This window comes from Daktulosphaira vitifoliae, unplaced genomic scaffold (genome assembly GCF_025091365.1).
Source record: "Daktulosphaira vitifoliae isolate Bord-2020 unplaced genomic scaffold, ASM2509136v1 Scaffold_3, whole genome shotgun sequence".
Lineage (NCBI taxonomy): Eukaryota > Metazoa > Arthropoda > Insecta > Hemiptera > Phylloxeridae > Daktulosphaira > Daktulosphaira vitifoliae.
Window position 1 is genome coordinate 34,331,585 of NW_026099574.1, and position 113,276 is coordinate 34,444,860.

General features: G+C 26.6%; 7 protein-coding genes across 12 annotated transcripts in view; all 7 read left to right on the top strand.

The window, feature by feature from the left end:
* The window catches only part of LOC126901990 (uncharacterized), a 137,373-nt gene extending 135,871 nt beyond the window's left edge, over window positions 1–1,502 (top strand). For 2 of the 3 annotated variants that reach the window (XM_050678999.1, XM_050679000.1), the window contains one exon: window positions 707–1,502. In XM_050678999.1, coding sequence (XP_050534956.1) covers window positions 707–1,437 — 731 coding nt within the window. In that variant the 3' untranslated portion in view covers window positions 1,438–1,502. The remainder of the gene's footprint in view (window positions 1–706) is intronic. The other variant, XM_050679001.1, reaches the window with a different exon arrangement.
* A 15,877-nt stretch (window positions 1,503–17,379) lies between these two features.
* Window positions 17,380–35,413, top strand: LOC126901991 (uncharacterized). 3 transcript variants are annotated; one of them, XM_050679006.1, is made up of 5 exons: window positions 17,380–17,715; window positions 20,852–21,107; window positions 34,091–34,411; window positions 34,483–34,573; window positions 34,923–35,413. In XM_050679006.1, exons 3-5 carry the CDS (start codon window positions 34,139–34,141, stop codon window positions 35,147–35,149), a joined length of 591 nt encoding a protein of 196 aa, XP_050534963.1. In that variant the 5' UTR covers window positions 17,380–17,715; window positions 20,852–21,107; window positions 34,091–34,138; the 3' UTR covers window positions 35,150–35,413. The 3 variants fall into 3 exon arrangements, with proteins under 3 accessions (XP_050534963.1, XP_050534962.1, XP_050534961.1); XM_050679005.1 differs by lacking the exon at window positions 20,852–21,107 and having other exon boundaries at window positions 34,923–35,412; XM_050679004.1 differs by lacking the exons at window positions 17,380–17,715; window positions 20,852–21,107 and adding an exon at window positions 33,819–33,953 and having other exon boundaries at window positions 34,923–35,412.
* A 1,360-nt stretch (window positions 35,414–36,773) lies between these two features.
* LOC126901994 (uncharacterized) lies at window positions 36,774–88,565 on the top strand. Of its 2 annotated transcripts, none has more exons than XM_050679014.1 (3): window positions 36,774–36,795; window positions 37,327–37,618; window positions 79,835–80,855. In XM_050679014.1, the coding sequence occupies exons 2-3, from the start codon at window positions 37,396–37,398 to the stop codon at window positions 80,566–80,568; spliced, it is 957 nt and encodes a 318-aa protein (XP_050534971.1). In that variant the 5' UTR covers window positions 36,774–36,795; window positions 37,327–37,395; the 3' UTR covers window positions 80,569–80,855. The 2 variants fall into 2 exon arrangements, with proteins under 2 accessions (XP_050534971.1, XP_050534972.1); XM_050679015.1 differs by lacking the exon at window positions 79,835–80,855 and adding an exon at window positions 87,645–88,565 and having other exon boundaries at window positions 36,775–36,795.
* LOC126901997 (uncharacterized) lies at window positions 40,284–48,094 on the top strand. The gene is made up of 5 exons (XM_050679022.1): window positions 40,284–40,400; window positions 40,594–40,839; window positions 44,863–44,937; window positions 45,001–45,091; window positions 47,263–48,094. Exons 1-5 carry the CDS (start codon window positions 40,332–40,334, stop codon window positions 47,535–47,537), a joined length of 756 nt encoding a protein of 251 aa, XP_050534979.1. The 5' UTR covers window positions 40,284–40,331; the 3' UTR covers window positions 47,538–48,094.
* LOC126901987 (uncharacterized) lies at window positions 41,513–44,317 on the top strand. The gene is made up of 2 exons (XM_050678990.1): window positions 41,513–42,386; window positions 42,451–44,317. Exons 1-2 carry the CDS (start codon window positions 41,840–41,842, stop codon window positions 44,163–44,165), a joined length of 2,262 nt encoding a protein of 753 aa, XP_050534947.1. The 5' UTR covers window positions 41,513–41,839; the 3' UTR covers window positions 44,166–44,317.
* On the top strand, window positions 52,152–56,044 carry LOC126901998 (uncharacterized). The gene is made up of 4 exons (XM_050679023.1): window positions 52,152–52,335; window positions 54,714–55,034; window positions 55,092–55,182; window positions 55,609–56,044. Exons 1-4 carry the CDS (start codon window positions 52,267–52,269, stop codon window positions 55,845–55,847), a joined length of 720 nt encoding a protein of 239 aa, XP_050534980.1. The 5' UTR covers window positions 52,152–52,266; the 3' UTR covers window positions 55,848–56,044.
* Window positions 88,566–108,246: 19,681 nt separating the features above from the next.
* Window positions 108,247–110,301, top strand: LOC126901989 (glutamic acid-rich protein-like). Its single transcript, XM_050678993.1, has one exon. It carries the CDS (start codon window positions 108,393–108,395, stop codon window positions 109,704–109,706), a length of 1,314 nt encoding a protein of 437 aa, XP_050534950.1. The 5' UTR covers window positions 108,247–108,392; the 3' UTR covers window positions 109,707–110,301.
* Window positions 110,302–113,276: the final 2,975 nt, after the last annotated feature.

Below are 113,276 nucleotides of genomic sequence, written 5' to 3' on the forward strand. Positions count from 1 at the left end.
GAAAAAAAAAAAAAAAAAAAAAAATTAATAAACACATCATGGTAAAATTAATATCTTCTCAACTTCGCATTGAAATTAATATTGATGAGTTCATAATACATGTCTGATAAATAGTCGAACACTTATTTAGAATAAAAATAATTTAGCCTTAAAAAAATATCTATTTTTAATACACACACACACACACACACACACACACATATATATATATATATTTATTAAACTCATAATACACTCGTAAATTTAAATTACCATAATTATATTATATTGTATATTGTAGTTATTTTCAATGACGAAAAAGTAATTATTTTTATGATATATACTATGTTAACTACAATTATTTAAAACCCATTTTTACTTTATTTATTTTATATCAATAATAAATTCCTTGTAATTTACGAAATTTTTGTTCCAGGAGTTATAACGAGTGAAAGAAATTATAACAAGTGAATAAGTATTTTAATTACTATTTATACAAGTAAGATGAATTATTATAGAAATATACACATTATTTTTTTGAATATAATAATTTCAAATGCACTTATTGTTCATGAGAAAAATGAACTGTTTACGAGTATTGAAAATCAAACTTTAGTAACCAATGACGATTTAAATAATCTCATAAGAGAAAATCTACCATTTCTTAAGCTAAAATTACGAGAAAATAAATACTACACTGGTAGTGATGCATCTCTTTGTCCTCTACCTTATGATAAAAATACACTGTTGGATGATCCTGATGTTAAGAAATTAAAATATTTCGACCCGAGAGAATGTGAAAAGCCGTGGTCTTGGACGCAACAAAATCAAATTATTGTTCCTGTCCCAAAAGAATTTACCATTGACAAAAAGTTAGGAGATCTAGTTCGTCAAGATAGCAATTTAGAAATTATTCAGAAGTATACTTATTACCTGAATACTATCGAAAGTGTTGGAATAACTTTAGTCGATAGATTTTGTTTGTTTTTAGTTGAAGCCATTGATAGAATCGATAGTTACTCTAGAGCTATGGTGCTTTATCCATTTCCGAATATAACTGTAGAATATCTAGTAGTAAATGTAAGTATATATAACTTCAAAAAGCTATTTAAACATATGTATAAGACATTTAAGCAGTACTTCATTTCTACATTACCCTTTGACTGTATGTTGAATATTCTGAACAATATTTATCCAAATGATCATTTAAATAATTTCGATGGGCTATCAATTTTAAAAACGAATATTGAAAAATACAAAGACCAATTATTAGAATGCAGGCAACTATCAAACTTAAAAAAAAACTATGCTATACTTGAAAATGATGACTTGTGGAAGTGGGATATCACTTCAAAGGATGAACCTAATGACCGTGAATTAATAAAATTACATCAAGACAGTGTTCGATTGGGAGCTGTACTTTTTAATGTAACAGAAGTTTTTTCATTCATGCAGTAATACTTATAATTTTACAATTATAATTATAATTTTTTTTTTTTTAATTATATTAAGTAATACATTAAACTCATATATTATTATTATTATTAACTATTATATTATGTTGTAATCATATAAATTAAACATATTTTGTTGATTCATATTTTAATATTTATTATAATAAAATGATATATCATAATTTAAATACATTTTTACTATTAAAACGAAACATAAAAATTTTCAATGTCTAAAACATATGATTAATTTAAAACAATAAGTATTTATATAATTGATTTCATGAAAATAGTTAATGAGATAAGAATTAATTGAAGATAATTATCAAATAATTTTATTTTTAAATGTTTTTTATTAATTTTAATTATATAAAATCAAAAATTATGATTTAAGTTTGTATACTACATTATTTTAGGTTCAAATTCTGAATAGCATCGATAATTTTTATCTTCGATGCGAAACTGAGAACGTGATATTTACTATACAACAAATAGTTTATTTCGAGTTAGTTAAATATTTTGAATTTACCGGTTGTTAAATGATTGAATGTTTCTAGGGTTTCTTTATATGCAAAAGAGATTGCTTATAAAGATACTAATTTAATTTTAGATAAGCTTAGAATAATTTTAGTTGATACATTTTGTTTGTTTTCAGTCGAAGCCATTGATATAATCGATAGTTTCTCTAATGATACAAATGTTTTTTTTTTAATCTATCGTAATAAAAGTTGATAATCTAAAAATGAATTTGGGCATAAATAACTTTAAAAGGCTATTTGAACTTTTTACGAATATTGAAAATAAAACTTTAGTAACCAATGACGATTTAAATAATGTCATAAGAGAAAATCCAAAATTCCTTCAGCTAACTCTACAAGAAAATAAATACTAAGAAATTAGAATTTTTGACCCGAGAGAATGTGAAAAATTGCGGTAGTTTTTGATTATTTGGAAATAAATTTAGAGTATCTAAAAATGAATTTCAGCATATATAACTTTAAAAAGCTTTTTAAACATATGTATGATACATTTAACCATTACTTCATTTCTACATTACTCCATGACAGTATTTCAAATATTTTGCAGAAGACTACTTTAAATGATGATTATAAAAAATGGTTTGGTTTACTAATTACAGAGGAAAATAAAGACCAACACAGAGCACAATTATTAGAATGCAGGAAACTCGCAAATTTAAAAAGAAACTATGCTATTCTTGTAAATGATAACTTGTGGTATGATCTCACTCTATGGGCAACACTTAACATTGGCGAATTAATAAATTTACAACATGTCAATATTAAAAAGGGAGCTGAACTTTTTAATGTGACCATTTATTTTGCAAGAACGTATAAAGATGTTATGATTAAATAATTATAATTTTCCATATATTTTTTTGAAAAGTTGCAAGTGGGCTTTTATATTAGTTCGGCCTGTAACAACAACGTGGTTTGCCACTTGCATAACGACTAGCTATAATAGCAAGGTTCGCCACCACCTAGGCGAGGTGTCACACCTATCAGATATGATTACCGGACCATAGGTAGAATTTAATTTTAAGTTAATTAAAAGTATAATCTTAGTTAGTATGTCGTTATATGTATACATTACTATAATACCTCATGGTTTATTAAACACAATTATGACAATCAAAGTTGATATATAAAACATACCGTAGCCCGTGTCTAGATTAAGGAATAGGGATAAAATACACGCGAGTAATTAAGTTACTCGTGCAATAAAATAAATATTACAGTTGAAGTTTATAAGGAAATTTAATTGAATTGTTTAACAAAAAAAAGAAAATTAAGTTAAACATGGACAAAAATGCGAATGCATCAAACACCATGTCTACAAATAAAGGCAATACAAATAAAATAAAATATTTAAACAAAACAAACAAATAATATTACAAACATCACGAACGGTATTGGAACACATCCGTTTATGTTAATCGGAAATTAATGAAGAACACCAGGAGCGGTCTGGACACTCGCTCCTTAGCGTTGGCTAGAAGAAAAGGGAAATACGTGCTCTCCACACATAAACAAAATTAAGTTAATTTACGATAAAATAAAATGAAACAAAATAATTAATAAAATATAGCTCATTACATAAATATAATATATAAAAGAAAACGATACCCAGTCTCCGAAGAGACCCATCCGATGGTCTGGATGCTTCGCCGAAAAGACCTGGCCGTTCGCCGTTGGCGGCTCTACTTCATCATTGAAAAATATGTCAATAAAACAATCAATGTGTGCACTAGGGTGGTCCTTAAAATACAAATTTTCAAAATTCGATTTACGCGCACCAAAAAATTATTCTAATACATGTAAAAATAAACTGTGCAAAATTTGGTCCCGATAGGTTGACGTTAACACGTGCCGCAAGAGGGTTGAAAATTCGATCAAAAGGGTAGTTTTTCAGTTATTGTGCTTTATCTCAAAATATATGATTTTTACGTAAAAGTTTATAAGAAAGAAATTATACATATAATTATTTTACATAAAAAAGGTTATTAGCAAAAAACTCATAAGTCAAATATTTACCTCCTAAAAGTCAAAAGTTCCATAAATATTATGTTTACCAGTAAAATTCATATATTTCGGCAATTTAAGTATATACGATGAACCGTTCAAGTTATAAAAAAAATTTTCATGTAAAAGTTATTTGAAATTTAATTTTCTATTAGTTTTGTAGAAAAATAAAATTGTTTTACGTGTTTTCTGGCGAGGTAATAAAGAAAACTTATAAATAACAATCATTTTTCTATGATGATTTAAAAAATAACGATTTTTTTTTTACTTTTTCAAACTCAAATAAAATAAGTAAACCAATAATGAAATGCTAAAAAAAATATGAAAAATGATCTTAATGCTCATAAAATATTATAAAATTAAATAATATTAAAAATCATTTTAAGGACCAACCTAGTGTGCAACCTAGCACGGCCAATGATAGAAGAAAGAATAGAGAAGAGTCAACACCGATCTAACGGCAATTTCAAATCGATAACGGCCAGTCTTTTTGGAAGGGATCAATACTGATAAACAATTCGATTTTAATTATATTTCTCTTTTATCGCCTTATCTAGCGGTCAGCGGCAAAATAATGAGTGGTTGACACCGCTGTGTCAGAAAAAGGTTCTTTCACGCGACAAAATAAATAAGTAGACATAATAAAAAATCATAAACGGTCTATCTTCGAATTTGTGACGTTACAATGTATTAAATATTATGATACAAGATGGTTCATAAGGAAAAAATGTATTAATGGTAATTATCAAATAAATTTATTGTAAAGTATTTTTTATAATTTTAAAATACAGGGTGATTTTTTTATCATAACCCACTCAATTACTTGTAGAATAATAATAATTAAAAAATTTTTTTTTTTTATTATCTTTAGTTACACATTATTCTTGAATTTTTAACTATGTAATACTTTTTAAGTTCATCCTTTATGCCTTGGAGGGGGGTCAACTTTGTTTTTTTAAATTGTAACACATATTTTTAATTTAATAAAATGTTTGAGTTTTTAATTTAATAGTAAATGGCATTTGAATTTTTAATATAACTTTATTAGCTTATTAGATATAAACATTTAAAGTTTCAAAATTTTGAGTTAATATACATGTATAATACACATGGGATTGTAAATACAGGTAGCTAATTGGATTTTTATGACATTGCTGTCTCAGTCACGGATTGTTTATTATCAATTATGATTATCAATAGATATACTTTCTGTATTGTCAGTTAGTGTATTTATAAACTCATAACAATGTGCCTTACTACAATTGATAATAACAATGCTGTGTACCTGCTAATATCGATGTTATAAAAAACCAATTAGCTACCTATATTTGTAATCCCTTGTGTATTATACCTGTATATTAATTCAAAAATTTGAAACTTTAAATGATTATATCTAATAAACGAATTAAGTTATATTAAAAATTCAAATGCCATTTACTATTAAATTAAAAACTCAAACATTTTATTAAATTAAAAATATGTGTTACCATTTAAAAAAACAAAGTTGACCCCCTTCCAAGGCATAAGGGATGAACTTAAAAAGTATTACATAGTTAAAAATTCAAGAATAATGTGTAACTAAAGATAATGAAAAAAAAATGTTTAAATTATTATTATTCTGCAAGTAATTGAGTGGGTTATGATAAAAAAATCACCCTGTATATGAACTCAAAAATTAAGATTTAAGTCGACAGTGTTTGTACTGCATCAACATTTTTTAAGCTATTATCATAAATGTTTATTAAATACAAAAATATTTGTTCTGATATAGTTATAAAATAATCATATCTTGATAAAAAAAATAGTACTAATAAGATTTACCTAAAATTTTTTTAAAATACAGTATTAAGTCTTTTGTAAAAATATTTACTACACAATAAATAATTTATTTCGATTATATTTAATATTATTTATTTCTCGATTTTTAAGTGATAAAATATTTCTTGGTCCATCCCTTTTCCTCATAATGTTACTAATTTAATTTTTTTAAATGATTACATAGTTATTTACCTAGCTTATATTCTATAAATTTAATAATTTTAATAAAGTGACAGGTCAATAATAATTTTTTATACCAGTATTCAGAAGTTATTTACACATTAAAATGCAATTAATAGTTGATATGATTGTTATAATATTTATATCATTACCAATTTCTCCGCTACACTTAGGGATGATAACAAATAGCAATAGCAGCTATTTTACAATTGCAGTAGCCTACTATTATTCAAAGAATAATAACAACTACTACTAAAAGTTATATTATGGTTTGTTCTTTTTTATTTTCTCACATTGTATTAATTAGCTGTTCAAAATAGCAGCTATTTGGTTTCCAACTTCTTGTTTATTATACAGCATGTTCAGTAAGTACGGAAACACATTAATTGTTATAAATAATTTATAATTCTACAATAGATAATAGCACTGTTATTATTTATTAATTTGCTATTAGAAAACAGTTAAAAATTTGAAAGAACGAAAATTTATCAGTATAAATAATGATTTATCAATAGCTGTTACATTTTAATTACAGTTGCTAATTTATTTGAAAAAAGTACTAAATTATAATCATTAGCCACACTACTCTTACACCCCATACATAAAAATATTATTATATAACTACTGAATATTTGATATATATGTTATTGCCGATCAGTTATTTTCTAAATTACAACATTTTCTGATGTTTAAGATAGTTAAATACATAATTGTATGATGCATGCTATAAAACTTTGTACATGGCATACATTGTGTGAGTAATAATTAAGTTTTTTATCTTTATTATGCATCTTTAATTAATATATGTTAAGGATTAAAGCAGTTTAAATGTCATATAAAAATCACAAATTAAAATGAATTTTAATTATTTATAAAAAAATAAAATAAAAATTCCTCAAGTTTTTGGGAGAAATATCTATATCATGTTCATAAGTAAGTCAGCATTTTAAATTTGGTTAGTTTTCATCATTTTTTCAGAAACTATTGTTATTTTCAGTATTGAAAATTATTTTATTATGTATCATTTTACTAGAAATTTATTACATATTAAAATCATAAAACGTATGACTACATGATAAAAATGTAATATCAAATAATAATTATCATTTTATGATTTTTTTATAAAATAGGTAATATACATTTTATATCATGATTAAATGCTCTAAAAGTTATTAAATCTTCAGAAAAATAAAATATAAAATATTATTTCAAATCATTTATTATAAATAGTATCTTAATATTAATAAAATAAAACATTAATTTTTGAAAATTTGAGATCATCATTTTTTAAGCAATTGCAAATTAAAAAAAGAAAATATTTTCCTGAACTAACAAATTTAAACAGAAACTATTTTATAATAAGTGTGTTCCAATAACTTATATTTCTTGTATTACTGTTTTTACCGAACTATAAAAATACAATTTATAATTTGTTCAAAGAAAAATTATATAAAAAAACCCAGCACAGTGGGGTCGCGGCATAGTGGGGATGTTGCATAGTTGGGTCCAGTATAGATTTAATCTGACAGTGATTAAAATCACTATCATAAGAAACGCTTCGATGCAAATCAGTAGATAGTGTTTAATTCTAAGAAATTGGTGGATAATTACAAAAGCTACATTATCTGCTAGTTTCTTATTAATACCCTGATTAAGATAAAGTATGTCGAATGAAAAAGGGATTATTAAAAAATATTATTTCTCATAAAAAAATTGTGTTGATTCGTACACTTTTCAATGAGTTATAGCATTATAAAGTTAAAAATGTAACCAACCCAACCCAACATCAACTCCTATTTCCTTAATTATATCCAGATTAGTAATTATTTTAATTATATATTATATAATTTTTATAATTAATTATTTTCAAATTATTATTGATTTTTAATATGTTAAAAGTAATCATTTTGAACCTACTTCTTTTTGTTCTTTAAAGTGAAAGTTTTAATAAAAAAAAAATGAATTTATTACCATAACTTTTAACTCAACTTGCAAGTTTGAAATAAATATTATTAAATAGAAAAAAATGAAATTGGTAGATTATTTCAAAAACAACAATAACACTTATTCCCTTAATTTTACCCCGATTTATAACTATAATATATGAATACATAATAATTACAGTAATTAAATTGAGTATGAAAGTGGTATTCAATAATATAATATTGTAATTTTTACGGAGATATTATAAAAATAAAAAGGAGTTGTATATTCATATACTTTTAATGCGTATACAAATTTAAAGGAATTTATGCAATACTTTTTAATAAAAAAATTTTGTTACTTATGAATAAATACACTAAACAAAAGGAACTTTCATCAGAAAAAAAATATAGTTTTCTAAATAAACTTTTCGTGATGTTTTCAAATGTGCAANAAAAAGTGGCAAAAAAAAAAAAAAAAAAAAAAAAAAAATAAACACATCATGGTAAAATTAATACCTTCTCAGCTTCGCATCGAAGCTAAAATTTTTTTGAGTGTGAAAAATACGAATAAAATGTATATTGTATTATTGCATATGTCAGTTGTAAAATTTTAATAATTAATAATTATCATAATTAATATATTTTATGTTTGTTTAATTGATCTCTGGTATGATTTATTTATGATCTAACAAATAAACTATGTAAAATAAATCCATGTTTAATGATTGTAATATTTAAAATAAAGTAATATTTTATGTTATAACAATGTATTTTAGGCTTCCAAAAATTTTCAGTGTATTATATTTCAGAAAATTCTTTTTGTTATTTTTCCTATTTTATAATTTTCATATTTATTTGTAAAATGATATAATATTTTGGGTTATTTTTAACTCCAATATAATGTAATAGAATTTTTATAACTCAAAACAACATTTTATTTGAAAAAAATAGTAAATTTACGTACCGTTTTAGTATAATTATAATACATAAAACTAATATCAGTTAAAAAAAAAGTCTCTATAGATCCTCTTTAACTAAGTTTTATTATGTCAAAGGAAAATAATCGTTATTCATTGTACATTAATAGTACTTTTTTAAATGAATTTAAAAATATCATCAATATGTTTACCGGTAATCTATTTAAATTACATTTTTTAAATTAACTTGTTGACAAATTCTGTTTCAATAGAAATACTAATTTTGTATTAAAAAATTTTAAATGTTAATAAATTTGATTTTTTTTTAACTGATGATTTATCCTTTTGCTGTAAAATATTAACTTGTGTACACCTAATGTAAAGATGCTAGACGCAACAAAAAAATGCATGCAATATATAAGAACACGTGCTATAGTTAAAATTATTATAGTGAATAATTAGAAATATTGAAAAAATTAAATACGAATAGAAGTAGGTTTTAATCCAGTAACATATCTCCGGTAGAACCCCACATAGCAATGAAATATTTCTAGAATATTTAATTTTGGTATTAAAATATTTCTAAAATATATCCAGAATATTTTGAAATATTCTCACAATGTTCTCAGAATGTACTTTGGCAGCGTATATTACATTTTCACAATATTTTAAAAGTATATTTCTAAAATATAATAAAAAAATATTGTGACAATATTTTTAAAATGTTTTATGAATGTATTAAAAAAATGCAAAAAGTAAGCCCGCTTCACGTGATTTGAATCCTGTACTTTAAATGTTTCAGACTCGTGCGTTACCAATTGATCTACAGGCTGCTACGACTGAGAGAGGATAAAAAAAGACTATTTAAGGTAGTTCAAATGGTTATTTGTCTGTTAAGTCATTTTTCCCGTTTAAAAAATTGATAGTAAATACAACTTTATATTCAATTTAGATTAGATTCATATAATTTTTTTGAAAATCGGCAATCCCATCACCATGATATCCCTTGTAAATTAGAAATTGACCTATATTGTTGGTAATTTAAAAATATATTTTAACTATAATAAAAAAACTTTTTAGGATATTAAGTTTCACAGGACAATAATAAGATATAATTGCGCTGATAAAACTAAAACAATTTTAACTCGATAGGTCTGTAAATAATAGCAACAAGGGTTTTTTTACTGTTCCTGACTTACTTAGCTTATTTGAATTAGGATAATTAAAATTGATACTAATTAGAGAAAATGGCTGTTTACTTATTAAGGATTTAGGTATATGTATATATAATACATAAGTATTATATAATTAGATACCAATAATATCCAAGGATGTAACTAAAGGGAGGAAAGAGGATGGCTTGTCTCTCTTAAGTTACCTCAGTTGGCCAACAAGATATATATTTATAAAATTTAAAAAATTATATTGATAATATATTCAACAAATATTTCGAGTTAAATATCCTATATTTATTCTTATTAATATATTTTCATAATATTTATAAGCAAATATTTAAAAAATTATTTTGTGAGCATATTATAAAAATATTTCAATGAAATATATTTTTTATTATATTTATGAGATATTGTCACAATGTTTGCTTCAAAATATTTTAAAAAGTATTTTGTAAGAATATTTTGACAATATTAATATATTGAAATTGCTATGTGGGAGGTAGAGTATGTGGTATTTTTCCAAACCATAGGAACTAAAATAACTTCCTTAAAAATTTAAGACAACTAGACAATAGTAAAATAAATACTATAAATAATAGTTTCTCAAATCGATAAATTTTTATTGAAAATTATAAATAGTTATATAAATCAAAATTAAAAAGTAAATTTGAATATATCTGGCATAGAACCTTATAATATTCATGCCGCAATATGATAAATAAGTGTTAAAATCTTCATGAATAAAAATTCATCAAATTGATTACAATTGTCTGAAATTTTTAATTTGATAACACATATGCTTTTCAACAACATTGCACTTTCTCTTGTAAACGTGCAATCGTAAATCATATTTTTATTGTTATTTAATAATTTTATTGATATGGTACACTATCGATTTAATAATATTTATTGATCGTTTTATAGTCAAATATGATCATTAATAATAAACGAAGAAACAGTAAACAGACATTTTACGATTATTGTGTCTACGGGTCACAAATTGATTAGTTTTTACTGTGGCAAAAAGTGTTCCCAAGCTTAAAATTGATGCTTTAAAACAGCAACATTTCAAGAATGTCATGTCCAATTTTAAAATTTCAAAAGTATTTTTGTTTTAAATAAAGTTACTTAACCGAAAATTTAAAAAAAGTAATAGTTGTCATTTATATTTCTTAAATCATGGTAGATTTTTTTTCTTTTACATTAGGGTTAAACTTTAATTTGAATAGTAAAAGATACATTTAATTATTCAATTAGCTCTAATTTAACTATTTTTAACCAGTGGTATATAAGAGTAATTGGGTAGATAAATTATTCATAATTTTTTGTTTACAATATATGAATTAAACATTTTCTCCAGTATAATTTTCTATTGAAAGTTGACTATTTTTTGTTAACTATACAGCAGAATAATTCATTTATCTTACTAACTCGTCACTCAAAAATACTATATTTAAGGAGACTACTAGCTAATAAAAATTCTTTTTATCTTATTGTTAAATCAGCCAATAAACTTAAAACTAAACGTTGCACAAAACTTGCATCAAGTATAATTTTACAATTTGTTGTATTCAAGGATTTTGATAAAACACAGTATTGATTATATGTTCAGACATCATAGATAACAATGCTTGAAAATTCCCATCATTCTAAGAATAATTTAAAATTTATCTTACAATATTTAATAAATGTGATATATTTGAATCTATTTTGCTGATTTAATTAAAGTTGATTTAGCTAAAACTTCATAATAACACTAAGCTAAAATACTTAAGCTATTTTTTAGTAACTTGAAATGCTAAATACCATTGATGATAATTTGCAGAAACTATTGCCAATTTTAAAGCAAACCAAGACTTCCTCAAACAGCTCATATGAACCATTATTCCTCGTCGACCATGAAAATGTTTTCAAAGAGGTTATCAGATTGTCATTTCGATTAGTTTTAAAATTTTGTTTTGAAAATAAAAAAATATGGTATAATTTTATACGAAAATGCAACAAATAACCTAAGTACAATATGGGTTTGAAAGTAACCATCAATAATCGTAAAAAAAACGTTTGAATTAAAATATTTTAAAATGTGTCCTAAAACATATTATATAATTATGAGGTATTTGATTTAAAGCCAAAATTTGCACAATTTTTGTGTAATAAATTGAAGTATATGCTAAATTAGTGTTCGTTTAAACATTATTGAAAAAAGTTAATAAGGGTTATTTAATTTACGATATATAAATATTCCATATATATTATATATGGAATCATATATAACTAGAGACTACATATGATTTGTGATTCTTTTACCACTATGAGTGATATAAATTTACTTTTAATCCTGTTGATTATAAAGATAACTTAATTTAGTTTTAAAGCAGATAATTTTAAAGATGACTTAAAAAAATTGTCAGAAAATTCTGATGACATGACAAATATATGTTTAATTTTAATAGTAAAAGATACATTTAATTATTCAATTAACTCTAAAAAAAACAATAGCGACTCTAAAAATTCGGTGTTTCCAAATTTATTGAATATTCAATAAATAGAATGATTTATAACTAAGGATTATATACGATTTGTGATAAGTCACTATTAGAAGTGATATAAATTTAGTTTTAAACCAGATAATTTTAAAGATGACTTAAAAAAATTGTTAGAAAGTTGACATGACATGATAAATATATGCTTATATTGTCGATTGAATTTAAATAAAACACAGTAGTAAGAATATTAAATGAATTTCTTGTACATCATGTTACCAGAAGATAGTAATTATTATTTTGTGAAAAATCATAGGCTTTATAATTACAGAAATTTCCAATGTTTATATTGTAATATAACATATTTAAAAAAAAATTTAATATTTGAGTGAAATTTTAAGACATAACGATTGTAAATTACAATTTACAAATTCATTGAAGCTTTTTTTACGATATGATTATTAACCACTGTTAAATATCATCTATACGAAATAGAGTAAAATAAAAATGGAATAAATATTAAATTTTTAAACAAATTGATCTCATTTCATGATTTACAGTTTACCTATATGAATAACTAGTACCCGATTTTAAATTATTTATTTCTTTTAACTGAGAACTATTTAAAATTTTTATTGAAGTTCAATTTTTAAAAAAATTAAAATTCAAAAAAATTTAAGCTCAATTATTGGTTTTTATCTTAAAGCTTAGTATGATAAAAATTTCTAAATAGTTCTCAAAATAGATTTTTTTGAAATTATATGAAAATATGATAATAAAAATCGTGATTTAATGATACACATGATATGCTCACAAATATATCAGTAACTTCTAAAGTTTAAGAAAAATTGCTATTATCAAAAATACATATTATATATTATTTGTACATTAAACACATATTAAATATATAGTTTTACACTATAACAAATTCATATATTTTATGCAAAAAATTAAGAAAATTAAAACAAGAAAAACTAATATTGATTCCAATAAGTTGATAATTAATGTTTAACAAATAGTCGAACACTTGTAAAGATTAAAATTATTAGATTTTTTATTTAGAATAAAAATAATCTAGACCTTTAAAGCCTAAAAAAATACCTATTTTTAATACATATACACATAAAACATAATACACTCCTAAATTTAAATTACCATAATTCAATTATATATTGTATTTATTTAATGACGAAAAAGTAATTATTTTTATGATATATAATATTTTAACTACAATAATTTAAGAATTTTTTTTACGTCATTTTTTATATAAACAGCGTTGCAGTTTCATATTTATATGAAAAAAAAACTTTGAAGTTTAAAAAGACAAAATTTTCACATAATTATATAAATATTTTAAACAAATTTACAGAATTTCTGTGCCAGAATTCAGAACAATTAAATAATTATTTTAATTACTACTAATTCAGGTAAGATGATTGATCATAGAAATATACACATTATTTTGTTGAATATAATAATTTCAAATGCAATTATTGTTCAAGAGACTAATGAACTATTTACGAGTATTGAACAACAAACTTTTGTTACCAAAGATGATTTATATGAACTCATAAGATCATATCCAGCATTCCTTCATCTAACATTACGAGAAAATAAATACTACACTGGTAGTGATGCATCTCTTTGTCCTTTACCTTATGGTGAAAATACACTGTTAGATGATCCTGATGTTAAGAAATTAGAAATTTTTGATCCGAGAGAATGTGAAAAGCCGTGGTCTTGGACGCAACAAAATCAAATTATTGTTCCTGTCCCAAAAGAATTTACCATTGACAAAAAGTTAGGAGATCTAGTTCGTCAAGATAGCGATTTAGAAATTATTCAGAAGTATACTTATTACCTGAATACTATCGAAAGTGTTGGAATAACTTTAGTCGATAGATTTTGTTTATTTTTAGTTGAAGCCATTGATAGAATCAATAGTTTCTCTAATGTTACAATAGTTTTTAATTCTTTCAAAATAAAAATAATTCATTTAAAAATGAATTACAGCATATATAACTTTAAAAAGATATTTAAACATATGTATGATACATTTAAGCAATACTTTATATCTACATTACCCCTTGACTGTATTTCGAATATTTTGCAGAAGATTACTTCAAATGATGATTATAAAAAATGGTTTCATTTACTAATTAAAGAGGAAAATAAAGACCAACACAGAGCACAATTATTAGAATGCAGGAAACTCGCAAATTTAAAAAGAAACTATGCTATTCTTGTAAATGATAACTTATGGAATGATTTCTTTCTATGGGCAAAACTTAACATTGATGAATTAATAAATTTACAACATGTCGATATTAAAAAGGGAGCTGAACTTTTTAATGTGGCCATTTATTTTGCAACAACGCATAAAGATGTTATGATTAAATAATTATAATTTTCTATATATTTTTTTGAAAATGTATTAAATATTTTGATGATGAGATGGTTCATAAGGAAACAATTTATTAATGGTAATTATCAAATAAATTTATTGTAAAGTATTTTTTATAATTTTAAAATATATGAACTCAAAAATTAATATTTAAGTTGACAGTATTTGTACTACACATCAGATGTTTTTCAGACGTAAGGTGCAAGGCTCGTACCCCACGCGTCCAGTTGACTATTTTTGCATTTTTTATAATTCTTATTGAGGTGAAAAAAAATTTAAAGTCAATTTCATTTTTATACCATTTAGATTGAATATCTTGTTTTCTTATTAATTTCTGTACTACCGATCTATAATATTCAAAATTATTTGTTATCATGTTACTGTTTAAATGATTCTTGGTTACGTTATTTTATAAAGGATTTTTAGAATCATAATCAACTAATATGCTCAACTGTTTAGACTTTTTAACAATTTTTGATTGTTTTTTTTAGTTAAAACAAATCATTAAAATTAATGAAGATCTGAATATTTCAATTATAGATTAACCAAGAGATATATAGAAATGATTACTATGATTCCTATCAAAATTATTTTTAATGATAAAAATATAAAAAAAATAGTGATTTTAACAAATTATTGAGCTTTTTTCGTAAATTTATAGTAATTATAAAGTCTCCGGAAGACTTACATACTAAAAATATACTTTGCTTAAACATGTTTTTACGTTAATTTCAAATCTACAATTACATTTTAGATTATAAAAACAAGTATTTACATTTAAAAATTTATTTTGATTTTTAATATGTTAAAAATAATTTGTGCAAAATTTCAATTCAAATTGTCATGTTTAACCTATTTTTTCGGTCCTTTAAAGTTGATTTTTATGAAAGATTATAATTTAAAAAGTAGAATTTTTAATCTTTTTTTTAGTTCAACTTACAGTTTTGAATTTGAAATCATTAAATAGAAATTTTTATGAAGATTTAAAAAATGGTTTTGTTTAGATTGATACATGGACAGAAACTTATACTTATAATAATTATTAGTAATTATTAACAGTAAATTTATAAAAAGAAGCCCAATATTTTGTTAAAATCCCTTATATATTTTTGTATTTATATTGTAATAGATCATTTCTATAGATATATTAAGAACTATATTCTTTATAGTTATATCCTAAAGTTTTTAAGTAATTAGTAATAATATCAAAAATTAGTGTTAATAGAAATAACCTAAGTGCATATTTGAAATCAGCGTAAAAAAATTATCATGAAATGTATATTTTTTACTCTGATGAAAATTCCTTGTAGACCATTTATTCAAAATTAACAACAAATTCTCTTTTAAAAAGTTTTGTATTAAACCTTTCAATTTTTATAAACGTTTGCCATTAAAGTAATGACTACTTTATAATTTTTTATAACTTCTCTGTAAAAATTTCAATACTAAATTATTAAATATCAATTTCATAATATATTTAATTTCTATAATAAATATTTAATTTTTATATTATACTTATAAATCAAAGAACTACTAATGAGAAATAATGAAGGAAATAAGAATTCTTTTTACTTTGGTATAATCCACCAATTCCTTAAAATTAATCACTATCTACAGATTTGCATCGAAGCGAATACTATTTTGAAACCATTTTTGGTAACCACTATCATATTGAAAAAGGCTGTCCAATATATTTTAAAGTATATATATAATTTTGCAAAAAAACGTATAATCTGACCGGCTGTTTGAAATAACACACTGAATAATTTGTTTATATGCTTCATATTGGATTATTAAGTGGTTAAATATAAAAGATTATTATTTATTGAAAATTTTGAAGTTTTTAATTTTGGTTTCCAATAATTTCCAATTTATAAAAAAAATCATTATTCATCAAATTTCTTTATTTATTTTTGTTTTTAAGATTTTTGATAGTTTTGATTTATATACTAAACAGTCATTATGAAATAAATTACATATTGTTGTTATACTATATTATTGAGTTCATAAATTTAATTTAATTGGACATCTGAAAAAAATCATAGCTAATAAAATCAAATAATTTGATTTGTTTTTCTAAGATTTAATAAATTTACGTTTTAAATATTTTCAAAAAATAAAAACTCTTACAAAAATATTATCCACACTGACCTTTATTAAGAGATAATTATAAGAAACAATTATTGTTAATGTTAGAGGATTTCCCTTTATTACTACGACTAAAAAATTTTTGTATATATTTCATGAATGTGTTACCAAGAAAAAATAAATTTGTAAATTCATTTAACTGATAATCATAGTTTAGTCAGCCGATGCAAAAAGATTGATAAGTATAGTGTGTATAATATAAGTAAACAAAAAAATATTTTCTCACGATTTGACATTGAAGAGATTTTTTACGTGTCATATCAACGGAAAACTAAAACTTATGTGTAAACACGTCTACAGTAATTTTTATATACACTTTTTCGGAAACGTCATTGTATTATGTGGTCTTTTAGGGCGATCATTGGTGTCAATCATCGTCGTTGATGTTTATCGATCGATTGTTACCCTCTAAAATAACCCCAGCGTGTTTTGTCTGGTTATGAAATACGCACACATATTGTTTTTTCTATCTTTTTTTTAAGTGAACATTTTTTTAACGAGTAAATTTATGGTGGGACCGAACACACCTGATTGACTGGTGCTAATAAAAGGACAAGGGAAATATCGGTAACTTTACCCCTTTTCGGCTAACATCAGTGTCACGTTGGTTTTTTGTTGTCTGTAATTTATCGTTGGAAAGTCATTACACCACCAATAATAATCGGTTTCATCCCTCTCGATGAGGCGGCAAAAAGGTAAACACAATTTTTTTATTTCCTACACATTTATATAAAATGTACAAATGAGAATTACGATTTGTAGCTCTCAAAAAAGAAACATATTTGTTCGTACTTATTTATGGTTATAGTTTTTACTTTAGTACAGCTGATTTTTTTGCGTTTTGTAGAACTAGTACAAATATATATTTTTGTATTTTTGGTTATTGTTATAAACTATAGTACTGTACAAAAATTTCAAACGGATTTCCAAACTTAAAGAAATAAATTACACACCAAAAAAAGAAAAATTGACCGAAAAAAACAAGTTTCTTAAAAAAAAAAATTCAATGTATTAACGTTTTAAGTTATTGCTAAATTGATATTAATGACTTCATAAACGTATACTGTCTAGTAACATATAGAAATAGTGGTAATGTATTTGAGTATAATTCAAAATATACATAATAAAAAGTATTAAAACAGTAATTTATTATAAATGTTTTTCGGAAAGTGATAACGAATTAATATTTAGTTAATTATTTTATTTCACAGCAATATATTATTGTGAATAAATTATAATTCATATTCAGATTTAATTGAGTTTAAAATAAATTAATTGAAGTCTCACAATGTTAATTCATTCATTTAAATTAGCTACTGTACTTCGTTAAAATTATTTCATTAGTAAAATTTGGTTCGTAAAACCAAATGAAAAAATGATGGAAAAATGTACCATTTTGTGAATAGCTAATTCTTTACAAAAATATCACTTTAAACATGATATTATACTTAAAAGGGCACAAGTTTTCTGATCACCCAAAAATATCAAATATATTCAAGTTGTATAAAAAAATGAAACAGGAAATTATTAATTAATTTAATATTTAATCTTTGCCGAAATAATTGCACCAAGTATTTATAATTTATATCACATCAAGCAAAATAAATTAAAGGCATTGCACTAATTTTTGTTCTTTCGGAATTTCTTTTTTTTCCTTAACAGAAAGGTATTTATTTATGTTTGTTTGGTGTATTTCCGGAAGCTTACAATAACAATCCACAATAAGACTGACGTAACAGATGTTCGGATATACGAGTCAATTTGGGGCCAAAGGTGTAAAACCAGTTCGAGCAACAATGGGAGCATTTAGAATAGGGTGATAATATTCGAAATATATGCCAGTAAAGAGTGCCGTCGTATTGTTTTGATTCAAATGTTCTTTTTTTTCTTCACTGGCGGCCAATGAATTTATTCCATTTGTCCGAATCGAAACGATCTCGTAAATAAAATTATTTGCACCGCGTCCACCTAAAAAGCATTTCACGGTTATAGTAATTGAAAAAATTCATAACCAGTTGACAGAAATCATATAAATGGTCTTCATGTGTTTTTCCGCACGCGTACACACATTATCAAACGTATTGGCAGTGCGTGTGATTTAAACGACATGTAAAATTTGAGTGTTCGTGGCTGATCGACTATACCGCGATAGCTTTATGAATATGCTAAATATTACAAAAACCCAAACAAATCGGCAAATTACCAGCGTTATATTTTTGACTCATCCGGCGAACACCCTCAGCAAAATAAAAACATCCTGCACCGATATGACAACAATACCCTCTTGATTTGCATTTTTTTTCGTCGCTTCGCAAAATCATAAATTAATCCCTGTCTCAATATATCGATATACCAATAACATGTTTATTGCTGCTAAGCTGTTTTTTTACCTATAATTCTATATAAAATAACACTTTTTTGTTAGCTATCTATTAGGCATCATTACATTTTTTGAATTGGAAAGTAATTTTTTTATCAAATAATAAATTACAAGTTTATAATTTATTAGCTTTAGTAAAAAAAAATGACGAATAAATGAATTGCCATTTCATTATCCTTAATATTGAAAATTTCTATGTTTTGTTGTGTTAAAAATACACAAAATACAGAAAAACGGTTGCATTACAGGAAGGTTACAAAAATTACTTAAATTAAAGGGGATTTACTATACATATAATATGATCGTATAATATCACAGTAACGTCCTATTAATTTGATTGTATATATATTCTAAATTTATTTTTTTTATTTTATTATATTCAAATTATTTTTCTAATATTTGTCATAAATAAACTTTAATACAACAATTCTTGACTGGAGTGTTCAACGAAATTTACTTAGAACAGATTGTTAAATTTATGTATTGTTTCAAACTATCACAAAGTATAAAGTCTCCTTCTATATAATTATTTTTTCTCATTCAAAAATTAATATATAATTTTATTATCGTTAATACGCGAAATGTGTCTAATGAGTGGAGAGTATAAGGTCGTTTAACTTTATCACGATACCCCTAATATCAATTTATCGTAGGCAAATAACGATAGTCAAAATGCCGAGTTGGTCTGCAAGGGTTGGGTGTGTGGTACTATACCGGGGAGGTACGTGATAAATTCGAGTTTCTGCAAAAACTATAGCCTAGAGTTGTGTATAATATTATTTATAATAATGCGATTGCAAGAGTGGTCAAGCGGATTGTTGTCCGATTTTGTGGGAGCCCTCGGGGGTAGGTTTGGCCCTCGAACGTGACCGTCACCACACATCGTAAAAACCAGCAATAATTATTATATGGAAAATGACGGTAGAAAACGTGACCGGTTCATAATCAAACAATTTTTCCGAAGGGCATTTTACCCGAACCGTACGAAAGTTTGTCATTATGAATATAATGAAAATGTATTTGTAAATAACTAAAAAATACCCGAAGAACTATATTGAATACAAAAAGGGTTGTGCGCATTATTTGTACACGCAGTTTAATTTATTAAACAAATTAATTAGTTAATAGTAATTAAAAAACATATTATAAATAAGTATAGACCGTAATTGTGTCTTTTACTTGGGAAATATTTTAGTGAAATCTATAGTAATGAAACAGTGACAATCATTTGAAAATCAATTATTTACATAATATAAAATAATTTTCAAAACTTAAAAACTAGATAAACATGAAAATATATTTTCATTTCCTTATAATTAATATTAAATGAAAAATTAATTTTCAAAATCATTGTTATATTTGTAAAACAAAATAATATTCATAAAATTTGTTGTAAAGCTTATAGTATACACAATTTAGCACTTAATGTTTGTTTTTGTTTACCTTACTAGATAAAAAGAGAACCATATTTTCAACAAATAAACTCAATTTACGCTACACTCCACCAAGCGCCTTCTGTCGTCTAGATCAAACACCGATTTAACCCTCAAAAAATAATGCCCTCAAATCACTTATCCAGTCGACTATCAGCTAAAATCGTGTTCGAACGTAATAAATCGGATTTCGGTGGCCAATTAACCCCGGAAATGCGTCTGTTGAACCATTAATTTAAGGACACTTAACCTACACCTCACCTGTGACGACCAGGTGAACGATAATAATTCACTAATTTTTTTGTAGCTCTATGATAATACAATGATAACAATAATGAAATTGTAATTATTATTCATGCGGCACTTATGGTTTTTAATGTTTTTAGCCATATGGCGTGCATTGTTGCATTCACCCTTCAGGTGAGTCACGAAACACCTATTAGCATAAAAACAAAAACGGGTGCACGTGTTCATTCAAGAAACGACAAATTGTTTCTGTCCGAATACAGTAAAGTAAACAGGTCAATGATGACCAATCCGTTTAGCATCCTCGGGGACTATCTTGAAGACTCTCAATTTAGTGTAGATATACGTAGCGTTGTCAAAGCAACTATCGGTATCCGAAGGGTTTCTTTGTTTGTTTTATTGATGGAAAGGGACGCAAATAGCGATCGGTACAAATGGAAGTCGTACTTGAAATATATTCTGTTCATGGTTAATTTTTTAGCACTTGGCCCGGTGCTGTCGGATCCACTAAACGTATCTATACTCCCCGGGAGCACACGATTGCTACCTGAAAAATATTCGCCCTGTTTTTAGGCCAAGTGTTTCCACTTTAACCCCCTCGTAAACATCCGGAACGTTTTAGATAAATTATTGGCCGTGTAGTTTTAACAGTCAATAGTTTACAAACTGTAATATGAGAAGCACGAAAAGAAACTATGATAACTCACTGTGATACATAGATTTTTTTATTTTTTTTGATCGAACAGTTTTAAAAGGTTTCCATTTTAATTACTTTTAAGCAATGTTAAAACATTGTTTTATATTACAATTCGCTTATCAATTGTAGTCGATTTAATTTACATTCTAGTCGTGATCGTGTTTACTCGATAAATACTGACAAAGGGTTGAAATGTGCGCAATGTTCGTGTATACGTCGGGGAATACAACAACTTTCATTAACAAATAGAACATATAATAACACTTGGTGTATTAAGGTAGAAAATTTACTCTTAAAGTAGCACCAAAGAACAAATATTTGTGTCAGCTTTGTTAATGACACAACAAAATAAGTACTCTTCTCGAAGTATAGTACCTTTGTAAATAAGTGATAACCCCCTAGATACCCATGTGTCTTAAAGATTTTTTTGAAAAATGATTAACAATAGCTATTATTATGTATTGTTTACAATTCACAAATACAATTATTATTCATGTAATGAGTACTCGAGAATAGAGAAATTGGTTATTCAAATTACTTTTAATAATCACTGTGTTAATTACTTATTTACTATTATATCGCTCCCACATCATTATTATTTCAGTCGACAACGACCAAATATTTACATTGCTGGGGTTTTATGTTCTTAATGTACAAATAACTCACTTGTTTCTTAAGTGTACGCTAAATTGATTTTGCGATATGAATTAATCTGTAGAATGTAAAATGACGTGTTTAATAACTTCAAGTCGAGTAACTGTATAAGAAATGGTGTTCTGAAGTCGAATAATAATTTAAAAATGATGATTATTCTATAATCTTACCGTAAAAACTTTCCGATTCAATTTCATGATAAATTACTTTATAATAATACTTTTAACACGATCTGATTGTATTCTTTGAATACCTCAATCAGCTGCGACGTAACCACTTAGGGTACCCCTTGTGAGATTATTGTAATTTCTTAATCGCGCACGGACCCGAGTGAATTTGATACCTGGCTACTGGAACTTGTTTCATTTTATAGTGTCACCACATGTTCCACGGTGTTTGACTCTGTACCGTGATAAATGTTTTCAATAGTCCACACGCGCTTTGCTGGGCAAAAAAAAAACGGGTTTCTTGTAAATTGCGGTCAAGAGATGTCGTGAACCGAAAACGTAAAGGGTCAGTTTGGCAGTAAATTACGATTTACATAAATTTTCTACTACCGGGCGGCCTAAGGGTGGGAAAATCGAAAACCCGTCCGACCGTTAACCAATAAGTTATTTTTTTTATATTAATGAAGATGAAAATGGACAATGCCGTACATGTTCGAATGAAAACTCTAGAACATCGGCTCTATGTGTTACATTGCCAAACAACAAAATCATAAACGCTTCTCATTCAACGAAATCACCGTCATGGAAAAACGTACTGAGTGTGTTTATATTGTCTATTTGTGGTAGTTGACCAATGTCGCATAATTCATACTTTGTTATTTTTACAACTTTAATCTGCAACGGTCCTGGTGACAGCGGTGTGTGCTGAGGAATATTATTTTTAAGTGCCTCTTGATTCTTAACCACTACTGAACGGGTTATAATCAAGCGAGTCACAAAAAAGGTTCACATCAAAAGGATTAAATTACGCGTTCTCGATTTTACGGGCGGCAAATATATAGTTTTACTATTTCGCAATTAAAGCTAAAGAAATGGAAACGGGTTCTTAAATTATTACACTGATTACACCTATTGAGAGTGTGAAATCTTCACATTAGTGGAAGTCGTAAAATCTCTGTGTACATGCGCTTTCACACAACACTCATATGCAACAAGTCTTTATTTTTTTTAGTCGTTACATTTCCTTCAAATTGCATACATTGTTTTATTCAAAGTTCTATTGAACGTCAAAAAACAGGCTCAGCTAAATAAAAATTATGAACGCCCGAATAGAAAAATTTATATGTAAATAAATTTACAAAAACTTAATGTCAATATATTGTGATGTTTTTTTTTTTACGCAAAAAGAAGTTACTAGAGTCCAATCTTGATGGGAAATTATTTTATTATGTAGACTTATTGAGAATAGTATTTGTCGGTCACACGATTAAGTTTGTGCAATCCATAAAATGTTCAAGTTGATTCCCAGAGATTTTTTTAGCAGAGAAAAAAAAAATTGTATTTTGAAATATTCCGATTTGCCCCTCTGACCGACAAAGTCAAAAATAATTTTTAAACGAACCGCGAGTAACGAATGATCTCATATTGTTTGTTTAATAACAGTTCTACCTCCACCGTCAATGTGCATATTTTGTATTCTCCGTATAGGCCGTAAATACTAATAACGTCTTATGGCTGTTTGTTCAGCAGTACCTACTCTAGCATAAGTTACAGAACGGGTGGGAATCCATTATCGGGCGCTGTTATCATATAGATAGCTCATTATCGTATATCCTCATTCTTTTCATACCATTATAGGGGCTCAGGTTTTTTCTTTTTGCACAACGCTTATTGGGGTGTCTAGGGGTGCACCTCCATCGTGTATTGTCCGTCAAACCATGCACAAGTTCTGACATAATTTGTGACGCATCGTCAAAAGTCACCGGGCGGGGTGGTACAAATTTTCACACCCAACCACCACCACTGCGGACAGCTATTTGGCTATTACTGTCTTTTTTTTTTGTCCGCAAATATTTCGTGTCGTTCTATGTTTCAGACCCCTCAGAAGATTGCCATATTATTCTCACACAGGAAAGTGATTCAACAAAATCATATCGGCACGTTGATTCTCCGGTTCTTTTATTATAACATACTCCTGTGTACCATTCATTCGGCCAATGTCGATACTCTGTATTATATGTTTCCCCTACAACGAAAATGAACAGAATAACAAAAAATAACATATGCGCATATGATAAAATGTGATCATTATTGAATGAGCAATAAAAATCGAGTAAATTAAAATCTTTGACAAGGACTAAAGCATATCAATAATATTAATTCAAGTATTTTAATTATTTTTAATAAATCTGTATAAGCACCTAGAGCTGTTCCTAAAATAAATATTTAGAGGGTTATGAATTTTGCCGACTTAAGTACCTTGATGAATAAAAAAAGTCCATGACATACTAAAATTTTAAGGATGTGTAACACACCTCACATCATATATGAAATTGCCTTGGACCAACACACACATGCCAATGATAGGTTTTTAATACTGAAAGTACATTGTATTGAAAAAAGAAAAAAAATTTGTAATTTAAAAAAAAAATATATTATTACATTCATAACAGTTTTTATTAGTAAGATTAATTTTTAATAACTAACCAACATTTATAAATCATGTTTTTTCTTCTCTAAAATTCTTATAACTAATTTATGATAACGGTCTTAATGGAGATTAACGAAATCATGAACGTAATTGTAACACCAAAATCCATGAATTTTGTTGTTATATTAATTTATATTTTACACTATAAAAAATCCATTAATGTATTTTGGAGCACTTGAATATTATTTAATATTGTGATACATTAGTTAAATCTTGAATGAATAAATTCGTAGTTTGTTATAATATATTTTTTTTATTAAAAAGACAAAACATAAGTTCACCTACATTCAAGATTATATATTTTGAAATAAAATAACTGTTTATATGGCTTAATAAAATTAAGTATTCCCTCGCTATTCAACGAGGAATTTAAAAACGAAGAAAACGCCTATTCAAATACTGTCTTGCAATATATTTTTTTTGAAAATAAAATAATAATGGCTGGTATTTAATTATATGTAAAAATAATTTTTAATTACTTTTTCAACGCTAAGTACTGTGCTTTAAAATATTTTATTTTTAATCAATATGTAATATAATTGTAGGATTAAAAATTTAAATTAAACTTTTATTTAACAACAGAAATTATAATGTATTCATATTATATTCATAAAATTGAATTTAAACGTAGAGGGGAGAAATACATGTACAACTTATCACTCCTCCGCGTAAAGATGTGAAATAAGATGCAATTTATATTAATACTTAATCAAATTATATTGAATTGCAATTTGGTAGTAATTATTTGCTTAAATTAACAAAATACAGAGTGTTCCACCAGGTTTTGTAATATTTAATAACTTTAAATCCAGTGAATATTTTACGTTACTTTTTTTTTTAATTATTAAAGTTTTGGACAACGTCTTTGTAAAAAGGTTTTTTTTTCTAATTTGAGACAAATATTAATAATATTGTTTTTAACGTTATCTGCAACTAAATATATATATACAATTATAAAAATTTAAACATCTTTAATTGAACTCAAAGAACAAAATTAAAAAGATATTTACGTATATAATATAAAAAACTAAATATTATTTTACATGATCATTATTTATATAAATTAATACGATTATTTTCATGCATATTTCGCTGTTAAATGAATTAAAGCAAAACATATATAACTTTGAAAATTTCTTTTAACCAAAAATATTCATCTATATATTTAGAATGCTAATTGAAAAAAGTAGAGCATCCACAAATCAGATGGTATATTTTTTTATAAATGCAGTATTTCCGATTATAAATTGCAGTAATTTATTAGGTTATACTTGTTTTTTATCCTATTAAAAAGGTACGCATATGCATAGTGTAACAAATGTCATTTCTGACCGTCGTACCGAACGTAACACGTGGAATAGCTCAAAAATTCATTAAGCCCAACGCCGAGGATGTCCACCACAACAACACTGATCACCACCGACTGTGATGCGCTTTCGTTTGCATGCATCGAGCCCTTTGACAAATCGATCGTCATTTAGAAACATACAGCGCCTCCCCCGCACAAACATTGTCGTCATGCAAATGAATTTCACCATATATTACAAGAGTATACCCAATATTACGGACAAAATAATATGAACGCGTGTGTTGCAATTTCGCTAATGGCACTCACCCCCCGCCGTCACAAGTTCGGTCCCCGCGGTCTAATGACATTTCATAACTGTCAATGCATAATTTCCGTCGATGTATCTTGTCTCCGTTAGGAATATGTTAACTGAAAATAAATAAACGAAAAATACGCCCATCAAGAGTGATAAGCTTACGCTCAGCATGATAATAAAGGAAATTCTACCCCTTACTATTAACTAGTTCGATGGTGTTATGTTTATGTACACAAGAAATATCATTTTGTACAATCCTACTATATAGTGCTAGGTAATGTATTTTTTTTTATCATTACAAATTTATTATTCAAAAGACCGATTTCTATAAATGATTCACTTTATTTTTTGTTCAATTTATTCATAAAACTTGAGAACTATATAGTTCTCGAATTTAGTACGTGCTCTATTATTATTTTTTATTGCCAGAAAATTAAAAATACACGATTCATTGTAGATTTAATGGGTTTACAGGTAGACTTAATAACAATTTAGTAAGTAATATAACAAATCGTGTTGCATATAATTCCAATAGTAATTATTAATGTAAACATTGTAATTGCATCATTATAAAACGAAACAACGTACTGAAATAATTAGTAACGATTTTTTAGTAGAATTATTTATTACTCCGATAGCGATTTATTTTTGCAGTAGTGCCGTGTGCTTGAATAGTAATTTATTGGGGATCATGAACGGGCACCACTTTATAACCCACAAATTTAAGTTATTATTTTGTCACTTAGTTTTTAATATCGAAATGGACAACGATTTGTGTTATAGCAGTGGCATAATCATAATTGATCCCTTTGAATATAAATCAGTTGAGTTTAATAATTCAAATGGAAAAATAACAACAATGTATTGTGTCCATGCGTGATAATATGTTAGAGTTGTGTAATGACTTTTTTATAGCGTTTACATGCTTTACAAGTGTGTTTAAATTTGTGACGGACAAAAAAAATCGTAAATATCCATGTAATGGTCACGTTCATAACTCGTTCTACAATCATCACTTAGATCAAATTTCTCATACCGGATTTTTCTAGCCACCGTTTGATTTCAAAGGGTTGTTTGTCTATCTTTAAAAATATACCAACCAGTTTTTTTTGATGTCCTAAAATATATTCAGTGTCCTTTACTGTACTTTACCTTTTGTAAGTGTTTAAACGATTATAAGTAATATAATATGAATTTGACAGAATGGGGACCAAGAGTCGTTTGAAAACTAGTCAATAAAAATCAGCTCCGCTTCAATCCAGTTTAAACAATTCGGAAGTTTATGGTTTACAACGGTCAGAGTGGACAGTTGAGTTTAAGTTGACATGTAGTATGAAAAAAAACTCATGTAACGTTTTCCAATGTAAAACAACAATTGTACAGCATTTTGAATAACTTTTCAAATGAAATTAAAATTTATATTTTCTTGTAAAATATATTTAAATCATAATTTACATTCGACAAAAAATATTGACTTATTTTTAATAAAAAAAACTACCTGTTGAATAATGTACAACGTGATACTTTATTTTATTTAATTCTATTCATGCTTTAAGTTGGCATTTATGTGTCACGAAAAATATGATTTTTCTATGAAATTATCTTCTGGGTAAAACCTCTCAAGCATTTGTAGTGCAGTCTATCAATATATCTTTTATCACTGTTATTCACTTTCGAGTTTATCTGTAGGATTAAAATCTTTTATTATTTTCATAACAAATATTTAAACATAATAAAAATCTGTACGATGAGAACAAACGATATTTTATTAAAAAAATAATAATCAATTTCACGGTCGTTTCAAAATGTACTATTCCAAAAATAGGGTGCACTCTGCAGCTACAGGTACACCCTATTTGTTCAGCTAGATCACCTTTTTCATAAACGTTTCCTGCATGCTCACAATATTAACCCCTTTGACAAGCAATGAATACAAAATTGGCTTTTGTCAACGTGCACACATCCACACTCGTTTTTCTACCGCGGAAGAACCGTCACCAAGTGCGCACGAGATTTTTTCCGTCTCGTCTGACAGCAACCCATTATTCTTCTTCTTGAGGTTTCAAAAATAAACGTCTCGCCGATACATTGTCAAATTAGCAGTTACTGCACCATAAGGTACCAGTGGACCGGTCTAGGAAGGAAAAAAATCCTTCTGCGTGCCGTGACCGTTTCCAGTTTTTCTGAAAATCTGAGACGTTTTAAAAATACTCGTATAACAGTATATTCCATTAAAGCCGCGACAGAAAACGATAAATCACACTACCAATACCGTAGCGAGTTTTAATATACAACAGGCCACGGTGTCACAACTATAGTCGCGTGGGGGAGAGAAAATAAGGTTTTTCTGTTATTTAGACGTGACTTCTCCTCTAGCTGACACTTTGACAAGGCTGTCAGTGAGTTTTTACCCCGATCGGGTCTACCGTTTTTACAGAAATTAAATCCCCGAAATAATATAAAAACCTTTCCACATCTGGCGGTGCGAGCTCCTAGGGGAAGGTAGGTATGGAGTGTAGGAAACCCTGGTCTTGACGTTCATTCATGGACATACATAAACGTACAAATGCACTTTAACCGATCAACCGAAAACATTCATACACACAATCATACTTGGACGAAAATACTAACTACAGAAGTGTCACTACACCCTTCGGTCATCGCGCTATTTACCCTTCCCGGCCATCAAGTTCTACCCCAAATTAAGTCCACTCTAATTGTTCTTGACCACGTGTTTGGAAACTATTTTGTTTCCCTTTCAATTGTTACTCGAGATTAGCCTTTCTAATTCAAGATAATACAATTAAACGTAAACCAAATGTGTTAAGTTCAATTATATCTATTATTTCAAGCAATAATAAAAAAACATAGTATATCACTTAAAAGTCATTCTCAAAATTGCCAATATACTGTTGATATGAATTGAATAAACACTTCACAATAGAGATACTATTTGAGTTTCTATTGTTCATTTTAATTTTGTCAGATGGGTATTATTATAGCAAATGTACATATTTAAGAAATGCAATCATTCGAAGTATATGTATTTTTTGTAAATTCATGTGCAAAGAAATATGTTTCATCAGTTATTCGACCACATATATTTGAGATCCATAGAAAATGTGTATAACGCATAAATATACAACACAAATAATTTTATAAAGATTTCTGTATTATATTATAATAAAATGTGACAATTTTTATATAAATATATAAAGTAATACAAAAAATAATTAAATTGTCTATGCATTTAGTTCTGTGATTTATTAATTCACAAACAGATCTTCCAAAGTTTCTGAATAAATAATTGTTATCATGAAAATGATGATTAAAAAGATACTCGTTAAAATTCTAGAACCGTACGTTATTTTATTATCATTAAAATGTTAACACCCCTATAATTATAAAAGGTATTATTTATAAGGATAGATATTAAGCACATGTCACACCGCATATTACACTGGACAGAGTCCTATATGAATATCATATGATATTATTATGTGCACTACGCATTATGAAAAAGGCCGAAAATGAAAGAATTTTTATGGGTTTTGTTATTTAATCGAATTCATTTCTACATCCACTAATATTTAAATTAAAAAATCCGTTATAATTTTTCACAAAATTAATTTTAATATAAAATATTAATGCATATCATTTTTCCCAAATTCATATTCCCGTCAAAACTTGTTCAACTATGTACTCGGATTGTATTAATAATTATTATTTTGGACACTGGTGATTTCGGCCATTTTAAATGGACGTATAGCACTTATAATATGATACTTGAAATATGATCGGCTGACCACCACATGTTAAATGTGTGGCAAGATAACGTCATTAAAGGACTCGGTCCCCTATGTACATGTACATGTTACAAGTATATATTTGTAACGCGTGATCATCAAAATATTCTCTGCTACATAATTATAATCTCTCGTATGTTGAGTCGATCGTTTAATAGTTCATATTTAATGTTAAAAATAAAAAAGTTCAGAATTTAATGAATCTTAAATATATGGAAATAATAGTGTATTAACACTATTTAAGATAGAAGGGATGCGTTTTATTTATCAAATTACTTTTATTTGTGAATATTTCTAGAAAATGAGAAAACATTTTTTTAATATTAGACAATATTTAATCATTATATGAGAAATTAAAAATATTGAGGTCTTAATTATGTACTATTATAATATAAAAATAGCAGTTAAAAAAAATCCAATTCATTAGTTGCAAAAAAGAATTTTAATTTATTAAAAATCATTAATTTATATTCTCATTGAAATTTAAAAAATGTCAATTTCTTTTAGTTTATTCCGCTTCAGACGTGTTTGCACTTTTGTAAAGTCAAAAAGAAGCGAAGAATCTATTGAGAAATGTTTCCGATTGTTAGCACAAGAAGATTGAAAAAGATTATTTTTATTTACGACCACGACCCCTTTTCCTCACAAATTTACCTTTTTTGGATACTTTCTTTTGGTGTACTCATATATTTAAGTGCGGTGCGCAGAGTACAACTCGACCATGAAAACGGCATGCGTACGAGGGAAAATGCTTTTGAGTTGTTTACAACTTCTCTGTTAATGCAAACACGGATACTGTTATGGAAATAAAATCCTCAAAATGTACAAATTCGCTGGCTTTATGTAGTAAATATTTGCAGTGTCAAACACAGGGTTGTAATCCAATTCCGGTAACTGTTGTTCACGATTGACTAATTTTTGTATATTTTGACAAAAAAAAAAAGTAGTGTCTGACAATAAAAAAGAAAAGGTCGCATGTACCCCTATTTTACATCCCTTTGAGCTGGTTTAGTGCAAATAGAATAGAAATATTTACCGTTCGTACTATGTAGATTGCCAATTATATTAAATGTCTCTATTATCAGTTGTATTTATTTTTTAATTAAAATAATTGTTTTCATAAAATTATTAATTGCGTAACCAACTACAAATAATTTACTTTCTGTTAGGTATGACGATCGTATTTTTTTCTAGCTACTTTTTGAGTTTTTTTTTTTGTTTATTCGAACTCAGTTAATTTAAACCCTAATTATATACTGTTTATAGAAATGATAATATAATGACAACCTTTATATCAGATAATTAGGCAGAGTTTACAACCTATATTACTTTCATGTAGATCGCTCCAAAATTGTAAATATCCATAATTACTATTAACTAGTACACTAGTAGTTAATAATAGTGTTAAGGAAACAAATAAAAGTTAAATTTAAATTTATCCTTGTTATTTTATTTTTGTGTGAACAAAATACATCAATTCGATGCTTTAACATTATGCTTTTATTACTTACACCTACCGTGTATTGTTGTAACATTAGTATTATCATATTTCAGAGTGTCGAATTATAGTCATATTTATTGATTTCAATTCTGAGTGAAAATGTATCCATACACAAAAGCGTTTATAATAACGGAAAAAAAACACTTAAAAAGTGTTGTTATTGTTATTGTAATACTTAAATTGTAACGTGACGAAGGTTTGATATTCAAACGCACATGGCAATTATTCCGTTCAAACCGTGTAAGTTAAAACGACTAATAAAAGTCATTGGAGAGTTGATAACGTGGATAACAGTGTTGCATCCAAGTCTACATGGAAAAAATATAATAGTCCAATATACTTACTAACATTAAAAGGCTTTATGATATTCTTGATGGAAGGTCCAAACACTGGGGTCTGTAAATCTCTCAGTGTCACGTCCAAAACCGAACGAGGCGAAAATAAAATCAAGTCGCATAAAACTCAGTCGTTACGGGATAACTTGACAATGGAATTAGTGCACCGCAGTAAAATTAGAAAACTATATTCTTACATCAAACACTTGCACGAATATGCCTAACACTAAACCAAGACAATGTCTTTTCGTTAAATACCAACTACAGACAGTTAAATGTTAGCGAAATACAATGTTCGCCTTTGTTACGACATGCAAAGGTTTATAATCATAGTTTATGCCTTCCAAGAAGGAAAATGTTATAATAGGATTTATTACAGACTTATAAAAATAAAAAATGAGTAATGTGGTATTTTTTGTGCTCCACATCAATACAGATGGCAGATACTAGTTTAATGACTTTTCTTTTTTCTAGGGGTCCTTCTCGATTTTTGAGTTTTACACTTCTAGTTAATGGTACTAAGTCGTAATAAACTAATACATTTTTTACAGATTTAAATTTAAAGCATTTACAATCGATATGTTTCAAATTGAGACAACTTTGTATGTGTGATATTTATAGGAAAAATAGTAAAAATTTTAACAATGTTTACCAATACAGATATAAGATATAACGAAAACAGATAATCAAATAATCGCAGGTCATAAATATTTAAAAAAGTATTATTAAAATATGAAATTTTCAAAGAAATATATGATAGTTTGTAATATCTCTATAAATGATGGAATTGCAACCGGTTAGTGTAATAAGACAGAAACAACACCATCAAAAAGAGGTGACATTGCCAGTTAACAAACAAAAATAATTTGTTTAATTAAATGATTTAGTGAGGTCGAAATAAGTTTATAAAAGTAAAAGATTGGATAAAAAACGTAAGGGCATCTCGATTTTACCGTATTGTTTCAAAACTATTTTTATGAATAAATTTTGAAATATAACTGAGTGTCAATAAATGGTCTCTCCAGACGTCAATCACTGTTGAAACCATTCAAATTAGACTACAAGTTACTATACAAATAAAGATCTTATCATACCGACTAATCATAGATTGATTAAATCACATTAATGGACTGAAATTCGATTTTGATAATCAACTGTACTCTTAAAACTAGGTTGAAAAATAGTATTAATCTCTCATGAGCAAAATATGGTCACATAAAATGTTTTGATGAAATATTATAAAATAAGCAAATCATTAATTATAAGTGACGTCACAATATGTAACTTGTTATTTACTTTGAACATTTACACATCATTTTTTAATAAATAATTATCTTGAAAATATTTGTAATAAATTAAAAAAACTAGAAACATTACGCAATATTTTATGTTTATTTCTATTGTTGCAAATAAAATCAAGTAATAAATAATAAAATGAATTATTTAAAAATTACTAAAATAATGTATTTAAGGTGTATATAATACATATGAAATAATGTATTCATAAGAATAAAATCTATTAAAAAATAACGTTTAGTGCAATAAAAATGGTATTTTTAAGCTGCATTAAAATCATTATAATGATTTATAACATTATTTATCCAGCTATTTCCAAAGAAGTAATGTATTAAAAATTATTTACTAGTTACCATGAAATTTCATTCAATAACTCTTTTCAAAATATATGTATAAATATTAATTAACAAGCTAAATTCAATTGATGATTCTAATTAACAATTATCAAAATTAATTTTAGGTAGTTCAATACGTTTCCGAAGTAAAAGAATTAAATTTTAATGGAACCATGAATGTTGTTACAAATATAATAGATATTGATCATTACTTTAATCCAGTTTCTGAACAATGGCAACTCAATATGCAAAATAAGCTCAAATTTAAATGTTCTACAAAAAATTTTGAGGTTGTACGAAAAAGTAAACAACCAAAATTATTAAATAAACCAGACCAAATTTGTAATCATACAGTTAAAAAAGAAAATTGCTTCTATAGAGCATTATCCACTATTATATGTGGGAATGATCAATATCATAATGATCTTAGATTTTTAATCATTGAAGTAAGAAAACTATTTATATTGTAATACAAAATATGTTATTTTTGTTAATCATTAATTTCTGATTTGGTAAGCATTTAAAAAATAACAATGCATATATGGAAAATTTATTGGGACAATTTAACATGGAAGATTATTTATGGCAACACTTATCAACTGATCCAAGTAAGTTAAAGCATTGAAAGTTGTTTAAATTAAATATTATATTGTGGATATGATAGCACTAATAATATACAACTATTTATATATTAAAACATATTTTGAATTAATCATCATATAATATTTAACTTAATCAGAAAATATAAGTGGTTTTACGATTTGACATTTAATGATATACATTTAATAAATTTTAAAACATCATTTTAAAAATTTTGATTTAAGATCGAAAATTCTAATAAATGTTATACATTTAGTTGCATATTTCATTAGCTATTATAAATGGTTAAACAATAATGTTAATATAATATAAAATACTTTTGTGAGCCATTGTTTTACAGTTGATTTTAATTCTCAGGTATAAATATAAGTCCTGATATTGTTGAAATATTAGCAGCTGCAGTTTTTTTAGAAACATGTATTTACGAATATGATTATATTACTCAAAAATGGAATTTCTACCATAAAGATTGGCCTAATTATCAATCATTTTCAAATAACCAACAATGTATTTACATAGCTCAAAGCAGAACAGAGTTTTCTTTAGTTTGTAATGTTGAAGACACTGAAAATGTCAAAACGTAAAAAACAAAAAATTATAAATATAAATAGTATTGAACTTAAAATAATTTTTTTTGTAAATTTTTGCTTTGTTATTTAATAATTATTATTAATTTTTATTAATGAGTTAACTTTTATACATTACATCAGTATATTTCAAGATCTTTAAAATTTTGTCCTATAGAATTTTTTATCTGAAAACAATTAAAATTAAGTAATGATAACGATTAGTAGCAGTGTACACTATAAAATTGTATAAATGAAAATTCAACTATTACCGTAAATTTTAAGAACCAATATAATATGCAATGTTAATATTTATGTGTAATTTTTTTTTTATATTACTGTCCTAATAAGTTTTTCTTTAATACTTCCTAAAACTTTATTACTTAGATTTGAGAACCTACAAAAATAATTTTTTGTGCGCGGTAAAATTGAAACTGATGGTAATTTAAATAGTAATATAGTCTTTATTTATATTGAATTAACGTTTCTCATAGACAAAATTTAAGTACAAGTTATTTTGAAACTCCTTTTTTAGCATTACAATGATGATAGCATAATTGTTTAATTTTCAATATTTTAGCTTCAATATGTAACTGAGAGACTATTGATTTTACTCAATCGTGTTTTTTTTTTGCTATATGTGTATATAATTACTTCACTTTCACTAACCGATTTTTCAACAATACTTCTGTATATTATTTAATGTATCTAGTTTCAGCTATATGTGACATAATTTTAAATTTTTTTCTTCAATTCTTGTAATATATGTCCTAAAAAACTATAGCTAAAATATGAAAAACAATCCGAAAACGTATAATTATTGGTTAATTAGTCAAAAATTACACAGTTTTCAGTAACTATGGACGAATTTGTAAATTGTTTAACCTTTTAAGCAGGCGCGAGCCTATTTATAACGTTCATAGTCGCGTGAGGGTCTATCAGAACCCATTTCTAAAAAAAGGATAAAATATTTATAAAAAGTTCATTTTTTTTAATTCAAAGACATTGTTTGTTAGCATATGATAAAATTCAAAAATTAAAATTAAAAAATAAATAAAATACAAAAAAAACTTAATTTCAAAATTTTATTAAAAAATTTTGGTTTGTAAAAAAATTATTTTAACTGCAAAATCTTATTTTTAAGGCGGTAAACAAAAGCTTTTACTACTACCAAATGTATTTTAATTAATTTTTCTTGTATTTCCTTGAGCTCAAACACGGCTTATATTTACTACTTTTATGTGTATTTACATTTATATAAATTACATTTTTTTGAATTGAATTTTTTTATTATTATTACAATACATTTAAATATTATGATACAAGTATATACAATTATTCGTTCATAGCAGCACATCGATTATCGATAATCAATGTGTCCACATTGCGACGCGATGTATTTATTACATGTTTTTTTCTTATTTATTTCGTATCATCGAGTAGTGAATATTCTCAATAGATTATTTATTTTTAAAACTTAATTGCACAGTCGGTAGCATAATTCCAATTACACAATTATATTGATTATAACATTGTTTTTACAATAAAACGATATTTTGAAAAAAAGTCCAAAAAAAAATTATAACGTTACAAATTGCGTGGGGGTCAATATGACCCATTTCAATTTTTATGGATATTATAAGTCATACATTTTTTTTTCAAAGGTATTTATTTATGAAAATCGATTCAATATTACTATACAATATTCTAAATTTATATCTATGTACACCTTTTATGTAATATCCGTTTTAGCTTCAAAACCTCCAAAAAAATTACAAATTTAATAATCGCTAATTTTCGAAATTTTTAAAATTTTTTTTACTAAAAACTGCCGTAACTTTTGAATAACAAAAATGAATATATCAATATAATTTTTTTTTTTTTAATGCATGATGTGTTTACCTATCATTTGGAATATTATTTTTGGAAATCTGATATTTCACCTGCCCACAGGGCATAATTTTGTTATATATTATAGTTACTAATTTAATAGCGAAATAGTAATTATTATTTTGATTTATACTATTTTAACTATAATAATTATAGAACCATTTTTACTTTATTTGTTATGTACCAAAAACACTTGTAAAAAATTAATTCGTTATAGTTTTATATTTATAGAAAAACCTTGAAATTTACAAAAAAGAATTATTTATTCAAATAATTATTTAATACTAAAATTCATTTTTCTATAGAATTTAATCAATTTATGCACAAGAAATTTCTAGTGAGTTATCATTTTAATTATCACTAATACAAGTAAAATGAATTATTTTAGTATTATACATAGTATGTTATTGAACATAACAATTTCCAATGCAATTATTGTACCTAAGACTAATGAACTATTTACGAATATTGAATATCAAACTTTTGTAACCAATGACGATCTAAATGAACTTATAAGAGGGTATCCAGCATTCCTTCAGCTAACATTACGAGAAAATAAATATTACACTGGTAGTGATGCATCTCTTTGTCCTCTACCTTATGATGAAAATACACTTTTGGATGATCCTGATGTTGAGAAATTAGAATATTTTGACCCGAGAAAATGTGAAAAGCCGTGGACGTGGACGCAACAAAATCAAATTATTGTTCCTGTTCAAAAAGAATTTACCATTAACAAAAGGTTAGGGAAACTGATTTTTCGAAATAACAATTTAGAAATTATTCAGAGTTATACTCATTATCTGAATACTATGGAAAGTGTTGGAATAACATTAGTCGATAGATTTTGTTTGTTTTTAATTGAAGTCATGAATAGAATCGATATTTTCTCTGAAGCTGTAGTAATTATTTCATTATCGGATAGGACTATAGATTACCTAATAGGAAATGTAATCATTTATTACTTTAAAAGTTTATTAAGACATATGTTAGACACATTTAGGAAGTACTTCATTTCTACATTACCTCTTGACTGTATTTCGAATGTTCTGAAGGAAATTTATCCAAATGACGTATTAAATAATTTTGATGGTATACAAATTCTAAAAAAAAATATTGAAAAATACAAAGCGCAATTATTAGAATGCAGAAAGCTTGCACATTTAAAAAGAAACTATACTATTCTTATAAATGATGACTTATGGGAGCACGATAACATTTCAAAGGAAATACCTGACAATCAAAATTTAATAACATTATATCAAGACAGTGTTAAAAAAGTAGCTAAACTTTTTAATGTGCCAAAAGTTTTTTCACTTATTTATTTATAATTAGCTAAACTTTTTAATGTAACAGAAGTTTTTTTATTATCAATTAATAATTATAAATTTATAATTAGTTTTTATAAAAATTATATTTAGTATTACATTGAACTATTATATTATGTTATATAAATTAAGCATATTTTGTTGATTCATATTTAAATACATTTTTACTATTAAAATGAAACAAATAAATTCGTTAAGATATTGAGTTATCAAATGAATATTTTTTGATAAAATAATAAAGATAATAAGATTTACTAAAAAATATTTTTATACAATAAATAATTTCGATTTTTATTATTTATGAATTAATAATTATTATTTTACAATTATTTTATATAAATATAATATTAAGTATCACATTAAACTACTTTATTATGTTATCATATAAATTATCCTTATTTTTTAAATTCATATTTAAATATTTATTAAAATGAATCTGTTGTAACTTAGTCTCAGCTTTCGCCGAACCTATTTCTTTCAACGATACGTCAAAAGATCACAGATCGTATCTATAAGAAGACATTAAATTTTTAAAAATTTCAAAATGATTTTCATCAAAATAGTATTTTTATAATAGTACTAAGTAGAAAAAAAAATTAACTTTGGTAAAAAAATTTTTAATTGTAGAGACAACTAGCTTATAATAAAGCTGCCAATGTCTCTAATAAGAAATTAAGATTTATCGCCTAATTTTTTTATTAATTTTAAAAAATTACATAATTGTTATCATCAAAAATATCGTGAAAAGCATGTTTAAACAGTTCTGTAAATGATATTTTTATATGAATTATTATTGTAATACGAAATTATAGTCATTATCTGCTAAAGGACTTGCCTTATCGTTGCCCATTTGGATTTGTATATCTTGAGGAAATTTAAGTGCAGTGGTTTCCCATTGCCTTCTGCACTAGGAACATAATGCTTACGTAAAATCGTATGTATGGTCTCCCATCCGTTCACCTACACCAGTAGGCGCGACTTAACACTAGAGTTTTGTCAACAACTAGTGTGACCAACGAGCCACGCCACACCGAATAACAGTAATCATCATAATTTAATTAGAGCTCAAAGTATGTAATGGAAATTCGATATTACTATTATTTAGGTTATTATTTAAAATTCTAAATAATCATTTTTTAAGTTTTATAAAAAAAAAAATGTTGAATTGTTTAATTAAAACGAATTATTTACATAAGTTAGCAATAAGAACAGTAAAATACATAATGCGAAACGTATATAACGTAATCAAATTATGAATACAAAATTTTACTAATAAAATTCATAATGTTATCAATTTAATTAAATGCTGCTGACAGAGAAAACGTTTATTATTTTTGTTATTTTCCACTCAGTTTCTTTCTTTTAGATAATTACTATATTTAAATATATTAAAATAAGTTTAATTAAGTATCATTAAAAATAATTGGAGCTTAATGTCAATAAATAATGTAAACTGATCAAAATTTAAAATTGGAATTATATTTTCAAAGTATATCTTCACACAATTTTCATCCTCTAAAAGTTAGTATCATATTATTTAGCACAAGAATTAAATTTTAATTAAATAAATTTGGTGTTAAATAAAGAAGAAAATGTGTAAAATTGGGTCAGTATTATAGCATTAAGTTGAAGTTAAAAAATATATTTGTTAAACAATGACCTCAGTTTTAGATATTATTATTTATCACTTAAGATGATCTAATTTCTGTAATGTTATTCGTAATTGAAATATTTTAAATGTAAATTATAGTGAAAATATTTTGACGTATATCTTATTTTTATATTAAGTATGTGATGTAATTAAGTATACATGTAATGTGATATGATATTGTTTTGTATGATCTGTCAAGAGAAAATAAAAAACATTAATTTTGTCATAACAATAATATAAATGTTAATTTTTATTAATATTTAAAATCAATGAAAATAAATTGTATATATCTATAGAATACCATCGTATATGAATTAATTATTTTTTTCCAATGATGTTATTGATATATATAAAAATCTTTTTGCTGTTCATTAACATTGGTTTTACATATTCCATACAGGTAATTAATTTATTAATTTAGTTATTATTTGATGAAAATATAAAAATTAATTAGTCAATAATTTTGATGTTTGTGTATAATTAAATAATGAAATGTCTATTAAGTTGATTAATTTGCAATTTGTTAATGAATATTAATAAAATATTTTTGTTTTAATAATTTTATGTAACAATTAATATTTGATATAATCTAGATCGTAAAATATATTTCTGAAATAACGAAATTTAATCAAAATGGAGTTTTAAAAGTTGTAAGAAAACCAGTAGAATTTGAACATTATTTTCATCCAGTTTCTCAAAAATGGAAAGTTGCAACACGTAAAAAGTTTCAATTAGATTTTAATAAATTTTCGTTCGAAGTTGTAAGAGATGACAATCTTACTAAATTACTAAACACGCCGTATGAAAAGTGTGTTGTTGAGATTAAAAAAGAAAATTGCTTATATATTAGGGTGGTCCTTATTTTTTTTTTTCGAAATTTGATCGGGCCACCCCCCAAATTTGTTCTAAACTATAAAAAAATGGTTCATACTTAATTTCGTTAATTTTGGTCAACCCTAAGCCGTGCCTCAAGAGGGTTGAAAACTCGGTAATAAGGGTAGTTTTTCAGTTATTGTGGTTTATCTCAAAAACTATGACATTTACGTAAACGTTTATAAGAAAAAAATTGTAGATATTAATATTCTAAATAATAAAGTTCATTACTAAAAAAGTCGTAAGTCAAGTATTTACCTCGTAAAAGTTAAAAGTTCAAACATTTTTTAAAAAAGGTGTTTTTCAGTTTTTTGCGATTAAATCCGAAAGTATTAACTATAGAAAAAAATAACTTATTATAAAATGTTTTTAAAATTAAATTTACAATAATATTTGTTATAAGTGTTTTTCTCATAAAACGACTCATTCTATCACAAAATAACAAAAACTCGGTTTTATACTATAATAAATTTTATATTGACAAAATAATAGATTATTTTGGCTTATTTATGTCAACGAGGTAATCCTCTCATCAGTATTCTCATTGTGTAATGTTTAAAAAAAAAGTTGATTTTTATTTTTAATCTTATTGTATAGGTATCAAAACGTGTTTTATTTTATCAAGCTTTTTAGGTATCATTATTGATTTAGAATCTTAAATGTTTCACTATCTGTTTTTAAAAATTATCAAAATCATATAAAATTAATATATTTTTGTCACCTATTGTTAGATTACACCTGTTGATAATTCTTCGATAATAGGTTTGATTGTAACCAATAAGTAAAATTATACTATTACAATAGTTTAAAACTCGTTTATACTCGCAAATACCTATTGCAGCATTTGAACGGGCTTGGTACCAAGTTTTTGTTTATATTTTGTTCGTTTTAACGCTGATTAAGTGTAATTTTTGTTATTTTCTACGTTTTTCTTTTATTATTTAATATTAAAAGTAGTGTTGTAATATGTCACACAAAGTAAATTTGCGTAAACAGATTTATTTATTAGGTCATACTGTCCATCAAATTTTTGGCTGTAAATTACCTTCTAATATACAAGTTCTTAGAGTATTGTTTCATAATATACGTGAAGTCAAATTAAGCATTCGTGATAGTGCACGATTAGTAATAGATGAGGTTTTAATATTTTGGCAAAAAGCTCGCATTCCAACTCGTGAAGTACGTCACTGTATATTAAAATTGGAAGCAATTTACGACGAATGGCGAAGTTTGCAAAAAAATGCATCACGACAAACTGATACTCAAAAAAAAAAAGAAAATTGTTTTATCGATAAATTTGACGACCTTTTTGATATAGCACATGCTGACGCTATGAATCTGATGAGTATTGAGTTGGATAAACAATTTTTAATTCGTCAACGTGAAAAAGGTCGTCCGGGATCGTTGAGTGGAATCGATTATGATTCATATCAAGCTGAACAAAAAAAGTATTTACGCTTTGAAAAAACAGAAAAAAGAAAAAAACGTACTTATGATGAAATAAAAGCATCGTGTAAGTGTTTAATTAACTTATAAATGTTCTATTATATTATATTGTTTATGAATAATAATTGCAGATGATACAGTTAAGTTTTATTCAGGATCGTCAGAAAGTGACACTGACGATGATAGTCAAATCATGTCGACCAATGATGATTTAATTTTTGAGAAAACATTATGTGAACCTGGTCCATCTACTAGTAAACGAGCTTCAAAACAGTTTCTCACTAACAAACTTGTAGCTGCATTGGATAGATGTATGATCAGTGACAGAGACGCCACTCATTTACTTATGGCAGCGGCTGAAGCATTTGGTCAAAACGTTGATAGTTTGGTAATAAATCGTTCGTCAATACATAGAGAACGTGAAAAGTTACGTAAAGAACGAGCTTTAAATTTACGTGAAAATTTTCAAATTAGCTTATTTAGTAATGCAGTCGTACACTGGGATGGCAAATTGCTTCCTTCGTTAACTTCAAAAGATCTTGTTGACCGATTACCAATAATTATTTCTAGTGGGGATCATGAACAACTTCTAGGTGTACCAAAATTATCAGAAGGAACTGGAGAGGAACAGGCTATAAAAGTATATGAATCAATTGAAGAATGGGGCCTAAAAAACTCAGTTGTAGCTGTTTGCTGTGATACTACGTCTTCAAACACCGGTAGATTAAAAGGCACATGTATATTATTAGAACAACGTCTTGAAAAAGATTTGTTGTATTTACTTTGTCGACATCATATTTATGAAATTGTTTTAAAAAGTATTTTCGAAGAAAAATTTGGTTCAACCTCAGGGCCTAATGTTCAACTTTTTAAAAAATTCCAAGAAGGCTGGAGTAACATAAATACAAATAAATTCAATCCAGGTATAGAAGATAAATATGTTAGTGAAAAATTATGCGATGCCAAACAACGTGTACTTGAATTTTCGCTAATTATTTCAAAAGAAAAACAGTTTAGAGAAGATTATAGAGAGCTATTAGAACTGTCTATAATTTTCCTAGGAGGAATCCCACATCGCAGTATATTGTTTCGAGTTCCGGGAGCATTCCATCACGCCCGATGGATGTCCAAAGCGATATATTGCCTAAAAATATATATTTTTAGAAAACAATTTCATATGACCGCAGAACAAGAAAGAGCATGTCGAGATATTTGTATATTTATAATATGTGTTTATATTGAAAGATGGTTTCGCTCACATGTTGCAATTGAAGCACCTTATCAAGATCTTTCATTTGTTCATTGTTTGATTGAATATGAAAAAATAGATAAAAATATATCAAAAATTGCATTAAAAAAATTTTGTGGTCACTTGTGGTACCTAACTCCCGAAGTAGCAGGATTATCATTTTTTGATTCAAATATTCCTTTATCAATGAAATTAAAAATGGTACAGTCACTAAAAAATCACGATGACAATGCAAATGTAATTAAGCGTTATGTTGTTCCAATAAATAATTATGCGTCTCTAAAAAATAAACAAATTTATGAATTTATAAATAGTTCATCGATAAAGTTATTTGAAAGATTTAACATTGCCACCGATTTTTTGAACCAAAATCCGTTAGATTGGAATGAAAATGATAATTACCAAAAAGGTAAATCTTTATTTAATCAGTTGAAAGTCATCAACGATGCAGCTGAACGAGGAGTTCAATTAATAAGTAATTTCAATGAAATAATTACTAAAGATGAAGAACAAAAACAATTTTTAATACAATCGGTTTATGACTATCGTAAGAAATATCCTGATGCAAAAAGAAGTACTCTCTCTAGAGAATTTTAATATTATTTATTTTATAGCGAAATTTTAACCTTGCATTTATTAAAATTACAATATTTTTTATAACACATAAAAAAATAAATAAATACTTTCTCAGTTTCACATTCAAGCTAATATGTACTGGAAGTGTGTTATTTTTATTTTTCTTATAAATAAGCCAAAATAATCTATTATTTTGTCAATATAAAATTTATTATAGTATAAAACCGAGTTTTTGTTATTTTGTGATAGAATGAGTCGTTTTATGAGAAAAACACTTATAACAAATATTATTGTAAATTTAATTTTAAAAACATTTTATAATAAGTTATTTTTTTCTATAGTTAATACTTTCGGATTTAATCGCAAAAAACTGAAAAACACCTTTTTTAAAAAATGTTTGAACTTTTAACTTTTACGAGGTAAATACTTGACTTACGACTTTTTTAGTAATGAACTTTATTATTTAGAATATTAATATCTACAATTTTTTTCTTATAAACGTTTACGTAAATGTCATAGTTTTTGAGATAAACCACAATAACTGAAAAACTACCCTTATTACCGAGTTTTCAACCCTCTTGAGGCACGGCTTAGGGTTGACCAAAATTAACGAAATTAAGTATGAACCATTTTTTTATAGTTTAGAACAAATCTGGGGGGTGGCCCGATCAAATTTCGAAAAAAAAAATTCTACACCTATAAGCTAAGGACCACCCTATTATACAGGGCATTATCTATTTTATTATGTGGAGACGAGAGATATCAGCGTTATTTAAGACATCTTATATTTGAAGTAAGTTTAAATGAATATTATTATTTGAATTATTTTTAACCCAATTATTCATATTTCAATTAGTATATAAGGGAAAATCGTGAATATTTAGAAAAAATATTGGGCAAGTACAAGATTGAAGATTATTTGTGGTACCACTTTTCAATTAATCCAGGTATTTTTATGTGCCTATTTATTGTTTGAAATAAATTACTTTAAATTTAAAATGAAAATTCTATTAACCTTGTAAGTATTAAATAATTATATAGTTTGAATGTATTACAAAATATTAGTATCTATATTATCTATTAAAGTGGCTAGATTTTTCTTAAATTTTTTTTAGAGCTCCATAAAAAATAGTACACATATTGTTTTTATAAAACTCAAAGAACAGTAATAATATTTAAGGAAACGCTATGTGTGTTTATACATTTTTAAAGCCAAAAAAATATTTTTTAACTTTTGATTTTTGTATTTTTTTTTTTTTTTTTGTCACTTTGTACTCGTAAAAAATTTTAACCAAATTTTGTAAGGATACACATATCTACACTTTAAAACATTTGCCTTAACCATTAAACCATTGCAAACTGATGCTGAAACTTAGTAGCGATGAGTGAGTAAAATTTACGCAGAGACTCATCTTTTTTGTTATTATCGATTAAATATACTCAAATGGAAATTAAAGATCAATCTCTTTTCTTACAACCAAAATAATTATGTGTTTTAGATAAAATTTAGATTAGTGAAAACATAATGAATTATGTATTAGCCCTATTATCTCATGTATATACTCTTCATCTTTACATTCTATTGGTTATTGTGAAATAGGCTTTTTATTTTTAGTTGTAAAAGAAATTATACGTCTCACGGTAAAAATATCGTAACCGTGTTGTTCATTTTTTGACATATTTCAAAAATATTTTGAAAAGTATACATTGATATTTGTAAAAAATAAATAAATGGTCAAGTATCCATTATAAATATACACAATAGTTTTTAATTTAAAAATTTCAATTCAACATTAGTTTAACCTTTTATAATTGTTACCATGGGGTAGTGCAAGCTGTGCTCATCTACACTACCTTCACCTACTAGTTGTTATACCCTAAAATTGTTATTAATCTAACATTTTTTCTAAAAAAAGAAAAAACTAATAATTGGTTATTATGAAAATTAAAAAAATAATAATAATAACGTTTTTTTATTTCTTATTGTATAAGAGACAAATAATAAAAAATGTACTTTTAATATAATCCAAAACTGTAAAATTTATTTGAAAAAAGGTAACGCGAAGAGTTCGCAGGATCATGAGTAATTAAAGATGTCAGAATCTGTTTGTACACTTGTACACAAAGTCAACAGATTTAACGAACCAGCAGTTTTTCAATAAAATCAAAATAGAAGCGACAATTTTTTTTTTTTGTTTTATTTAGATACATGTTTTTCCTTATTTATCAATCATTATTTATTTTTTATGTTCATACTTTATACTTTATTAAGGTGTACCTAATGACTTCAATTTTTCAAATGGCAGCATACATTGTTTACGAGCTTATTTATAAAATAATAATCAAATAAAGAAAATTACTGGTCGATAACAACTTTTGGACTTGTACTTCAGGAGTAATTATCTTTTTTTACCTAAGCGGGAGGAAACGGAGTGCGGCAGAAAAATAAAAATAGTTATATCTGCACTTCTCCTGCAGTCGAAATTTTAAAATGCTAATAAAATTTGATGTACCATTCCAAAATTTAAAATCGACAAGCAGTTTTCTTAATGGAATAATTTCCTATTTTATAAGCTAGTTACATGTGTGTGTTTACATTTAAAAATATTAAGGTTTTACTCTAAAAATAAGATAAATGACGTACCTAATAACTATTTAACCACTTATATATTGTGAGATAAATATTACTCAACAAAGTCAAAAAAATTATTTATAAGATTATTATTATTATAGGAGAAATTTAATGGTCAAAAATAAATCACTCTGTATATAAAAGAGAATTATTAATAAAATTAAATTTAAAAGCAGGTAATATTTATTAAATAAAAATATATTGAAAAAAAAACCTTTCAAGAAACATTATTATTAGGGTGATGCTGACTCAAAGTCTACCACCTACGCACCGCCACTACTAGTACTTTATTAAATATTGTCAACAATATATGATTAAAACTAAAATTTTGAATTAGTTTTGTTCATATATTTTATAATAACAAATGTTTATAGTACCATTGTTAAAAATGATATATATTTTTTATTTTTTTTATTTTTCTTTATGTCTTTGTTGAAGTTAAAGTTCGTATTATTTATAATTTACATATATAAATTAAATTTTTAGGTGTGACAATTATTCCTGATGATATTGAATTATACGCTGCAGCTACTTTTCTAAATGTTGGTATCTATAAATATGATTATGATACAAAAGAATGGGATTTCTACCACAAGGATTTACCTGATTATATATCATTGAGAAAATCGCAGTTTGAATTTAGAGTTATCGCTGATAAATTATCTGATAGCGTTTCTGAGAAAAAATCAAAAAAAGTTATAAAAAAAACAGCAGAAATAGAGTCAAATATGGTCTATTTAAATGAATCTAAAAAAGTATAACAAAAAGAATTTCAAAATTGTCTAGAAATAAAGCCAGAAATAACACTACACAAAGTTATCAACAAAAAAGAAACTGAGAAAACTTCAAAAAAAGAGTCAGTGAAAAGAACAGAAACAGTGAAAAGAGCTATGGACGATGAAACTACTAAAGGAACAGAGAATGACCCCATGAATATTAAGGAAAAACTAACAAATATAATTTCTTTAATAAAATCAAAAATATGTGATAAAAAAGAGGAGACACTTAAGTTAGATTTATTAAGAGATCAGTGTATTTACTTAGCACAAAGCAAAAAAGGTTTCTACTTAGTTTATTATGTTGATGACACTATAGTTGTATAAAATGTATAGAAAAAAAAAAATAAATGGTATAATTATTAACAGTTACAAAAAATAATAATTTAGGTAATTTAATACAAATATCTGTATAATTTTATATTCTTATAAGATTCGTCATTTTTTTAAATTTATCAATTAAACAGTTAGTTATTCCATGTTCTCCATACAAACAATTAAAATCATTCATTTCTAATGTTTTCTAAGTATTTATTGACGAATCAAGTTTGATATGATAGGTTTAACTACAAAATGAAATCATTTTACTTTGTAATTTAATTATTTTTTTACTCTATTTGTGTGTGCTACTACTAGACTATAATATTATAAATTTTTTGGTAACATGTTGCTATATAAATAATTTCTAAAAAAAATGATTGTTAGTTTCTCTTGAATTGACAGTGNTAAAAAAAATGATTGTTAGTTTCTCCTGAATTGACAGTGGATTTTTACAATTATAATCAAATTGTATTATACGCTCAATTGAGTAAATCTTTTTAACAACTTTGTTTTGATTGGTTCATTTAGTTAAAGTAAATCATTAAAATTAATTAAGTTCTGAATATTTCAATTGCAGAATCTTTTCAAACACCAAAGGTTACTAGGAAGTTAATATTATTACTTCAATTTAAGTTATCTATTACGATAAAAATGCAAAAAACAATTGATCTACTTTGATATTTTTACTATAAATAGTAATTATAAATCTTCCTAACTGCATATTAATCTTAACGATACAATTTTTTTAATTGTCATAAAATTTTCTATTTGATGATGTCAATTTCAAACTTGCCAATTCAGCTAAAAGTTGTTAAATTAAATAAATTTTTTTTTATTATAAACATTCACAAAAATCAACTTTAAACGATTAAAAAATAGGTTAAATATGTCATTTTCTTTATTTTTAATATATTATTAATCAAAATCAATATTAATTTAAAACTTTTTTTTTTTTTCATAATTATTTTTTAATAATAAGTAATAATATTAAAATTTAGATTGAAAAAGCCTAATTGCACATTTAAAACATCGAAAAAAGTTGACTTAGAAAATATATTTTTGTTTCTGATGTAAATTCCTTGTAGTCCAGTGTATTTATTCATAAGTAACAAAAAATTTTTATTAAAAAATATTGCATCAATCCCATTAAATTTTTATACTCGTTAAAATTAAAGGAATATACAACTACTTTATTATTTTTATAATTTCTTCGTATAAATTACAATATTAAATTATTGAATATCATTTTCATACTAAATTTAATAACTAGAATTAGTATTTATTCATATATTATATTTTTAAATCAAAGAACTACTAATTAAAATATAAATAAGGAAATAGGAGATCATATAGCTTCTGGAATAATCCATTAATTTGTTAAAATTAAATATTATCTACAGATTTGCATCGAAGCGTTTCTAATGATAGTGATTTTAATCACTGTCAGATTAAATTCATATTGGAGCCAACTATGCCACGTCCCCACTGTGCCGCGACCCCACTGTGCTACCGCTTTTTTTATATTCATATTTTTGATGTATTATTATTGCAATGAATAATATAAAATTATTTTTGGATACCTTGAAACATAATTTAAAAGTTGCTAACTACAAATAAGTTTACAAAATAACTATTCATAGAGCTATCAAAATTTAAAAAAGGTGTACATAATTTATACTTCAGATGTAATTCTTATAACTTCTATGAAATTTAATTTAAAAATTTTATCTTTTGTTGTATACAAATTTATGTTAGTGAAAATATTAAGACACTGTATAAAATTGTAAGGTGCTAAATATAAATTTAAGTCTAAGCGCTTTGTCCAAAAATATATACATTTATATATATATATATATATGTAAAATTTATTTCTGTAATATATGTCATAAAATAAATTTAATTCTTTATACCCAAAAAAAAAAAAATACTTAAGAAGTTATAACTGATGAAGTATATTGAAAAAAATTTGAATAAAAATAAATTTTGATGGTTACTTATTATTACTTAATTATTTTAGGACTACTGAAATACACGCAAAAAAATTAATACAAATAAGTTAATTTTTATAATAGTAATAATATTCAAAGACATAAATCAAGAATATCGCCATAAATGACGCCATAAAATAATTGTGTAAATATTACAGTTTCTTATAAGTCAGATTAAAAATATATTTTATTAAATTTATATCAACTCAAGTTGAAAAAGTAAAATTTTTGTGCATAAGTAGCTATTTTTAATTAACTCCAGTAAACAGATTAATAGTTTGATTAAAAAAAAAACCCAGCACAGTGGGGTCGTGGCATAGTTGGGTCCAGTATAGATGATATCTGACAGTGATTAAAATCACTATCATAAAAAACGCTTCAATGCAAATCTGTAGATAGTGTTTAATTAAAAAAAAAATTTGTCAAAAAAGTAGGTCAAGTGAGAGCTGAGAAAATAAATGATAGCTACAAAAAAAGACCACATAGTAAAATTATATTAATATGACTTTCTTCTCACAAGAGATTAATGGGATCTTTGATATTTAATGCAGTTATTGAATCTAAATGAGATAAAAATCAAATGAGTTAAACATTTTTTCCTAACTCAAAAAGAATTAAGAAAAAATTCAGTGCCACAGGCATGAAAGACCCAAGTGTTACCGTCTCAGAAACCGTACGTCGCATTCGTCACTCAATAATAATAGAAATTTAGCTTGTTCAAATTTTAAAGTTATTTTTCTCGACTTCAAAGAAACAATAAAATTTAAATATGTTTAACTTTTTAAACTATGTCAAATAGATTGATATAATATTTATGAAAATCAATGTAATCCCCTTATAATAAAATAAAATAAAATACAAAACCAAGAATTTTAACACAAAAATAGCATATTTTTACTATGAAGACAAAATAAAGTACGAAATTATTTTTTTAATATTAAAGCATATTACATAAGCTTTGATTTAAGATATATATAAAAGTGTCAGTATTTCCGGAACACTTTCAAATGTTAAGTTGAAAAAATTAATTTTTTGTGAAAAGTTGTCATTTTGAATCCTCCCATGTGGGCTGGTAAAGGGTTAAATTTATGAAAAAAATATACCAAATAATAGGTAAAGACATCAAACATCTATAAAAAAAAATTATATTGATTTATTCATTTTTGAAAAAGTTATAGCAGTTTTAAGTAAAAAAAATTGGAAAAATTTCGAAAATTAGCGATTTTTAAATTGGTTATTTTTTTAGAGGTTTCCCCCATATAGAGTAAACAATGGAAAATTTTTCAATTTTTGAGGGTAATGTCTTCGACTAGATGCGATTTTTGATCTTTTGACGTATCGTTGAAAAAAATCCGTTTGGCGAGAGCTGAGAAAAAGTGGTAACGGACACCAAAAAAAAAAACACATAGTAAAACCAATACTATCTCAGCTTCGCATCGAAGCTAAAAGATTAAAAATTAAACTTTTTAAATTATAATCTTTCATAAAAATCATTTTTAAAGGACACAAAAAATAGGTTAAACAAGACAATTTGAATTGAAATTTTGCACGAATTATTTTTGACATATTAAAAATCAAAATAAATTTTTAAATATAAATACTTGTTTTTATAATCTAAAATGTAATTGCAAATTTGAAATTAGCGTAAAAACATATTTAAGCAAAGTATATTTTTACTATGTATGCCTTCCGGAGACTTTATAATTACTATTTACAATAAATTTACGAGAAAAGCTCAATATTTTGTTAAAATCACTATTTTAGCATCATAGTAAAATTAATACCTTCTCAGCTTTACATCGAAGCTAACATTTACTTTGAATTGTTCATTTTTTAAAAAATTATGATATTTTAAGAAAAAGAGTTGAAATATTGATGAAATTTACAGATTTTAAAAATTTAATTTTTTGAGGGATTTCCATCATTTACAGAGAACGAGAAAAATATTTTCAATTTATAGGAGTAATGTCCTCAACTAGATACGATTTGTGATTTTTTGACGTATCGTTGAGAAAAATCGGTCCAGTAAGAGCTGAAAAAAGTAGTGACAGACTCAAAAAAATAACACATATCATGGTAAAATTAATGCCTTTTCAAGTCACATTGAAATTAAATAAAATTTATTTCAAAGTTACAAATTTCTAGTTAAATAATTTTTTTTGTCTATATTTACTATAATGTATTTTAAATTTATAAAAAAAATTTAAATTATAATGATTTATTATTCATTGTAGAAATTTATTTGGACACATGATTCAATAAAAAGTATTTCAACATTCGAAGATTTGTATAAAACATGATATTTTAAAATTATAATAGACGAAAAAATAAAATTTTATTAATAGTGTACTCAATTCTTTTTCCTTTAGAATTATTAATCATTTGGTCAAAAATTACATCTAAATATGACATTTCTGAAGTGTATTCAATTTTTTTACCTGTTGTATAACATTGCACCTGTTATTTCAAATGTGGTGAGTTAATAATTTAAAATATGTAGTGTAGGTCTAAATAATATACCTAAATTCTGGTATTCAAATTTTATAGTAAAGTTAAGTTCTAACACAATTAAATTTTAATTTTTTGGAAATTCAATGGTATTTGTGACTTTATACAATTATATCTTTTATTTTTGCGTGAAAGGATACATATTTGAACTTATAATACTAAACACAGGTCTATCTGTAAACATTATAGATAAAAATTCATAATTTTTTAAATAATTAATTTTTTGTAATAGCTTTACACGATGTATAGTTTCGAGTTTTCAATGTACACCAAATTTTTTCATAAAAATTAATAGATTAAAATGTTATTAATTTTTTTGAGTCACGTAGGATATCAAGTTTATTGTAAAAAAATCATTTTTAAAGGTAGTCTTAAGTGAGAGCATGATTTTAACTTTTTAAGTTAAATAGGAACCTTTCATCATCTTTATACTATTAGACAGAAAATAGACCTATTAAGTGCCGGATAACCAGTTTTGTAATATTACTTTTTGATTTATATTTTATACAAATTAACGAGCATTGTACTCAATATAGTAGCATTCCTTTTTGTGTGTATGGTAAAAATAATGCGTCGCTAAACACTACCTTGTCTAAATCTAAAAATGCTAATATTTCGAGAAATTTTATTAAATCCTTGTTACTACATATAAAAACTTTTTTAAGCTGATTTTATAGTTATGAAAATATCTTTCAATAATGATAAAATAACAGGATTGAGAAAAAAATGTTTTTGTTTTTATATCAAAAAATTGGTTTTAATCGTTTTAAACAAAACTAAAATTTCATAAACATGATCTTTTTTTAATGATTTTATTTATATGTTCTAAACAAGTTTTAAACTCGATTTACTCAAATTTTAAGCATAAACTTTCATATTGTAAGAATTACAGGCTGATCCATATTATACAATTTAGTAGCAATTTATCTCATTTGTTATATGTATTGCTCATTAAGATTAAAATTAAATTAAATTAAATTTTATTCAAGTTTTTTCGTTTATTTTTACAATGTCTTGTTTATTGTTTTCTAAGTACACAAGAATTTGAGCGGTCGTAAAAATTTTTTTTTTTGTTATATGATTTTTTGCTGTGAAACAAACACGTGTTAGTTAGTTAAAAATATGATCAAATAAAAATATTATTTTTAACGTTTTCATAGCCATTAGCTACATCAAACTTGACGTCAACACCTGTTTTAGATGCTACCGCTGTGTGTAGATAAAACATGTACAGCTCCGAAATGATTGCCAACTATATTGCAATCAATTAGATCAATTTGTTTTCATGACTTCAACTAACATCGGAATACATTTACTTGTATACGAAGTGTTCAATAAGTAAGGAAACGGGTTTCTATTGTTCTCATTGTTTACAATAATTGATCTGTTTCCTTATTTACTAAACACTCTGTATATTGTTTAATGACACCAAAATAAACCTTGTGATTTTCATCATGTGCTCGTAGATTGTTTTTTTCGATAACTAAAATAGAATTATTTCAACGTAACTACAAAAAAAATTTCATAGTTAAAAATTTACTATAAAAACATTTCTTTTATTATATTGCTCTACGAGCATAATGTAAAAGTATTGACCTCAATTTTAGAGTTCTTGAATTTTACTATGATTTATAGTTTTTGAATATTATTTAAAGTCTCAGAAGATTTTTTTAAATTTATTTCAAAATAAAGTAATATTTTTAGTTTATATGAAATTATATTATATTTTATAATATAAAATTTAGTTATTATCATCAATATATCATTCAATATTTCAAATAAAATTGTATACGTAATTAGATGTTTTTTGATATTTATATTTGACATAGGTATTTCAAATTTTAATTTAGATTCTGGTTGTATTATTGACAGAAAATAGAACTCTATTTTGTTATTTGTAAAAAAAATTTTTGATGGTAAAATTTAGATTTTGTCTGTGAATGGTTAAAAATCACATTTTTATTGCATTTTGTCTTTTATCAATTGCGAAAAACTCGTAAGTCGAGATTAAGTAAAAAGTACTGATTTTTACTTTTAAATCATTGACAATATAAAATAATTTTTTAAGTTCTCTGGTTGAATTACACAATAATATATATACTTGATTAATGTTAGTTTTGTTTTATAATATACTCAGATTGTTTTTTAAAAAGTGCTCTATTGTTTAAAATGTTGACTAATTTTTAATTTTTTTTGAAGTTATCATTTTAAATAACCAATTAAAAAATTGTTTTAGTTGTGTTTGTTTGTTATATAAATGTGCATTTTTATTTTTATCACAATTTACACACATTGCCTCACTTATATTTATTTTGTTTTTAAAACTGTTATTAATATTTTATAGGCAGTAAAGTATGTTTCTGAAGTAACCCAGCTTAATAGTAATGGTATTTTATCTGTTATTATATCACCACTAGAATTCAATCATTACTTTAATCCAGTCGCTATAAACTGGAAAAATGTAATGCGAAGCAAATTGGGATTGGAATTTAATATTATGTCAGTGCAAATTTTAGCGGAAAATCGTCCTGCAATACCTTTGAACCATCCACATGATATCTTTCTTCGTGAAACTAAAAAAGAAAATTGTCTATATAGGGCTATATCTACCATATTATGTGGGGACGATCGGTATCATAATGTTCTTAGACATGATATTATCAATGTAAGTTAATTCATACAAATTGATCAATTTTTTTTAATTCATTAATATCTTTATTAGCATTTAAGAGAAAATCCTGCATATATATCGAGATTATTAGGTAGATTCAATATTATTGATTACCTATGGTATCATTTTGCTACAGATCCAAGTAAGTTGAAATAGAATATTTATATCTCATAGGAAGTATAATTTAATATGAAATAATACACAGTAAAAATTACCTTACTGTTCACAAATAATTTGCCAAATATCATTTAAATATTTAAATTGTTTATGTAAAAATAATAGTGTTAATGAGTGAATGTGTTTTCATGAAATATTTAATAAATTTATAGATAAAAACAAAATTAGTATTCGAGAATATAAAACTATAATTGAAAATATGAACAAAAATTTAAATATAACTGAATAAAGAAAACTTTACAAGTCCTTATAACTAAAAGGCTCTTAATGACCTTTTTATGATTTAACAGAACAATATTATATAGTTAAAACTAAATTCACCCACCAATTAATATCTTAAAATAATCTACATAAAGAGTAAATACTTATTTTTACATTGACCGATTTTTAGGTATGAATAAAAATGCCGATGATATTGAATTACTCGGAGCAGCTTTTTTCCTAGATGTGTGTATTTATAAGTATGATTATATTTCTCAAGAATGGAGCTTCTACTATAAAGATTGGCCCAACTATAGACCCCTTCCAATGGAACAACAATGTATTTACTTAGCGCAAGACAATAACAATTATTATATTGTTAACAACGTTCGTGGTATTGACGAAAACAAAAACTCTTTTTCGAATTAATTATTGATTAGATAATATTAATGAGTCCACTGTCTTAAAATAAAAAATAGCAAAATATTATTATGTGTAACACGTCGTATTCAACTCGACATTACTAATGTTGATATATTTACTTTTCTAAATTGTATTTTATTAGTTAATTATTATTACCATTGTTGTTATGATTAATGGTTAAGCATATTTAATGTATATTATCAATATTATTTTTGAATAATAAAATTAAATTTAATGTCATTGTGAAAAATATTTATTGTAAATACTAATATTTTACAACCGGTGGGTTTTATTTCGCTTCATTAATCAGTTATTTTATTTATATAGTGCCGGTACACGTATTATAATACTTAAAACAGAAAACAGCGGCAAATCATTTTTATATTGACAAAATAGGAACACTAAAAAATTATTACCGCCGGTCACCCTTTTCAACAATAGCGACTCTAACTAACTAGAAATGGCCGCTTAATCATGTGGATATTAATGACTTTATTGGCAAAATTATTAGATACAATAAATGTACAGTAGTATAATAACATTATTATGTGCTCCATTCTATACGAGTGCTGACTTTGTATTGATTGCAAAGGATTTGCGACAAAGTAAGTACTGAGTACTGCAATAACAAACTAAACCCAACGCATCGTGAAAGGGTAGGTGAAGTGAACGATGAGGTACCACTTGAAATTTATCGAAAGTCGCGTGACATTTTTTTGAAATAACAATATATTGACTATTGCGTGTGCTGTGAAAGCGTGCGTGTCACTAGAATATGTCAAATGCCTATTCTTTCGTGTATTATCAAGTGTATTTTGTTCTTTAATTGTCATAGACCATATGAGTTCAGCATTTGTCTCAAATGACTTCATTCTGTCATTATTATGTAGTTTCAAAGAGAATAGATTGAGTAAAACAAATATGTATTCAAATACACACTTAATGCCGGAAAAGAGTCATTCTCATGACATATCAATCATAAAAGCAGACCGTTATTTCGGATGGTTTTTTTGGACCACAATCGAATTATTTCGATTGTTTATCAAATTTAAGCTACTAAAGCGAGCGAACTCTATAATTTATTATTGGATGCAGCTATTTAAGTTTTTACCGATTGTTAAATTGGGTTAATTCTTTTTTTTTATTACAGATATATTTATAATTTATTTGACAGTATTTTAAAAGTTGCTTAATACATTTTGATTATAGTAAAAAAAACAACCACAAGTATTAAACAATTTTTTCTAAAATTTTGTTTTTCTTGAATGATTTTAATGTAAATCGTAATCCACTCTAAAATACACACTTTGGAGTTATTTGATTGTATTATTGGTACGTCACTAAACATTTTATCTTACCTCTTTATTAAATTATGATCAAGAGTGTACTGTATTTCTATAACAAAGACAGTGTGAATTCACGAAGAACATAAATTGCATTCGTTCTATTGAGATTGTGATTGTATAATAATTTTAAAACCTTATACCAGAAACGAACCGGTGTTTGATGTTTGGACGCATATAGGTCAGTTCTTCCGTTTACAAAACAAACATCAATGCCACAAAGCAACTGACCCCACTGACAACGGATGGCCAAAAAGCTTCATACGTTTCAAAAGAGACCTATTGTTATAGATGGCAATTCGCGAAGGGTGGAAATATAAGAAATACACAGTTGTATAAAAGGACCTAAACACGGTGTGCCTTTTATGTGCGTTGTCCGCGTGCTAAACCCCAAATTGATGACAAGGGCAAAACATATACAACTGTGAACAAAAAAACACTGCTCCCTTTAACACTCACTAGAAGGATTTTTAAACTTTACATTTGTTATTATTGAATTGAGTATAAATATATATTACTTTTTTTTATTTTACACTCCATATAATTTTTAACTGGCCTTTTTTGCTGGGCCTGAATTTATTTACCAGTTATTTTATACTTGATGCTAGTTTTATTGGTAGAAGGAAATGAAATCACTATTATATTGCATTATGCGTCTCGTATTTTTTGAATAATAGTAACACGGGCAATAATATTTCCAATAGTATAAGAAATTTTTAACAGCTATCAATTTCACTGCTTATTTTCTATGGGAAAATGGGCAGTGAAACATAAGTAGTCTGTTAGCATAATAATTTTTTTATTTTTATTTTGTCGAATTTATAACGGATAATCAAATACAAATGTAGAAAGCTCCAATCGACACAAAGATTACTGAATCTTTTGGTCATCAAATATGTATGAAGTGCCAAATACCAATTTTGGATGCAAATAAAACACTTTTTACTGCACGTCACAGATGCCTCAAACATAACGAACTTATTTTGAATTGTGTAAGACAACAATATTATAGCATATTTATTATTTTATTTCAAATTTTATAATGTCCAATAATAAATTGTAAAAATACTTTCCATGTATTTAAGTGTCTATTCAACTAAAGTTGCATTTTTTATTTAAAATAAAAATTCATTTAATTTTTTTATTGGTCTATTGTAAGTGTAAGCCAAAATTGAAATATTTAAATGTACTAAAATAGCCATAAGTTAAGTTTAATGAAGTTTATTTTTTAATTCTGATTTTAATTACTAATATATATCTAATACGAAAAAATTGTTTATTGTAAATTAACATTTAATTTTTTCAAACGGTACAAAAATATAAAAGGAAAAGGTATTTACTCCATTTAACTCCCTATTAGAAAAAAAAATGATTTAATTGTTAGTTATAAATATATTCAGGTAGAATTTTTAGAACTTTTAAATTTAATCTGGTATTTATATTAAAAAAAAGTGGACTAACATTCCAAAAAAAAAAAAAATGTACTAACTATTAATGTATTATAATAAATTGAGGTAACACAAAACAGGACAATTCTTTTTTTCAATTATATCATTTTTTATTTTATTAACTAGTTAAACAAGTGTTTCCATTAAAATCCACTTTTTTAAGGTATAAGGATGATTGAATAAAAAACTTAATAATTAATTAATCGAGAAAAATATAAAATTAAATTTTTTTAATATAATTATTATTTTAAAAGTAATCCAGTGGCTAATAATGAAAGAATTACTCTGTATACAACACTTTATTTTGTATAATTTCTCCATAAAAATTATAATACTAAATTATTCAATGTCAATTTCTTACTAATATTAATTACTATAATAAGTATTTATTCACACATTATACTTATATACCATAAATGTTGTAATCAAAATATAAATAAGGAAATAGGAGTTCATGTTGATTTGGAAATATTAAATATTGCCTACAGATTTGTATTGAAGCATTTTTTACGATAAAGATTATAATCATTGTCAGTTATTATACTTGTCCCTACTGTGCCGCGATCCTATTATGCTAGATTTTTTTTTTATATGGCTAGTAATACAAATAATAACAACAAACAAGTATTCTGTTTTTGGGTTTTTATTTTAGTAATACTATGGATTTTTTAAGTTATGATTAGTTTTACCAAAAATTTGTATTTAAAACTGAAGTAATTATTAGGTTTAGCATGAGAGATCACTCCAATTCCCCGGAGACTTAATAAATGGATTCCCTTTGTATCTAAAATGTATAACATTATCTACCGCGAAACTTTCAAGTTTGTACATATATGCATGAGCTTAATTCATTATTATCTACAGTTAATTATAGCATATATACGATATTCTAGAATAAAAGGGACCCATTCAACATAATATTATAGATAACATTTTTTAACGTTAGATGAGACCTACACGATTTATTTAAGTAACATAAATAATGCAGTAATAAACAATTGATAAGAAAGATAGAAGCAAACTAGAAGCATTAGAGTTATGGATATGGAGAAAAATGACAAAGACAAAATGAAAGGGCAAGAAAAGAAATGAGCAAGTGCTAGAAGTAGTACGAGAAGAAAGACAGCTGATGAAGGTGATTGAATCAAGAAAAATAGAGTTAATCGGACACATCATCCGACACAATGACTTTATAATCAACATTTTCGAAGGAAAGACAACTGGGAAGAAACCAAGAGGACGGAAACAATATTTTGAAAATATCCCGGAACTCATGAACTGTGCGTCTTTTGTTTCACAGAAGAATTTGGCGTCAGAGAGGAGTGGCTACAACGACAAGGCATTGCCTTTAAAAGATGATGATGACGTAGTTATGATAAAATTATTATACGCGCAAATAAATAAGTTTTAGTATTCGTACAGGCAATTTTAATAGTAAAATGTGTGTAAACAGATATTAGACAAATCTAGATGAGGTCAAATCGCTACAGTTGTCAAATATATAGTTTAAACAAAAATAGACATTTTAAGTATAATCATGACTCATCCGTCTAGAGTAGTAAACATTCGTACAAATAGTAAACAAATAAAATGCTGGACCGATGGGTGGTCCATTCGGTTTAACCGACTCCTTGCTGAGATCTTAGTCTATCGGCGAGCCAATTTGTAGACGTGCGACCTCACGACGGCAAAGCACACGCGTCTCCGCATGTAATCGCGCGTGTCGGGGTCCCATGCCGTGCCGAGTATTCCGTTTTGTTTCCAGCCGAGGTGACAATATTTTGCTTTCCAAGTGCTAGTTTCACCCTTAAAAACACGCCAACACTTATATTATACTCCCCACTGAGGGTAATTTCACATGAATATGTAGGGCACATTAAATGTACCCCAAAACATACCGTGTTCTCTTTTATTTTGTTACTAGACAAAAATTAAACAATTTTCGAATTATTACTCATATTTTAAGACTATCACAGAAAATAATTTTTAAAATGAAAAATTAAATTAAAATTTATTTCAATATATTAATAACCAATTTAAATTTAAATTTGATGTAACGATTAGAGATATTAATTGAATAACAAAATATTAAAAAGTTTTTATTCCATTCACAATTGTAAATCAACATTAATTGAACTTAGATTATTTTTTTTACTTAATTCAGTAACTATTATGGTAAATATTTTTTTGTTCTTAGAGATTATACGTTCTAATTAAATTTTATTAATAATACAATATTTTTTATACTTAGTTGAATATGTTTTAAATATAAACTTGTTAATTATATTTAATAAGTAAAAAATTTGATATTGATGAAGTATCAATATCAATTTTTTTTTTTTTTTTTGATTATATGTTGAAAAATCGATAACAGAAATCAATAATATTACGAGACCGCCTTTGAATCTTTAATTGAACTAAACATTTTACAATAATAAGTTTAAATACCGAAATTAATAAAAAAATTATATCAGTTAATCTTGATTTTTTAAACTTCATCAAGTCAAATTTTAGGTTTGATTAAAGTTTTAAAAACAGTTTCATAATACATTCAATTTTCACGATTAATAACCATTTAAATGATTGAAAAAAATTCAATATAAGTCAACTAACCTACTAACTATGGTAAAAATATTTGATAAACCCAAATTATTAGCCCTGATTTTAACAAATAACTAATTTTGTAACCGAATTTGTATATCATTCTATTCGTATGCTTTTAATTAATAAATTCACAATAATGTCTTTTTTTTTATTAACATCAAAGAATGTTATTTATTGAGAGGAAAATTTAATTTCAAAGACTTTCCAAGGGTTTTAATTTCTGTAGACAAACAATTAAAAACAAACGGTCATTAATGTTTTTTTCATTGTTGGAAAGGTCCATCAAATGTTCACTATCAATTTACACTAAAGGTATTTATTTCATACAAACCCTTCATTAAAAAAAATAGCTACCCCAGACGGGTTTTAGATTCCAGCAGAAAGATTATTAAAAAAGTTATTAGACCTTTTTTACCCTGTTAGGAAAATTGTATGCACAACATAATGAGTCGTCTGTGTTTTTAGTTTCAAAGTAAATTGAAATTTCATCCAATCTTTTATCCCATGTGGAAAGCACTGATAAATTTCAGATTTCTTTGTGTCTAACCTTTTTTGAAATTAAATTACCATTTTTTGTAATTAAAAACCGTTATATTGTGTTTTCGTCTCTTTGTAAAAAATCGTATTGTTTTATTTTAATAGACAGAGGACAAAATTCAATAGAAAAAGACTAACAAAATAAAAAAAAATTTTAAAAACGTACTTATTTTTTATCAATGAAATTGGAATCAAATAATTAGTTTATTTTGTTACGAGATTAATTTAATTTTAATAGGACATTTTTTAAAAAATTAAGTAAATTAATTTAGCTGAGATAAATTAAACCAAAAAAATTATTTATTTGATAGACATAAGCATATCTATTAATTTCAATGTGATTAGTTTTTTTAGTAAGACAGAAATATGTGAGAAAAATAATAGTTTAAATGATTGTCTTTCCGATTTTGTTATTGAGGAGCACAGAAAATGTACGCACGCTGAATTATCACTTCTATGTATATGCCACTGTATACACTTCTATCTATTCTATTATATGTTTTTTTATGAAAAAAAAGTCATTGGAATGAAATTTGTGAAAAGATGTTTCAATGATCTATCATTTTTATCCGCCCCTGCGGAAAACTTCTAGATTTGTAAATCTGATTTGGAAATATGATAGAATATTGGTAAAAGCCTTTCGTATGATTTATGAGTTTATTCATTTATAGAATATATTATTAAGTGTATATTGGTAATATAAGTATTTTAATATTAAATTTGTTACCGAAAGAGTGTGATTTTAATTAAAAACGTGACGAATGCTCAAAATGTGGTCGTGAAATAGCCAACAAAGACAAAATTAACTGTGAAAACTATTCAAAGTTCATGCTTATTAAAGCCGGATGATAATATTTCGGTGCTTACGAAATGACATTGACTATAACAAACTTAAGAAGTCTTAAGTTATGTTATGTTTCGCGGTTCTCGAGTGTAGACTCAGCACTCCGATCATAAACATTTATGGATCATCTTGAGCTGCTAACAGTTTACTAAAAACCATTTTCTTCGGTACGCGTTGAATGTGTTTACCGGCGCTGTCATGAAATAACAATGCGTTTTTAGTGACAACACCCCCGAGAGGGATGCACTGCACATATTTATGGGCTCACTCGTATACCGTGCCCATTTTCGCAATTAATACCATTGGCACGTTAACGTGTAATTGCACCAGAAACGAGGATATTCACTCAGCCCCGGATTTTGATTCTCTGTAGCTAACGACACCGATAAACCACCGGCAGCGGACTGAAGGATATAATATCTTAACGACTGGCCATAACATAAACGACTCGTACACGGTATTTATACGCTCTTCTCAGTCTTGTCTTATTGTTATTATTTTGCGTTCGTCTTGTTATTGCCGTTGTTCGCCGTCGGGCCGAGTGCAATTAACAGTCACCGACTCCACAAGAACCAGAATAATCAAAGATCACGGCCAGAGTTTGTTATGTTCACTATTACTATGTAAACACTGTTCTTTGTGTACACACGTCTCCTCCGGGTGAAATAATATGTAACGTTCGTCGGGGCACATTTAATAACAACAATACGACCATCGTTAATATCGTTTAATGAGACGTGTGTGGATCATTGGCAATACGGAGACGCTGATGTCATTCTCTGTTATCTGCAATATATAATAGCCGGCAAAACCATTTCAAACAAAGATTTTGGCAATCAAAAACTACGACTTTGTTCAACGAATTCTCTGATATGGTACTGTAAGATATTCGGAGTGGTATCGTGAAAACTTGAGTTTTTGATCATCGAGTATTCACCGAAGAAAGCTTTTTAAAGCAGTTCCCAATTGTTTTTGATTTCCGCAACGTTTATCGATTCGACACTCGCAGAATAAGTTATTCAAACATTTCATTGTTGAGATCTTTGCCGTTTTAAGAGCTGAAGAATTTCCGAACAACCATATTCGACGATATAGTTTGAACGCATTTTAAAACACTGGGGTGTAACTTATGAGTACTTATAAATTTTACAGCACTAATTGTTCCTTTTGGTTTTCGTTTAACGCGGAGCAAACCTCAGCCACCTCTGAAGTACAAAATCGCAAAGATTACTATATTTTGGAAATAATTATGGAGAAAAGTAATTTAACGCGCTTTCTCTTACAAATCAATGAGCCTTTCGAGGTAACTCGCGTTTTCCCATTAAAATTTCACTAAAACACTGAGCATATTAATTCAACGAATGCGAGTAACAAATATATGTGTATAGAATATTAGCAAAACGCCTTGGGGCGTCAACGAAACGGTTTTTGTTGGTACTCCCTCAAAGTGAATGCATTACTGCACCCGTTGTACTCTATATGATATCAATTATGGTTATTTAAATGGGTGTGCGAGCAATGCTTTATATGTATGTGTTTGTGTTACACCGAAGACGCTTTTCATCGCCCAAGTGACATGAGGATCTTTACATGAAAATTGACGGAATCGCTTTCTGTATCGACAAGCCCGTTAATTACTGTTTCGCGGGCAAAATTATATGTTTGTTTTGCATGTCAAGTAAATTGCCTATAACAACGTCTACGTATGTTGATCTTACCTTGGAGCTGTTAAGAAATTCATATCGCAGAGAGTATTTGCATTATATCATTATCAAACGAACGCGTAAGACACGCGTTAAGCTTAACTTTTAATGTATGTATTACTAATTATTAACTATCAAGTCACGCATAATATATTACCACGTATTTCTCATTACAGAATTTAATAGCCAAGCTTTCGTATCAAAGGGCTGATTTTTATTTTTCGTGTGCTTTATGCATTTATACTTAGTACTGGATAGTAATAAATATAATATTGAACAAACTCAACTAGAGAACTCCGAATTCAGAACATTATATCACAAAACAAATACTGTGTGATGATCAATCATTTTATTGTATATGAGATCGGACAGTGGTATGAGATTCGAGATAACAAACAGCCACGCGCCAGGTCACGACCACTTGTCATAAACATTAAATTATTGTTTTTAACACCAAACAAGATTTTTTTAAACCTCTTATCATGTAACTTAATATCATAAAAACGTTATTATGAGTAATTGATGCGAATAAATATGTACACTGTACATATTATGTATATTTTTATATTATATACTTGAATATTATACATGTAGAGACAACTTTTCGTGTAAGAGTAGTCTTATAAAATTGATTAAGATTTCATTGGTTTTTATAATACTATAAGTTTTATACTCAAATCGTGATACCTTTGTCAGGTATAAAATTTAAATTAATATGACCGGTAAAGTCTAAATAAATTGTCAGAAAAAAACTAAAATTGTCAATAAATTACAATTTTCATAATTTTCATACTATAACTTACTGTCAATCAAATTACAAATATCCATTTAAACAACAAAGAAATATGACACAGTTAATGATGAATTTCAACAAATTTCCTCGTTAAAATTGATCACACATTCTATTTGTTCTAACTTGAAAATGTGATAAAAATTGTATAACGCTAAAACATTATGAGTATAGTGTTCAAACTTTTTTTATAATTATCTTCCGTATTTTTCGAACATCGTCCAAGAACAGCTATTTCGACTCAATAACTTTTTCGGACACAAAATTAACAGTATAAATCTATTGTTTGTCTACATTGGTAGTAATTTGTAGACATAATTATTCTATTGACGTGAAGTACTCGATTCGAGTCATTTGTTCTGTTTGCGACACAATGACTCTTAGTACTTTAAACGAGGGAATGCGCTGTTCATTCAAAAGAACACATCTCTTATTGTACGGCGCCAGCGAACAAATGACTTTGACAGGGAAAGCGATCACAAACTGTTAAGAGGCGGTGGCGGTGTCGGCGGATGTGTCAGAACCCCGAAAGGAACGACAGCCGAATACTGTGCCCAGGAGATTGATAAGAAACGGTAACGATCAACCGGCTCAAATGATGATCATAACGCACCGTGGATAAATTAGCGTTGCTTTTAGACACGGCTATTAAAACTTGTGGGTGCTTCACCGAGATGCCGTACCGGAAAAAGTGGGACGTTGAAAAATAATAGTGACTTTAGAGTTTAAAAAGGACGTCTTGGTTGCGGCGTTGTTTATGTTGTGACCCTTGTACTGCCGTGGTGAAAATCGGAAGTCGTTGCGATGGGGACGGGGCGAGAGAAATGAGCTAAGCACCCGGAATTGCGTACGAGGCCCATCAATCGGTCGCGTCAAAAAATAGCGGTCGCGTGTCTCTTGGTCTTTTTAATTGGCGCAAAACCGTAGGACAAGTCGCCGCACTACATCATGTATTATTGTACACATTCGAACAATACAAATGGCGATTCGCTATTGATGCACAAAACACTCGAATGATGATTGAACGACCGTCAGAAATCGGGTTTTTTGGATGAACGCGTGTTTGTCGTCAGTACACGGGGGGGCTTATTGTGAAAATGTTATTTGATTGATATTCTGTTCGATGAGTATTTACTGTCCACCCTCAATAAATAACAAAAAAATGAAAATTCTACCGAAATTGGACGTTATTCAACAAAAATGTATTTTTATCGACAAACACTATAGTTTTTAATTTCGATCATACTCGTGTGTGTGTGTCAACGTTCTGAATAGTTAAACTTGAGCCAATTTCAAACCGAAATTATTACGGCAATATCTTCTCACATTGAACATGAGTTATTTGAAAATAATTATTTTTTAATTCCAATGCTAGTAATTGTATTAACACAATTACTTGCGTTGATATTTGTCAGTATTGCGTCACATTGCTTTAGTAAATCCTACTAAACATTCTACTTAATAATATTTAAAACTATAAAATACAAATTATTATTGTTTTCAACCACATCATTTGTTTAACTTAAACAAAAATTCTTACCATACTAACTTACTTATAAATAGTTAAAATTATCAACCGTGGTATAATCTACCATATGGAATAAAACAGTTTTGAAAAAAATTTAAATTTTCTTGCAGAAATAAAGGTGTGTACCAAAAAGCGCAAAATGATTGTCTGAAGCAATTATTTAGATATTATCTTATGGTATTTATAATCACAAAAATTTATGCTACATAAAATATCTAATAAATAAATGTGTTATTCGAATTATTGAACGATGTTTGTAACATAACAAAATAGATTTCATTTCTAAAGGAATACATTTTGCCGAATCGTAGAGAAGAAATGTGTATAACTACCATCACTAGATAGCGCTGATTATACGCGTTTTTGTTATAATTAATAACCACAGTATCTTTGCAAAGGAATTAAATAAAATGTAAATAATTTGAAAAATAAACATTGAATAAAAAATTCAACAAAACCAATTAAATAAAACTGTTTTAAAAAAATTATCTTTTTTTTTTTGGTTGATTTGGATTAATGATTGAATTATGGCCAATTAATAGGTTTGAAAAATATATATGAAAATTATCGAATACTTGAACTATTATACTTTTCTTTAGACTAAATAATAGTCATTATAGGAATTAGTTGTCATAAACATAATATGTTTATATATTATATATCTTTGGTTTTTTTTTCAATCTAATATATTCATTTCATGTGTGAATGTCGCACTAATAATGCGAGTTAAAAACTTGTTAATTACCTTTACTTAATCACTAAGGAACGGATTTATATGCGATTATAAATTTTGTTAGATTATTCCAATCACATTATCGCCAGTAAAATTTTTATTTATTGGTTTAAAATCATAGTAATTTGCTGTTATTAGGTGAATAAATTGGAGGGGGGGATATTCCTCCGAAAAATACTTACATACTACTATATATTCCTACAACTGAGTCACATAAATATGGATTCCTTCATAGTGGCTCGAACAATATTTTTTAATTCATATAAATCCGTTCCTTATTATTATTAAGTTATTAATAGAGCGTGAAATTATACGTATGTATAAATTTTGTTTAAGACACATTGAAGAGTTCCAAGTTTGTGCAACTTTGTCGTAGGATTATAAAATCGCGTAGAATTAGGGGAATTAACCTAAGTAATCCCCCCAAAATTATAAAATCGATAATACATATTACTAAGTTTTCAAGTCAATTAATAAAATTTTCTACTATCTGATGGTGTTCGGAATAACTTAACGTAATTTATAAATGCATAGAATTTCAAATTCTAGTTATTAATGACCCAAGGTAAATTCATATTTGAAACAAATTCAATATAAATCTCGAATTTCGGTCACAAACACTCTATCGGTTTCATTTTAAAAATTTAAAAACTAATAATTTTTTAAAGGAAGGCTTTGAAAAATGTTAACCTGGTTCCTTTCTACTTTAAGACGCTAAAATTGAGAAATTAATATTGTATGCATACCTTCTATTTTTAAAAAGTCATAATTGAGTGATGTACTAGTAGTGCATCAGATTGTGTTTTTATTTTAGTAATTTTGAATATCGTAATTTCGATATCACGGGAAACCAATACAATACAATGAACAAGCATTTTTTGTCGGAGGTCTACATAAGCAGCTTTAACCATTAGCTGGTATATTTTCTCACAATTATTTCACCAACTGCTCTCAAAGAGCAGGGCTGGAAACTGAGTAAACGGCCGTCACACTAGTGTTTTGCTCTAATGAGCGTACAGCGAGAATCTGAACACAGCGGCTTCAAAAACCTAACGAAACAGATTGACATGGTTTGCTTCCGAAGGGTCGATCACCATGTATGCCCTCTGGGGCCACTAAAAATAATAATAATTCGTATATTTACCACTCCACGTTTTGTTGGGGAATAATAACACCGTGTAGTACGAAAACCACTAGACGTCATGTTTTACTGAACAGTTAGTCAGGACGTCATCATAACCGCGTCGTTACCGTTTTCCGATCAAAACTTACCGTAGCCTTACACTAATAATGTATAATGATACTTAGCGATAACATAATCATGATTATTTTATAATATTTTTGGGTGATACTTCGATTTACCCTAAGGTGAAGTTGGTCCGTAGAAATAGAACCGAACTCGACATAATGAAATGCTATTTCGATTCAAAGTGCATTATGAGAGCAATAGAATTTTATTGTTATACGTTTTATAAATATTTCATGAAACTGACCGGTGGGGGGAGCGATTTTCGAAGTTGTGTGAAAAATAGTCGCGTACGATATTTTTGTTCAGTATTGTAAAATATTTTGTCAAATTGTCGAATTTTATGAAAAGTATAAAACTAAAATCTATTGACAAATCAAACGGGTTTCGAAGATAGAATGCGTTTTAATCCGTTCGCAAGAGTTTTGATTGAATATTTTAGTAATCAAACGATTCATTTATTTTTCGTTTTTTTTTTTTATTTGTTTTGTGATAAATTAATACAAATTTTATATTTACTCAATTATTTAATATACTTGCTTTGACGGCTGGTTTTAAAGAAATTCGCTTCATGACACTCATTTTTGAAACTCTTGGACGTCAATGACAATAAAAAAATTAATGATTCTCGCAAATCATAGATGCGATTAATGGGGTTTAGTGAAAAACAAAATAAATGCTTAATAATACTATTACATAAAAAAAAATTTGTTTATAGGATCAAGATAAATTAAAAATGTTGAGATGGGGATTTATGTTTTCACAACTATCCACTTCTCATAATTTATTTACACCTATGTGTTAAACGCCTTAAATTTTCGAAGGGCACCTTAAAATTGGGTATATACACTAATATATATTTTTCTTTTTACAAATTTATGTACTTAATAATGTATAAAACCATTAAATAAAAATTGCATGAAATGTTACTAAACTAGTTTAAATATGTTCTTTAAATGACTTAACAATGAGATCCATTTATTATTGACCATTAAATTTCTACTAAAATAATAATAATGTTAAAAATTTTCAGAAAGTATTTATCTCTCGATTTCTAAGTGGTTAAACAATTTTTATTTCGTCCACTTATCCTACTTAAGGATAACATTTATATCTTTTAAGACAACAAACATATTTAACTAGCTCATAAACAGAAAATAATTTAATTAAGAATATGACTAGCTTAACGATTTTTGAACTAGTACTTCTAAACTTATTAACATTTTTATACGTAGGCGGATCGAAGAGTGTGAAAACTGTTTCATAATAAAATAGTCAAACCGATCACTAATATAACAGAGTGATAAATTGAAAACTATAAAAAATTATTAATTATTCTATTAATAGCAATAATTTTAGTTTACCATTTGAACTACAAATTTAAACAACCATTTTCAGTAGTCGAAAGAAATATTTAAAAAATAGGAAAGCCCGGAAAGTCTATTAATAGTAACAATTTTATTTTGCCATTTGAGCGACAAATTCAAACAACCGTTTTCAGTAGATGGTAATAATATTTTAAAAACGGCGACAAATTCATTGATCATTTTTAATTTGACGAATAGATACTTGAGAAAACGAAATAATAAAATCAATCGAGCCACATAGTAAGAGCATATATTTAAATAACCGGGTAAACAAACTTAAAATGTGATAGACATATATATATAAGTACAGTGAATATACTGCATGAGAGAAAGCAACTCGGCGGCCATATGATAAGATAGAAGGCTCCTCTAATCTTACCGGTCGTCGTCGAAACTTAGTCGTGTTCTATCGTGGCCCGCGGTATAACGATAAATTCATAAGCAAATTGGCAACGTTGTTTTGATAATTCTGTATAATTAAAAAGAACAGAGCGTTAAAAACTTTCTTAACGCTTATCAACGCCACGTTGCCAGTTTACTTATGAACTTATCCTTTATTTAGTTTTATTGCTTGAAATACATGACATTATTTTATTCAGCGTTCATTTTCTCAAATATCTGTTTGTTGTATTAAAACTGATCAATGAATTTGACGCCGTTTTTAAAATATTATTACCATCTACTGAAAACGGTTGTTTGAATTTGTCGCTCAAATGGCAAAATAAAATTGTTGCTATTAATAGACTTTCCGGGCTTTCCTATTTTCCTACTTGTTATTTAATACCTATTAGTATTCTAAATAGACTAGATTTATCAAATGCATGCTGTTCCTTATGTCGGTGTAGTCGATTTTTGATTGAACACATTATTCAACATCACTTTTTCTACATTATAGTTGTTATTATTTATTTTTCTATTTTTAGCAGAAATCGATTTTATGTTTATATGGAAATTTTCATTTTACATTTTGTTTTAGACTGAAAATATATTGTAATTTACATTAATTAAATTATAGTTGAAAAATATTGTACAAATCATTACAATTTTTATGCAAAAAAAAAAAAAACGATTTTATATTATTAATGTCTTTTAACTTCAATACTAAACATTAATCTAAATAAACAATTGGTCTCTTGTAATATGATGTTATTTATTGTTATAAATAATTACTAAATTGGTTAGTTTTTATTATTTATTTAACTTTGTTCTATTTATAAATGTAATATTTAAAAATTCAATTTGTTTTAATAAAACTTAGAATACTTATTTATTTTTTATTGATAGTCCAGCAAAAAATTTTTGATCATTTGATTATTATTGCAATACTTAATAAATAAAAACAAATGTTATTTTTTTATTGAATAAAAAAAATGATACTGTGTTATATTTTGTTTTTAAAACAAATTTTATGGGTAAAAACTTATGGTTTATGATCTTAGGGCTTCCATTTTTCACTATGAACTGACTTAATCCTAATTTATGTAAAATAAAAATTGTCTTCCTCATTTATTTTAAAAAGCTAAGGTTCATCTGAAATAAGTATTCAAAATTTTGTCTCATTCCAATAATTCATCAAGTCGATTAAAAAAAAAAAATTTTTTCTTTAAGTCATTTTTTTATAAATTAAAATATATAATATAAATTGTATTATTATGTTCAAACTATATGAAATATAACACAATAATACTTCAAAAAAAAAACTATTTTGTCTCAAAAACACGCCAGCCAAAAAAATAGAATCAATAATCTTGGCAAAAAAATTGTATGATATGGAATTTATCAAAGTTCTTATGTAAAACTTTGTCTTTACTTACATTTACCTCACTTTTAATACCATTTTTTAAGAATACACCAAGATTGATATCTTGTGATAAATTCATTAATCGATCTTGATATAACGTAATATTGTTTCAAGAATCGGTCCACAGTATGTATAACTTTATAAAAGTGGGAATGTGATTTATTTAATAAATGGAAATATTATTTAAATAATAACTAATAATCCAGAAATTGAAACAAGGTATTCAACACTAGTTTTAATGTAATAATTTTATTAATTTCATCAAGCAACTTTATTATGTTTGTATATTAATAAATTGGTAAAGATTAAATAATATACTGACGAATAATTAATATTCTAATAATATTATTAAGATCCCATCAAAATCCCTTTACATTTATTACTAAAAATAGTAAATTATTGTATTTGTTCGAGTTAATGATAGCCATTTTCTAAATAATTTTGAATTCTACTTTGTATGAAGCAATTTCTGCATTTTTATTACTTATTCAATATGTTCACTGGTAGTCCCTATTATATTTTCTTTCTTATAAATGAAAACTGGCAATTTACGATTTTGATTGAATCCTATTTTGATGAGCAATATAAATTCAAAATAATGTTATATTTGATGGCACATAACACGTCTATTCTATTTAACGATAATATTTTGTGAACTAGAGCAATGACCGAAGCTTGGGAATGATAATTGCATATAGGGTGCCATTATATGCACGTTTAACTGCCTTACAGTATGAATTGTCAGACCAAAAGTGGCTTTCGCAGCTATGGCCACATCGTTTGAATGTAAATTACTTTGACCGGTTGTCCCATTTGGAGTTGGTTGGAAATTACATTGGTCAATAAAATATTACTACTATCATATCATAACCATCCAAACATTTTGACACTAGATGAAAATTAGATATAAAAAGTGGCAACGCAAGTACACTATTATTTTGATCGTAAAGTGCACACATTGCGAATAGCTTATTAACTTTTATCACTCTATTATGTGTGCTGTTACCAAGTTACACTCACAAACCTCTCATAATAGTTATGATTTCGTATTTTAAATAAAAGAATTTTTATGTCTAAAGATTAGGTTTAATATATTTATGTTTTTTTTTCGGACGACTACAAACACGTTCATTAATTTTTAACTAAAAAGTACATTGAACATTTTAATTTTGTTATTAATCGAATTAAACACTTGATTTGCTTTAACAATTATACAAATTAATTAAAAAAAACACTGAAATTTAAGCAATTGTAAATTCTAATTACTGAATATTCTATACTTGCTAAATTTGAGTGCTTGAGCTAATCGAATGAAAACATTAAATATTTACTTTAGCCGATGTTTTAACTACTGTTCAATGACTGTTTTAATTGCATTATTCCCTAGTAAATGGGGATAGTCCCTTATAAAGATACATTACTTTCTTTTTCTTAAAGATAAAAGTTATCGAAACAATGAGTTACTTTCAAGTATATGAGTTAGTTTTACGTGCTCCAACAAATTATAATCGAGGCATATAGTTCGTACCACAAAAATAATAATTATATAGCCTCAAGGTGTTAAAAAAATCTTTGATTGTTCAGTATATTAGTTTAGCCTACTGTCGTGTTATTGTTTTATGTGTTTTACTTATAGTGTAGACATGAAAAGGTGTGAAACCGGTTGAACGCCTAACATAATATTATTACAGAGGGAGGACAAATTCACGATGTTACGAAATCTTGTTCTTGTGGTCCGAAGAGAAAATAAATAAAACGCCTACAAAAACTCTTTGAGTAGTTAATAGAAACTTTTGAAACAAATTTAATGGATTATATTCGATCATACTAAGAAAACTGATGAAATCATCTATGCATTTAAGTGTGACACAGTTTGACTGCATAATAATTTTATCATATGTTGAATTTGTAATTCTTGATTCTTTTTTATCAAACTGTGATATTATGGCTGCATTTTTATCAGTATTGTTGATTAGTTATCCTAATTAATACAAAAATAGAAGTAATATAATTATTGATTAATTAGTTTTAGTTATATCTATTTGTTTTATAATTCATTATGGAACAACAGCGTTACAAATATTTATTCTTTATTAGATAAAAAAAACGGTAGTACAGTTGGGTCGTGGCACAGTGTGAATGTGGCATAGTTGGGACAAGTATAGATGATATCTGACAGTGATTCAAATCACAAGAAACGCTTCGAGGCAAATTTGTAGATAGTGTTTAATTTTATGAAATTGAAGGATTATTCTAAAAGTAAAATCAACTACTGTTTACTTAACTATATCTGGATTAGTAGTTCGTTGATTTATAAGTATAATATATGAATAAATATCTATTATATCAATTCAACGTAGTATGAAATTGATATTTAATAATTTAGTATTGTAATTTTTACGGACAAATAAAAAAAAAATTAATTTGTTTTTTATTTCATGGCAAACACGTGTAAAAGTTAAGGGCATAATGCAATACTTTTCAAAAAAAAATTGTTTATTACTTTGGTCGATATGATTTTACTGTGTAATTCAGTATTAAAACGAATTTTATACTCCTATTCATTTGAAGATTTTTGATAAAAAAAAGTTTTTTTAAAGTGGCTATTTTTACAATAGCGTAATTTTGAGATATTTGTCTGAATTTCTAAAATTAAAGGGTTTTTTACAATATTTGGTGATTATAAGTTCAACAAGAGTAAAATCGTGTGTTACGTATTGGTTGTTAAAATTGTACAAGTGAGAGCTGGGTAATACCTAAAGATTCAATATAAAAAAAAATGATTTTGATTCGTTTATTTTTCAATAAATTGTGTCAATTTAAAAAAAAAGCGAAAAAAATGTCGAAATTTACCGATTTAAAAATTGTAATTTTTTGTAGGATTTCCATCATTTACGTGGAACGAGGGAAAATTTTTGAGATAATATCTTCAACTAGATGAAATTTGTGATCTTTTGACGTAATGTTGAAAAAAGTGGTCCAATGAAAGCTAAAAAAAAGTAGTAACAGAAAAAAAAAATTATAAAAATAAATACATCATGGTAAAATTAATGTCATTTCAGCTTGGCATCGAAGCTTATATAAAATCAATCATGCCATTCATCATAAATTTATTCAAATTAGTTTACTTTACTTTTTTTATTTATAATGATGGATAGAATAAATAATCCGTTTTAACATTGACACGTCTTAAATTTATTTTACATAATTTTCGGTCTAAAATATAAAATTAAAAAAATTTATATGTATTTTTAGTACCAAATAAAAAAGTTAAAATTTCAAAAACACAACTGATATTGATTAATGCATTATAAAGTCTTTAATTTGATAATTAAAATATAAAAAATTAAAATTTTGATGGATAGTCCTACTAAGCTGTGGACGTAGATATTTTATTGTTAATACAATAAAATAAATAATAATAGATACAATAACAACAAAACTATTGGAAAAACCAATGTACTATTTATGCTCTTAATATATAACCTGACGTGTTCCATTGTTGTGTTTGTTTTCACAGCATCGGTCATACGGTAGTCGTGAGACTTGACCAGAACACTAAACACTAGGATACATATGAATGATGACATGATATTGAAGATTTATAAAAGCTTAGGATTTTGCACAGTACGTCGACATTTTTCGTGGTAAATAATCAGGGTTGTTAAAAAACAAATTTGTTTAAAACATCACATAAGACCAATGTAATTTTTGAAATTTTTAAATACGTTTAAAAAGAGCAAAGTTTAACGTAACTACTCTCTAAGTAATATTATAACACAAGTATTCTATACATAATTACAATTGTATTTTAAAAATAGGTGCTCAAAGTTATTAATTAAAAAAATTATATGTAGGTTTACATAAAAAAAAATGTAATATCAAATAAGTTTAAATACCGTCAATACCAACAACTTATTAAAAATGACGTGAAATTTAATACAATTGTATTTAATTTTTAATCGTTACAAACTATAAAAATACGCTATTTGGAGCCAATCTAAAATTTCGAACAAATAATTTAATTAAATATTGTTTATTAACTTTTTAATGTTATTTATTAATATTATATTGTTTAATAAGTGTAAACTTAATTTAAATAATTTAATTTTTACTTAATATTATGTATAATTATTTTATGGACACTAATATAGGGCAAATATTAGTAAAATCAAATCTGTTTCGATTTTGGGTTGAGTTTAATAAATTTTACAAGGTGAAGTTTAATATTTTCTTTTATTACAGTACGTGCATATTTTTACTGAACCATTCAATACCAGGGGTGTTTCGTTTAAAAGACTTCTTGCTTAAAACAATGTTTTAAACGTATTTAAAACCAAAAATGTCAAAATTTACATTGATCTTACGGATGATTTAAATGTCTAAATTGTTTATTTATATTTTTAACAGATTTTTTATATAGAAAACTTTAGACTTTTCTCAACTATAACTTTTGGAGAAGTTATAATTGTACTTATTATAGCTTAAACAAAAAAGTTACAATACTAAAGTTTAAAGGTTAACTAGTTTTTAACTGTCGTTAATTTTTAAAAAAATTTGATATCTTTTTTTTAAACCTTTGTAATTAAAGTATTTATTAAATTATTTTTTCAAGTCGAAAAAAATGTTTTTGTAAGTTTACTAAACTTATCACTGTCGGTTATCACTAATCCCCTCGTATTTTTAACATCGAGTCGTCATATTCGATGACGGTACTCGTGTCCCCCCCCTACTTCTAACAACACGACCACATCTACATTAAACCGGTTGGCCGTCTGCCTTTCCCCCACGTCACCGTAAACCATCATCATCATTAAAAAGGCGGAGGAGGAGGAGATTACTATACGGCTTACTATTACTATACTACTACTACTACTACTATTACTATTACTACTACTACTACTACTACTACTACTACTGCTGTACTACTACTATACTACTACAAACATACGGGTACAGACTCTTCTCGTAAAACTGGCCTTGATCTCTTAGACCCTCGGGGTCACGTCCAATAAAACACGTGTGGACGCGTTGCTGCACTTGTTCTCACTCACTCTTCTTTCCATAATATTACAAACAACTGCTGCACTTCACTATGAGGATAAGATTCACCGTAATAACATGTTCAAATTATTATTCGTTTCTAGACGGATGAGGTGTGCGAGTATATTTAATAATACACACCGAGAGAAATATACAAATAACCAGTAAAATTAGCCCGCGGTCAGACGTTATGATAACAATTTCTTTTAATAACAAACGATTTAAAACATATACAGATGGCCGTTATATTTACAAGACATAAAACTTAATTATTAATAGAGTTACAAAATCAAGATGTAACTACTGGATTTTCTAACGATTTCATTGCCTCTTCAGATAACATATATTCAACAAAACGCTTTATTTTTACTTTTCGCGTTTGTGATTTTTTATATTTATTTACAAATATACAAATTTTATAACTACCAATAAATTATTCATCAGATAAAATATCAAATGAACAATGCAATTTATTTTTTATGCTAATACAAAAATATTATTCAAATAAAGTTGAGCTGTTATGTTTCAAAATGATAAATTTAATGACAATTAAAATTATGAGTATTAAGTACAATATATAATTAAGTTATAAAGTTTTTTGCTATGGTATTATATAGTAGCTCTATTTTACTTAATAATAAAGTAAATTTACATTGAGGTGCTTATTAATTTGTGTATTTTATTTTTTACTCAAAATACTCCATTTTAATTATTACCATAATATATTACAATTAAATTGGTACATTATATATTAATAAAGTTAGAAGCAATTCATACAGTAGATGTTTGGACATTAAAACGTTCTATTCAAGTACTAAAGCTTTATTTAGTATTGTTATAGAATTATATTTTTAAATATTATATCAATTTAAATAATAAAAAAATTATTATATTTTAACTTCCTATTTATCAGCTCAGGAGATATCAAATCATCCAGTGTGAAAATCTTCACGGTTATATGTTATCGATGTACACAGTTTTTTACTCTCAATTATAATCTATTTGAATAGACTTTTTTTCATACAGATTTCCATAATTTTATAAGAATACTCGATTATTTTCCAGAACCCGTTTAAACTGCGTTGAGGATAGAGTAACGCTGTTATAACCCACCCCTCAGTCGTCCTGATAAAAACACACAACGTCAAATACAGTTCAACGAACGGACCGACGACAGGCTCCTTCGTTTGTTTGTTTCCGTCACGTTTGGATATACAAACAACATATAAAACAAGTACTGTGGTCATTTTTTTATATACGTATCTTCTTTGAGCACAGTATCGTTGATTTAAATGGCTGTTTGTTACAATTAAAATATATATATATATATATACGTCAATCTATTTATAATAAATATTAGTATGTCTAATTAGTTATATTTAGTTAATAGTATAATCATTTAATATATATTGATAAAACTTATATCTAACATTATTTATATTACTCAACTCGAAATAAACAAAAAAAAGGCGATAGTAATTTCTATAGTACCAAATATAAAATAAAAATAATATACTGCCAAGTAATTTTAACGATAACTTGTTTATATCATTAAGAAACAGATATATTTTTATAAAAATGTGAATAGTTAAATTTTTAAATGCGCATTACTTTTATAATTATTTCTAACCCATTTTTAGATATCTCATTGAAATTTATTGAGTACAGTTCATTATTATAATATAAAAATAGTGTATATTTAATATTTTTCAGGAAGATGGTCTTACTAAGTACTATGTGTTTGAAATACATAAAAAAATATCAAAATGTCCTGCCTTTCATATTATAAATAATATAAAATTTTAGGGATAATCAGACCCCTTACTTCTGTAAAACCACTATTGGATGTAATAGAATATGATTTTATGATTTCCTAATTTTTAGCTTCGATGCGAAGCTGAGAAGGTATTAATTTTACCATGATGTGTTTATTTATTTATTTATTTTTTTGTGTCTGTCACTACTTTTTCTCAGCTCTCACTGGACCGATTTCTTTCAACAATACGTCAAAAGATCACAAATCGTATCTAGTTGAAGATATTACCTTTAAAAATTGAAAAATTTTCCCTCGTTCCCCAGAAATGGGGGAAATATTCAAAAAAATTACAGATTAAAAATCGCTAATTTTCGAAATTTTTTCAATTTTTTTTACTAAAAACTGCTGTAACTTTTTCAAAAATGAATATATCAATATAATTTTTTATTTTATAAACGCTTGATGTTTTTACCTACCATTTGGAATATTATTTTTGTAAATCTGACACTTAACCTGCTCACAGGGGGGGATTTAAAATCATTGATAGTGATTTTAATCACTGTCAGATATCATTATATTTGATCCAACTATGCCACGTCACCACTGTGCCACGACCCACCTGTGCTGGGTTTTTTTTTGTGCATATACAATATATATTTATATATATTTACAACATATATTTAAAAACTTATACACTTTTAAAATAAAATTACCATAATTTTGTTATATATATCAGGTACTAATTCAATAGAAAAATTGTAATTATTATTTTGATTTATAATATTTTAACTATAATAATTTTAGAATCAGTTTTACTTTATTTCTTATGTACCAATGAACACTTGTAAAAAATTAATTTGTTATAGTTTTATATTTATAGAAAAACTTTGAAATTTACAAAAAAGAATTATTTATCCAAATAATTATTTAATACTAAAGTTCATTTTTTTAAAGAATTTAATCAATTTATGTACAAGAAAGTCATCGCGAGTGAGTAATCAGTTTAATTATCACTAATACAAGTAAAATGAATTATTTTAGTATTATACACATTATATTATTGAACATAACAATTTCCAATGCAATTATTGTTCCTAAGACTAATGAACTATTTACGAATATTGAACATCAAACTTTTGTAACCAATGACGATTTATATCAACTTATAAGAACATATCCAGCATTCCTTCAGCTAACATTACGAGAAAATAAATATTACACTGGTAGTGATGCATCTCTTTGTCCTCTACCTTATGATGAAAATACACTGTTGGATGATCCTGATGTTGAGAAATTACAATATTTTGACCCGAGAAAATGTGAAAAGCCGTGGACGTGGACGCAACAAAATCAAATTATTGTTCCTGTTCAAAAAGAATTTACCATTAACAAAAGGTTAGGGAAACTGATTTTTCGAAATAACAATTTAGAAATTATTCAGAGTTATACTCATTATCTGAATACTATGGAAAGTGTTGGAATAACTTTAGTCGATAGATTTTGTTTGTTTTTAATGGAAGTCATGGATAGAATCGATGATTTCTCTCATGCTTCAATACGTCTTCCATTATCGAATAGAACTGTATTTTACCTAGTAGGAAACTTAAGCATTTATTACTTTAAAAAGTTATTAAGACATATATATGATACATTTAGGAAGTACTTCATTTCTACATTACCTCTTGACTGTATTTCGAATGTTCTGAAAGAGATTTATCCAAATGACGAATTAAATAACTTTGATGGTATACCAATTCTTAAAAATAATATTGAAAAATACAAAGCGCAATTATTAGAATGCAGAAAACTTACACATTTAAAAAGAAACTATGCTATTCTTATAAATGATGACTTGTGGGAGCACGATATCATTTCAAAGGATATACCTGACAATCAAGATTTAATAACATTATATGAAGACAATGTTGAAAAAATAGCTACACTTTTTAATGTGGCAAGAGTTTCTTTATTTGTTTATTTATAATTCTAATTTTACAATTAGTTTTTATAAAAATGATATTTAGTATTACATTATGTTATCATATAAATTAAGTATATTTTGTTGATTAATATTTAAATATTTATTATTATTAAATGCTATATCATAATTTAAATACATTTTTCTCATCTCTCACTGGACTGATTTCTTTCAAAAATACGTCAAAAGATCACAAATCGTATCTAATTGGAGACATTACCCTTAAAAATTGAAAAAAATTCCTTCGTTCCCCGAAAATGGGGGAAATATCCAAAAAAATTACAAATTTAAAAATCGGTAAATTTTATCATTTTTTTCACTTTTTTTTCTTAAAACTTCCATAACTTTTTCAAAAATCAACATAGTTTTTTTTATACTAATACCTTAGATATTTCATTTTCATTTGATATAATTTTTTTGAAAATCAATCACTTAATTTGCCTAGGGGGAGATTTAAAATAGCAACTTTTTTACAAAAATTAACTTTTTCAACTTAATTTTTGAAAATGTTCCGGAAATACTGCGTCTTTCAAACATATATCAAATTAAAGCTTATTTTATGTACATAAAATGAAAAAAAAAAAATTTGTCCCGACGACCTACAATGTTCTACATTTAAACGACTGCCGTAGTTAAAAAAACACTATTTTTTGTTAAAATTTTCTATTTTAAATTTTCAACTTAAAAATGCTATAACTTTTTGAAAAATGTATATATTAGCACAAAGTTTTTTTTCCTAAATACATTATAAATTCATTTTTCATTTGGCACACTTTTTATTAAAATTAGACAATTTCTCTTTATATAGGGGGGTTTAAAACTTGAAATATTGTAAAAAACATAGATCTTTTTCAACTGAACTTTTGAAAATGTTCTTTAAATACTGCGTCCTTTAAACATATATCAATTCAAAGGTATGTTGTATACTATCAAATGAAAAAAAAAAATTTGTCCCGACACCTTATCTTCTATGTGCAAATGGCTGTCAAAAATTAAAAAAAAATGTAATGTTTGCGATAAAAATCACCTTTTATTGGGATGTTTTTTGTACTTAAAACTGCCATAACTTTTTCAAAAATGAACAAATAAAAAAAATATTTTTTTGAATTGAAACGTTAGATATTTTCCTTTCATTTGATATAATTTTTTTTGAAAATCTAACACTTAATCTGCTCACTGGGAGGATTTAAAATAGTAACTTTTTTACAAAAAATAACTTTTTCAACTTAATTTTTGAAAATGTTCCCGAAATACTGCGTCCTTTAAACATACATTATATTAAAGCTTATTTTATGTACTATAAAATAAAAAAAAAAAATTTGTCCCGACGACCTATCTTCTATGAGCAAATGGCTACCATATTCAAAAATATGCTATTTTAACAAATTTTTTTTTTTTTAAATTAAACACTATCTACAGATTTGCATCGAAGCGTTTTTTATGATGGTGATTTTAATCACTGTCAGATATCATCTATATTTGTCCCAACTATGCCACAATCCCAGTGTGCCGCCACTCCACTGTGCTAGGTTTTTATATATATATAAATGATAAAATTATACAATACAGTTTTATTTATTATTAACACGAAACAAAAAAATTTGTCAAGATATTAAGTTATCAAATGAATATTTCTTGATAAAATAATAAAGATAATAAGATTTACTGAAACAATATTTACTACACAATAAATAATTTCGATTTTTTATATTTATGAATTAATAATTATTATTTTACAATTATTTTATATAAAAATAAAATTAAGTATTGCATTAAACTACTTTATTATGTTATCATATAAATTATCCTTATTTTTTTATTTATAATAAAACTGCAAATATCTCTAATAGAAAATTTAGATTTTTTTCTTGAAATTTTAAAAATTGTATAAACCAAAAATTAACTCAACCATTATTTATTGCCTAATTTTTTTATTAATTTAAAAAAATTACATAATTGTTATTATCAAAAACATCGTGAAAATCTTGTGTAAACAGTTCTGTAAATTATATTTTTATATGAATTATTATTATAATACGAAATTATAGTCATTCTCTGCTAAAGGATTTGCCTTATCGTTGCCCAGTTGGATTTGTATATCTTGAGGAAATTTAAGTGCAGTGGTTTCTCGTTCCCTTCTGCACTGGGAACATAGTGCTTTTTCGCCACCGTAAAATCGTATGTATGGTCACCCATCCGTTCACCTACGCCAGTAGGCGCGACTTAACACTAGAGTTTTGTCAACAACTAGTGTGACCACCACGCCACGCCACACCGAAATTACAGTAATCATCATAATTTAATTAAAGATCAAAGTATGTAATGGAAATTCGATATTACTGTTATTTAGGTTAAATTCGAGTTAGCTTAAATAGCCAATTTTATCATTCTACAAAAGCAACGAACCGTTGCCGAATGGGTAACACCTGCGTCTTTCACGCTAAGGGTACATTTAGTAATTTGCATTTTTTTTTAAGTTAGAATAAAAGTTTCAAATCATTTGATATTTATCTCATTTAGATTCAATAACTTCAATAAATATAAAGGATCCTATCACTATAGTCTCCCCTCGTGAGAAGAAATTTATATTCATGTAATATTATTTTACTATGTAGTTCTTTTCGTGGCTACGATTTATTTTGCCAACCCTTACTAGACCTGTTTTTTTCAACGATATGTCAAATGATTACATTTCGTATTTAGTTTAAGTTATTACTCTTAAAAATCGAAAAAATATTAGCTTCGATGCGAAGCTGAGAAGGTATTGGTTTTACTATGATGTGTTTTTTTTTTATTTTTTTATTTTTTTGTGTCTGTTACCACTTTTTCTCAGCTCTCACCAAACGGATTTCTTTCAACGATAAGTCAAAAAATCACAAATCGTATCTAGTCGAAGACATTACCTTTAAGAATNGATCACAAATCGTATCTAGTTGAAGACATTACCCTTAAAAATTGAAAAAATTTCCCTCGTTCCCCGTAAATGGGGGAAACTTCCAAAAAAATTACAAATTTAAAAATTGCTAATTTTCGAAATTTTTTCAATTTTCTTTACTAAAAACTGCTGTAACTTTTTCAAAAATGAACATATCAATATAATTTTTTTTTCATAGATGTTTTATGTTTTTATCTATCATTTGATATATTTTTTTTTGTAAATCTAACCCTTTATCTGCTCACAGGGGGGGGATTTAAAATGACAACTTTTTCACAAAAAATTAACTTTTTCAACTTAACTTTTGAAAATGTTCCGGAAGGTCTGACACTTTTATATATATCTTAATATACTATAAAATATAATTTTTCAAATTAAAGTAAAATACTTTAATTTGAAAAAAAAAAATTTGCCCTCTGGACTTGTCTTCACGGAGAAAATGGCTATCGAATGCTATTTTCGTGTGAAAATTCTCGATTTTATTTTTTATATTATAGTTAACTTAAAATGCTATAACTTATTGAAAAATGTATGTATCCACACAATTTTTTAATTATAATTGATCCAACTATGCTACGTCACCACTGTGCCACGACCCCCCTGTGCTGGGTTTTTTTTTTATTTAAACCAAAAGTTAATTAGAAATGATTACTATGATTATTATATTTATATAATAGATTACTTATAAGTAATCTATTAGGATAAAAATGTAAAAAAAAACGAACTTTTCTGATAAATGTACTGTAAATAGTAATTATAAAATTTCATGATTGCATTAATCTTAATCATTAATCTGATATTAATCTTAACAATTTCATTTTTAGCTTCGATGCGAAGCTGAGAAGGTATTGGTTTTACTATGATGTGTTTTTTTTTTGTGTCTGTTACCACTTTTTCTCAGCTCTCACCGAACGGATTTCTTTCAACGATACGTCAAAAGATCACAAATCGTATCTAGTCGAAGACATTACCCTTAAAAATAGAAAAAAATTCCCTCGTTCCCTTAAATGGGGGAAACCTCCAAAAAAATTACAAATTTAAAAATCACTAATTTTCGAAATTTTTTCAATTTTTTTTACTAAAATGTGCCGTAACTTTTTCAAAAATGAACGTATCAATATAATTTTTTATTTTATAAACGCTTGATGTTTTTACCTACCATTTGGAATATTATTTTTGTAAATCTGACACTTAACCTGCTCACAGGGGGGGATTTAATATGACAACTTTTTCACAAAAAATTAACTAAGAGTAACGCTGCTATAACCCACCCCTCAGTCGTCCTGATAAAAACACACAACGTCAAACATAGTTCAACGAACGGACCGACGAAAGGCTCCTTCGTTTGTTTGTTTCCGTCACGTTTGGATATACATATACAACATATAAAACAAGTACTGTGGTCATTTTTTTATGTACGTATCTTCTTTGAGCACAGTACCGTTCATTGATGTAGGAGTTCAAATATAGTTGATATTCTTGCGTATTTATTCGCTGTTCTCTCAAACATTGTTTGTTGATATTTCTATTTAATTCATCATGAAAAATCTTATTGTTACTTGTTAGTTTTTATTTAGAGAGAAAAGAAAAACAACGTGTTCATTTTTTAATAAACAATTATCATTACGTATTTCATTTCTTTTAAAACATAACCAACCAACTATTTTATCTTCTTATCACTTTGTTAGGCATGACAACATTTTTCCAGCGCCGCCACCACATAACGCGAATGTAGAAGTCCCACACGATGATGCCGCATATTATACAATAATACGAGTAATAATACAATAATAGTACATTTACAACATTTCATCTAAACTGTACCATTACGTCTGCCCCTAAAATAAGAAAAAAACGTGGCAAACCGTTGGACCTAACATAAGGTTTTGACGCGTTTTTCTTAGTAATTATTTTCTGTGTAATATTGTTTTAGGTGTGAAACATGAAACATACCCCTAACAATACTTTTACCTTTATTTTCACTACACACTATGTATGTGGATTTTTGTACTTTTTTCGTTATTGTAAATGGGCCTTCAAAAATAGGCATTAATTTTGTAGCTATATTTTTGTTTTTACAACTAAGATTTAATGATTTTATTAATACTCTATCACCTACCTTAAATTCTTTTAGTTGTGTCTTACCTTTGTTAGCTTTTTCTGCTCTCCGCACTTCTTTTTCCTTTAACCGTTCATTCAAAAGTTTTCTCAATTGCTCTTCTGATGTACTTTCGATCGTATTTACACACTGGTCTAGCCATTGATTCCACAATCTTTCTGGTAATTTATTAAATTGTACTTCATACAGTGTCATCTCTAATGTACTATGGTAAGTTTCATTTAACATTTTTTCCCCGCAAATGGAGCAAATATCCAAAAAAATTACAAATTTTAAAATCGCTAATTTTCGAAATTTTCGAAATTTTTTTACTAAAAACTGCTGTAACTTTTTCAAAAACGAACATATCAATATAATTTTTTATTTTATAAATGCTTGATGTTTTTACCTATCATTTGGAATATTATTTTTATAAATCTGACACTTATATACCACTGAATTTTAATCACTGTCAGATATCATTATACTTGATCCAACTAGGCCACGTCACCACTGTACCGCGGCCCACCTGTGCTGGATTTTTTTTAGTACATATACAGAGTGGGCCACCACTCACTGACAACTTAAATAACTTTTGATCCAGTTAATATTTTTAGTTGATTTTTTTTTTTAATAATAGTTATACGTTAGGTCTATAGCTATATCTCAATAATTAATTTTTTTACATTTTATTAAAAATATTAATTATTTTTAAATTTTAAATAAAATGTAAAAAAAAAATCTAAGATAGCTATTTTGTAGAGTAGAATTTAAGAAAAATTTTAGTAAAAAAATATCTTATTAATATTCAGTAGTAAATATTCTGTAGCGTTTTGAAGTTTGTGAAAATTTGAATTTTCATGTACTATTTTACGGTATTAAACATTGAAATACGTATTGAGAAAAGGACAGAAGAAAACGCTATCTTTTCAATATACTTTTGAATGAGAGTGATAAGTAATAATTGCCTTATCTAATTTCTTATCATGGTATTTATGCCAAGTTTGTAATGTATACACACTATCATCATATGTATACACAGTAATCATGAAAAGATAGCGTTTTCTTCTGTCCTTTTCTCAATACGTATTTCAATGTTTATAACCGTAAAATAGTACAAGAAAATTCAAATTTTTACAAACTTCAAAACGCTACAGAATATTTACTACTGAATATTAATAAGATATTTTTTTACTAAAATTTTTCTTAAATTCTACTCTACAAAATAGCTATCTTAGATTTTTTTTTTACATTTTATTTAAAATTTAAAAATAATTAATATTTTTAATAAAATGTAAAAAAATTAATTATTGAAATATAGCTATAGACCTAACGTATAACTATTATTTAAAAAAAAAAATCAGCTAAAAATATTAACTGGATCAAAAGTTATTAAATAACTTTTGAATAACTTGTTAAATAACTCACTGACAACTTAAATTTTAAGTTGTCAGTGAGTGGTGGGCCACCTTGTATATTTAAAAACTTATACATTTTTAAAATAAAATTATCATAATTTTGTTATATATTATAGTTACTAATTCAATAACGAAATTGTAATTATTATGTTGATTTATAATATTTTAACTATAATAATTATAGAACTATTTTTACTTTATTTCTTATGTACCAACAAACACTTGTAAAAAATTAATTCGTTATAGTTTTATATTTATAGAAAAACCTTGAAATATACAAAAAAACATTATTTATCCAAATAATTATTCAATACTAAAATTCATTTTTTTTTAAAAATTTAACAAATTTATGTACAAGAAAGTCAGAACGATTGAATAATTATTTTAATTACTACTGATACATGTAAAATGAATTATTTTAGTATTATACACATTATATTATTGAACATAACAATTTCCAATGCAATTATTGTTCCTAAGACTAATGAACTATTTACGAATATTGAACATCAAACTTTTGTAACCAATGACGATTTATATCAACTTATAAGAACATATCCAGCATTCCTTCAGCTAACATTACGAGAAAATAAATATTACACTGGTAGTGATGCATCTCTTTGTCCTCTACCTTATGATGAAAATACACTGTTGGATGATCCTGATGTTGAGAAATTACAATATTTTGACCCGAGAAAATGTGAAAAGCCGTGGACGTGGACGCAACAAAATCAAATTATTGTTCCTGTTCAAAAAGAATTTACCATTAACAAAAGGTTAGGGAAACTGATTTTTCGAAATAACAATTTAGAAATTATTCAGAGTTATACTCATTATCTGAATACTATGGAAAGTGTTGGAATAACTTTTGTCGATAGATTTTGTTTGTTTTTAATTGAAGTCATGGATAGAATCGATGTTTTCTCTGTAGCAGTATTACTTCTTCCATTATCGGATAAGACTGTAGATTACCTAATAGGAAATGTAAGCATTTATAACTTTAAAAATTTATTTAAATATATATATGACATATTTAGGAAGTATTTCATTTCTACATTACCTCTTGACTGTATTTCGAATGCTCTGAAAGAAATTTATCCAAAAGACGAATTAAATAATATTGATGGTATACAAATTCTAAAAAAAGATATTGAAAAATACAAAGCGCAATTATTAGAATGCAGAAAACTTACACATTTAAAAAGAAACTATGCTATTCTTATAAATGATGACTTATGGGAGCACGATATCATTTCAAAGGAAATACCTGACAATGAAGTCTTAATAAAATTATATCAAGGCAGTGTTCAAAAGGTAGCTAAACTTTTTAATGCGGCAGAAGTTTTTTTATGCATCAATTAATAATTATAATTTTACAATTAATTTTGTAAAAAATTATATTTAGTATGACATTAAACTATTATATTATGTTATCATATAAATTAAGTACATTTTGTTGATTCATGTTTAAATATTTATTATTGTTAAATGTTATATCATAATTTAAATACATTTTTACTATTAAAACGAAACAAAAAAATTCGTCAAGATATTGAGTTATCAAATGAAGATTTCTTGATAAAATAATAAAGATAATAAGATTTACTGAATAATATTTTTATACAATAAATAATTTCGATTTTTTTTATTTATGAATTAATAATTATTATTTTACAATTATTTTATATAAAAATAATATTAAGTATTACATTAAACTACTTTATTATGTTATCATATAAATTATCCTTATTTTTTAAATTCATATTTAAATATTTAGTAAAATGAATCTGTTGTAACTTAGTCTCAGCTTTCGCCGAACCTATTTCTTTCAACGATAGGTCAAAAGATCACAGATCGTATCTATACGAAGACATTACCCTAAAAATTTGAAAAAAATTTCTCTTGTTTCCGATAATGGGGAAATCCCCAAAAATTTTACAATTTTAAAAATCAATAATTATCGTCTTTTTTTTATATTATATGGAGTTATGCTAGACCCCTACGCGACTGTTTAAGGGTTAATAGAAAAAAAAATGGCTACATTATTAAAAACTAAATTAAATTTAATGTTTTTTTTTATACTGCACGATTATAAATTAATTGTTCATAAATAAAAAGCCGTTTAAACTACTTATATATTATAAGTAAATTTAATAATTGTCAGATATAAATCAATACTAGTCAAAAAAAAAAGCCTCAATTCATTTTTTCAATATACTTTTTAAAAATTTCAAAATGATTTTCATCAAAATAGTATTTTTATAATAGTATTAAGTAAAAAAAAAATTAACTTTGGTAAAAAAATTTTAAATTGTAGAGACAAGTAGCTTATAATATAACTGCAAATGCCTGTAATAGAAAATTAAGATTTTTTCTTGAAATTTTAAAAATTGTATAAATCAAAAATTAACTCAACCATTATTTATTGCCTAATTTTTTTATTAATTTAAAAAAATTACATAATTGTTATTATCAAAAATATCGTGAAAATCTTGTGTAAACAGTTCTGTAAATTATATTTTTATATGAATTATTATTATAATACGAAATTATAGTCATTCTCTGCTAAAGGATTTGCCTTATCGTTGCCCAGTTGGATTTGTATATCTTGAGGAAAATTAAGTGCAGTGGTTTCCCATTGCCTTCTGCACTGGAAACATAATGCTTTTTCGCCACCGTAAAATCGTATGTATGGTCTCCCATCCGTTCACCTACGCTAGTAGGCGCGACTTAACACTAGAGTTTTGTCAACAACTAGTGTGACCACCGCGCCACACCACACCGAAATTAAAGTAATCATCATAATTTAATTAAAGCTCAAAGTATGTAATGGAAATTCGATATTACTGTTATTTAGGTTAAATTCGAGTTAGCTTAAATAGCCAATTTTATCATGTTACAAAAGCAACGAACAGTTGCCGAATGGGTAACACCTGCGTCTTTCACGCTTAGGGTACGAAGTTCAAATCCGTCTATGGCAATTAGTAATTTGCATTATTTTTAAGTTAGAATAAAATTTTCAAAATATTTGATATTTATCTCATTTAGATTCAATAACTTCAATAAATATAAAGGATCCTATTACTATAGTCTCCCCTCGTGAGAAGAAATTTATATTCATGTTAATATTATTTTCTGTATAGTTCTTTTCGTATCTACGATTTATTTTGCCAACCCTCACTAGGCCTACTTTTTTCAACGATATGTCAAATGATTACATTTCGTATTTAGTTTAAGTTATTACTCTTAAAAATCGAAAAAATATTCCTTATTTAAACCAAAAGTTAATTAGAAATGATTACTATGATTTTTATTTAAGTGATCTATTACGATAAAAATGTAAATAAAATNAAGTAATCTATTAGGATAAAAATGTAAATAAAATCGAACTTTTCTGATAAATGTACTGTAAATAGTAATTATAAAATTTCATGATTGCATTAATCTTAATCATTAATCTGATATTAATTTTAACAATTTCATTTTTTTCTATTTAATAATGTAAATTTCAAACTTGCAAGTTGAGCTAAAAGTTATGGTAATAAATTCATTTTTGTTCTATTAAAACTTTCACTTTAAAGGACAAAAAAAAGTAGGTCAAAATGATTACTTTTAACATATTAAAAATCAAAATCAATAATAATTTGAAAACAATTAATTTTAAAAATTATATAATATATAATTATAAGAAATACTAATCTGGGTAAAATTAAAGAAATAGAAGTTGATGTTGCTTTTTTCCATCAATTTTTTAGAATTAAATACTATCTACAGATTTGCATCGAAGCGTTTCTTTTGATAGTGATTTTAATCACTGTCAGAATAAATCTATACTATGCAACATCCCTACTATGCCGCAACCCCACTGTGCAGGATTTTTTAAGATTACATTAAAATAAATTGAAACATTACATACCTACTTAATGTTGAAAATAATTTTTAACTTAAAATTATTATTCAATTATATATGTAGGAAATAGTATTTAAAATAATAACAATTATAAGTCTATTAAAATGTGACAATACCACGAGTAGGTAAAAAAATAGCCAGTATAAATATTATAAATGTATTATAATACATTAATTTTAATGGATACATTAAGTTTATATTTTTTATAAATAAATTTATGACTTTGATATTTCTTTGTTTAACATTATTTTTATATGTACAGAACTACAATATATGTAATATATATGTAATATATGTAATATATGGACTGAAAGTAATTACGACATGAACTATTGGATGAAAATAGCTACCTAGTGGTAAAACTTCTAGAAACTTTGATTATTATCAATATTTAAATAAATTTTGCTTTATTGTTGACATGTTATTAGAGTACTAGGAAAACCTTAGCCTCCTGAAAAAATTTAAATACACGTTTTGTAATTAATAAATACTAAATATTATGCGGATCTAGTATTTCTTCAAGGGAGGGCGTTAATTTTTTTAGAACTCATTTTTTTATCAATTTTATTATTTAAAAAACCTCTTTTCTTTTAATTTTATTTGGCGACAATAGTTCAAGGAATGAGAACACACCCCCTGCGACTTCTTTCTGATCCGCCACTGCTATCTATGAAAAGCAAAAAAAAAACAACGACTACATTGTTTCTCTTGATATTGGTTATACGTTTATCGATGATAATATTTGTAATTTACGAAAAATGGGAGTGACTAGTTTTTATTGAGATATATCTATAAACTGCATTTACGCATCGTGATCTTATTTAGCAGTTTAAATTACATTTAAGTATTCACGCCTGATACTATGTGAATGTATAGCTTGTAAAACTTTGCCTCTTGGTAGTAAACTGTAGTTTGTGGCTTGTAAACCAATAAAGTGCACGATTGTGAACACAGTTTAACAAGAAGTCCAATTTACTTTTTATAATCCATTACATGTACATCAAATCGGACTACTGATTTCTATTTTCGATTACTTTTAGGGTAGGTACCTACCAGTTAACGTATAATCATGTTAAAATATGATATTTTAGTTTTACCATCTCCGATGCTACCTTAAAAATAATTATCCAGGTGTAGAGGAACAACGGCATATCACCGATCATTACGCTACCTCATCTTCCTCGAGTACGATGCATATCAGTATATTTTATAATATACTTTCATATCGGTAATGTGTATTATATACACACGCACGCACCTATTACAGTGGCTATAATGTTATAGTGATTATGGTCATAGCGTTCACCAAGTTAATGTAGTAATATTTTTTTCTCGAGCTCCAATGGTAAACGAATATTATCTCTAAAATGCAGTTATCATCTAGCTGCTGCAATACTATCGAAGAGGTTTGGATAGATTAATAATAAATGGTACACCATTTGATACGCATGAACCCTTTTAGAACAGAGCCGATATATTGATGTTTATTTTAACTTATCCAAAACGCAATACAAAAATAGTACCGTAATTATTTATCCTCGAATAGTGTTACCGTTAGACCAAATGTACTACCCACGTTTGCTTTGTTCAGTTACCGTGCGTATCACGTTGTAACTTGACTATTATAAAGACAAATAAATGCTAGCGATTTGTGAGAGTCAATTTTGTGTGTGTTCGGCGAGTCACTCGTGTAAAAACAGCGCCAGTTTGATGTAAAATGATTCCGAACATGTGTTTGGATGTACTCCACTTGCCAAGTACACATCGGTTAGTTAAAACTACACTATTCTCTGCGGGCCATTTCACGCCCTGACCTGAACTTCGGATACGAATATTGTCTCTTCTTACTTCGCCTTAACCATTTGTCACGTGGGAAAAACTGTCCTGTTCTTATTTTTCTTATGGCGCGTGCTACCGTTTGTTTTACTGCGCGTGTTTATCGCGTTTGCCGAAACGCCAGAAATAACTTGAGTAAACATCGAGTCGTTTTTTTTTTCTTGCCCCTGCTCGCAAAACAAATGAGAATAAGTGACTATCGTTAGTCAAACGTCCCGTTTTGAAGTCTGTTAAAGGTCGTATTCGGAAAGATTAGCAGAAGATCGATGGCTTTTGAGTAGGTGCCAGCATTTTATTTTGTCATTTGAACCTCTAAAACAATAGTTACTATTATTAGATGGCTGTTTAAAATTCTTTAACTTTAAGTAATCTGAAAATAATAAATCTTTATGGTTACTCAAACGAAAATTGGCAAAAAACCTTCAAAACTTTCGCCTAGGCAGTTGAATAGTCAGAGAATTATTAAAGCTTATTATTATTACCGAGACAAAAAGTCAACATTCTTTATACTAACTCTTTTTTGTTTTTCAATGAATATTATAAGATTACCAAAAATTATAATAATTATTTTTGGATGAAACGTAGTAAACAAATATTGATTGTATAACTTTCAATTGTATGGTAGTTGTAAGTAAAATCATAAAAAGTATTTCGACATTATATATTCTGAATATATTGTAAAAGAAATTAAATTGAAAAATAAGGAAAAAAAAATATTTCATAACTTAAGCAAGCCTGTTGCACACTAAATTGACCAGTTGAACCTTACTCGATTGTAAAACATGGCTGATGTATAGTTTTTTTGTGAGTTGCTGTTCATTTATCAGTGTCTAACTAACACGTGTTCTGTGGAAGATCACGGTTATACATTAAATCATTTGCAGAGAGCATAGAACCAGTATAGGAAAAAAAAAATCTTGTCGGTAATTTAGTATGACGCTGAGACAAAAAAAAATCTAAACACTGGTAATAGGTTACTGTTTTTGATTTATTGATACAATACGTTGAAACATTATAATATCTAAATGGTAAACTTCAAAATATACGCTCACGCGCATTTATATGAATATTATGCATCGTCTATGGTATAATTCAATAAATAATTTTACATATTTAGTAATTTCAGAAAGGCAATAAATTTGTATTCATTTTTTAATTACTCGCAGTTTCTTTTCAATTAAAATATTTCCATAAATAACAGATATTATAATAATAGTAAATAGACATTTTGCTTTTTATCATATTTATTAAAACACTTAACTATAATAAATCTAGAGACGTTAATGTCAGGACTTACCCCTGTAATTAATTCCAATTTAACGATTTATAAATAATTACTTTATTCAATGTTCACTCTAAAAACTATGAATTTCGCCTCAGAATGAAAAGGTTCTAAAATTAAAAACACGCGTTTTTAAAATTTCTCTGAAGAATGTCAGTTAAAAGAGATTGTATTGAGATCTGTCATTAAAAACTTTGATATTTTTATTGTATTTAAAAACTTAGAAAGTCATAGAAATGTAAAAATGGACGCACGAGGTAAAAAAAAAAAAACTCTTTTAATTCAAATTTCCACGGAAAAAACACCTTATGAATTTTTCGCTTTTCATTTAAGATCTTGGTATCTAAATGATTAAATTTTTCGCAAATATCTAGAAATTATAATATTTAATTATTTGTAAATTATTTTTGGTGCATTAGTAATTTTTTCTTTAGTAGCAAATATTTATAAATTTATTTTTAAGTTTTATCGTTTATACAAAAATCCTATGTATTTTGTTATTATTACTTATTTTATTTTTTGAGAATGAAAACCCAATATAACGCAATATAAGTTTCTATTTTTTAACTCATTAAGTTGTAACCTGTATGTAACGTTATTCGATACAAATAATATAGGCTGGGTTTTCATTTAAATATTTTAACTACGCGTGTTATTTGTTGTTTAGAATATGAAAAATGATATGTAACATTAAAGTTTTATCAGTTGATATAATATTTATGTATAAAATCAAGTTTGCATCGAATCTCTAATACATTTTCCTACTCACGTAATTTTAAACTCGCTTATAATGAGCTGAAACGGTAACGAGAAAACGGCACATACATTGCAGGACCACTAGGTTCTAGTCAGTGTAATCCAATCTTTTTTTTCTCTCTACCATCACCACCAAATCGTCTGTGTACATTATCCATATTAGTCCTACCGTATCGTAGTAGATCCGCGGGATACACCTGTTGTGTTGTTCGAAAAAAAAATAACGACTACGATAATAATAAAGAACAGAAAACTCACGTTTCTCTTGACTTGGGGCATATACTCCTACGTGCTTGCATATCGCCTACGAACGATAAAAAAAAGATATACGTGTATAAGACGCCTCTGTTGTACACACAGCTGTGACACTCGAAGGCAGCGTATACACTAAATTAGACATCAAAATTATGTCGCCAATTGCTACAGTTTTACTCAGGTCAAGACATTTTAGCACAAATATTTGTAAGCTAATATTGGATATATAAAAAATTCATTTTGATGTTTTTGAAGTATTCTTATAAATATAACTGGATTTTTTTTTAATTAGTTTCTAATTTCTGATTTGCTTAAACATAAAATTTATAAAACGTATTAAAATTGAATTTCTTGCTTTTATACTTTATAAAATTATAACATTTTACGTTTTAAGTCGTTCCAGTTTATGTTATCGCTAAGTCTGTAATTATTAGAGATGAATTTTGGGTATTTTCAAACAGTGTGTGATTTCGATATTTAAAAATAAAAGACAATATGTATTTTTAAAGTAAAAATATTGAGTTTTTATACTCTATGCGAAGCTAAGAAGGTATTAATTTTACTATAATGTGTTCATTTATTTTTATTATTTTTTGTCCGTCACTACTTTTTCACAGCTTTCGCTGGACCGATATTTCTTAAGAATTTGTCAAAAGATCACAAATCGTATCTAGTGGAATACATTACCTTTAACAATTGAAAAATTTTCCCTAGGACCCCGTAAATGGTGGAAATTCTCAAATAGTCACAAGTCAAGCTGTTGTTAAAAATCATGTTTTTTTTTGTTAAAATTTTCGATTTTATATTTTTAAATTTAAATTGCTATATTTTTTTGAAAATGTATGGATTAATACATTTTTTATGAATACTTTATGTATACTCCTTCCATCTAACATACTTTTTCTTTAAATAAAACCATTTCCTTTTATACAGAGAACATTTTTTTAACTCAATTTTTAAAAATGTTTCAAATATACTCGAACTTTAAAAATATGTTAAATTAAATCTTAGGTTATATACCATAAATTAAACAAAAAAATGTTTCCCGACAATTTCTATATGTAAATGGTCCCCAACGTTAAGAAAAAACTATTTTGATTTAAAATCACCTTTTTTCAAATTATTAATTTTAATTAAATTTGTCATAAATTTTTTATATTATTATCGAAATAAATCATTTCAATAAAAACCATAGTAATCATTTCTATGTAATTTTTGGTGTTAAAATAAATACTATACTTAAAATATTAAGAAATATTTGGGGCCTAATTGCAACTATAATTTCGTCCGTTGATGTGATGTTGAATTTAATTTTAACTTAGATTTTTTTTTGGTTAAATATTTTTTGTTTTTAAGATTATTTTAATTTTAAATAATATTAGCCACAAGTGGTAGATTTTTATTATGTATTCGTTTTGTAATATTTGGTAATAATTTTAAAATTTAAAAGTGATAAAAAAAACTATTTGAAAACATAAAACCAGCGCAAACATTGGTTTAGTAAAAGTATATTTTTGTCTCTGATAAAAAAATTCTTGTTGATCAATATAGACCAAATTATTTTCTAGAAAGTTTTCCACTAAGCTCTTAATTTTTTTTATACGGTTTTTACAGATGTAACAAAATATACAACAACTTTATAATTTTTTATTATTTCTCCATAAAATATATAATATTAAATTATTTAATATCGATTTCATACTAAGTTTAATTATTATAATTATAACTTTAAATTGTATAGTATTTATTAATATATTATATTTATAAATCAAGTACTACTAATCAGGGTTAAATTAAGTATACATTGTTTGATTTGCTTTTGGAATAATCCACTCATTTCTTTAAATTATACACTTAGTACAGATTTGAAATCTATCGAATCGTTTCTTATGATTATGATTTTAAACACTGTTAGATATCATCAGTACTTGTCCCAACTATGCCATTCTTATACCATATTTTTATTAGACAAATAATAAAAAAATGGAATTAATGTTGTTCAAAATCATCCATTTTTGATTGAATGTTATTGTGTTTTTTTTTATATAAGAGATAACATGAAATAATTAAACAGAAAATAAATATTTATTGAGAAATAATATAATTGTTAGTAATGTGTATGCCAATGATCGTGTACTACCAATAAGTAGAGGACAATCTCCTCCCCACTGCTAATTTATATAATACTTATGAATACGTAACAGATGTGAAGACCAGAAAGTATTAATTTTACTATGATATTTAATAAAAAATATTACAATGATGTAAGGAATCACTGTTTTTCGTGTTGTTATAAATTTTTTTCTATTATTTTTTATATATTTAAGATCAAACGGTGTAGACCTATAATAGATTGAGAGTAAGTACCCTCTTTAACCTCCTTTAGTAAAAAAATGATTAAAATGATTTAAATGTTTGCTATAAATATTTTGCAACTTATAAGGCATAAAGAATATATTAAAAACATTAATAATTAAAAACTTAAAAAATGTCAAATGATTTTTTTTAATATACTTAGTATTCTCAAAGAAATTGAGTGACTAATATTAAAAGATCCACTCTGTATACAACAACTTTATAACTTTTTATAATTTCTCTGTAAAAATTACAAAATAAAATTATTCAATATCAACTTCTTACTAAATTTAATTACAATAACAAGTATACATTAAAATTTATAAATCATTAAACTTGTTATCGAGATCTAAAAGATGAAATAGGAGTTTTTGTTGCTTTGGAATAATTCAATTATTCCTTTAAAAAATTAAACACTACTTTCAGATTTGCATCGAAGGGGTTTTTTATGATAGTGATTTTAATCTCCGTCAGATATCATCTATAGTTGTCCCAACTGTGCCGCGACTACATTATCCTGGGTTTTTTGTTTTAGTGATGTAGAAAACAACAATAATGCCCGCTCTCATATGCTCCCTGTGAGCCTGGTGTATGCAATGTCTTATCCGCGGCTCCAGACTGTCTGGGCAGTAACACTGCAACGACCATGGAAAAAGAGAGAGGTCACGGCCAGCCGCCTACTCGCGTTGACGGTGGTGCATCACTGTACCACCTCTGGCCACTCAAAACGTCTATAATTTTTTTTTCATACGGTTAACGTTCATCGCCGTTAGTTTCTTTCTCTTTCTTTCTACATATGTTTGTATAATATTAATCCATCTTTCCCCCTTCTTGATAGAAATGACAACGGCGATGCGTACAATAATAATAACAGACAGCTGAAGTACATATTATTTACTGCTATACAGATTAAAAAAATATACGGCGTCGTCGACAATGTTTTGACAAATCTAATAACTTTTAATCTATTAAATATTGTTCGTTACCTTTTTTTTAAATTGTTTTTATACTTAAGGACTATAATAATGTAAGAAACAATACATGTTTTTAACTTATTAAAACATAATAATCATACGTTATTTGATATGTTAAAACAGAGTGAATCACTCTGTATATCATCCTGAAATTAAAGAGGGAAAATGAAAAAAGACGGATAAATATATATTTTAAGTTAATATCTCTCGATGTGTTCTGTAGTATAATACAAACACCATTCTATCGTTTCATATTATTCATTAGTATTGAGTAGTCCTGATAGTATATATTAAATGATAAAAATGATTAAAAACTTCTTATTATATTTTAATTTTTTTAATTTTTCAACTAGCTCACATATATCGTACAGTTGTTTTAAACAAGCTTACAAACAAATTATTAAATTCAAGTTTATTGTACTGCACACTATTACTATTTGTTCAATGTGTCATAAAACTTTTCACAAAAGAGCAAAATTTTCGAAAACCCTAAAATATTATACATATGATGGCACGCAGACAAAATTAATTTTGCACATATTTATTATTAATCTAATGTAGTTTATTATAAACAGAGTGCCAGTAAGTAACTACTTATGAGTTTCAATAACATGCATGTGGTTGTTTAATGTACAGGTTCAAAAAAGTTCACAGCCATAGTCTTGAATATACTTTTAGAGAAATTACGACTTTTATACTAGTAAACTCAACCCAATTAAACTTTTATATATAAGTAAAATAGTAACAAAATAATGTATTTTGGAGTATTGGGATGCTGTTTTTACTTCTGATACACCAGTGTATATTAAATCTTAACGAAAGAAACGAATTATAAATGTTATCTCTTTTGCAGTCCAAGTTACACGTCCGTTTACATTAATTCTACTCATCGACCAAGACCAGCAATGGATACAGTAATGCACGTGTGACATGATGACTGACGACACGAGTTAAAAGAAGAAAGACGACCATAAGGTAAATAAAAGAAAATCAACTGACTTTATGCGTCCCATGAGAAAGACTGCAGTGGTATACTTGTCTTTGCACGACTTAACCGAGTGAAATAAAATGTTGAATAAATAACGTATTATTAAAAGCGTAAAACAGAGGACAAGACGTGACGTTGGTTACAATATAGCGGTGGCTCAGCCGTAGAGTCGTTATACTATGCTTCTACTACACATTTATTTTTTTAGACTTTTTATTTTTCTTAGCTTCTATCTTCAGGAAAACATATATATATATATATATATGTATAGAAACAGGCGAGGTAGGTAAGTAGTAGTCACGATTTTCTATTACGCGAGCGGTCAAGGAAACAGTTCAAACCGGTAGCCATACATTTAAGCTTGAAAACAGAAAAGATTAAGCATGTAAGAGGGAAAATTTGAGGGTGGTGACAAAAATATGAATTCGTAGATAGACACACATTTTAAGTGTTTTAACTTAACCGTTTGAATTTATTAGGTGTATAAAATGTTAAAAGTTTACTTACATTTCACTCCATTTATGAATAATAACGAATAACTAGTTCAATCCTGAAGTGAATAGTATAATAGAATAGCATAATTTATACATAATCATTTTAATAAATGAGAAAGGAATATATTTTGTTCGAATTGTTAACTTTTATATAGCCAAAAACTATAAGTCTGAAAATGAACTCAAATTTCAACTATAAAAATTCAATCGTATACTGATAATTTACCAGACATGTCTGGTAAATAAATAAAAATATTATTTATTAACTAGTTCATTTAATTGATTGTTGAAAAAAAGAAAAAAAATAGTGGCTTATGTATAACTTGAAATATAACCGACCGTCGACTTTGTATCATTGACATGAGACGACCAAGACCTACGATTGACGACTACAGTTCGTTATAATAAATAATCATACATCCGCGTATTATTGAAGTGAACTTCTTGTTCAGATCATACCTGTAAATTTAGAGAACATACTTTATTATAAAAGTATCGGCACACAAGATACATAAACTGTAAGGAAACTGGTCGGACCGGTTCGGTCGAGTCGTTTCAAATTTACAGAATAAATTATTCTTCTATCACTGCAAATGTTAAGTATAATTTTTGCGGCAATTTAATTTGATGAGAAAAAAAGGCTAACTGATGGTGGTTGCGAAAAAACTTTTGATAGTTCAAAATTTAATCAATTTTAGTCACTTCTTTAGCAAACTCATTACACTTCGGAAAAAGTACTTACGATAGTGTTTATAAAAAATAAGAAACTGTCGTTTGCACTCTCTTATATTTCAACCCTTTTAATTTGTTTGGCATCCGCACTGGAGTGTTTTTTTTCTCATACCTAAACAATTATTAGACGAGGGTGTATTTTTTTTTATTTAATTTTTAATACATCATTTTCCATCCTATTTTCATTTTATAAAAAATAACGTACAACATGGGTCTACAATTAGGGACCAAACATTTATTTTTCATCAACCAATATAAAAAATAATTTATTTCATAAATAATTTAATTGACAATAAAATTACTTTTTTCTTATTTTAAGAACGATCAATCAATATTCAATTTAAAGATTTATAACATATTTTATATTATTTAACAAAGTTTTAAATTGTTTTTACTATAATAATCATAATAAAAGTATTAAAAATGGGATTTTTAGAATTATTTTTATAAATTTTTTTATCATTCGTACATAAGTTAGATTGCTTTTATTTAATGAAGTATTATCGAGTATAACATATATTTTTAAAATATAAAGCTATCAAGAGCTGGCAAAATGTTAATAGCAAAGCTTACAATTATAGTGATATTGTTCAGCATCTCATTGTAGATACTTCAAGTCATAATCACTTAAATCAATGATTTAGTATCAAATTTGAATAGATATTATAAACAGTTCTAATAAGGTGTTACTATTTTCAAGACCTGCGGGCCTTCAGGAAAAAACAAGGCAACTCTTGATTGCTCAGACAAGATTTTGGTTAAACGTCACACTCAGAATCAAAATATATTATTAAAGTCAGACGTGTCTTATAGTATTAGTTATTAAGAGAAAATTAAATATTAAATGTTAACACAATCTCAAGTGCTCAAATGTATAGAGATATATACATTTATTAAATATTTTGTCACTTTCGGAAGTCTCAAGAGTTATTTATAAAATTAGGAAATTTAACTACACATAATAATAATAATAAAAAATTAAAATCTCTATGCAAAAAAAAAAAATGGTATGAATAAGAATAAAAAATGAATTATATGGGGCGTTAAGTTTTTCAATATACTACCGACCAAAGCGTTTTATAAGAAATTTCGGCAACTCCATTTAGCTTAGTATTATAATATCAAATTTAATAGAGTTATGAGTTGTAATATCAGGTGACACACTCACCTTAGTGTCCACATCTCTTCAGGTAAAGATTAATTTTGTCGGAGTAGACAACCGAACTGGTTCAATCGAACGAGTCCGTCAACTGTTCATTCAACCATCAATCAAAACTCAACGTAAACAGAAGTGAATAGTGGTGGCCGTCGTTTTGATTACAATAATTCTTTGCTATTACAATGCCCCAAGGTTTAAGCTAAAAGAGTAATCACGAACAAAAATAACACGCGTCTTGCAACAATATCGTTTATTTAATATTATTCTCTATCGGAGAATTATTATCAGATCAACAACTAAACGTCCGTTTAATTAAACTTTCCACACTTCGAGTCGGTGTGTCCGGGCGGTGTAGTGACGACGTCGTTAATGCTGCTCTTGTATTATTATTATTATACGCGTTGCAGGTCTCGCAAGTGAAGGAACTAGCCTCGGAGCGATACCGATTCGAGTACTACTCATCGTCAACGGCACACTATGTTATTTTTGTACGCTGTTATTATAATTTATTATGTGTGCCTAGGGATCGTTTGGCACCTCGTCTCGACTCGACGCCTGGCAATTTCTCGAATTATTATTTTAATGAGCGTTCAAACGGTACGCTGGTCGAACGATTTATTAAAAAAATTGTACTCGGTCATTGGTAGAAACCGGTAGCCAGGGTCGTCAATGTGCGTAGTAATAATTCCGTGACGAGCCGAGTCTGGAGAGACCATAGTTACGGAAATAATAGCACTGGCCTGGACTGACTTTATGTTGTACTGCTGCGGCATACAGAGGACGTGGTGCACGAAAACCAGACCAACTCGTTATGTTAGTCGTGTGACTTAACTCGAAGACTTTTGGCGCCAAAAAATAACGGTCGTACACAAAGAAGTTCTAGTAACTACTTAACGAGAACTGAATAATTCATCCGACTTTTTTTTTTATATTTCACTGATTAAACTTATTTCGCTGCGTTTAAATCTCCGAGTTCACTACGGTCCTGGTCTTATTTGTGCACAAGTTAGCATCGGGGCTAAACAATAAACCCGTCTAGGCCTATACTTATATTGAACAACCATGATGATATATTAACACATCATTTAACCTATAACGCTCGGTGTAATCACGTCTAAAACTGATGTTCAGTCTCTATGTAGGGTTTTTCGTGATAGAAATTAGCCAATTAGGAGTTATTACTTGTTATGTTTCCCATGCGTTATTATTATTCACAGCGTACGGAGAAATTGAACGCACTCCGACGTTCGTGCGTGTAACAAATGCAAGCAACAAATTGCCGGTGGGATATTATTGTGGCAACTGCACAGAGTACGAAGACAACGGACTGAGAGAGACTACGATAATAATACGTTAATAACGCGATTGAAACGATGACGACGCGAGCTGGTGCCCCCCGCTGAGTTCGATGCGCGTCTGTCGAGTTGGATCCTAAATGATCACGGGGTAAACGAACACACTACGTCAGCGTTACATACAAATATATACCTATAAGTATAAGCACCGGAGGAGATGTTGTCTTACAAATCACGTAACTTGGTAGTCAACCCATAAAAACCAGTTTTTGAAAACCCTCTTCGCCTCTTCACAGAGTTTGTCCACCTCACCAACTCCGCCTTTGCCGTCGCTTCATATGTATATCGTGTTTGTGCGTGTGCGTATAGGTAAGAACTCAATAGGATTTACTGCCTAGCAAAACCGCATCTGTACACCTGCGCCCAACAAAGACCTATTTGCCCCGTCTTCAAACTCCCCTTCTCTTTCAGACGCTGTCCGTGATTGCAACTATTAAGGCTTCAGGACCGGAGATAATGTGTGTTTGTACATAAATAAGACGGCTTTTCTACTATTGTAAGGTTTGCTTTTTTTAAATGTACCTACCTTTCGTCCTATGACGATTTATAAATTTGCATGGACCGAGTATACACAGCCTGAATTACTATACGGCTAATAAAAGTAGTAACATGTAAGTAAAATTTATACGAAACCAATAAAAAACAGTCTGATAAAGCTTATTACATAATCTTGTACCAGTTAAATTGATAATATTTTTTATCACGAGTTGTGTGCACTACATTTACAATTGTGTTTACATTTTGTCAATGTCAATCTCGAAGACTAACTATCAGTAGTTATCATTATGATTATAATATAATCAACATTTATGTAATATTATTACTTAATATTAATGTCTTTGGGGTCAAAAAATATATTATTTTTAAGAGTTATCTTTACAGTCAACTTTTTGATATAATTAAAAATATATACTCGATTTTATGTACATTTCTGTTAACTACGAATTTGATACGAATAACTATTCAATTTAATATATATATATAAATATATTTACAATCGTGTTTCATTTAATATTAAGTAAACTGGCGTTATTACAATGCTCCTTTTGCATAAAATATTTAAAATAAAATACAATATATCTGTACATTGCCATAAAGCTATTTTTAATTGCAGTCAATATGTTGATACAATGTAAAAAGAAAGAAATCATTTTTTAGTTATTCAGCCAACCTTTATACTTAGAATGTGGAATAAATTAAAATCGATGGTTAGAACAAACAAGTTAAGTACCCCGAAATATTTTATTCTGTTTCCGCCTATAGATTGCAAATTAGTTTTGTAGCAATAATAGATTATTATTTTTTCGATCAATTAAAAATTACAATAAATTAATGAAATTTAATATTTTTCATTTTAAAACTGTTTGAAACATAAAAAAATGATGATTTTAATTTGTTCTTAATATGAACATCTGGATAAAACAGTAGTTATGATCAACTAAATTAGTTTGCCAATAAAACGTTTTAAACGGTCAGATGATTATTGTGGTTAGTTTAGATAGTACACTATATATACATTGAATACTACGTGGAAAGTGATTATTTTGTGATGGAAATAGTAAAATAGTACGACGGGTGGTGATCATAGCGTGTAGTTTGTAGACAGTAATAGTAATCGTTACAGCGGATATAAGACCTTCTATACCCCTCTTCTTATATCCGTGGAAAATGAAGTGTTATAACGGGCGGGATGCTGTCCAGTCACCAGGCAACCGGTTTCTTGCATGTTGTGTGTGTAAAAGACAGAGATAGAGCGCAAACAAATCCTCGGGGTCATTGGCTCAGGCTAAGAAGAGTTACACTGAGTTTATGTGCATGCTTTTTTTATTTTTATCTATTCCATTTAATGTACATTTCTTTTTCCATCTCTGTTTCTCTTATCCCCATGACGTTTTCTCTATCGCCTTTTTCTTGCATGTTCTCCAGCCACTCCTCTTGGTTCCCTGTAGACAGACATCAAGGTGCTTGGGGCTTATAGCAATCATACATGACTTACACTGAGCAAAATCACGGTCGAGTTCATTATATGATCTCCCATTAAATGTGGTTTCCTAGGGCCTCTAAGGCGAAAAAGAGAAAGGTCATAAGGGATCCAATGACAACTAATTAACTAACTTTATAGTCATAAAAAATTAACTCAATACCACAAGTGCAAACTATTGAAATTTATTGATATAGTTAGTTAAAAAAATTATATATACTTAACGACAACATAGATCGTAATTGATATTTTAATATCTTTTGATTAATATCTAAGCTAATAAAAACAATTTTTAACGCTATTTTTTACAATGTAATTAATTTTAAAATAAAGTATTATTAGCTATAGAGTAAAACACCTGGATTCTCATGTAATTACTGAATTTATTTGTAATAAAAAAGAAAAGTGAATATCTCTTTTTTTCTTTTTTGGTTATTTATGTACGTGTTGTAAATAATTCAAAATTTTTATTTATATAATAAATAACCATTTCCTTTGATCATTTTATTTTTTTAGCTTTTTTTACGTTGGTTTATGTCTGTTGTCGATTGATTTTTTACAATAATGTTTTGAAATTTACAAGGCTTATTATAAAAGATTACTATAACGAAAAAAAAATTATATTAGTACCATAATATAACTACTTAATTTTATTAAAATCGTGTGTGCATATTAATATATACATAATAGTTAATGCCCTTCGCCTAATTTTTAATACGCATTTTTACGGACTTTTATCCATGTAGGACAAACGTATAGCGATTTAACGGATATTTATTTATCAATTAAAGTCATGCTCATTTTCATATGCACCGCTGACGGGGTCAGTAGAAGGACGTCGGTTTTTATATATAGAAAAATAGAAAAAAATTGAACCGCAGTGATCGATACAATATCATACTATCTCCTTGGGGCTTATACGAAGAAATCATTGATCGTCAATGGCAAATTTATTGTTATTAAATAATCAAAAATGTAAATTTTAATTAAATAAATTTAACAATTTACAATACAGAATTCGAAGAAAATCAATGATGTAATATAGAAGTAACATTTATTATATGTAAATCGTTCATCAAGAGGCACTATGTTGATATGTAAACAAAAATGATCATTGTTAGAACTATCTAACTGTTTAATATACAAGAAATCAAGCAGTGAGCTTTAGAGAGGGAATAATTCACCTTCAACCCTTCAATCGAGGCAATATAAGCCCTCAGTGACGGTCATCCCAAATAGAAGGGGGTGGTGACCACCAAAATTGTCCGTCTGTCCAATCCTCCGACACGCAACCCAAAAAACATCTGACGTCTACCTAGTATAGTCGCGTTTACATTAAATTATTATTTGCCACTAATTATATTAGTACAGTATGTATATTTATGCATGCAATACCATGCACGTCCAACTTGTATACAAACACTGTGCACGTCCCGGCATCCAAAACATCAATTATACGCTTCCATGACACAGTACACGACGTTCTGCTTCTATTATTACCATGTTGACCCTAGAAATCGACCTCTAAATAATCTTCCCCTGCAGTTTTATAATATATACATAAAATGTTTGGACAATCCTAGAGTTAAATGGTCATCTAAAGTTACTCCAGCTTTAATACATAGATATTAAAAAAAATTATTTGTTTTTAACTTCATATTTTTATAAGATGTGTTTATGTTATTTAATAATAACATTAACAATATGCGTTTTAAATGATTTGAAAATTATACAAATGTTAACAAGTCAGTTTTAAATTAATAAAATTCTACGGTCTTATTTAATTATTTTGATCACTTATCAATAGTTATTTTGATATTTGTCATTATTAACTAATACCTAAAATGTTAACACATTTTATAAAATAACTATTAACATATGATTAAAGAAAAAAAAGTATAAGAATTACTTGAGTTATGGTTTTTAAGTAATTTGAAAATTATGAAAAATCTTTTTTTATTGTAATATATTCATTATAATGATTGAATACTATAGGGATCTCTACATAATTCTTCTATAATTCACCGGCGTAAACAGTGGTGGTAATGTTTATGTACATGGTTCAACTCCTCTTCCACTATTAAAAACTATAATTAATTGCCCTGTATAACATCACGTGACGCACAATATAATTTTAATGAACGTTTTATCTCTTATACTTTATTGAACACACGATTAATTTTTCTAAATTCAGTTGCTTTATGAGCAATTATGTTGTCAGGTGACGTTTTAATAGTGGTATTATTAAACGGAGGCACAGTGTAAAGGGTTAAGTTTTGACTTAATTTTTTTCGAATATATCATAGAAGAATTTATCATAAAACACCGGGTGTATATCATGCATAATTTGTATGTAGCGCGTGCTACTTATTTACTACAAAGCGTGTCACCGTGGCCTATCATTATGCAAATATCTTTCTATAACACCATATGGGCAATATTCAAATATGTTCATTTTTTTAATAAAAACGATTAAACAAAGTTAGTGACAACGTAGTATATAACAATATTAATTATAAAAAAACCACCAAGCTGGAAACATTAATTGTTTAATACAAATATGTATTCTTTTATTAGGATAACTAATGATACAATGAATACAATATTAAATAAGAAAATTAAAAAATACTAATAGACTTTTAAATACAACGTATGAAAATAATTTCGAATTTTTATTGAAGCTCCAGGAAATGTTTAATAATGTTTTAAAATATAATTCACTTATAAATAAATAATGAATATTAATTTTAAATAATATTAGCTACAAGTGATCAATTCTTATTTTATTAATCATTTCACATAATATTTTTTAAATAATTTAAATCCGTTTAATTTTATTTGATTGTGTTATGCAACGATGGTCGATGAAACAGGTATCTACGGTTCATCGATTGTGTCGGATGGTCCAAGGCTCGTACGGTGAAATGCATCGTCGGACTCAAATACCCTTGACGATCTTGCTGATTCGCTTTCCCCAAAAGAAACATAAACACACATACACCAACCTCACACGTATGGCCCTGGATCTAGATGCTAACAGTGAGACAAAATTAAACGTTTATCCTTGAGTGTGGACTTACGGATGATTTCTTGTATAGAATTTTCCAGTAAATTTCGCAACCAATTCGTCTCGAACCAACGACCAGCATCGTAATTGTCAACTATAGGGGGACGTCCGGGATATTTAAAAGGAGAAAATAAAACATACTCTTTCAGTATAGTTAAACCGTTTCATTGTTTTATGACGTGTTTTTTGTTTTTCAGCGTTAAATAATTCAATTGTAGTCTCTAGTACAGTGATAATGTTCGCGATAAAGCATGTTGCCGTTTTAGTAATTGTATGGCAAATTGTAGTCACGTATTCGATGATACCAACAAGACACAAAAGACAACTACAGAATAAATATTTGGGATTAGGTGATAATGTGGAGATTTTACCGGCTGGTGACAATTCTGGAGTGAGTAGTTCTTACAGCGTTGTCGAAACTTCTAAATCTCCCAGAAAAGAGTACAATACGTACAGATCCGCGACTAGAAATTACCACCAAGACTCGGAACCGGAAAATATAGAATATCAAACTGAAAACAGACGTCCGTCTAGAGCTCGAGACGAACAAAAATCTTTTAGATTCCCTGAAAATAGGTTAGCACAATCAAAAAAATCCAGTGAAACGTTCAAGTATGATGATGAATTGGATACTGTTTTACAATCATCACCTCCTCAAAAAAGACCAACTCTGACTCCAGCTAATCGAAAAAAATACAAGTCTAAAAAACCATCATTTACAGAATTACAAGAAGAAAAAGTAGACGAATCTAAAGCAGCTCCTAAAAATATTAAAGAAATAGTTGAAGAACGACCTGCTGAAAGTAAACTCTCTGAAGACTTAAATAATGAAGGTAGTCGAATTATTGGTCACGGAGCAAGTGGCTATGGAACTGGAGAAGATTTTGAGAAAGATAAACACTATGAAAAAGAAGCAGGGCAAAAATTCTTAGAAGGACATAAATCAGAAGAAGGAGAAAAGGCAGAAAAAGCTTTTAAAAATGAAGAAGCTTATGACAAAGGAGAAAAAGAAGACTTTGGTAGTGACGAAAAACACTCGCATGTAGCAGAAAAAGCGGGTGAAAAGAAGGGTCATATTGACGAAGGTAAACACTATGGTGAAGCATACCAAGGCAACCATGGCGAGAAAGGTATTTCAGTGACTAAAAAGGGAGGGCATAAAAAAGGTAAGAAAACGTCTGGTTTCCATAAAGTACATCACAAAGATGAATATAAAAAAGATGAAGTATTCTATGACGAATCTCACGATGGTGGTGAACATGAAGAACATAAGCACGAACAAGAAAAACATGCTAAAGAAAAGGGAGGCCACGAAAAGAAAGGCCACACTGATACAGCGTACCATGAAAGCCACGGAGCTAAAAAAGCGGAAAGCGATCATGGTAAAAAATACGAACAGGCTAAGGGACACAAATCTGAAGCTGGTGAACAAGCACATCATGGACAGCACTCTGAGTATGCTAAAAAAGGCGGCCACAAAGAAGGTGAAAAGTATGGCCATAGCGACGCAGGTGGAGCTAACCATTACGAAAAAGAAGGATACTTTTAAAAATAAATTATTACATTTTACCATCAATGGGATTCTATGTTATTTGTTCTATGGTTTTAAGAAACCTTTTTTTTTATTAAAAAAAACATAGATATAATGATGTTTACTAATTTCATCGAGCAATTGTTATTTACTACATAAACTATTTAAGTTATTTTCTTATTTTGACTTTTTAATTTGATAAATAATTATTATGAAACTACCTTAAGTGTGTATGCTTCATGTTTTACTTATATTTATACGTTAAAAATGTCAAATATAATTTTAAAACTGTTTATTATTAATAAATCTAAGTGCCAGTTGGTCTGTTCAAATTAAGTTGTGAATGCATTCATAATGATCATAACTATGTAAGTAAGAATATAAAAATTAACATTATCAGTGACACATTTTAAAATTTCATATCTCAGGCTAATATGGTCTTCAAGAGATGAAACTATTCATTAATGACTTCAAAATACTTGCGTCTGTTAAAATAAATCTGTAAAATATAAAAAATATGTATTATAAAAATCATTAGAGCTTCAAAAAATTATTTTCATTTTCGATGACAATGTAAAATTTTTTATTATGATTTATCTTCGCAACCGCGAGAAAAAAAAATTGTATTATTGCAGCATTGTTTTTTTTTTTAATTGAGTCATTTTTTCCAGTACTAGTAACATATTAAATAAAACACTACAATATATTATTTTATTTAACTTATATTTAACTCATTTTACTCTTTTGAAAATTAACTTTGCTTACAAGTTTAAAAATTTTGATTTTTTGAGCTTGGGAATATTTAATAAATATAACTAATACGACAATAAAAGTGTATTAATTAAAAAAGTTATGTCGAACTTATTTTTTTTTTATTAATGAATTAATTAATTTTCGGTCAAAAAAGAATTATAATATTTTTCAATTAATTTGTAATTATTTTTTGACATAAAACTTATAGTTGTATACTAAGCCTTGAAAATACGGTGAATAATTTAAATGTTATTCTTTAAATATTAAGTCTTACAGTATAATGTATCATGATTTACTTGTTGTCAACGTTACAGCTATTATATCATACAACAGAAGCTGATTCAATGGATATAAATATGTTTTATTATAGATCATATTTTATGACAGTAACTGGTGTAAATTTTTATTCTTCCTTAATATTAAGTGACCCTCGTATTTGATGTTTATCTTCACTTCGATATAGTTTTAGATGCGCATAAATTTGAATATCGGGTTTCTCGTCTATACAGCGTTTTTCTTTTTTTTCCACTTCAATGTCTTCCATACTAGACTCTGTACGTTATAGTTATGATATATATATATATATATATATATGTGTGTGTGTGTATATTTAATAACGACGTGGCGTTTGTATACAGATTGTGGTACCTATGCACGAGATACCTAACAGCATCAACCGGTTGCACGTGCATCGTCTCAATAAGCACCCACGTGGTTGTTAGACCACATGTACAATAGAACCTGTGGGCAAACGTGACCCGTAAAAGTGCTCTGGCAGACACAAAGGAGACTAGAATATCAGATTCATCGATAAATTATCATAATCGAAACGTGAGCTAACGGCATATACCGTAACGTAGTTAAATAATTAAGACGACAATTTTAAGAGTTATTGAATTTTGATAGTCATCCGACAAGGTCTATTGTAAAATTAGGAAACAATGACAAATGGCTGTTCCATTATCACATACGTGTAGATATTATTTACATTGTATGTGATAATAATACACTTTTAGTGTAATATGCTATGTCCCAAATGTAATAATTTACTATAAGTATCTATTATAATTAAATATAACATGGACAGTAGTATTTATATCTAACAGAGTTGTAAAATTATAAGTTTGTTTTGCAAAAATAATTTTTTTTTTATTTTAAACTTGTTTTAGATGAGGTAATATCAATTTATGACACAAGACATTTTATGAGTGCTTTTGTAGCTACCCATGAAAAATCTCAACTCTCACTGAACCGATTACGTGAAAAAAGTGAAAAGAAATTATGTCAAAAAAGTCCGATTTATATCTAGTTGATGATAATGTCCTTATACATAAAAAAAAACTTTATTTGTTTTTACATCTAGGCGGAGGATGTAAACAACCGATAAATACCAATTATAATAATAACAATAACCGCATCTCATCTTCAATCAATATTTTAAATAGATATTTTACAATGGTTGATACCTACAAACAATGTTAAAATTGTGGAACTATAAAACTGAATTCATCTACATAAAATCAAAAAAAAAACCTTTAGAAAAACACAAAATGTAGTTTTTCTTTAATAAATTTGACAGTAGTAAATTTTTTAATAAATAAAATTATATTTCTCGTTTCATAAATAGTACTTATTCAAATTTTACACGTTCATCATTTAAGTATATGTTTATTAACTAATATGTTATACAGAATTTTTATAGTTTACTTGAGTGAAATATAAAAAAACATCTTAACATTTTACGTTTAATATATAATTTTACAAATATTAGTTAAAAAATTTACGATAAAAATAATTTTAATATTAAAACTTTAAATACAAAAAGTGGTAAATAAAAATGAAGCCATAAACTAGCAGTGAATTAAATTAATTTAATACGAAAGTTATTTTTTACAATTTGACATCGGACATTGATATAGTCTGATAGTAAATTTAGTGTGAACGATTTAGAAAATTCTGTTTCGTCAATATCTTTTTTAGGTCATGACAAAAGACCTTATCGAAGAAAAGTAATTTTTTCTCCTGATTATCAGTTACAATTTCATAAAAAAAAACTCAATTTCACTAAAAAAATTTTTTTTAATATCAAGTTGAGAAGGTATTACCGTTACCACTATGTACATTTATTTATATTTTATTTTTTTTTATCGCCACTATTATTCATATTTTACAGGACGTATATTATCGATTAATACATTGAAAGAACATAAATCATACCTTGTTTTATAAGATAATTTCAAAAATTAAAAATATCTCAACAATTTACAGTTGTAGAAGATAACAATTTTTTTTTTTTCATAAGTATTAACTTTTTTTATTAGTAATATTATAGACAATATTCTTTTTATTAATATAAGTTTTTGAAAATCTAATAACAAGGCCGTTGTGTATGAAAAAATGTTTACTTAAAATTTTTTTTTTACAAATTTTAACAATGTCGAGTAAAATCTTAGCTATTTAACTTTTTTCAAATTATAGATTTTAGCTAGATATGACTCAAAGTATAATGCAATTTTTATACGATAATTACATTATAACTACTTATAATGATTAATAAAATCTTAGTTTAGACGCTTCTGTTCCATTGTGTTACAGCAGTATACTAAAAAACTTTTTTAATAATAACGAATGTAATTACACGTTTATGATACTTGATAGTATTTGTAGGTAAACCGGTATCTTGGACGTTAACATACGCATTGGAGCAACAGCTGCTGTCCGCGTGTATTACTATAACGTCGTATGATGTTTGCAGGGCATACGTGTCAATAATAATAATAATAATTGTTATTTCTAGAAACTCAACACATTCACGAAATTGATAGAAAAAAAAGG

What these genes read in the sequence shown, in the direction of transcription:
- LOC126901991 (XM_050679004.1), top strand. Translation starts at nt 33,882, where the DNA reads ATGGTATTTTTAAGCTGCATTAAAATCATTATAATGATTTATAACATT. An exon ending in ATCCAGCTATTTCCAAAGAA is followed by an intron (nt 33,954 to 34,090) that starts GTAATGTATTAA and finishes AATTAATTTTAG; the next exon opens with GTAGTTCAATACGTTTCCGA. An exon ending in TTAGATTTTTAATCATTGAA is followed by an intron (nt 34,412 to 34,482) that starts GTAAGAAAACTA and finishes TGATTTGGTAAG; the next exon opens with CATTTAAAAAATAACAATGC.
- LOC126901994 (XM_050679014.1), top strand. Translation starts at nt 37,396, where the DNA reads ATGAATTATTTTAGTATTATACATAGTATGTTATTGAACATAACAATT. An exon ending in TGCATCTCTTTGTCCTCTAC is followed by an intron (nt 37,619 to 79,834) that starts CTTATGATGAAA and finishes TTTGTCCTCTAC; the next exon opens with CTTATGATGAAAATACACTG.
- LOC126901997 (XM_050679022.1), top strand. Translation starts at nt 40,332, where the DNA reads ATGATGTTATTGATATATATAAAAATCTTTTTGCTGTTCATTAACATT. An exon ending in AGATTAAAAAAGAAAATTGC is followed by an intron (nt 40,840 to 44,862) that starts TTATATATTAGG and finishes AGGACCACCCTA; the next exon opens with TTATACAGGGCATTATCTAT. An exon ending in CCACTTTTCAATTAATCCAG is followed by an intron (nt 45,092 to 47,262) that starts GTATTTTTATGT and finishes TTAAATTTTTAG; the next exon opens with GTGTGACAATTATTCCTGAT.
- LOC126901987 (XM_050678990.1), top strand. Translation starts at nt 41,840, where the DNA reads ATGTCACACAAAGTAAATTTGCGTAAACAGATTTATTTATTAGGTCAT. An exon ending in TGATGAAATAAAAGCATCGT is followed by an intron (nt 42,387 to 42,450) that starts GTAAGTGTTTAA and finishes TAATAATTGCAG; the next exon opens with ATGATACAGTTAAGTTTTAT.
- LOC126901998 (XM_050679023.1), top strand. Translation starts at nt 52,267, where the DNA reads ATGACATTTCTGAAGTGTATTCAATTTTTTTACCTGTTGTATAACATT. An exon ending in CACCTGTTATTTCAAATGTG is followed by an intron (nt 52,336 to 54,713) that starts GTGAGTTAATAA and finishes AATATTTTATAG; the next exon opens with GCAGTAAAGTATGTTTCTGA. An exon ending in TCATTTTGCTACAGATCCAA is followed by an intron (nt 55,183 to 55,608) that starts GTAAGTTGAAAT and finishes ACCGATTTTTAG; the next exon opens with GTATGAATAAAAATGCCGAT.
- LOC126901989 (XM_050678993.1), top strand. Translation starts at nt 108,393, where the DNA reads ATGTTCGCGATAAAGCATGTTGCCGTTTTAGTAATTGTATGGCAAATT.